The sequence below is a fragment of the Chanodichthys erythropterus genome, chromosome 15 (assembly GCF_024489055.1).
Source record: "Chanodichthys erythropterus isolate Z2021 chromosome 15, ASM2448905v1, whole genome shotgun sequence".
In the NCBI taxonomy this organism is placed as follows: domain Eukaryota; kingdom Metazoa; phylum Chordata; class Actinopteri; order Cypriniformes; family Xenocyprididae; genus Chanodichthys; species Chanodichthys erythropterus.
The window spans coordinates 11,547,422-11,675,878 of NC_090235.1; the positions used below are offsets into that span (position 1 = coordinate 11,547,422).

Here is a 128,457-nt window from a genome sequence, read left to right on the forward strand (position 1 = left end):
TTTAACAACATTTTTCTCATAATTTAACGAATTTGTTTTCGTAATTTAACGAATTTTTTCTCGTAATTTAATGACTTTATTCTCAACATTTTATCTCGACTTTTTTTCTTGAAATTTAACTAGTTTTTTCTTGTAATTTAATGAGTTTATTCTCAACATTTTATTTAGACTTTTTTCTCGAAATTTAACAACTTTAATCTCGAGATGGTTTTATTTTTTTATTATTGCTTGGCCCTAATCCTCTTCCGTACTTTATTCATTTTTCATTGTTAAAAATATTTTTTCAGTTATTTATTTATATTTAATTCTAATTTTCTATTCTTTTTACTTTTAAATAGCTACTATTATTGATTTAAATAATGTAACTAGTTGTGCAAAAAAGTCACGAGGTTTTTTTTATTTATTTATTTTATTTATTTATATGTGTAGTTCTCCTCCTCTCCGCTGGTGGTCGCTCATCACTCCGCACATTTCGCCTCCAAACACACGAGCAAACGTACCACGTGCTCCTCCACATGTGTTCGGCATGGCGAACTGGACTCAGGAGGACGGTGCAGCGGAGCCCGTCAAAAACCCCGCGGACGTGGCACCGATAGCGCAGATATCTAGTGGAAATGTCACGGCCAGACCCGACGAGATTTCTGCGGTGGTTCCGTGTCTTATTCCGTCGTTCGCGGACGCGGTGAAGCTGCTGAACGCGAGTTACTCGTGTCTGGTGCTGGACACTCAACGCAGGCACATCGCGCTGCCGCCCGTCTACCTGCGAAAGAAGCGGAGCGGCATACAGGAGGAACTCAACGCTGAACTGCTCAAATACTCGGGCAGGTAAAACGATAGGCTTGAAAGGAAATACCATGGTAAATTATGGTAATGTAGCCGTAGTGCTCTCACTATAATAGTAGAGTCAATAAAACCATAATATTATCATGTTACCTTTAAAATACTCCAAGTGTGTCGTTGCTGCTGCTTGATGGAAATCAATCACATTTATATGCAGAGCTGGGTAGATTACTTATGAATTGTAATCAGCTACTGATTACAAATTATATAACACAATTTGTAATCAGTAATATAATGTCTTTAGATTACACATTTTTGGTAAAGTAATCTGACTACTTTTGGATTACATTTAGATTACTTTTGTGCTAACCATTATCTGATGTCACACATATTGTAGGATAATCTTGTACTATTTTGACAGATACAAAAAAATATATATTCCAAAAAATATTCACCAACAAGAGCCTCAACAGATTCTTTTTAAAGTGCAATGAATGGACAGTTTCAAAACAATAACACTAATGTACATGTTAGTGTTTGCTGATAGTAACATTTATCTTATGATTTTAAAATATATTTACTCAAAATTAAGTAAATTTAGAAAACAGCAACATTTAAAAACATGAAATTCACCGCAATATCACTGCTACGTCAAATATTCAATCTGTATTTCATATATAATTATTATTATTTCATATATATTCATCTATATTTCATAGATATTTCCCCTTCACTGCCAGATAAACTTGAAGAATCACGAACGTATATAAGCGGCAGGTTTATTATGAAAAAACTTTACTGTTAAAAAAATGAAAAATTAGGGAATCAATGAGTTGTGAACAACTTACTGTCATTTTGTAAATAATATATAACCATGTAATCCATAAAAAAGTAACTGTAGTTTGATTACGAGTATTTTAAAAAGTAGTTGATTTTTGGGATCTGATTACGTAATCCAGATTACTCGCAATCCATTACTACCCAGCTCTGTTTATATGATACTCTAATACCAAGTATTGCCACTTTGATAGATTCCATAAAAACAGTAATAACATTGCACTGTTTTTTGTAAAGTTGTCCTACTTAAAGTCTAGTACAGATACTGTTAACTTATAAAGACAGAATAGGACCCTTGCACATGTAGTGCACTAGTTTTGACTTCCATGAAGTTTACTGTGTTATTGTGTGGAAATTGATCACTTATTACAGTTACAAATTTATTAAACTGATAATTATCTTTTCTGCTGCAAAATATAACATTTTGAAGCTTTATTTTGGTCATGCTTAAAGACCTCCATCCGAAGACAGTTATATTTTTTTTGTGTAAAATATTATTTACAAAATATTGTTTTTATTAGATTATTATTCTTTTCTATTTACTGTAGTACTGTACTGTAAGATGTATTATTTTATGTATTTTAATCAAATGTTTTGTTTATTTTAATATAATTTTTATTTATTTAGCTTAAAGGGGACCTATAATGCCCCTTTTCACAAGATGTAATATACGTCTCTGGTGTCTCTGTGAAGTTTCAGCTCAAAATCCCCCACAGATCATTTATTATAGCTTGTCAAATTTGCCCTTATTTGTGTGCGAGCAAAAACACACCATTTTTGTGTGTGTCCCTTTAAATGCAAATGAGCTGCTGCTCCCGCCCCCTTTCCAGAAGAGGGAGGAGCTTTAACAGCTCAACAACAACAAAGCTGGAGAATCTCACGCAGCCAAAATGAGGATTGTCAGTAACGGTGTTCAGCCTTACATTGTTCAAACCGGAGTCGACACTGATGGAGAGACTCAGGAAGAAGTTACAACTTTTAGACGTTTCTGAATGGTTAGTGGATAAATTGATGTAGTTGCTGTGGAGTTGATTCAACTCATCGAATAGCATGTGTCGTCATGTTCATCTTTTTTTCGTTGAATTGACCCTCGTTTGTGAAGCAGTCTGGCGTAAAATGACGTCATGACAACAACACTCTACTACAACAACTTTTCCTCTTCTCTAAAACAGCCCAACATGGCCCCGCCCCCTTTGTTGTGTGTTCTTGGGGCGGGGTTTATTTAAATTTTGGGGTTTGTGATGTTATCAACCTAGGAAGAAGCTCGTTGTAGTCTGTACAAGCCATTTCTTGTAGTCCTTAACTCTTGGTAAAATCATGGTAAAAACTCTTGCACCCAACTGAAACTTCTATATGAACAACATTTATTAATATAGATTCAGACTAAGCAATTTAACAGGCCTTTGCTTTCTGGTTTTACAGTCTGAATGGCGTTCCCATGGCGTATGACAACATTAAAATCATAGGACAGCATGGAGATATTTATGACGATCAGGGATTCATTCACCTCAACATCGAGGCGTCGTTCGTGATCTTCCAACCGACGAAAGGATCGAAGCTTGTGGTATGATTCACAAGATCTTCATGAGCTGGAGATCATGTTCTGTGCAAGATTATGAATACATTCTTATGTTTGCTCTGCCTGAAGATGTTTCATGTCACTTAGGGTGTGATTAATAAAATGGGAATGAGTCACGTGGGCTGTCTGGTCCACGGCTGCTTCAATGCGTCTGTGATGAAGCCCAGTCAGATGAGCCTAGAGCAGTGGAGGGACTCCGGCCTGAGTGTCGGACAAAGCCTGGAGTTCGAGGTCTTCCAGCTGGACGCAGACACTGCAGGTGTTCTTCTGATCAAAGGAGGGCTGCTGGAATCCAGGTACGTTGATCTGACCGTCTGATGCATATTCACACAGGGGTGATGTAAGGAAACTTAATTCTGTAGGGAATTTAGGTTTGAAATATATCAGATGTATGTTTCTAACATTTAAATGCTGACTAATTACTTTTCATGACAGGATTATGATAATAATGAAGACATAACAAATATGTAAAATAGTGCATATATTTATTATCAAAATGTTCCTTTGAAGAGTTATTTATCTAGATATTACTATTGAGTTTGACATTAAATAACTTTTCTGAGGTAAATGTAACGTTAGGCGCAAATTTTATTTGTTTTCACCAAGTGTGATTCAATTTCACATTTGAAGACACTAATGATGTCCGACAACGGTCTCATAAATTGTTTTTCTAAATGCTCAAATCATGACAGAAATCCCCGGCACTTTTCAGGCTTCTAACCACAGCTGCAGTGACACAATGACTTTACTGATTGGCTCTTTAATTTAGAAGGCGGAGCTTATTCCGCCACATTGTGCGTTGCACTTTCTCCCATTCAAAGCACCATCTTTGTATACCTGAAGTCTTTGCTGGCACACCATAAAAAGTAATTCAGGGGACCTGTTACGACAACTTAAATAAATGCATGATTGCAAGTCAGAAATTATAATTTATTGTTTTAATTAAAACTTAAGTTGGAAACATTATTTTGTAGAGTTCTGTTAACATTATAATGGTGATCATTACATCAATTTAATATCATCTTTAATTTAAACTAAAATTTTCTTGTTAATTGGCTTTAACAAAAAAAATAGGTTGTTGTAACTTAATGAAATTGTCTTGATAACTTCAGAAATTAGGCAGTGGATTTCTAGTTCCCAGCATGCTTTGCATTTGGACTGGATAAGGAGAATAAATGTTGAAATTAAGTGTAAATTTCTTTGTTTTTAGTGAAGGGAATTTCTTTGTTTTCCACTCGTCCTGGAAAACCTTGAAAACCTGGAAAATTGATGACACATGGAAAATTAGAGAAAATGTAAAATGTCCTGGAAAATCTTGTTGTTGTTCTGGAAAATTATTTTTTAAAAAGTTCCTGGGTTTTTCTTTAGTAAAGTTTATCACTGTTTATTATCTTCCGGAATCTGGCAGTGAGGTGTGGGAGTTTATGTTTAGTCCATCTCTTATCCTGAAAAGTCCACCTTGCAAAGATATGATGATCTTCACAAACTTACTGCCAAAAAAATAGATCTTTGCATCCGTAGTTAATTAATGGCAATAAACGCCACTGAATAAAAAACAAAACAAAAGTAACCTACTTTTTATCTCACAATTTGATCTCACAAAAAATGTTCTCGCAATTGAGAGTTTACATAATTGTGATATAAGCTCGCAATTGCGAGGAAAAAAGTCAGAATTGCGAGTTTATATCATATTATATTATATTTTTCCTCGCAATCATGACTTTTCTGGCATTTGACAGTTTATATCTTGCAATTCTTACTACTTTTCTTAAAATTGTGATATGTAAACTTGCAATTGCGGGAAAAACCCCCACAGAATAGCGAGATAAGTCACAATTACCTTTTTTATTTGTTATTCTGTTAGTGGAAGCAATCTTTCATAGTCATAATGTATGATTAAGAGCTCATATTAAAAACTGATTTTATAGTTAAGTCATGGCAATAGACTGTAGCTACACCTTTTAAAGACTTAGAGAGCTATAATATATTACTTTAGGACGTAATCCCAGTCTTTTATTCCCATTGTTGTAAAATAAAAAAAATGTCCTGGAAAATGATTGCTGAAAAAGAGTGGGAACCCTGGTTAGTGTTCACTGCTGTTATGTTTGACAGTTAAAAGAGTTTCTGTAATGTTGAAGTTTTAATACATGAAGGTAAACACTACATTGACTGCGCTAATGCCAGTGACATGTAATGTCTTACTTGTTCATTAAATATACATGTTAAACAACTTATGTGCTTTGATAGCTGTGGGTTTGAACTGAAATAGATAAGATTAATTGGTTCCAGGGCTCTCAACTCCAGTAGTTGATTACTTTTTTTGAGTAATCAACTTAAAAATTTGTGTTTATGCTACAAATTAAGTTCCTATAACTCTATGTAGCTTATCGGTTGAATGTAAATTCACTCAAAGTTGTCATATCTCAAAAAAATTGATGCAAACTGTTAATTTTTTATGTTTTTGAGACAGCACATTATTGTAGTAGTATTGTAGAGTGTAGTAAAGAGGAAGAGATGATTGGTTCACGTGACGCTTGAACTGTGCCTTTAAACAATCACTGTTTCACTCAATGATTTCAGCCCTCCAAAACCATTTAGGCCAAAACTGAAAATGCATTTTTTTTTTGCTGTTTCAGCCCAAAAATTTCAGTGCATCACTAAATTAAATGTTAGTCAGATGATTTTAACCTTTCGAGACATTCGAGGAACCACGAGTGACATTTTGACCAGACTTTATGCTAATACATGATTTATGCATGTTTCATTTACTAACAACAAAATGTTGGTGATTTTTCAGAGTGCAAGAGCTTTTGGGCCAGACCGAACAAAGGGAATCCACTGTAGAATCAGCTACAGAACCAGAGGCCACAGAAGACACGACCGACAGTCCAAAACCCAAGAAGAAAAAGAAGAAAGACAAGCGCGAGAAGGAGTCTGCGGTGGACGAGTCTGTGAACGGCAGCAGCCTGCAGCAGCCGTCAGAAAACAACGAAACCACTGTGGACACAATGGAGGTGGACTCCAATTCAAACAGACATCACAAAGAGAAAAAGAAGAAGAAAAAAGACAAACGACAGGAGTCGGATGAAATCTTGCCCTCTGAACTCCCGGTGAGCGACTCCAGTGGGTATATCAGTGATAAAACCAGCAGAAAGAGAGCGGCGGAGAGTGAAGACAGACTGCAGGACGACTCAGAAATAATGTCTCCTGCTAAAAAGAAGAAAAAGAACAAGTGATTTCTGTCACAGAGCATTTAATGAACTCAAAACTTTGTGTGATTTATTTTTACAGAATATAATAAATGCTTTTTCCTCTGGAGTATTTGCATTTTTACCTGAAGAGGGCAGCATCACTCTTAGAAAGAAAGATTCAATTGGGGTTCTTTATAGAAAAATAAGGGTTTTGACTCAATTTTAAAGAATGCTTTATGCCAAAAAGTTTCTATTTAAAGGAGAAATGTCTTAAATGATTGCATAATACATTCATACCCATTAAGGTTATTTCAATTTTTGTTAGTGATAATGTTTACAAGCCACTTGATTCATAAAACTGAACTAATATTAAGTGAATCAAAATGAAATTAGCTAAAACTAAATCCATATGATAATCCCACGATGAGAACTCCTATATAAAACCTTTTCTTCTAAGAGTGCATATAAGTTCCTTTTGCTGTTACACACGCAGCTTTTCCCAAATTTGCTGTTAAACACACAGCTTTTGTTGTCAAATTAAATTGAGGAAAAATCCATAAGTATCCCTTATTTAGACTTTTATGCTTATGGTAAAATAAAGGAACAATCTCTTATTAAAAAAAAAAAAAAAAGTGGTTTATAGTTTTAGTTTAGTTTATTGCTCATAGTATTTTAAACCGATTTAACACAAAAGATTACAAAAGAAACTTCTAACTTGTAACATCTCTTAATGTTTCTGCCAACATCATGTGAAGGTTTTTCCCTTTCCAACATTTAATGTTGTAAATATAAAATTCCTGTTTTTACATGCTCAGGTTTTGAATACACTAAGCGGATCCAAACCTCAGGAACTTTTTTACTTCAAGAACCACAGAAAATTCCTTACTGTAAAATCTGGTGTCAGAATACGACCACCATTCTGACCCTGTTATTGGTGAGATTATGTGTGTAGGAATTGGAGTTGATTGTTTTTGCTGCACATGAGAATTATGTATCATTTACCTTTTGTGCAGATTATTTTTGTCATAATTTTGTTTAAAAATCTGAATTAAAAAGGAATTTCACACATAATGACATGAATACAAAAGCATGTAAACTGGTTTGGAATCTTTAATTATTAATATGTAGTTAAGCAGTTATGTTTTAAAATTGTATAATAATTGAAAAATCTTTGTCCATTTAATCAAGTGTAGTATTGTACAACCAACATGCAGGAAGCACAAAGATGCAAAACAAAAATGTTGATTTTTGTGTGTGATTATTTTTTGATTATAGGTCCGTAAATGTAGTTTTGTTGAAGTTGCTCCAAGTTTCGTTGCATTTAAAAATTACTAGTAAATTTGATATGTTGGGGGGGGGAGGGGGGGAGGGGGGGGGGGAGCAAAAGATTTAAGTGCCTGAAAAAAAGAGTGCCTTAAAATGCTCTAAATCATTTTGCAATGTATATTGAATAACTCCCTTAAGTTTGATTTAAAATATTTTGGTATTTATTATTTGTAAGTTTTTTTTTTTGTTTAAATGTATTCTGATTGACATTACTGTGGGTGTGTTTAATAGTGATAATGCCTGTTTGAAGAGGTATAATAATTTAATGTGCAAAATTTTGTTGTCATGTGACACATCATGTGACACAGGAGGAAATCAATACATTATCAGTCCTTCCAAAACGTGTTTTGTCTTTCCTGATTCACTATGCTATTATTTTATATTTTAGACCTGTCGGGATGGTTTTCACGGGAAATTGCATACATACGTCACCCATGCGTGTCTCACTTTGATCAAAGTCCCTTTCCAGGAAAATCTGTTGACTTGGCGGCCATATTTGCAACGCCTCCGGGCAGCTACATCGGGCATCCAAGACCAAATCCTATCTATTGGAACGGGGGAATTCTGAAATCTCATAAACTGCTTGGCGAACTCACAATTAAATACCATATTTCAAATCGGCAGCAAATTTCTGACATGAACTGTCCCATAAATTTTGCTCAAATAGTGTTAAAAAAGCTAATTTTTCAGGCTAGACCAGCCAATGCGCATGTGCAGTACTAATCGAAAGTCTCATGTTTCTTTGGGAACCGGAGCTTCTAACAGCTGCTGCAGTGACAATGACTTTACCAATCAGCGATTGGCTCTTTTCGGAAAAGGCGGGATGTATTCTGCCATATTGTTTGTTGCAGTTTCTCCAATTCATAATTAATAGGAGTGAACCTTCTTTATCTATAGTATTTGATGCATATGGTGTGGGAGTGGCATAGGTTAGTTGTCACAACAAGCTAGAAATGTTGACATGAAGCAGCTACATCTTGAAACTCCGAACAGAGGAGAGTCTGCTGATAAAAAGAGAAGCAACAGAGCTCGTAATAAAACAAGAATCAACACTGGTTTGGATTTTCGGAAATGGCGAGAATTGAGGGATTTGAAATGTTGTGAGCAACATTGAGATGGCGTTTTATCACTCAATAGGTGAGTAAGGTATTTTATAGAAGAGATAAACTGCTATATGAGTTCACTGTAAATCAAAAGCATTATCTATTATGAAGAGTCATATTCATCGAAACAATTTTCTTCCACAAAATGCATAAGTTTTGTTTTGTATCCACTAGAGGGCCAAAAGTTTCCTAGTGTACCTTTAAAAAAATCAGATAATTTAATCTTTTACGAAATGGAAACACTAGTTTAGGTTGTTGGATGTCAAAATAACTTAATATTTGTCAAAATATAACTATAAAAAGTTTTATTTTTGAAGCTGTATTTGAAAATAATGATAGAAAATAATGACTCATTCATGATATTTCCATGAAAAACATTTCCTGAAAATGATGCAAGATTTTTCCAAACCACAGGAAAACAACATTTTTTAGATGCTTTGATGATTTCTCAGACATTCTTATTTGTCATTGACCCTTGACCAGTTCTTATTCTCAGGTATTGCAGAAGAGTCAACGGATGTCTGGTTCAGATGCCTGATTCCCGCTTGATTCCTGTAATGTCTTGGACTGCTCGATACTGCAATCCCAAACGTGAAGGTGTTTGTGGGAAAGTTCTCCTCCTCTCTGAGTAAGTGTGTGTCATGGGAAAAACGTTTGAGCATCGGTACAGTAAATCAGAGACCTTTGCTGAAGGTTTCTGAGATCTTCAGCCAGAGCGGCCCTTCTTTTATCACGCCAGATTCCGGCGGCACGTCTGGGTGTGAGGGAAAGATCTGAACCTGGACACGTTTCAGTTTCAAGTCAGCTGGGATTATGTCCAGACTGATACATTTAGCTTTTCTTTTGCCCCTTTTGTTTGACTAGACAAAGTGAGTCTATTTCACAGCTTCAGGGGAGTTTGGATCTCTCGTCCTGAAGGATCCAGGGAGCTCCGTGGGAGGTGCCGGCTCAGATCGTGGCCAGAAAAGCTCATAGTTTGAATTGTTCTCACTTAGTTTTTCCATGGTTGGGAGTGCGGTGATTCGGTGTGGGGGTGAGAACGTGACATTTTGTCGGTTTTATTAGGCCTTCACTTCTGATAAGTGGCCCTCATGCTCATGAGGTAAATTATTTCTTTTTGAGGTTATACGGGGTGTAAGACAAACCAAAGCTCATTCAGAGTCTGATATTCAGTGTCTCTGAAAGCAAACGAGAACATGCACTCTTTACTCTTGTAAATGATTTTCTTGCAGAGAATATATTCTCTTTGTCTGACCACATGTCATTATTTTTCTGAATTAAAGGAGACCTATAATGCTACTTTCACAAGATGTAATATAAGTCTCTGGTGTCTCCAGAGTGTTTAGAGTTATTCTGAGTTATGTCAGAGTTATTATAGCTTGTTAAATTTGCCTCTATTTGGGTGTGAGCAAAAACACGCCGTTTTTGTGTGTGTCCCTTTAAATGCAAATGAGCTGCTGCTCCAGAAGAGGGCGGAGCTTTAACAGCTCAACAACAACAAAGCTGGAGAATCTCACGCAGCCAAAATGAGGATTGTCAGTAACGGTGTTCAGCCTTACATTGTTCAAACCGTAGTCGACACTGATGGAGAGACTCAGGAAGAAGTTACAACTTTTAGACGTTTCTGAATGGTTAGTGGATAAATTGATGTAGTTGCTGTGGAGTTGATTCAACTCATCCACTAGCATGTGCCGTCATGTCAACATACACTCCTCAAAAAATGTTCTTTATTGGCAATGATGGTTCCACGAAGAACCTTTTAGCATCCATGGAATCTTTCCATTCCACAAAAGGTTCTTTATAGATTTTTAAAATGTTCTTCACACTAAGAAAAACTGGTTGTTTTAAGAACTGATCACTGAAAGGATCTTCTACGGTTCTTCTATGTCATCACTGTGGAAAACCCCCTTTTGGAACCTGTATTTTTAAGAGTGTACGCTGTGTTTATTTTTACAGCGATTGCATTCGCGCCATAAATAAACCCACAGACTCTTTCTGTAGTGCAGCCAAAACGTGCATGATATTCTTCTTCACTTTTTATCATCTCCAGTTTTTAATTTCCTGGCAGATATCTTCATTTCCTGCGTCTTAGTTTGTTAATTAATTGATGCAACAAGCCTGAGTTGTCATAAATCTGTGCCCTCCTGTCACCCCAATGTTTTGTATAGCTGATAATGACCCAGAATAACCCATCCCGTCTGCCAGATCAGACTCCCAGCGTTCAGGCTCAGTTTAGGCTCTCCAGGTCATTTTGTACCTGTCGGGAAGGGTTGACTCATCATAGTGCGCAGACTAAACTAAACCACTGAGTATTCCCAAACGCCTGAGGTTTTTAGTATTTAACTAGTCAAATTCCCCATGGATTACACTCATCCCTCTTGTGTCTCCATAGAGACAGCACTGTTTTGGATGGGCTCATGTTTAATGCCACTTGAGTGGGTTTTTAATTCAAAGACATGCTAACAAAAACAATCACTGAATGGTTAGAGAGTTCTTCGGATGCCGTACGTTTGTCTTTGATGTTGGTTTGTAGAGGCCGTCCTCAGAGAGCAGACAGGAAGTGAGTTACATTAGAATCCGCTTGATTGTTGATTTGTGGCGCAAGCGGCTGATTGGTTGTTTGTTACGACTGGACCACATTCATTAGAATCCCTCCCGCACCACCCAGACTACTATGAGCATGTTTATCTGGTCCATTTTTGACATTTAAAGTATTACTAACATTTTGAGCTGTGTGAGTGTAGAGCCTGAGGGATTTCCATTTTCCATTCTCTCTCCTTCTGTTTTAACGTTATACACTCTATCTATCTATCTATCTATCTATCTATCTATCTATCTATCTATCTATCTATCTATCTATCTATCTATCTATCTATCTATCTATCTATCTATCTATCTATCTATCTATCTATCTATCTATCTATCTACACTCTAAAAAATGCTGGGTTAAAAACAACCCAAGTTGGGTTGAAAATGGACAAACCCAGCAATTGGGTTGTTTTAACCCAGCGTTTGGGTTAAATGTTTGCCCAACCTGCTGGGTAGTTTTATTTAACTCAACTATTGTTTAAAAATTACTGTATTGTTTAATTAAAATTAACCCAAAGTATGTTGGAAATGAACATTTATTAATGTTCAATGAATAATTATTAAACAATAAACATTTATTAAATTGCTTATTAATAAATTTATATTAATAAACTATTAAATTATTACATTTATATTAATAAAATATTAAAACTTATTAATAAACATTCACCTTTTGTCTATTATTGTTGTCTCTAATTGCATCTTGTTTTTAATTTCCCAACTATTCTGGGTTCATTTTATGCTAGCCATATAGCAATTTTTAAACAATAGTTGAGTTAAATAAAACAACCCAGCAGGTTGGGCAAACATTTAACCCAACCGCTGGGTTTGTCCATTTTCAACCCAACTTGGGTTGTTTTTAACCCAATTAATCTATCTATCTATCTGATTTTTCCACTCCTGACTTTCCTCTTAAGCATGGTAAGATCACTAAAACGCATGATCTCACATCATTTATCTGTAGAATTCGAACCTTCAAATGAATCTCCGCATTTGATGTTCTTCAGTATTATGGCTGGCGGATCTCAGAGACAGACGTCTGCCAACACGAGTGACATAAGACAGCTGACTGAGATTTATGTGCATCTGCAGAGATGACAGAGATGACAGAGATGGGTGGAGAGGATTTGGAGAGATGTTCGTTTGGACCGCCGTGTTGTTGGCGTCCCGGATGGGTTCTAGAGGAGCGGCACGCACACCCTGCCGCGGGGATGAACACGCTAATTGGCCCTGGCTCTCCTACGTATCCTGTGTCAGACTTTCCAGGCGGACGGGCTTTGAACCACACACATGAAAGCAGCAGGGATTTATGGGAAATGGTCGTCGGTTCTGACGTGTGGGTCCAGACGCGCTGACACACCCCTCACGGGCCCCCTGGACCCACTGCCGTCTACCCCCCACGCTAATTAGTGATTTGTAAGCAGTTCTGCTCCGGCTTTCCAAGCTCCCAGCACTGGAAAGTCATAAAAGTAAAAGACAGAAGAAGAAAAAAAAACAGTTAAGTGTTCTAACAGCCTGACCGGCTCGCACAACACGGGCCCGTATCTTGGCTAAAATAGTGGGATTGAATCATATCAAAGGGTCACTGACATCCATGAAATCTTTTTATGGCTTTTTCAAAGGCATTTCTGGGAAATTTATTGGCCTGTTGGCACCTCTGTTTTTTTACTTACATACTTTGACACATAGATTTCCCCAGATGAGTCCAAAATGCTTTGTTTACCAAACATCTCATTTAGGTATTATTTCAAAACTGTGTTTGGGTTGAAATGTGTTTTGTAGGAGATATATTAAACATAAGTGGGGTTTGCTAAGGGAAGCATCACTTATACCGCTCAAAAGTTTGTAATAATTACGATTTTCTAAGACATTTATTTAATCAAAATAACAGTAATATTGTGGAAAAAAACCCTATGTGAAAATATTTTAAACTGTAATTTATTCCTGTGATCAAAGCTGAATGTTCAGCATGATTACTCCAGTCTTCAGTGTCACATGATCCTTCAGAATTCAGTCTGATATTCTGATTTGCTGCTCAAGAAACATCTATGATTATTATGCATGTTGAAAACAGTTGTGCTGTTTTTCCCCCCACTTATTTTATTCAGAAAAGTTCCCTGTCAGCACTTGTAACTGTAGATGTCCATGTAGTTAAAGGTGACTTTTAGCTTACTGTAAGTCCTGGAGATCTTATCTGGTTCCTCACTGGGGCCGTTTGAGTATTTTAACTCTGAAATCATTGCTAAAGGAAATGTGTGTGTGTGTGTGTGTGTGTGTTGATGACAGTTCACAAGAGGGCGTAAATGTGCTGTAGCACACACATGTGAACGTCTCAAAGAGAAAAGTGCTCAAACTAGATTTTTGCCCGCTTACAAGCATCTTTAGCACTGTTTAAATCTCCAGAGCACGAGATTATTCTGTCATTTCTCTCCTAGTTACCAAGACAAAAGCTTTATTTTAAGGAGCAAATATCATAAATATCATAATAAAAAAGGTTTCTGCCAAAGCTCTTCTCATCCATTTACATTTTCTGCAAATTGAAACTGTCAAGTGATGTTTTCAAGAAGACTTGGAGCATATGATTTGAATCAATCAGACTATATTTATTGGACTATTTACTATATATTTTATTTTATTTGCACTTATGCATATTGAAACTGGCATGTCAGTTTTCCAAGGCTTGGAAAATATACTGCATAGGTCAAGTTTATTTTTTAATGTTATTTTATTTTATTTTATTTACACTTCTGCATTTTGAAGTCAGTTGGACTGTTTTTATTAGACTGTTTATTTATTTACTTGTTTATTTATTTTACACTTCTGTGTACATCACTCTTTCCATGAAGACTGGAAATGTACTGTATGAGTCAATTGTACTATTATATGGACTTTTTTTTCTTTTTTTTTTTCTTATTATTTTATTTTATGTCAGAGAATTTTATTTTATTATTTTTATTTATTTATTTTTATTTTAGAGAATTGTATTTTTATTTTATTTTATTATTTATATATATATATATATATATATATATATATATATATATATATATATATATATATATTTTTTTTTTTTTTTTTTTTTTTAAATGTTTATTTAAAAGAGCAGAATGGATTCTTTAAAGTTTTTCTTCGTGTGTCCCAGAGCAGAAAGTCATGCGGGTTTGGAACAACATGAGTGTGAGAAAATAGTGAAAGAGTTTTTGCTGTGCTCATTGCATTTGCTTATCTTTTTTTATCTCAACGCTGCTGTTATATTCTCAGGTTTACCATGGTTTTGTTTGGTTTCCATGACACACTGCCCAGCTCTCGTCTCCTGGGGTTTCTGCCGCAGTGACACGGGGCAATACCTGCGTCTGACTTTTCTGCCATCAGCCCACCCCGGTGTCTGTGTCATAGTCTTCTTGCACACGTCCCACTGGTGTGAAAACCACTGTGTGTCATTTCAAAATAATCCTGCATATAACGTTACAGCAATATCATCCTGCGCTGTACCTACCACAGTCGCTCTTGAGTGATGACACAAATAAACAGCCCCTCCTGCCGCTGGAGAGAGCCGTGACTGGCCTATGTTTTGTTTTAAAGTGACTTTTTTCCATATTGCATTTGTTGACATTTCCCTCCTTTTCCAATGTAGTTTTAATGCATGTTTTTCTCCACAAGGGCCCGACCACAGTTTTAGCGGCCTGTCTCGGTCTCCTGTACCTCTGCCAACTCTACTAAATTAATTGAACCTTCTAATCTGCAGGAATTCAATGGTTTTAAAGATGTCTAGACAAAGCTTAATTGTGTCAAAAGCACCTCGTAGCGCTGATGCACAGTGCGGTAGCTAGATTTTTACATATTTATAAAGAAAATGTGACTGGTTTGCCCCTGAAAAACTTTTTGTTATGGCGCTAAGATGGTCACCGTGGTGTTGCTATGCAGTTTCTAAGGGGTTTTAAGTTATTCCAAGAAATCTTAAGGTGGTGCCAAGACTCTATAATATGGTTGCTATGATGCTAGAGTGGTTGCCAGGGTGTTGCTATGTGGTTGCTAAGGTGTTTTGAGTGATTCCAAGAAATCTTGAGGTGTTTCAGTGTTGCCAAGTCTCTATAATATGGTTGCTATGATACTCAAGTGGTTGCCAGGGTGTTGCTATGCAGTTGCTAAGGTGTTTTAATGATTCCAATCAATCTTGAGATGTTTCAGTTGTCCCAGATGTCTGTGATATGGTAGCTATGATGAAAAGGTGGTTGCCACGGTATTGCTATGCAGTTTCCAAGGTGTTCTGAGTGATTCCAAGAAATCATGAGGTGTTATATTGGTGCCAAGTCTTTATAATATGGTTGTTATGATGCTAGAGTGGTTGCCACGGTGTTGCTGTGTGGTTGCTAAGGTGTTTTGAGTGATTCCAAGTAATCTTGATGTGTTCCAGTGTTGCCAAGTCTCTATAATATGGTTGCTATGATACTCAAGTGGTTGCCAGGGTGTTGCTATGCAGTTGCTAAGGTGTTCTAAATGATTCCAATCGATCTTGAGATGTTTCAGTTATTCCCAGATGTCTGTGATATGGTAGCTATGATGCAAGAGTGGTTGCCATGGTGTTGCTATGCAGTTTCTAAGGTGTTCTGAGTGATTCCAAGAAATCGTGAGGTGTTCCAGTGGTGTCAATTCTCTATGATGCTCAAGTGGTTGCCAGAGTGTTGCTATGCAGTTGCTAAGGTGTTCTGAGTGATTCCAGTCAACCTTGAGATTTTCCAGTTGTCCCATGTGTCTGTGATATTTTAGTTATGATGCAAGGGTGATTGCCACGGTGTTGCTATGCAGTTGCCAAGGTGTTTTGGGTGATTCTAAGAAATCTTGAGGTGGTGCTATGATATGGTTGCTATGATACTCAAGTGGTTGCCAGGGCATTGCTATGCAGTTGCTAAGGTGTTCTGAGTGATTCCAAACAATCTTGAGATGTTCCAGTGGTGCTAAATCTCTATGATATGGTTGCTATGATGCTAAAGTGGTTGCCAGGGTCTTTCTATATGGATTTACCAAATGAACAGTAGAAAAGTGATGCTTACCTTCAGCATTAGAAATGCAGTAAAATTTATCCTATTTAAATATGCATATGCATTATTAGAGACTGTACAGCATTTCTCTCATTTTTTCCACTCTTGTCCGTGACTGTGGGTGTTTTTCTCTGGAGGTGAACAGAAAGCTCTGGAAGAGTGGAAGATTTATCCGTTCTGCTCGGGAAGGCTGAGGAGAACATAAGAATTCCTCAGCTCTCTGGGGCTCTGGGATCTACGGCACTCCTCTCGTGGAGATATATGCCGGGCCGGAGGGTTGTTCAACCTTTCATTCATTAGAGATGATTTATTGCTGCAGTGCAGATCACTTGGGAAGTTTCCTTCTGTGTTACCCGGCCTGTAGGAGCAGCACACTTCATGTGTAGCATATAGTAACATGCGATTTATATGCAAATGTGAGCTTGTAGATTCTTGTTAAGATTTTAATCCACAGGAAGAAATATCTAACTCATTTGTTTCCCTGCAGTGAGATTAAATAGAGAGCAAATGGAAACTTGCTTAAGTCTACAGCTTTCTCAGATGTTCAGAAAGACACCAGAAGGTCTTTACAATGCCTCAAAGTGTGTACAGATCTGCCATCTCATTATTTTATAGCTTTATACTCTTACTGTATGACAATGTCTTTTTGTTTTATTTGTATTTGACCTTATAGGAGTTTTAGAAGCAGTATCTGAGAAAAGGTTGATCCTTACATGATGCACACATTTAATATTACATTACTGAGTCTTTTGAGAGTCAACACAGTGTGTGTATGTGTGTGACAGTTGTTTGGTTGACAGGCTATGCTAACACACCTCTGTTTTCTTCATTTCTTTCTCATCCCTGCACCATGGCCCCTAGACGGAGACGTCACACTGAGAAAGAGGCTCCTGGGAGAACCGGCCCCGCGTTGGTGCCCAATAAACCAAACGTTCAGCCTCAGCTAATGATTTAGAGCAGCAGCCTTTAGATTATTACCAACACCGGCCTCAATTTGTTTATTGAAAAGAGAGATTTGAATCTCCTAACCTGAAATATTAAACTTATCCTGCTAAAAAAAAAAGAAAAGAAACAAAGGGCTGGTATGTTGGCTGGTTTTAAAAGGATTTTGGCCTCTTTTCAGATGAAAAAAATGTCAGGCTAGAAGATCCAGACAAGCAAAACATCTCAGACTGGTTTAAGCTGACTTTTGTTTTATTTTTTAATGGTATTTTTAATTTTTATATTTTATTTTTATTTTTTAAAAATTTCATAGATCAGCAAACCATCTTAGCTTTTATTTTATTTTATCTTTATTATTTTAAATTATTTTATTTTATTTTATTTTATTTATAAAAATAGACAAGCAAACCATCTTTGTCCATTTTCATCTCTATTTTTTTATTTTATTTTATTTTATTTTATTTTATTTTATTTATTTATAAAAATAGACCAGCAAACCATCTTTGGCCAGTTTCATCTCTATTATTTTATTTTATTTTATTTTATTTTATTTTATTTTATTTTATTTTATTTTATTTTATTTTATTTTATTTTATTTTATTTTATTTTATTTAAAATAGACCAACACACCATGTATGACCTGTTTCACCTTTATTTTATTTTATTTTATTTTATTTTATTTTATTTTATTTTATTTTATTTTATTTTATTTTATTTTATTTTATTTTATTTATAAAAATAGACCAGCAAACCATCTTTGGCCAGTTTCATCTCTATTATTTTATTTTATTTTATTTTATTTTATTTTATTTTATTTTATTTTATTTTATTTTATTTTATTTTATTTTATTTTGTTTTATTTAAAATAGACCAACACACCATCTATGACCTGTTTCATCTCTATTATTTTATTTTATTTTATTTTATTTTATTTTATTTTATTTTATTTTATTTTATTTTATTTTATTTAAAATAGACCAACACACCATGTATGACCTGTTTCACCTTTATTTTATTTTATTTTATTTTATTTTATTTTATTTTATTTTATTTTATTTTATTTTATTTTATTTTATTTTATTTATTTTATTTATAAAAATAGACCAGCAAACCATCTTTGGCCAGTTTCATCTCTATTATTTTATTTTATTTTATTTTATTTTATTTTATTTTATTTTATTTTATTTTATTTTATTTTATTTTATTTTATTTTATTTTGTTTTATTTAAAATAGACCAACACACCATCTATGACCTGTTTCACCTTTATTTTATTTTATTTTATTTTATTTTATTTTATTTTATTTTATTTTATTTTATTTTATTTTATTTTATTTTATATGGACCAACAAACCATCTCTGGCCAGTTTCATCTTTATTTTTTATTTTATTTGAAATGGACCAACAAACCATCTCTGGCCAGTTTCATCTTTATTTTTTATTTTATTTGAAATGGACCAACAAACCATCTCTGGCCAGTTTCATCTTTATTTTTTATTTTATTTGAAATGGACCAACAAACCATCTCTGGCCAGTTTCATCTATTTTATTTTATTTTATTTTATTTTATTTTATTTTATTTTATTATTTTATTTTATTTTATTTTATTTTATTTTATTTTATTTTATTTTAAATAGACCAGTAAACCATCTGTTTTTTGTTTTGTTTTGTTTCGTTTCGTTTTGCAAGCCCTGCATTGTTTGTGCTACCAACATAAATGAAGATAATATTGGATGTTTATGAGACCAGAATATTACAGTAACTTGAGGGTGTACTCCTTTGACTTGAGCCAGCCAGTAAGTAACCACCTAGCAACCAGTGAGAACACCCTATAACACCCTGGCAAAATGCAAAAAACAACACTCCGAATATCTTATACCCCCAGACAACCCTGAAAATAATGTAGTTGTGATATGAGATTCAAATTGAAGATAAAAATGATGTAATAGTTCCAAAAATTCCACTGCTGACCTCTGCAGGGTCGTGACCTCATGCCGAAACTGTAGTTCCACGTCTCTTCAGCGGGAAGGCGGTTAGAAAGCTGTGTTCAGTGCCAGTGGTTTGTCATTCGCCCAGCTGGCCTGACGAACACGTGTTCTAACTGTCAGAATATGTCATCGTTCTGTAATGTATTTAAAAGAAACAAAGATGTAATGTTATGATGTATTTCTTGAGAAGTGTGTGCTTTGTTAGTGTGGCGATCAGTATGGGGTATATTTTGATCTGCAGTGTGTTCGTAAGTGTTGAATATTTGTGTTTCTCTAGCTGTGGTTGCGTGTGGCATTGCACAGGATTTTCTGGATTCTTGCGGTGCCTTCAGATATTGCAGGTTTTCTTGTTTATACTGCTGCGGTTGTTTTTATATGAATAATTATATCACATGACGAGTGAAACGGGGCACACGGACACAGGCTGTGATTATTTGACGGTTGGCACTCTGGCAGCGAGACACTCCCTGACCTCACAGGACCCATAATGACAGTAGCAGACGCTCAGAGACGGGTCAGAGCCGCAGGTGCAGATGTCTGCCGTCCTGTGTGTGTGTGTGTGTGTGTGTGTGTGTGTGTGTGGTAATAGCCTCTCCAGACTTTGCCCTGTGCCTCTGTAAAATGAGTCCCTCCACCCTGATTCTCATCCTCGTCTCTCGCCCTGTAACCCCAACACATCCATCTACCACATTATCTCTGCACATACTCTCCAGCGATCACATCAGCGTGTGTCTGTTAGTGCCGTGATTCTGCCTTTCCATTAAACAACATTCACATTCACAACACATTTTACTTCAGTAATGTGACACATCTCAGAGTCATGTAGGGCAGGGATTTTGTGATTTGTATCCATCAGAACTGGAATTTACATTTTTTAATATTTTTAATAATATTGTTTATTATTTGTATTATTTATTTTATTACCACTTATGGCCACTTTCAGATGGTCAGGCTGGAGGATCAAGACCAGCAAAACATCCTAGACTGGTTTAAGCTGGAGTTTGTTTTATTTTTTTAATGGTTTCATCTTATTTATTTTGAATTTTTACATTTAATTTTTATTATTTTATAACATTTTATACCATTTTATAACATTAATAACAGATCAACAAACCATCTTAGGTCAACTTGTATTTTATTTATTTTATTTTATTTTATTTTATTTTATTTTATTTTATTTTATTTTATTTTATTTTATTTTATTTTATTTTATTTTATTTTATTTTATTTTATTTACACTCACACTCACACTCACATTCTGGCTTCATTTTGGTATGAAACACCTACTTTTCGCTATCTAATCAATTCCCGATAATCTGGGAATATATAATCAGGTCCCAACTTACATTTTTTTAATTTATGAATGTCCTGATTCACTTGAAAAATGCTGCATTATTAAAGTAAAATACACAGTTTCATAATAACTGAACATGCAATTAATACACATCACACAAGTTCAAGACATCCCCATCCCTCACCATATCTAAATTTTATGGTGCTTTAATCTACCAATAAGAGTGCAGTATTTAATCTCTGTTTAACACATTTAACCATGTTTAAAGCCATTCTGAAGAATTACACAGAAATTAAAAAAGAAAAAAGTATATAAAGTCTGTTTAGTCTTGTTCTTTCTTTCATGTTCTGTGGGATTTATTCACTGGTAGAGCTGGCTATCAGCAGAAGTATTCATCATCGTGCCCAAACTGAAGCTACAGACAGCAACAAATCCGTTTCATTGGTTCAGAGTCCTGAATTGTCTTTCATCTTTTAACGGTTGTCTCTGTCGGCCTCTGAGGTTCCTGTGCCAAACACAGCTGAAGTCTTTCTCCACTGCTCTCAGAGTCGTCAAACGCTCTGGCCTGAACCGTACCTCAGCCCCCCTTAAAATTTACAACGGAAAAACTTTCTAATACCTTTTTTTTGGACCTTTTTCCAAAGCCTGTTTCTGGCGGCATTGAAACGCCCGACATTTTATGTGTTTTCAAAGCAGAAGAAATGAGGGTCACGGGCAGGTTTCGTACACCTGTGTAGGAAGTCGTGGGGAGCCTGGCGTGGCGGTTAAAAACCAGTCGCCCGGCTTTCCATTTTCAGCACAGGAAGTGGACGCTTAGACAAAAGGGACGCTGACCGCGGCAAGAGCTGCACTTCAAACACGACTACAAACAAATAAACGGGCCAGAAACACACCTCAGGTGCCAGACAGAGAGACAGCCTGGCGTTTTTCTGCTTTTCTTTATATGCACCAGTGAAAAAAGTTTTAATGAGAGCATTTGCTTGTATCTTATAAAAACAGGAGAATGTAAGGTGATAAAATTTTTAATGAGGTGACACCCAAACTTCCACCCGGAGAGCCAAAAGGTAAACAAGTCACTCCTATCGGTGCTATTATGGCAGAGAATGAGTTTTGCCTCTGCAAAATAAATGCCTATAAATATCCAAGCATTTAATACAGCCCACAGTTTAATGATGCCCATTTTTAAAGCTTGGAAAATGGCCACCTGAGCTGATTACTGGAGGTAATGCTGGTACTTGAGTTCGTGTATAGGCCCGTGTGCCCGTACAGAACTCTGGGCTCAGTCCGCGGTCGGCTGCTGTTCGCTCACACCAGCTTACCTCAAACCACAACATTTTATTTTAATATTTCAATAAGTTGTGGTGGGAGAGTGGGAGAGCCGAGCCGGTTTCCTGGCAGACGTGTGGTGTGGAACTGTGACTCCGTCTGGAAGAGTTTGTGTACACTTTCTACAGGTATCAACTGGATCAACATGCTTTTGTGTTATCCTGTTGTAGTTGATCGTATAATTAGTCATAATTAAACCGTACACATGCCGATAATATTTAGTTTGATCGGATACAAGGTTGTATAAAACATAGTGTCATTTTATTGTGATGCCTAAAATGTGTGCTGTTTTACAATTAAACATCAAAAAAAAAAAAAAAAAAAAATATATATATATATATATATATATATATATATATATATATATATATATATATATATATATATATCTACACACACATATAAATATGAAGACTTCAGATGCAAAAGCCTTTAAGTGGCATCTGAAATTTTCTTCTAAAATAAGCATTTTTATCAAGCTATGTTATTTCACTTTAATTCACTCCCTTTAAAGGTACAATATGTAAAATTTTTGCAGTAAAATATCCAAAAACCACTAGGCTAGTGTTATATAGTTTGTCCAGCTGACTACAAACAATATCTCTAATGTTTTCAACTACTTGTAAATCATGAGAAAATTCCCATTCTAAACAGTGACACGGGGCAGTGCAGTCGCCTGTCAATGACGTCAGTTACCTTTGTTACCGCCTTTACTGACGTAGAAACCACATGACAACAGTGCCGTGGACAAATGCGGAAGTAGAGTCTAGCGTCCAGCAAACCACTAGCTCGCTTCAAGCAGTTCCTTATTTACTTCTTGCACGTTTTATGGTGGATTGTGTTAATTATTTATGGAACATAATTACTGTTTACAGCTCCCGTAAACTCATGACCGGAAAAGCGGAAGCGGCGCCGGCGACTGTGTCATAATAAAAGTCCCGCTGCTCGTGAGGCGTGTGTTGATCAATGGCTCCAGCTCCTCGTTCAGCTCCCGCAACACTCAGTCCTGCTCTGCTTCATACTACAATAACGTTAATAATGGCATCCACGAACATGAGTTCTTCCAGACTCCAATCCCTATTCTTTTGCACCGTCCGTTGAGATGGAGACCACATGTCCCAAGTTTCCGCTTTAAAACTTGGCGTCATCAAACTACGCCTTTGTTTTGAAAAGGCTTCTAGCGACCTCTAGCGGAAAAAAATATCACAAATTGTACCTTTAATTTCACAGTTATTTCAGTTTAATGGCAATGAAAATGACCTATTACTTGCCATTAAAGTGAAATTACTGAACCTAGAAAATTTCAGACGGCACTTAGAGGCTTTTGCATCTGAAGTCTTCACATATGTATGTATGTGAATATATATATATATATATATATATATATATATATATATATATATATATATGTGTGTGTGTTTATTGTGGGCGGAGCCTACCTGGTATCAGAAAATGACAGTAGCAGTCTGTGGAAGCCACTCAAAAGAATAAAAAAAGTAAATTTCGAGTTTATATCTCACAATTATTACATTTTTTTTCACAAATCCGAGTTTATATCTCATAATTGTTAGAAGGAAATAAAGAGAGGTGAGATATATTCGTTATTTTGTCTTTTGTCACAATTCTGACTTTTTCCCTCTCAGAATTGTGAGATATAAAGTCCGAACTGGGAAATATAAACATGCGAATGCAAGAAAAAAGTCAGAATTGTGAAATAAAAATGTTATAGGCTACATTTAAAAGTTATCTATGTACAATGTTATAGGTTTAAATATTATTTCATGCTGTAACTGCTACGTATGCATGTCCTCTATCAAATGAATATTATGTAGACTTACTGTTTATATTAAATTCATGTTTTAATAGACTAATCATCGCAGGTTTCATCAGTCCAGTCTGTGACTTGCAACATATACAACATAACCCTGGTGAGAACGTCAGAAGGGCGGAGTCGTGTTTGAGTGGGCGGAGCTTTCTGCTGTAGCGTTTCATGACAGTGTTTCTGGGTATTTGTGTGCGTTCGGTCCGCAGGGATGTAGCATTTTGTATTCTTGAGAACCTTGTTTGTTTACTGATCTTTGTAAGCGATTATTCTGGGATGTTGCTCTGGGCAGCAGTTTACATGGCCAGTGAGATCAGTTACTGGTATTTGAGTTTGTAGCGTTTCCCATGCCTTGCATGTGAGTGTGTTTTTACCCAGAACCAAAGCTAATTACTCTCTCTCTCGCTTTTCTAACACTCTTTTCCCAGTGGCACGGCTCCCATGATGCACCCTGCCTTCCTCGCCACAGCCCACGCATTAGAGCGGCCATTGATAAATAGCCCCATGTACGGCCTTCACGATTAATTTCTGCCCGTCAGCAGTGTGAGGGCTGTGGCTTTGGGGGTTTATGTTGGCAGACATGCGGCGTAGGTTGAGTATTCGAAGGGCGCGGCGTCGTTCCAAAAACAACACTTCTTGTCGGCCTCCATTGCCTGACAAAACTGGCATGAATCCGGCCAACACGGACTCTGATGTGAAGTTAAATAGCTGGGAAAAGTGGAAATACAGCATTGTTGTCTTTCTTAGCTCTTTGCAAAATATCGGTCCCTGGTTTCCCTCGTCATGTTCTGCTGCTCTTTTTCAGCTTTTCACAAAACAAAGACTGGCTCAGCCATCTCTCATTCAGGAGGAACTGGGCTCTCGGCCTCTAAATAAAGTCCCGGAGGTTTTCCAGGGATGATGGAGAGCGCTTTGACGTCTCAGTTCGAGCGGCATGCCAAACTCTCAGGGCCTCCAACCAACAGCACGATATCTGGGGAGAAATTCAACAAACTGTGTGCCGATTTGCCAAAAGACTTAAAACGACACATAAAACGAAGAGCGCTTTGATTTGTTATGAACTCCTTGTAAATATCTCAGCTTTGAGCTCCAGGTCCTCCAGAGGCGGTGTTGATTTCTGCACTTGTTTGCGTGGGTTTTTTCCCCTTGCATTATGGTTGAGTTGTGTATTGGAAGCCAGTTTGAGGAGTGTTAATTGGAGAAAAAAAGTTGTCCAGGTGCATTTTTGGAAGGCTTTCCCATAAGAGTCTTTAAGATTTAAGTTTCACTAACATTTGTAGTAAATAAACAACTTTTTTCTGCCAGTTTTTAAAAGAAAAGGAGTCATGCTTGGCAGTGAGTTTTGCATGGACATTTTTGTAAAAAGGTATGGCTGGTTGCCTGGACGCTGCTCTTCGGTTGATATGGTGTTTATGAAAAATACGTTTCTTGTGAAAAGTATTATTTAAATATTATTTAATCAGCATGCACAACTACTTTTGAGTTGCCATTAATGAAGAAATAAGTGTTTTGCTTATCTCAGTGGCCAGCTTCACGTTGGTCTGTAGGTGTAATGAACTAAGCATCAAAGTTTAAAGGTACAGTATGTAATATTGACAGCTAGTGGTTGAAATGGGAACTGCAGCCCAAATTCAAAATATTGGAGAGAGTTGTTTGAGAGTTTCCATAGCATGAAGGCAAGATCTTGTTTTAAAATCTTCCCGGGCTACTGATATTTGTTATGACATCCACTTCAAACATTACAATCCACTTGATCAGCTAATTACTCTTCGACATCGATGCCATAGAAATATGCAGAGCTATTGCGAAAATGGAACTTCAAACACAAAATTCTAAAGCTGGGGTTTTGAAATACTATTGGCTAAATCAGCAGTGGGCGGGATCAAACAGTCCAAAACAAAAACAGACATTCCGACCTGGAATGCACATTTCAAAGTAGAATAAAACATTACATTAAACATTAAACAGTTAAAACATTACATACAGCACCTTTAATAGCACTTTGCATAAATCATTCACCCTAAGTATGAGCAATATAATTTATTTTTTATAATACTTTTCAGGTTTAATGTAGGCCTATTGTATTGCACTTTTAGCTTTATTTTCAAGCTAACTTTTAGTTTTTATTCATTCCCAGTTAGTAATTTTAGTGCTTCAGCTTATTTTAGTTTTCAACTAGTTTTTCATCTAATATTTATATTGTATTTTATTTCAGCTTTGAAAGAGATGTTTTAATAGTTTTATTTAACGATAATAACCCTGCTGGCTTGTCACCACTGAATTAGATTACATTTAATCTGAGGTATTTTGTTTGTAATATTGGGTATTTCCCGCTGTTTTTCCGGCCAGCAGGAAGGGAACCGGAGTGGACATTAGTCAAGCGGGGAATTCTAAAGAGGATTTTGGAGTCTTGAGTTTGTTAACTGGTCACAAAAATATATTTACACCCACCAGTTTAGTTTTCAGTGATGTAATATTTCCTGAGCATTAGCAGGGCCGTGTTGGGTTGCGCTCAGAGCCGTGTGCATGCGGCGCGCTCCAAAGGGGGGCGAGTAATTGAAAATGCATGTTTTATGAACGACATCTGTTTGGGATTTTTCCTGCAGCTCCTTGCAGATCGGATCCAGAGAGCTGCAGAGGTGCTAAAAGCCCCAAGCTGACCTCAGCCTGCCCACCGCCACCACAACAGCAATGTACTTTAAGGCACTTATCCAGTGAAAAGAGGAACTATGCACTGTTGTGTTGTTCATGGCTGTAATATTGTTAAGACTGTTTTGTATGCATTTTGTGTATTGTTGATAAAGAATAGCTGTCTTGTCAGAAAACACTACTCATTTAGCCGGTCTATAAGGTATGGAAGCTTCTTTCGGTCACTGAATAAAAAAAGTAATTATGATTTTTTTTAGGTATAAACTCACGATTGCAAGTTGTAAAATCTGAATTTCGAGATATAAACTCACAATTGTCAGAACTGCGATTACCATTCTGACTTTTCTTGCAATTCTGACTTTTTCTCGCAATTGTGAGTTTATCTCGCGATTCTAACTTTTCTCACAGTTCTGACTTTATAACTTGCAATTTTACGGAAGAGGATTAGGGCCAAGCAATAATAAAAAAATAAAACCATCTCGAGATTAAACCTTCTTGACAAAAAACTCGTTAAATTTCAAGAAAAAAGTCGAGATAAAATGTTGAGAATAAACTCATTAAATTACGAGAAAAAAATCGTTAAATTTCGAGAAAAAAGTCGAGATAAAATGTTGACAATAAACTCATTAAATTACGATTAAAAAGTTGTTAAATTACGAGAAAAAATTCATTAAATTATGAGAAAAATGTCGTTACATTTCGAGAAAAAATTCGAGATAAAATGTTGAGAATAAACTTGTTAAATTACGAATTTGTTCTCATAATTTAACAACTTTATTCTCATAATTTAATGAGTTTATTCTCAACATTTTATCTTGACTTTTTTCTCGTAATTTAACAAATTTATTCTCAACATTTTATCTCGACTTTTTCTTGAAATTTTACGAGTTTTTTCTCGTTATTTAATGAGTTTATTCTCAACATTTTATTTGGACTTTTTTCTCAAAATTTAACGAGTTTTTTTCTCGAAATTTAACAACTTTAATCTCGAGATGGTTATATTTTTTTATTATTGTTTGGCCCTAATCATCTTCCGTACAATCTTGACTTTTTTCTCGCAATACTGACTTTTTTTCTCGCAATTCTGACTTTATAACTCATAATCGTGAGTTTATATCTCGCAATTCTGACTTTTTTTTCTCATAATTTGGACTTTTTTTCTCGCAATTGCAATTCTATCTTGCAATTCTATCTTTTTCTCACAATTCTGACTTTATAACTCGCAATCGTGACTTTTTTCTCGCAATTCTGACTTTTTTGTCTCACAACTGCAAGTTTATATCTATATATAGGTTTTTCACAGCAATGCCGTAGAAGAACCACCAGTGATCAGTTCTTAATAGAATATTTTTTTCCTAAAATAACATTTTGAAAATCAAAAGAATCTTTTTTCTTACTATAAAGAACATTTTGTGGTATGGAAAGATTCCATGCCAATAAAAAAAACTTTATTTTTAAGAGTGTAGTGCAAAAAAATTAGCTTACTGTCACTGCAAAAGAGACAGACAGAAATTAATATGAAATTGTCCAGTATATCAAATTTATTTTTAACTTTGTCCGATCAAAACTTTGTTTACAAAATCTACTTGTCTTTATCAGCAAGTTTTGTATTTTGAGACTAGAAAGATTTCAGAGTCATTGTAATTTTACTTTAGTCATTATAAAATGGTTTCAGTGATTAAATGATGGGTCATGATGATCTCGTTCTTTTTAAATGAAGCCAAAACAACAACATTCCCTCTGCGTTTTCTCAAATTCCCAAACTATTCAGAGACTCACGCCATCATTTATCAAGACTTTCAAAGACGCTGATTTCATTCTTGGGAGACAAAAAACCTGCAATTCAGATAAAATAAACACAATAAAGACAGTAATGGAAACAAAAATAGCAGACAGTTTTATCTTCATGACTAACAAAGCAGGTTCTCTGAAAAATCCTGAACTCTCACAGTTGGGTCATCATCTTGAGCAAATAAATACTGACGCAGAGCTGCACCTTTTACACTGACACTGAAAAAACACAGCAAGTGCTGAACGGGGAATTGGAAGGTTTGATATTTTTGGGGTTGTTGAAGCCTCTCTCTCTCTCTCTCTCTCTCTCTCTCTCTGGTCATCCAGCTGTGCAAACATCCTTCAGTCTTTGTTGGGGAACAGCAGTCAGTAATCCAGGGAAACAGCAGGAAGGTGGCAAAGCCTAGAAGACAGAACTCTGTGATGCAGCCACCCAAACACAAACAGAAAAGTATATATATGTATGTATGTATGTATGTATATATATAAATACCGATCAGGCATAACATTATGACCACCTTCTCAATATTGTGTTGGTCCCTATTTTGTTGCCAAAACAGCCCTGACCCATCGAGGCATGGACTCCTCTAGACCCCTGAAGGTGTGCTGTGGTATCTGCACCAAGATGTTTGCAGCAGATCCTTTAAGTCCTGTAAGTTGCAAGGTGGAGCCTCGGACTTGTTTGTTCAGCACATCCTACAGATTCTCCATTGGATTGAGATCTGGGGAATTTGGAGGCCAAGTCAACACCTCAAACTCGTTGTTGTGCTCCTCAAACCATTCCTGAACCAGAGTGATTCATCAGATCAGGCCACCTTCTTCCAGTTCTGATGCTCTCGTGTCACTGTTGGCTCTTTCGGTGGTGGACAGGGGTCAGCATGGACACCCTGACTGGTCTGCAGCTATGCAGCTCCATACACAACAAACTGATGCACTGTGTATTCTGACACCTTTCTATCAGAACCAGCATTAACTTCTTGAGCAGTTTGAGCTACAGTAGCTCATCTGTTGGATCAGACCACACGGACCAGCCTTCGCTCCCCACGTGCATCAATGAGCCTTGGCCGCTCATGACCCTGTCTCCAGTTCACCACTGTTCCTTCCTTGGAGCACTTTTGATAGATACTGACCATGGCAGACCAGGAACACCCCACAAGAGCTGCAGTTTTGGAGATGCTTTGACCCAGTTGTCTAGCCATCACAATTTAGCCCTTGTTAAACTCACTCAAATCCTTACGCTCGCCCATTTTTCCTGGTTCTAACACATCAACTTTGAGGACAAAATGTATATGTATATACAGGGCTTGACATTAACTTTTTTTGCTCACCAGCCACTGTGGCTAGTGGTTTTCCAAAGTTACTAGCCACTTTGCATTTTTACTGGCCACAATTTTGACATTGATACCATGGGGAAAAACTGATATAGATATTTTTAAAATTATCTCATCATTTGGCAGCATGAATATTAGGCTGCTGTCACTTTAAGACCTGACGCACAGATCCATTATACTGTTACACATGTGTTTTCTTTCTCAACTGTTTACGTTCACTTAAAACATAACTGACTGTTTATGTGAATACTCGCCACCATTTTGACATTATTTTGTGTGAGCAAAATAATCAGTGATAAAGAATTCAGTTTAGTACTGAGAGGCGGCTTTATGTGTGCACACTTTAGGTGTGAGCACAAAATCTTTAAAAATGAGTAAAATTATGTGCAATACCACGCTGAAATTCAAGCCCTGTAACATCAACAGTATTCATCCGGAGCAAATGAAATGAGTGAGAGAGATGAGAGAGTGAGAAAGAGCAGCTACACTCTAAAAATTGCTGGGTTAAAAACAACCCAAGTTGAGTTGAAAATGGACAAACCCGGCGATTGGGTTGTTTTAACCCAGCAGTTGGGTTAAATGTTTGCTGAACCTGCTGAGAAGTTTTATTTTACTCAACTATTGTTTAAAAATTACTGTATTGTTTTCTTAAAATTAACCCAAAATATGCTGGAAATTAACATTCATTAATATGTTTAATAAATGAGCATTTATTAATAGTTTAGTGAATAATAATTAAACAATAAACATGTATTAAATTGCTTAATAATGTTCACCTTTTGATTATTATTGTTACCTCTAGTAATTATGTGTCTGATTTTTAATTTCCAACCTATTTTGGGTTCATTTTTAGCAGCCATATAATAATTTTTAAACAATAGTTGGGTTAAATAAAACTACCCAGCACATTGGGCAAACCTTTAACCCAACCGCTGAGTTAAAACAACCCAATTGCTGGGTTTGTCCATTTTCAACCAAATTTGGGTTGTTTTTAACACAGCATTTTTTAGAGTATAGTATCATGTATCTGAAAATATTCAAAGTATTCAAAGAGTATTCGAAGCATTTCAGATATTTCAGTATCAATATTTTCGACAACACTACATTGCACTTAGTTTATTAATTCAGGAGATTTTTTTAAAAAAAAAACTACAATTAAGCAATGTATATTATATATAAAATTCAAAAGTGACTTGTAGGAGTGACTGCGTTACACGCCACTTTTGATTTTGCATTGTTGATTCAACTGTCTGTGGGTGAGAATGTAAAAATATGGAAGTACGATCTGTAGTTTTAAAAAAACCCTAGAGCTTCAAAAGTCAGCAGGATAATGCAAAATGACACTGTTGCTGACAAATAAGCAGGGATATCTGGGTGCAAGTACGCATTGTTCATTTACACTATAGACATTGTAACAATACAAATCTGGTTGAAAATCTGCAAACTTCTCCTTAAAGGCTTGAAACATTCTGTGCAAGCACTTCAACGGCTTGTCAGGAGTTTGTTGAGATCTCAGATTCTTAGCAAACACCTCTAATCACATCAGTGATCTCTGACTGCTGTGGGTCTTTCAGCAGGTTTCTGTTCTTGTGTTTGGAAAAGATTGGACACAAATGTCTAAACTCACAAAATCTCACTAAGGCCCAATTTTTGTTGGAAAAAGTGGGTAATAAACAGTGTGGTTTTTCTACAATGGCTTTTTCTAAGCAGGCAGAGGAATCTGGCAGGGTGAAGCCGGTGGGCGGAGCTAGCCTCCAGCGTCAGTGTTTATTGGTCTTTTGTATTGGCAGTGTGAGAGTTTAGTCTGACAGTCATCTCGCTCACACTGTCCTCCTCACCCTCCACACAGCTGGAGAACCTCACAGGACCTGCTAAACCAACCTCAGGTCTAGAAGAACATCCATTTAAGGGTTTGGGGTCAGGAAGATTTCTTAACGTTTTTGAAATAAGTCTCTTCTGCTCAACAAAGCAGCATTTATTTGATCACAAATACAGTAAAAACAGTAATATTGTGAAATTTTCTATGTGAATATAGAGTAAAATGTAATTTTATTCCTGTGATCAAAGCTGAATTTTCAGCATCATTACTCAAGTCTTCAGTCTTCAGAAATCATTCTGATATGCTGCTCAAAAAAACATTTCTGAAATTTATGTGAAATAGCACTCTTTTGTAACATTATAAAAGTTTTTACTGCAACTTTTCAATTGCTGAATAAAAGTATTAATTTATTAAAAAAAAGTCTTATCAAGCCCAAACTTTTAAACATTTCTAAATTAAAAAAAAAAGAAAAAAGTTTCATTTGATTCTCCATCTGACTGTATTGCTATTACTCATTGTTGGGATTAAAGAATTAAATGAACCCCAACACTATAATTATTAAGCAATATCTAAAAATTGTGCTTAGGTTTTTGTACATAAACTTGCAAAGATCTGAGAACAGCCACACGTTCACAGCCTCCAGAACGGATCAGGAAATTCCTCAGAGCCGCGGGCTTCAGACACAGAGGACGGCATCCACTCAGCACTTCACATATTCAGAACAACACATCTCACATTCGCACTTCACAGAACCAAACTGCCTCGCTGGCTCCATCAAAATGTCAGTGCGGTTGTTTTTTAGGCCAGTATATCTAATAAAGGTGCAGCGTTGGCAACATCAGGCTAAGTGAACCTCAGTAACTGCTCTGCAAATAAGAGCTTGAACATCTCGTCCTTGACAACTGTGATCCACACCAGATATATTGTCTGTCTTTCAGTGGAGAGTCTATTTGTGTGTGTGTGTGTGTGTGTGTCGTTCAGGTAAACACTTTGTTATAGGGAAAAAATGTCCCCGCAAAGATGCCAATATCTGAAATCCTGTCCTTGTGGGGTCATTTTTTGGTCTCACTGAGGAAAATAGCTTATAATTCACACTAAGAGATCTTGTGATTAAGTTTTGTTGAAAATGTAAAAATGCAGAAAATGTAAAAATGTTTATGTGATTTAGGTAGATTTAGGGGCAGGGTTAGTGTAAGAGGAGAGAATATACAGTTTGTACAGTATAAAAATGATTATGTCTGTGGGAACCCATGTGTGTGTGTTTGTGTGTGTGTTCTGTGTGTGTTCTGTGTGTGCCTTTATTGTGCTGTGTGTCTGTTGTGTGTGTATGTGTGTTGTTTGTGTGTCTGTTGTTTGTGTTGTGTGTGTGTGTGTGTGTGTGTGTGTTGTGTATGCGTGTCTGTTGTGTGTGTGTGAATTGTGTGTGTTGGTGTGTGTGTGTCTTGCGTTGTGTGTGTGTGTGAGAGAGAGAGAGAGTGTATTGTGTTGTGTTTGTGAGTGTATGTGTGTGTATGTGTTGTGAATGTATGTTGTTTGTGTGTCTGTTGTTTGTGTTGTATGTGTGTGTGTTTGTGTTGTGTGTATGCATGTGTTGTGTGTGTTTGTGTTGGTGTGTGTGTGTGAGAGTGTGTATTGTGTTGTGTTTGTGTGTGTGTGTGTGTGTGTGTATTTGTGTTTTTTTTGTATGTCTGTGTGTTGTGTGTATATGCGTGTGTTGTGTGTATGTTTGTTTGTGTGAATTGTGTGTGTTGGTGTGTGTGCATGCATGCGTGCGTGTGTGTGTGTGTGTGTGTGTGTGTGTGTGTGTGTGTGTGTGTGTGAGAGAGAGAGTGTGTATTGTGTTGTGTTTGTGTGTGTATGTGTTGTGTTTGTGTGTGTGTGTGTGTGTTGTGCTTGTGTGTATTTGTGTTTTTTTGTGTGTGTCTGTGTGTTGTGTGTGTATGCGTGTGTTGTGTGTATGTTTGTTTGTGTTGGTGTGTGAGTGTGTCTTGCGTTGTGTTTGTGTGTGTGTGTGTGTGCGTGCGTGCATGCGTGTGTGAGAGTGTGTATTATGTTGTGTGTGTGTGTGTGTGTGTGTGTGTGTGTGTGTGTGTGGTCCTGTCACTGTATTTCTCTGGTTTCATTTGGCTCACACCTCTCTGAGGATCATTAGCCGTCCTGAAGCACTCTGAATCTCTCTCAAGTCCTTTAAAACATCCAGTTTCATGTTTCTTTGCTGTTTTTTAATCTGTATCTCTCCAGATCTCAGAGCTGGCCTTACATCTGTATGCTTATTAAAGCCATCATGATAAAGATAAATGTTAAGATTAATCTCACCAGCAACATTTGATACTGTGTTAAAAGTTCTAGATGGATGAGTTGATAATCTGAGAAGTGTTTTAAAAAGCATTTAACTTGTTAACAGTAATGCAGCATAAAAGAAGTTTATACTGAAAATAAACTACACTTTTTCAGTCTTTCTACTTCAAAATGTCATGTTTAATTCAATGTGTTACTTGCCGTTTCTTTGTGATTGTGAAGTTTACTAGCTCTTCCTGAGTGAAAATTATTTTCACTGCAAAAACATAGTTGAATGGACTACTTGAACATTCTTGTAAACTTCTCTTTTTGTGTTTTACAGGTAAAAGAAACATATTTGGAACATCATGAGGGTGAGTAAATGACAGAACTGTGTATTTTCAGCTGAACGATTTCTTTAAGAAGTTTGGCTCTGAGATGCAGAAGATACAGAGGCTGAGCGAGAGATCTGGACGCAGACAGAGGGAGGACAGAGGGACACGGGAGGGAGGGATGGATGGAGAGATATTTAATTTCAGATTTATGGCTGCGTTGTGGCCCAAATGCAGCATGAACAAAACCCAGAGGAAACACAGCAGTTCAGACGCTTCACACCAAACCTGACAACATCTAGATCTGAAGACGCACACAGTCTTACTGATCTCAGCTGCTTATTTACTCTTTTGTGCGATAAACTGAGATTATGAACAAATCCCTAATGGTGAGAATTAAACTTTGACATTTTGTTCAGAAGAGGTGCTATTACTAAGTGAATGCACCAATAATGCCCCTTTCACAAGATATAATATAAGTCTCTGGTGTCTCCAGAATGTGTCTGTGAAGTTTCAGCTCAAAATACCCCACAGATCATTTATTATAGCTTGTCAAATTTGCCCCTATTTCTGTGTGTCCCTTTAAATGCAAATGAGCTGCTGCAGCCAGCTCCCTTTTCCAGAAGAGGGCGGAGCTTTAACAGCTCAACAACAACAAAGCTGGAGAATCTCACGGAGCCAAAATGAGGATTGTCAGTAACGGTGTTCAGCCTTACATTGTTCAAACCCGAGTCGACACTGATGGAGAGACTCAGGAAGAAGTTACAACTTTTAGAATTAAACTGGACGTTTCAGAATGATTAGTGGATAAATTGATGTAGTTGCTGTGGAGTTGATCTTTTAAGCTTAATCTTTTGTGCAAAATCTAATGTTTTCAACATTAATAATAATAATACAGCATATCGGAATGATTTCTGACTGGAGTAATGATGCAGAAACAGATTTTTAACTGAAGCATATTTACAGTCTTTTACCATTATAAAAACAGACATATTTAAATCTAGGATGATGTATTTTCTTGTCCCATTTTTGTTCTGAATGTCTGCCTGTTGTTTCTCTTCACAGGAGTGTTGTCTCGCTGTAGGTTCATGTGTCTCTGTGCTCTTGTGGTTAACTTCAGCTCTCAGCTGGTCATTTACACCACCCTGAAAATTCATCACATCACAATCTTCCTCCCCAGCCACAGTTACGCTCCTTGTTTGTTTAGTATTCTGCTCAGTCAAGTAATAGCTGATTTTTCTTTTCGGTTTATCCGCAGATCTCCCACAACAGAGTGAGAGGAAATTATCCTCGACTGGAGTGCTGGGAGGGCGAGAGGAAATGGATGGAGAGGCCGGTCTTATCTGCGGGACCGCTCCGTTCCCAAAACCCCTGGGCTGAAGAACTGGATCTGGCAGGTCCTGGGTTTACTGCGGTCCCTGACCGCCCACTACCTGCAGGGCTCAAATAGCCTCTCTTGTGTTTTTATGATGCATGATTTGGACTGAAAGTTCTTGTGAAACCTTCTTCTGAGAAAACACACTTTTGCCTTCTTCAGCGGCAAGTCAGGTGGCAAACGTTTCGTCGGCGTAACTCTTTCCTTGCCAAACTCAGTCTTTTATATATACAGTAGAATTGCATTTTAATGTATTTCTAAAAAAGTTTACTAGAAGTACTTTGGTAATAACTCTTCTTAGTAACGTTTTTAAGAAATATGCTTAACACCAGCATACTTTAAGTGAAGTTTTAGTGTATTTACAGAAAACATACTTGTATTTTACTTACTCAAAGTATATTTTATGTGTATTTTGTGTAAGAGCATTTCCATTAGAACTGATCTAAGCCCATTTTCTCCTTGTAATACTGTATTTGTTTCACACACAGTATTTGGTCACTCAGGTTTAAATGAAATCTTGCCTCAAAAGTCAAATTTGGGGTTACTTCATATTACTGTAGTTTTTTTATTTTATTTTACAGGCAGTTTCACTTTGTCAAGATGAGATGGAAAAAAATGGCATGAAATTATGAAACAAATATTAATGGAAAAAAATAATTTATTGAACAAGCATATTTTTTATTTAAAATGTAAAGCAGCACATACATAATGTTTTCAATGATTTAATTATTAAGATCATTACTTTGTAGAGGTGGTTATCCTGCAGGGGTTCAGACTGCAGGGTTGCCAAATGACTAAAGAAACCTTATCAGAAAGATGGTAGAAAACTCTACATTTCTTGTCTATCACCACCCACTGCAGCTTATGCCAACAACAGAAATAGCAAAATAGTTACAACAGCAAAATATGTGAAGAGTTTTGCTATAGTGTGACGATATTATATTACAATAGGTACTATGAAAAAAGAAGGTTCTTTAAAGGTTCTTTACACATAGAGACAGTTCTATTTAGAACCGTAACATCCTGAAGAATCCTTAATATGCTGAAATGGTTCTTTGTGTTTGAGTTTAGGGTTCTTTATTCACGCCTTTTTGTTTTTCAAATCTGTAACTGTCAAAGCCACATCATTACTGATTTTCTGGAGCTCAACCATCAAACTACACAGACTGTCAACACACTCTCAATAGATAAATGATTTCTTTCCTAAAATGTCTAAACTTTTTTTAAGTTTATCAGAACATTTAGGAATGAGCAGCTCTGTTCAGTTAAGGGTTCTTCTCTCCACTTCTCCACTAATGACTTCATGATCCATATTGTTTTAAATGATTATTACTATTAAATTATTATTATTATTAAATTATTACTTTATGCATAAACATACCCAGTAACAAAAACAAGCAGTAAAGCTATCCCATGACTTTATATCACTTTTTTTACATTGTAAAGGGTTTATACATACTGTCAATTTTTGCTACTTTTGGCCTTCATAAACATAATTATTTTTACAGAAACAAATGGAGGAGACAGACTGTAACTCTAAACTCAGTTGTGTATTTCAGATGCTGTCACATGATCTCATAACCTCATCATCTGCAGAGAGAAACTGGCATCAATGACACCAAACTGATTCAGAAATCATTGTGAAGATATTTCACTGGAACTGGGTCTTTATAATTCGTTTTACTTCCTTATGTATTTATTCATGTTCAGTGTCAATTGTCATTTATTAATGTATTCAGCTAATAACTGTTGATAGAGCAGTCAACATTTTTGTTTCAATTATATCAATAAAAACTAAAAGTACATAATTGACTAAACATGCTGTTTTTTAATTAAACCCCATTAGAGGCTACAAGACAGTAATAATGAAAATAAACTATTATTAAAGAGGTTATTTATAAAAGCATTAAGGTCATATAAAGCACTTTCAAAGCAGGTTCTTAATGAACCTTATAAAATGGTTTTGATATTGTTACAAACTGAAGAACCCTAATTTGGTACTTTTTAGAGCCATTTTTCTTTAGAGTGCAGCACTTCAAAATTAATACTGAATCAAAACTAGTTAGCACATCATTTGTAATTAAAAAGGTTTAATGACAATATCTGGTTATGGTTACACTTACAAAATACATGTATGAGATGATGAAAACTTGTACCACTAATCATACCCAGCATATATTTAAAATGTTACCTTAGAGATAGGAAGAGAGAGAGACTTTAGAAAAGAGAAGAGGGAAAGAGCCAGAGCAACAATCTTCTTTTATCTCCTTTTTGATCATGTGACTGAAACACAAATGTGAGACATTCAAACTGACCAATCAGAAGATTAAATCTTCCCCCACTGTACTAAAGGTGTGACAGTTCATTGACCGCTGATGGACACACATCTGAACCTCTACAGGCCTTGATCACTATCAGAACCTCTTTGATTTTTGATATTCCAAATGATCTTTATAGCAAGAGAGAGAGATAGGGATGAAACAGCAAAACAAGCGTCTTTGTCTATTTTAAAATATCTTTGGATATTTTCAACCTTACAACTTTCATCTCCTATTTCATATCGGGGTGTAAACTCATTTATTGTAATTTACAGGTGTGATGATCAGAGGAGTTGAGTTTTTACCTCCATCATTAAGGTCTGGGCTAAAAAATGGAAAGAGTTTCCCAGTGAAAGACTGAGCAGTGAAAGAGTAGATATGAGAGCTGGACTCCACATCATAAAAGGAGACCAGACCCTCCTCATAATCCACAAACACACCGACCCGCTGCGGCTTCACTCTCAGAGACAGAGAGACCAGCACGGGCTTCATATTTATTCTCATTCACCAGCGCAAAAGTCCAGTATCCATTACTGGGACTCGCTGTGATCTTTCCCTTCCTGTCAGTGGATTCTCTGGCCACTCCTAAAGACCAGTCAGTCTTTCCCTTCACCTGCACCTCAAAATAAAATTTCCCTGAGGAGAATCCGTCCTTTCCCAGGACAAATGTATGTCTTTCAAATCTCTCTGGTTTGTCTGGAAGTTTCTGTCTAATGTCTCCATGTCTCACTTGTTTTCCATCATCAGACAGGATGAGTTTAGGATGAGCTGTATCAGGATCCAGAGTCACATCCACTGAGAAAACAGAGAATATGAATCATCTTAATACAGATATTCTGTGATGATGATTTTAATATTTAATCAGTGTTTAATCATCCTGTAGGTCAGTAATGAAGCTGTGAGTGTATGAATGTGTAGTTCAGACACACACTGTACCTTCATACTGCTGCATCCTCTTCAGATCTGTAGAGACTAATGACAATAAAACATCTTCAGATCTTTGACATGGTTATGTGTGGAATTATAAGATTTAAGATTATATTTAAAGAATTTAGTACAATATCATGTTTTATTTGATCAATGTGTGTGTATCTGCTGATATTTAGAGAATCAAACAGAAACTCTTATTGCTTTGAGTTTGAACTCTTTTTATGTTTTATGCAAGTTATTTTTGTGTCCAATATTATTCATCTCATTTTTGGAATGAATTAATGTTGTGGTTATTTAAATAATTTAGATAATTAAAAATGTATAATTACATTTAAAGTCCAGCACTCCAAAGCTGTTTGAGCAACAGGTTTAAATTAAGTCCTTAATCTGGAATAGTTAATCATGGCTTTCTGAAACACAGATTAAGTACGGATTACAAAACCTGGACTATGGAGTCCTGAATTAATATAAAAAACCAACTGTGCTAATCTGAATTAGCATGAGGTTTCCTGTAAAACATGGAATGAATCAAGAAAAGCATAAAATGGCATGGAACTTTGCAAGCAAATCCAAGGAAAACAATGGCAGCAAAAAGACTCCAACACAAAAACTTAACTAAACAAGAGACATGGTAACACTTTACATTAAGGTTCCATTTGTAAAGGGTTTATAAAGGTGTTTGTTAATGAGTTATAGGTCATTTACAAATGCATTAGAAATCATTAATAATGCAGTTTTAACTGCATGAATAAAAAGGGCGACTTTAATGCATTACCTGCCAAATAGTGAGCATTTTTTTAACTCACATGTTATAAATGCTTAATAAATGTATTAATGGACACTTATTTAACCCCTTAACTGTCACCGTCCCACAGGTGGGACGTTTGCCATTACATATTTAAAACAGTAATATTCTATACTAAACCTAAACGAATCTTGATAAACTATATATCATTTGAAAGCTTAGAATCTGTAGTTTAAATATTTGGTGACTGATTTCCAAAATAAATTACATAGGAGCAGTAATTTATCAATTTGCAACAAGCATATTTTCATACTCATAAGGCATGTTCAGACCTTTATTTTGAAATTGCAATGAACATGAAAAATCATTAAAGATTGGTTGAAACATTTGTTTTCATGCCAAGAGTTCAAAAGATAACATCCATTCAATTTTTTGAGAAAAAAAAGGTCTGAAAATGTTTTTAATAGGAAAAAAAATACATTTATGATTGTGGCGCCGATCTATAACCTAGGCCTACATACATGTTATTTTTATGTTTATTAGAGCTGAATTCATATCAAATTCTGCCAAAATTCCCATACTACTTCTATATAGGATGTCTACTTCATAAATTGTATGAAAATAATGGAAATATATGGTTCAGATCACTCAAACCATATATGGAAATGGAGGCGCCTTTATATGGTCAGTAATGGAGCTTGGTTGTCATCTAGTGAAAAAGTGTGGTACTGCGCCCAAACAAAATCTTACTGAAAGCTCATTTTTTGAGATATCAACCTGAAATTTGGAACACAACTTGTTCAGATTTTTGGCTTTGATTTCCTTGCAGCTTTAGAGTAAAACTTGTTTTGTAAAATAGATATTTTATGTAAAATATAAAATATTATATTTTTATATTTTACATTTTTATAAACATAAACTTCTATAACTTTTTTTCTGTTTCACTTACATAAGTTTTTTAACATCTACAATAATCTGCCAAATTTCATCTTTAAAACAAGACCAGCCTTTTGTCTATACTCCAAAGTATGCTTGAATTACAACCATTTAAGTTTGGATAGTGCATTTTCTTGTCTAAAAAAAAAAGTGGGGGTGACAGTTAAGGGGTTAACTCAAAATCAGATTCCTGGTTTATTTCATGATGCAGCAAAAATTGACTATCATAATTAGACTGAAGGGTGTTTATTTTGTGGTTTTCTTATTGATATCTCATGAATGCCACTTTTCTTACTATGCTGCTTACCAGAAGTTTCTGTCTTATCCATGATACTCTCTTAAAAGGTCATGATGCCTATCCACAGCTTGTTTATCAAGATGAAATGTAACCTTTTTTTTATCAATATATTATTATTTTATTTTTCTAAAACATCCTCTCACCCCTGTCCCACCCCTCAAGAGACAGAACACTTGCATGGACATTATTACAAGGCCTTGAGCTGACGTGTAAGATAAAAATGATAATAATAATAATAAAATAAATATATAAATACATTTATATATTTATGGCAAGGCTTTATTAGCTATTCACTAGTAATATTATTATTATTATTATTATCATTATTATAAGCAGTAGTAGTAGGCTATATACTTTATTATATTCTTTCAGGTTCACATCACTATGCATGTTAATTCTGGCATGTGACAGGAGTTGGCGCTAGTGAGCATCCAATAAAGCCTTGCCACTTTTCACGAGAAGAAGTCATGCAGTACTGTTCCAACACTGAAGTGAAAATTTGTGTTTACTGATTTGATAGGTAAGTTAACTGAGGTGAAATTGCAGACTATGTTTTTCTAGTGTTTATATTATATGAGTAATCGCTGTGTCAGTTTGTAGTTATCTTAAAGGATTAGCTCACTTTCAAATTAAAATTTCCTGATAATTTACTCACTCCCATGTTATTCAAGATGTTCGTGTCTTTCTTTCTTCAGTCGAAAAGAAATTAAAGTTTTTGATGAAAACATTCCAGGATTTTTCTACATATAGTTGACTTCAATGGCTCTCTTCTTCTTCTCTATTAGAATTGCAGCAGTGTAGACACTGCTAAATGTATTACTGCCCTCCTCAGGTCAAAGTTTGAACTAAATTGCTATATACAATTTGCTAGTGCAAGTATATAAGAATTAGTTCAAACTTTGACCTGTGGAGGGCAGTAATACACTTATCAGTGTCTACACTGCCAGAATTCTAATAGAGAAGAAGAAGAAGAGAGCTAGTACAAGATGAGCATTTATGGTTAAAACGTATTTAATTTTAATTTTGTTTTAGAAAATGAGCGATGGTTTCTCTAGATAAGACCCTTATTTCTCGTCTGGGATCGTTTTGAAGCTGCACTGAAACTGTAATTTTGACCTTTAACCGTTTGGGCTCCAGTGAAGTCCACTATATGGAGAAAAATCCTGGAATGTTTTAATCAAAAACCTTCATTTCTTTTCGACTGAAGAAAGAAAGACATGAACACCTTGGATGACATGGGGGTGAGTAAATTATTAGGAAATTTTAATTTGAAAGTGAACTAATCCTTTAAAATCTTAAACAAATATCCGCTCCGGCGCTCCCGCGCAGGTACTGCAAGTGCGGATGACCAAAGCCAAATACTCAAGTTACGGTGGCCTTCATCATGATATCAAAAATAATTATTGAATGCATATTAATATACTAATGTTCTGTAACGGTGCATTCAGTCATTGATTTAATGATTTACACAACTGTTAAATAAAATAATACATATTTAGGTGCCTTTATTCAGCTTGTATTAAATATGTTTGGCTTATAGGTGTGATGCTTATTATCGTTTTTGGAATACTTGATTGTTTTTCTGAATGTTTTAATGTGAGTTTACTTGCATAAGCCACTTTTCATGAGAAGTTATGCTCTGTAATTTTATGCTGTAAAAGAAAAGTTTAAACTTTTTTTGTTTCAAGTTTAAAGTTGTGTTTACTGATATATGCATCAAAAATAAAATATTAAATCAGAAAAAAATACTATCTTCTGTGTGTACATTAATAATTAATAAATACATGATTCACATGTTTCCACTTTACATTAAGGTTCACTTTCACAGGTTATATATGTTTATAACTCATAAATAAATGGTTCACGTGTTCACTTTACATTAAGGCTCAAATTTTGGAATTAAATTTTTCATTATTAATATCTCATCAAGTTATGGTTGTTATCTTTTGTTTTAACAGATAATTAAATTTAAAGTCCAGCACTCCAAAGCTGTTTGAGCAACAGGTCTGAAGTTCTCTAAAGAAGAACAAATGTGTGTCTTAAACCCTTGATGTCTATCAGTTTGATTTTCGTCTGCTAAACTGATTTTATCTAAATCATATTCACAAAACATAGATGAGACAGCTGAAAAGACCAACAGTAAATTAATGTTTCTTTCTGTAGTTTCTCATCTAAATGTGTTTGCAGATGAACTAAAGTCTCATGGTTGTAGTTTCAGGAATGAAGCTTCTAGTACAATAATTTATATTATATTATAGAAGATGAATTTACTGCATGTTTTCTGAAATTAGAGCTGAAAATGAGCTGCTCTCTTCAAGAAGAACTGTGAGCTGATGATAATGACACACAAACACATGATCACATACTTTCACTATTTCAGATTACAAGTAACATGAGTTATGTAATCAGATTACTTTTTCCAAGTGACTAGTAAAGTAACACAGTACTTTTAAATTTACAACAAAATATCTGAGTTACTTTTTCAAATAAGTAACACAAGTCACTTTGTGTTCCCATGTATTGACAGACAGCTCTCCTGTCCTCATGTTGAGAGAAATCAGCAGTAAGGTCAGAGGTGTGTGAACATGATGATTATTGTAGTTCTAGAAATGTGAGCATCATTTACTCATCTCACTACCCAAAAATAGATTCAGTATCCCTCAAAATTAATAAAAACTGTGAAATACAAACTCAGAAGATCTACGACATCTACTACACTGTTGCTGCTGAGCAAATACAATCATTTGCTCAATTTAGTCAAAAATAACAAACAATGGAAAGGCTGCAAGAATGGTAAAACCCCCGTAGCAAATCTCTACAAGGGGTGCTGGGGAGGAGGAGGGATAACAGAGCTTTCACATTGCACAGCGTGTCGATTACAGGCTAGTGTACGATATATATGGTTGTGTGGATTAGGAAATACTTCTGATCGGCCAGTGCCACGGCATCGAAAGAATCAATCAGCGTTCAGTTGGAGTTTCATGCCTGAACTACTAACACAATTGTCATGAATCCTGTCAAGTTCCGGACTACAGTTCCCATCATCCTCTTTGCCAGTCATCATCAGTCACATGCACACACTCCTGTCCAATCACCAGTTGCCACATACACCTGCAGCACATTACATGGACTATAAAACACTCACACACACACCACCTTGTGGCTAGGTCTTGTTTTCCCAAGTGTTGCATTTCCAAGCGTTATTTCCTGTCTGCCTGTCCTGTGTTACCAGTCCTGCCTGTCTCCTGTTTGTTGACCCGTTGCTGCCTGTCCTGACCATTGCCTGCACCCTGACTACGATTCTGCCTGTTCCTTGTTGTTCCCGTTTGCTCCCGTTTGACCCTGCCTGTATGACAACGCTCACTGTAAATAAAGCTTTGCATTTGGATCCCTACCTGAGTCCCGCCTTCATTACAACAATATTGTAGGGACAATTTTTAGAGGGTATCACACATTGCTTTCAAAAATAATTTTCCCCAACACTGCTGATATTTAAAGATGATAAATATATGTATCTGTATAGTGTATTTGATATTATCATACCAGTTTGTGTGAGTTTCTCCTGTAGAGTGTCCTGCAGTTTAGTCAGAGCTCTCCTCAGAGTCTCCAGACTCTCATCAGTCTTCACACTGATCTCAGACCAGTTCCTGGTGTTTCTAGAGCTGCACAGGGATGAGTGAATCTACAGCAGGAGAGAGGAGAAATCCTTCATCATGGGGAGTGTTATGGTGTCATATACTGCATTATCATTGATCAGAGAGATGTTGACTGACCTGTAGGAGGTGGAGGTGATCTTCAGTGTGTGAGAGCTGCTCCAGCTCAGTGTTTCTCATCTTTAGCTCAGTGATCTCCTGCTCCAGCTCTTCAATGAGCACTTCCTCCTGTTTCTCTGCTGCTTTCTGCTGCTCCTCCATCATCTCCAGCAGTTCAGTCTGACATCTCTCAATGGAGCGGATGAGATCAGTGAAGAGCTCGACACAGGCTGCTTTCTCCTTCTCTGAGTTTCTCTGCTCAACCAGGACAATCAACACGTTATTAGTGTAAGACAGATGCCGGACTGTCTGGACCAAGAAAGGGCCACTCTTTGAGAAAACAAAGGAAATTAACATTTGGACTCTCTCTTGCAAAATTAGCATCCCCATCCGAGACGCAATCACACTGAGTCGATCACACACCGCAGCACTGCCTTAATCTACATTTCCCTTCTTTACCCCCTCTTCCCCCATCTCTTCTCTCTACATGCAAAGATGACCTGAAATTCCCCCAAAATCTATATGGTTTAATGTGAACAGTTATCATACAACACTATACATGTTTGGTATCATTTGAAATGTCTCAGTGCGACTGGTACAAATGTCTCATTTCCACAGAATTAAACCAGAAGGTAATAAAGGTTTAAAGATTTTAGAGATATTTTGATCTCTGTAATGGGTGTGTCCACCTTCACAGGGTCTTTCATGCAAGTGGACAGGACCCTGATTAATGCAAATTGTGAATACATGTTTCCATTTGAAAGAAGTTTCTGTCTTGGTCTGGGTATTTAAGGAGATGTTGCAGGAGGCTCGGGGCTCGATCCTGTAATCAGATCAGCCCTCATTGCTGAGTATCCTTCAGACAATCAGCAATGTGCATTTTTCCAATGTCAGGTATTCATCTTTTACTCTGTTTCTGAGCATTTGATGTTTGTATTGATCATCATTGAAATGACTATGTAATTGGTATGATACATTTACCTGACTAATAAATTGTTACATTTGGCTTTATTCTGACTTACTCTAAAATTATTGACTCTAGTAGATTACATTAAGTCCATAACCCCACAAATCTACGCTCAGGTTAGTAACGGACTAAAGTACAGTTTAGGGGGAGCAGTGGGGCACACCAACTGATGTTTTAGAGCTCCGACTAGCACATTGGCATTAGTTATGTATACATAGACTGTGTACGCTAATAATGTTTTTTTTCCTTTTAGAGCAACAGAGTGTTGCTAGACCAATCTAAACAGAGTGATCCTCAACCTCTGGTTATGGTGAGATTATTCTAACTAAGTGTCTGTGGGTAAACCACTGCGTGATTATGTAAAGTTACCACTAGAGGAAGCTAAATTGGTCAGCGAGATTTTATGGTAATGGTCATGGCCCCTGGTTAAAATTAATCTTACCTTAATTTGGTGTGTTCAGATCTATGTGGATTAAATGAACATATTCTAGAATGAGCAAAGTGGGTACGGCCTCTAAAATATTAGTCATCAGCTCTGTCTACAAACCAAGACTGACAAGATTGTGTGTATGAGATCGTATGCCCGGCACGAGACTCAAAGCATTATAGGAATCCGAATGAACATGTACAATAAGAGTAAAGAGTTAAATAGAATAATCAAATGTATTGCTAAATTATTATACAAATGACAAATAATCAGTAGACATTCTAAACTAAATTTGAGGTCATAATAAAATGGAGTCAGATAAAAGTTTACTTGGAATGAAACTAATTTGCCACACTGAAAAGCCGGAATGCGCAAGAAACCTTCCCCGCCCGGTGGGAAACCGCCGTTGGGCCGATTGGGCGGGCCTTACATTAGTGGTGTTTGATAAGACAAGAATCAGTGTTACTATTGCTCATACTTCAGTGTTTTTCAGAATCCCTCAACTGAAGTATTAAACTTCATCTTTCTTCATTACTTCATAAACTTCATTAAACTTCAAAATGCACAATATTCCTCTGATCTTTTCTCTTTTTTATATATCTCTCAGTCATCTCTCTTTCTACAGTCTTTCTACAAATCTGCCTCTTGCTCACTCTCTGGACAAGCCCCCTACTGCTGATTGGCACACACACTGTCACGATCACCGTCTGCTCCTGTCACTTCCCGGACTACATTCCCCATAATCCTCTCTGCCAATCACCTGCACTCACTCCACCACACTAATCACCACACCCAGCTGCAGCTCATTACCAGGACTATAAAGGACTTTCACACACACCACCTTACTGCAAAGTCTTGCTAACTCCTGTTACAATTCTGAGTGTTATCGTTCCTGCCTGTTTGTTGTTATCGTTCCTGCCTGTTACCCGTTATTGACCCGTTGCTGCCTGTCCTGACCTGTGCTTTGTATACCGTCCTGTGAGTGATATCTGCCTGTCCTGATCTTTGCCTGTCTCCTGACTACGACTCTGCCTGTCCCTTGCTGTTCCTGTTTGCCCCTGTTCGACCCAGCCTGTACGACTATGCTCACTTTAAATAAAAGCTTGCAATTGGATCTTACCATGAGTCCCGAATCGTTACAGAAGACTTCGCCGGCACCACGATCCAGCAGCTTTCCCGGAGAACATTTGAACGGTATGGACATTATTGGGCACACGATCATTGGAGGAATATGTATCGGAATATTTGGACATTGCACAGTATTCAAACTTGCCTGACTGCGCACTCATAGACTTCTTCTGTGATGGTGTAAACCAACCACTCAAATCACAACTCATCCGTGAGGGACCCCGTTCATCTCTTAGTCATTTCATAGATCACACTTTATTGACTGTTGGCTCGCCGTTTACTGTGGGTGTCGCAGAGAAATGCGACACCATGGTTAATCACGTAATGGCCGCCATGCCAGTGGACATGCACAAAATGGCAGCTACCATCACAACAACAACAGTTCATGTCTCCGCTGATCTTCCTGACCCACGGCATGCATCCGCCGATCTTCCAGAACCACGTCACGTCTCCGCTGATTGCCCAGAGTCACGTCACATCTCCGCTGATCGCCCAGAGTCACGTCACATCTCCACTGATCGCCCAGAGTCACGTCACATCTCCGCTGATCGCCCAGAGCACCGTCACATCTCCACTGATCGCCCAGACCAACGTTACGTCTCTAGATCAGTCAGAAAGCGGAGAGGATTGTGTTCTAGTGTGGCTGATCCACCGTTGACTTCAGCACGAGCGGCTGGCATTCCTAAGCATCCGCCGGCCGCTTCGCTCTCAAGCCCGGTGGCCGCTTCGCTCTCAAGCCCGGTGGCCGCTTCGCTCTCAAGCCCGGTGGCCGCTTCGCTCTCAAGCCCGGTGGCCGCTTCGCTCTCAAGCCCGGTGGCCGCTTCGCTCTCAAGCCCGGTGGCCGCTTTGCTCTCAAGCCCGGTGGCCGCTTTGCTCTCAAGCCCGGTGGCCGCTTTGCTCTCAAGCCCGGTGGCCGCTTTGCTCTCAAGCCCGGTGGCCGCTTTGCTCTCAAGCCCGGTGGCCGCTTTGCTCTCAAGCCCGGTGGTCGCTTCGCACTCCAGCCAGCCGGCCGCTTCACTCTCAAGCTCGCCGGTTGCAACGCACTCAAATTCGCCAGTTCCAGCCATTGAGTCCGCTCCAGAACTGTCTGTTTGTTGTTATCATTCCTGCCTGTTACCCGTTATTGACCCGTTGCTGCCTGTCCTGACCTGTGCTTTGTATACTGTCCTGTGAGTGATATCTGCCTGTCCTGATCTTTGCCTGTCTCCTGACTACGACTATGCCTGTTCCTTGCTGTTCCTGTTTGCCCCCGTTCGACCCAGCCTGTACGACTATGCTCACTTTAAATAAAAGCTTGCAATTGGATCTTACCATGAGTCCCGAATCGTTACACACACGCACCATAATGGTAGAGGAAGTATGAGAGAAATAAAGGGAAGAAATATGGAGGCAGTGGGATGCTGGAGGAATTGTTGCTACTTATATACATTCATAATGATGATCGACAGGACTGGCTCCTCCCGAATCTCTGTTTAGAACTTCATATAATTACATTATTTTAAACTCACTTTTCTGACTTCTGCTGAGTGTTTGACATCTTGAATCTTCTTGATTCTCTCCTGGATCATCTGCTGCACGTCTTTCTGTGTCTTCATCAGTTGAGTCTATAGATACAGAACAACACAATATATTTTCATAACTGATTTATTTATATGAAAGAGCATGTGATTCCTCATAAGAGTCCTTTATAATCAGTTTTGTCAGTAACTTCTACCTTCTTCTCTTCACTCTCCTCTTCTACAGGAACAGTGTTGTGGTTCTTGTGAAGTCCTTCAGTGCAGAACAGACAAACACATGTCTGATCATCTCTACAGAACAGCTCCAGAGGTCTCTCGTGTTTCTGACATATATAGTCCTCCAGATTCCTCACAGGATTGATCAGTTTGTGTTTCTTTAAACCTGCCACTCTCAAATGAGGCTCCAGGTGAGTTTCACAGTAAGAGCTCTGACACACCAGACACGACTTCAGGGCTTTCAGCTTTCTTTCCTCACAGACGTCACACAGAACTTCAGGTTTTTTCAGAACTTCTGGTTTTTTCTCAGGACTTTTCTTTTTATAGTGATCTACGAGCTCTCTGAGTGTGGTATTGATCTTGAGATCAGGTCTGATCTTGAATGTTTCTTTACAATATGGACAGTTGCAGGTCTGGCTGTTGTCCCAGCACTTATTCAGACAGGTCTTGCAGAAGTTGTGTCCACATGGAGTGCTGACTGGATCAGTGAACACGTCCAGACATATCGAGCACTGAAGCTCCTCCGTCAGTGGACCACTGGAGTATGACATCGCTGGACAGAGAAATTAAGAAGATAAATCACCAACACTACTAAAGTTTGGAGACACTTGAAAAACACTGAATTCAATACTGTATTTTTTTCACACACAGTATTTGGTCACTCAGGTTTAAATGAAATCTTGCCTCGAAAGTCAGATTTGGGGTTACTTCATAATCTCTCATGACCATTTAATAAATATTTATATTAAAGTGTTAAAATCTCATTGATAGTGAGAGAAACACAATCACTCCTCATACAGTGAATGACTCAAACTCACTGAATCTGAACTTTGACCTGCTGTTTAGATATACCAATGATAGTAGATATTAACAATGAATAAATATATATCTCCACAAAATAAACATAAATATTGTGTGACCAAGTGTAGTTTGTATGTAGTTTTAATGAATATAAATGTGATTTTCAGCTGCAGTTCAGCAGGTTTGTGTTCAGTCTGTCTGCAGCTCATTTTACTTCCTGTTTCTTTAGTCTTTATATAATGTGACAAAATGACAGAAACACCAAACTTTACTTCACAACCAATCAAATGACACTTTTAATACAATTCTGATATCATTTCAGTGCAGTAAACAACTAAAGTAGTTGAGTATTTGACATGCTTAAACCTGATTCAGTTCAACTCATTCCAGTTCAACATAAACTCTACTAAACCAGATCACTTCCATCAGAAACCTGTTCAGCTCAATCTCTCTTATATTTCTATCATTACCTGTGAGGATCAGATGTGTCCACAAGACTCTCTGAACGGCTCAATAAATATTCTGTTGTTTAAAGAGGTTGATCGTTTCAGGCGTCCATATTGTTGTTAATCAAGTTACTTTCACTTTCTCTGAATCTCTCTGAACTCCAGTGATGTCAGAGCTCCTCCTGTATTTACACATTTACATTTGTCTCTGTATTCAGTGTGTTGAGTTCATGTGTGTCTGTTTGTATTGGGACTGATGTTTCTATCAGATTAATCTCAGTGTTTGTAATACAGCCTATACAAGTGGAGCAAAGAAGAAATACTGTATAAATTTCTAAATGTCTTTTGTGATCCACAGAAGAAAGTCACTCGGGTTCAGAATGACATGATGAGGAAATGATGACAGAATGCTGCTCTTCCTTTAAAACATCTTCAGTCTTTTCAAACATAATTGAGGATGAATCCCTGTGTTTGTCAGAATGATTCCTCTGTTGATCTGTTGGGAGAAAATAGTTTGACGTACTTGAACTGTTAGTATGTAGAAGCTCAAACGGTAACACTTTACAATAACAGTACATGAATAACCATGAACTAATACCTGAGTTAATAGTTACTTCAACACAAACTCAAGATTAGTTATGAAGAGTGATCCTTAACTACGACAGGAGTCAGGGATTCATGCATGAAAACAGCAGCCTTAACTATGCGTTAATACATGTTTGATAATTAATGCATTAATTCACATTTAGGGTAAACTAAATCAAACAGTCTCTATAAGAAGGAATAATACATATTTGGACTTTGTAATACATTTAAACAATTTATTATTTTCAGAATTTAAACTACTGACATCAGCAGCTTCATTATAAACATCACTGAAAGGCACAGGATTAGTTTGCCATTATTTTCACTTATCCTCCTTATCAAACATATAAAATACTAAATACACTATTTATCTTAAAAGGTCTTAATCTGTTTTGTGATATTCTTTCCTGTCAAACTAAACTACTGTGACTTATATCAGTTTCTGAGGAATCGGTTCCCAAAAAAATAACCAAACAGGAAACATGAACTAAGGTCAGGGAGTGTTTGCTGGGACCAGATTCAGAAGATCACTCTCCATCCAGACGCAGGCCATGATCGTACTGTACCTCCATTCTCTGACTTTTTGAAAAGTCACACAACATCACTTAACTGGGCTGAATACTTATATAGTTGTGTTAGTACAAGTGTATTTGATAGTAAGTTAATGATAATCATGAGCTGAATTTGGTAAGTAGTTAACAGTGAATTAATTATGATTGTGCCCCCTCAAGTAAAGTCATGACATGATGCACATATCACACATCATTAACTAATAACAATAAATACTATAGAGTGCCATCCTTATTCCTTTACACCCAGGTACAAAAAAACTAAAATAAAAAGTATTTGTATTTTATTTTTATTTCTATAATTAAACATATATGGACTTGAAAGCAAGCCATAAACATACCTGTAAAGACACACATAAGGCACATTTACATGTAAAATAGCTAATGCTAATCAAAGCATATACATTTAAACGACAAAAATACAAATACAGTTAATAACTGCACATAACCTCCTGAAAGTCCCAATAAAACATACATGTAAATATGTCTTTAATTATTAATTCTGCTTACCAAAGCAGTCAACATTTATTAGTTCAAAATGCCAGCAACACAACAAACGCGCCAAGAGAAGAGAACACCTAGCGTGCGCCACTAATGAGTGTCCCACCAGAAACAAACCCTTCATACTTTAGTTCCGGGAATAAACTATGACTATTTAGCTATGACTAAATATAAATGAACTGTAAAAATCAGAAAACAGTTTAGATCAAATTAAATTTATTAGTGGTAGTTAGTCTATTTTCCACATTTGATTAGACAGATCTATGTAATTAATGGCTAAATAATCATGTGCCATTGCAATTATTTGTCACAAAGCTGCAGATGGCAGATTATGATATTACAGTGTAAATTATGACAGTATTAAATCACGTTTAATTCAAATTCAGAGTACTTCTTGTTTACTCTTATGGAGGCTGATTTATTTAGTTTACCCCTAAATGTTAATTAATGCAGGAAGTGACTTTTTTTTTTTAGTCGCAGGAAACAATCGCTGTATGTTGAGCTCAGTCTTAGAAGGTTTTAGCTAGTCGTTAAATGTGTGCCTGGCTTTACACATAGAGACAGTTCTATTTAGAACCGTAACATCCTGAAGAACCCTTAATATGCTGAAATGGTTCTTTGTGTTCGAGTTTAGGGTTCTTTATTCCCGCCTTTTTGTTTTTCAGATCTGTAACTGTCAAAGCCACTTCATTACTGATTTTCTGGAGCTCAACCATCAAACTACACAGACTGTCAACACACTCTCAACAGCTAAATGATTTCTTTCCTAAAATGTCTAAACTTTTTTTAAGTTTATCAGAACATTTAGGAATGAGCAGCTCTGTTCAGTTAAGGGTTCTTCTCTCCACTTCTCCATTAAGCAAGTAACAGAGATAATGACTTTATGATCCATATTGTTAGATTTTTTTAAATTATTACTTTATGCATAAACATACCCAGTAACAAAAAACAAACAAGCATTAAAGCTATCCCATGACTTTTTATCTCTTTTCCTTTTTTTACATTGTAAAGGGTTTATACATACTGTCAATTTTTGCTACTTTTGGCCTTCATAAACATACTTATTTTTACAGAAACAAATGGAGGAGACAGACTGTAACTCTAAACTCAACTGTGTATTTCAGATGCTGTCACATGATCTCATAACCTCATCATCTGCAGAGAGAAACTGACATCAATGACACCAAAATGATTCAGAAATCATTGTGAAGATATTTCACTGGAACTGGGTCTTTCTAATGTGTTTTACTTCCTTATGTATTTATTCATGCTCAGTGTCAATTGTCATTTATTAATGTATTCAGCTAATAACTGTTGTTAGAGCGCTGTCACACATTTTTGCTACAATTATATCAATTAAAAATAAAAGTAAATAACTGACAAAATATGTTTTTTATGTAAACCCTATTAGAGGCTAAAAGACATAAGAACAGGCTGATAAAAAAATAATATATACAAATTTATAAAATTGACTATTAATAATTAAAAGATATTAATATACTACTACTAATAATAAAAAAATAAACTATTATTAAAGAGGTTATTTATAAAACCATTTAGGTCATATAAAGCACTTTCAAAGCAGGTTCTTTATAAAAATGGTTTTGTTATTGTTACAAGCCGAAGAACCTTAATTTGGTACTTTTTAGAATCATTTTAGATTTTTTGTAGCACTTCAAAGTTAATACTGGATCAACACTAGTTAGCGCATCATTTGTAATTAAAAAGAGTTTAATAACAATATCTGGTTATGGTTACACTTACAAAATAGATTTATGAGATGATAAAAACTTGTACCATTAATACCCAGCAATATTTAGAATGTTACCTGAGAGATAGGAAGAGAGAGAGACTTTAGAAAAGAGAAGAGAGACAGAGCCAGAGCAAAGAAGCACCAGTGAAAAGAAGAGCCAGAGCAACAGTTACAATTTTCTTTTATCTCTTTTTTGATCATGTGACTGAAACACAAATGTGAGACATTCAAACTGACCAATCAGAAGATTAAATCTTCCCCCACTGTACTAAAGGTGTGACAGTTCATTGACCGCTGATGGACACACATCTGAACCTCTACAGGCCTTGATCACTATCAGAACCTCTTTGATTTTTGATATTCCAAATGATCTTTATAGCAAGAGAGAGAGATAGGGATGAAACAGCAAAGCAAATGTCTTTGTCTATTTTAAAATATCTTTGGATATTTTCAACCTTACAACTTTCATCTCCTATTTCATATTGAGGTGTAAATTAATTTATTGTGATTGACAGGTGTGATAATCAGTGGAGTTGAGTTTTTACCTCCATTATTGGGAAATGGGCTAAAAAATGGATAGAGTTTGTCAGTGAAAGACTGACCAGTGAAAGAGTAGATATGAGAGCTGGACTCCACATCATAAAAGGAGACCAGACCCTCCTCATAATCCACAAACACACCGACCCGCTGCGGCTTCACTCTCAGAGAGAGAATGACATCAGGATCAGCACAGGCCCAATATTCATTCTCCTTCCTCAGAGCCACAGTCCAGCATCCATCACTGGGAGTCAGTGTGATCTTTTCCTTCCTGTTAATGGATTCTCTGGCCACTCCTAAAGTCCAGTCAGTCTTTCCCTTCACCTGCACCTCAAAATAAAATCTCCCTGAGGAGAATCCCTCCTTTCCCAGGACAATTCCATATCTATCAAATCTCTCTGGTTTGTTTGGGAGTTTCTGTCTTTTATCTCCATGTCTCACTTGTTTTCCATCATCAGACAGGATGAGTTTAGGATGAGCTGTATCAGGATCCAGAGTCACATCCACTGAGAAAACAGAGAATATGAATCATCTTAATACAGATATTCTGTGATGATGATTTTAATATTTAATCAGTGTTTAATCATCCTGTAGGTCAGTAATGAAGCTGTGAGTGTATGAATGTAATCTAGTGTAGTTCAGACACACACTGTACCTTCATACTGCTGCATCCTCTTCAGATCTGTAGAGACACATGACAATAAAACATCATCAGACCTTTGACATGTTTATGTGTGGAATTATTGACAAGATTTAAGATTTTATTTAAAGAATTGAGAACAATATCATGTTTTATCTGATCAATGTTTGTGTCTCTGCTGATATTTAGAGAATCAAAATGAAACTCTTATTGCTTGAGTTTGAGCTCTTAATATTTCTCCTTTTTACAAACAGAAATAACTTTGCAATTGTTTGGTGAAATGTTTTATGTAAGTTATTTTTGTGTCCAATATTATTCATCTCAGTTTTGGAGTGGATTAGTGTTATGGTTATTTAAATAAATTAGGCAATTAAAAATAGATAATTAAATTTAAAGTCCAGCACTGCAAAGCTGTTTGAGCAACAGGTCTGAAATTCTCCTCTAAAGAAGAAAGAATGTGCATCTTAAACCCTTGATGTCTATCAGTTTGATTTTCTTCTGCCAAACTAATTTTTATCTAAAACATTCACAAAACTTAGATGAGACAGCTGAAAAGACCAACAGAAAATTGCAGAAAATTAACATTTCTTTCTGTAGTTTCTCATCTAAATGTGTTTGCAGATTAAGTCTCATGGTTGTAGTTTCAGGAATGAAGCTTCTAGTACAATAATTTATTCTATATTATAGAAGATGAATTTACTGCATGTTTTCTGAGATTAGAGCTGAAAATGAGCTGCTCTCTTCAAGAAGAACTGTGAGCTGATGATAATGACACACAAACACATGATCACATACTTTCACTATTTCAGCTTGACCGACTCATTCTTCATCACTATCAGTGTTGGGAAACACATTACAAGTAACACGAGTTACGTAATCAAGTATACATTTTTTTTCAGCTGCACAACTGAAAGGTTAGTTTGAGCTGTGCCCTCTACTGTACAGGTGTTAATTTACATTTCCTTCAGCCTGAGCCTTATTTCACTTTTGTTCACTTTTTGCCCAAAATAGAACTTTACTTTCCATACAAATTAACTAAGTATGGCAATTAGTTGTTTTTTTAGGGTCTAACACAATATTGTAGGGACTATTTTTAGGGCACATTGCTTTCAAAAGTAATTTTCTCCAAGACTGCTGATATGTATTTGATATTGTTGTACCAGTTTGTGTGAGTTTCTCCTGTAGAGTGTCCTGCAGTTGAGTCAGAGCTCTCCTCAGAGTCTCCAGACTCTCATCAGTCTTCACACTGATCTCAGACCAGTTCCTGGTGTTTCTAGAGCTGCACAGGGATGAGTAAATCTACAGCAGGAGAGAGGAGAAATCCTTCATCATGGGGAGTGTTATGGTGTCATATACTGCATTATCATTGATCAGAGAGATGTTGACAGACCTGTAGGAGGTGGAGGTGATCTTCAGTGTGTGAGAGCTGCTCCAGCTCAGTGTTTCTCATCTTTAGCTCAGTGATCTCCTGCTCCAGCTCTTCAATGAGCTCTTCCTCCTGTTTCTCTGCTGCTTTCTGCTGCTCCTCCATCATCTCCAGCAGTTCAGTCTGACATCTCTCAATGGAGCGGATGAGATCAGTGAAGAGCTCGACACGGGCTGCTTTCTCCTTCTCTGAGTTTCTCTGCTCAACCAGGACAATCAACACGTTATTAGTGGTGTTTGAGAAGACAAGAATCAGTGTTACTATTGATCATACTTCAGTGTTTTTCAGAATCCCTCAACTGAAGTATTAAACTTCATCATTCTTCATTACTTCATAAACTTCATTAAACTTCAAAATTCACAATTCTTCTCTGATCTTTTCTCTTTTGTAATGTCTCTCAGTCATCTCTCTTTCTACAGTCTTTCAGTCTTTTATAGTACCATCCCCCATAATGGTACTATATAGAGGAATTATGAGAGAATTACGAGATTATGCTGGAAGAATTGTTGCTGGGACGGCACATTGACTGCTGCTTATATACATTCATAATGATGATCGACAGGACTGGCTCCTGAATCAATGTTTAGAACTTCATATAATTACATTATTTTAAACTCACTTTTCTGACTTCTGCTGAGTGTTTGACGTCTTGAATCTTCTTGATTCTGTCCTGGATCATCTGCTGCACGTCTTTCTGTGTCTTCATCAGTTGAGTCTATAGACACAGAACAACACAATATATTTTCATAACTGATTCATTTATATCACAGGTGTCAAACTCAGTTTCTGGAGGGTCACAGTCCTGCAGAGTTTAGTTCCAGCCCTAATTAAATGCACCAGATTCAGCTAATCAAGTCCTTCAGGCTTATTTGAAAGCTACAGGTGTTTGTTGGAGCAGGAACTGAGTTTGACACCCCTGATTTATATTAGCATGTGATTCCTCATGATAAGAGCCCTTTAATGTCAGTTTTGTCAGTAACTTCTACCTTCTTCTCTTCACTCTCCTCTTCTACAGGAACAGTGTTGTGGTTCTTGTGAAGTCCTTCAGTGCAGAACAGACAAACACATGTCTGATCATCTCTACAGAACAGCTCCAGAGGTCTCTCATGTTTCTGACATATATAGTCCTCCAGATTCCTCACAGGATTGATCAGTTTGTGTTTCTTTAAACCTGCCACTCTCAAATGAGGCTCCAGGTGAGTTTTACAGTAAGAGCTCTGACACACCAGACACGACTTCAGGGCTTTCAGCTTTCTTTCCTCACAGACGTCACACAGAACTTCAGGTTTTTTCAGAATTTCAGGTTTTTTCTCAGGACTTTTCTTTTTATAGTGATCTACAACTTCTCTGAGTGTGGTATTGATCTTGAGATCAGGTCTGATCTTGAATGTTTCTTTACAATATGGACAGTTGCAGGTCCGGCTGTTGTCCCAGCACTTATTCAGACAGGTCTTGCAGAAGTTGTGTCCACATGGAGTGCTGACTGGATCAGTGAACACATCCAGACATATCGAGCACTGAAGCTCCTCAGTCAGTGGACCACTGGAGGATGACATCGCTGGACAGAGAAAATGAAGGAGTTAAATCACCTACAATAAAATGATGATGATTTTATTATATGGATGAGTTAAAGCAGATAGAGAAGGAAAAGAATCAACAAGTTCAAAAATCCCATGATTCACCTCATGAAGTTGAATGAATATAAATCAAATATGATTTCTCAAATATATGAGATCATGTACAAGCTGGTCATTAATGCAAAATAAAGCCAGAAGAGCTGATCAGTACCCTAATGTGAAGTAGTACTGTTCATTTTAAATATCGCCATATGAGAATAGTTAAAGTCATTCATGCACTAATTCATTCTTTTCTGGGTTATTGACTTACCTGGAGGAACATTTTCATTACTCCACCTCCTGGTTTTTCTTGCTTTTGTTGATGTTGGTGAAGATTCTGCCATTGTTCTTTCCCTCTTCAAGCCTTTTCAAGAAATATATTGTATTTCACAATATTATTATGACCAATAGACTGATCTAAGCCCATTTGCTCCTTGTAATACTGTACTTGTGTCACACACAGTATTCGGTCACTCAGGTTTAAATGAAATCTTGCCTCAAAAAGTCAGATTTGGGGTTTCTTCATATTCTCTCATGACCATTTAATACATATTTATATTAAAGTGTTAAAATCTCATTGATAGTGAGAGAAACACAATCACTCCTCATACAGTGAATGACTCAAACTCACTGAACAGTCTGAACTTTGACCTGCTGTTTAGACTAGAAACAAGTACAAAGTAGGTCATATACTTACCTATGAATAAATATATATCTCCACAGAATAAACATAAATATTGTGTGACCAAGTGTAGTTTGTATGGCTAAGTAAAGTTTTAATGAATATTAATGTGATTTTCAGCTGCAGTTTAGCAGTTTTGTGTTCAGTCTGTCTGCAGCTCATTTTACTTCCTGTTTCTTTAGTCTTTATATAATGTGACACAATGACAGAAACACCCAACTTTACTGAACAACTAATCAAATGACACTTTTAATACAATTCTGATATCATTTAACATAACATATTAACTTGACATATTTTTTGATCCACTGAAGAAAGTCACTCGGGTTCAGAATGACATGATGAGGAAATGATGACAGAATGCTGCTCTTCCTTTAAAACATCTTCAGTCTTTTCAAACATAATTGAGGATAAATCCCTGTGTTTGTCAGAATGATTCTCTGTTGATCTGTTGGGAGAAAATAGTTTGACACTCTTGAACTGTTAGTATGTAGAAGCTCAAACTAATGTAATGACCTCAGAGAATTATTTAATTTGTGTTTATTGAAGGTAATTTGCACAAATAATATAATGTAAAGGGGAAAATTATGGACTGTAAAAAAGGAAGGTGTGGAGATCTGTCTTGGAGCAGGTGATCATGTGTTGGTGAGGAACCTGACAGAAAGAGGCGGCCCAGGAAAACTGTGAGCGTACTGGGAAAAGCAAACGTATATATGTGGAGAAAGAAAGGAGAGGAGGGGATTATCCAGAGTATGTAGTAGAACCACTGGATGGACCTGGAAATGAAAGAGTGCTTCAACAGAACCTTGTATTACCTTATCCATACCTGGTCGATGTTTGTCTGGAAAGAAAAGGATATCAGAGGGACAGATCAAAACATGAAGCACAACCATGACGGATACTCACCATGACCTCACTGACAGTTCCAGAGACGAGGAGTTTGACTTGTGGGTTCAACACAGAGAACAGAAACAGATCTGGATCCACCTGCAGCAGAATTCCTCCCTAGAAGAGAGGAGAGAAACAGGAAACCTGAAAAGGAAGAAATCGTTGATGAATCTATAAAACCCACTGGATCTGGAGGAGCACCCAGAGGAGTCTGATGAAGAGGTGCTGGGAGAACTTCAAGAGGAAAAGGTGAAGAAGGTGACTTGGCATCAGAACCTATGAGGAGAACCTGTAATATATAGTAAACTTAACGATCACACTGCAAACCCTCTTTCTATTAAAACTATCTAGAATCATGAATTAACAGATTTTGATTCATCAGTCAACTGGGAGAAGGTGTGGTCTAATCTAATCTTCTAAATACTTGTCTCGTCGTCTTATTCATATCAGAGTCATCCATAGAGTATACATAGGGGAAAATAATTATTTGATTCCCTGCTGATTTTGTAAGTTTGCCAACTTTAAGAAACCAGGAGTCTATAATTTTAATGGTAGGTTTATTTTAATGGATAGAGACAGAATATCAAAAAAAAAAAAAAAAAAATCTAGAAAAAAAAAAAAACATTATAAAAAGGTTATAAATTGATTTGCATTTGATCAAGTGAAATAAGTATTTGATCCCTTTTACTACCAACTGACAAGAATTCTGCCCGTCCAAAGAATCTGTATCTTCCATTCAAACCTCTCTACCACCAAGAGCAAGACCAAAGATCTGTCAAAGGACATCAGGGACAAGATTGTAGACCTGTACAAGACTGGAATGGGCTACAAGACCATCAGCGAGAAGCTTGGTGAGAAGGAGACAACTGTTGGTGTGATTATACGGAAATGGAAGAAATACAAAATAACCATCAGTTGCCCTCGGTCTGGAGTTTGCCAATGAACATCTAAATGATTCAGAGAAGGCTTGGGAGAAAGTGCTGTGGTCAGATGAGACCAAAATTGAGCTCTTTGGCATCAACTAAACTCTCCATATAACCTTTAATGTGTTTTTCTGGATTTTTTGGTTGATATTTTGTCTCTATCCATTAAAATAAACCTACCATAAAAATTATAGACTCCTCGTTTCTTTGTATGTGGGTAAACTAACAAAATCATCAGGAGATCAAATAATTATTTTCCCCACTGTACCAACAACAGAAATAAGCACAGTTACAATGGCAAAATATGTGGAGAGTTTTGCTATAGTGTAATGATATTATATTACAATATACTCTAAAAAAGAAGGTTCTTTAAAGGTTCTTTACACATAGTGACAGTTCTATTTAGAACTGTAACATCCTGAAAAACCCTTTAAATGCTGAAATGGTTCTTTGTGTGAGTTTAAGGGTTTTTTTGTTTGTTTGTTTTTCAAATCATTAACGGTCAAAGCCACTTCATTACTGACTTTCTGGAGCTCAACCATCAAACTACACAGACTGTCAACACACTCTCAAGAGGTAATTGATTTTCTTAAAATGTGTTTAAATTTGAACTTTAAAATTGTAACTGGTTGAAACTTGTTTTTCTCTTTTTAGTTTAACAGAACATTTGTTACAGGTAGCTGTAGTAAGCACGATGCAGACAAAGATGACAATATAACAACACTTTAATTAACATAGGGGATTCCAACAGGATATCGACAGCATACACACATGTAGACATCAACAAGAACAGACAAGGAGTGAAGGAGAACACAGGGTATATATACAGGTGACTAACAAAGGGAGCTAAACAAGGCGACGGGATAATTAATAAGACACAGGTGGATCAAAATGAACTAATAAACAGAACGGGGAAACGAGGTCACAGGAACATGACATGTAACAACATTTAGGAATGAGCAGCACTGTTCAGTTAAGGGTTCCTCTCTCCACTTCTCCACTAAGCAAGTAACAGAGAAAATTACTTTATGATCCATATTGTTAGATTTTTTTTAAAACATTACCCAGTAACAAAAAAACAAACAAGCAATAAAGCTATCCCATGACTTTTTTATCACTTTTACTTTTTTACATTATAAAGGGCTTACATGCTGTCAATTTTTGCTACTTTTGGCCTTCATAAACATAATTATTTTTACAGAAACAAATGGAGGAGACAAACTGTAACTCTAAACTCAGTTGTGTATTTCAGATGCTGTCACATGATCTCATAACCTCATCATCTGCAGAGAGAAACTGACATCAATGACACCAAACTGATTCAGAAATCATTGTGAAGATATTTCACTGGAACTGGGTCTTTATAATTCGTTTTACTTCCTTATGTATTTATTCATGCTCAGTGTCAATTGTCATTTATTAATGTATTCAGCTAATAACTGTTGTTAAAGCGCTGTCACACATTTTTACTACAATTATATCAATAAAAAATAAAAGTAAATAACTGACAAAATATGTTTTTATGTAAACCCTATTAGAGGCTAAAAGACATAAGAACAGGCTGATAAAAAAAATAATATATAAAAATGTATATTATGATACTAATATTAATAATATAAAGATATTACTATACCAATAATAATGAAAATGAACTATTATTAATGAGGTTATTTATAAAAGCATTAAGGTCATATAAAGCACTTTCAAAGCAGGTTCTTTATAGAACCTTATAAAAGGTTTTTGTTATTGTTACAAGCTGAAGAACCCTAATTTGGAGTTTAGAACCGTTTTTCTTTAGAGTGTAACACTTCAAAATAATACTGAATCAAAGCTATTTAGCACATCATTTGAAATTAAAAAGTGTTTAATGACAATATCTGGTTATGGTTACACTTACAAAATACATGTACAGTATGAGATGATAAAAACTTATACCATTAATCATACCCAGCATATATTTAGAATGAGCCAGAGCAACAGTTACAATCTTCTTTTATCTCTTCTTGACCATGTGACTGAAACACAAATGTGAGACATTCAAACTGACCAATCAGAAGTTTAAATCTTCCCCCACTGTACTAAAGGTGTGACAGTTCATTGACCGCTGATGGACACACATCTGAACCTCTACAGGCCTTGATCACTATCAGAACCTCTTTGATTTTTGATATTCCAAATGACCCTTATAACAAGAGAGAGAGAGATAGGGATGAAACAGCAAAACAAACATCTTTGTCTATTTTAAAATATCTTTGGATATTTTCAACCTTACATCTTTCATCTCCTATTTCATATCGGGGTGTAAATTCATTTATTGTAATTTACAGGTGTGATAATCAGTGGAGTTGAGTTTTTACCTCCATCATTATTACACGGGCTAAAAAATGGATAGAGTTTTTCAGTGAAAGACTGACCAGTGAAAGAGTAGATATGAGAGCTGGACTCCACATCATAAAAGGAGACCAGACCCTCCTCATAATCCACAAACACACCGACCCGCTGCGGCTTCACTCTCAGACACAGAGAGACAGAGGGACCAGCACAGGCTTTATATTCATTCCCATTCCCCAGACCCACAGTCCAGAATCCATCACTGGGTCTCAGTGTGATCTCTCCCTTCCTGTCAATGGATTCTCTGGCGACTCCTAAAGTCCAGGCAGTCTTTCCCTTCACCTGCACCTCAAAATAAAATCTCCCTGAGGAGAATCCCTCCTTTCCCAGGACAATTCCATATCTATCAAATCTCTCTGGTTTGTTTGGGAGTTTCTGTCTTTTATCTCCCTGTCTCACTTGTTTTCCATCATCAGACAGGATGAGTTTAGGATGAGCTGTATCAGGATCCAGAGTCACATCCACTGAGAAAACACAGAATATGAATCACAACTTAATACAGATATTCTGTGATGATGATTTTAATATTTAATCAGTGTTTAATCATCCTGTAGGTCAGTAATGAAGCTGTGAGTGTATGAATGTAATCTAGTGTAGTTCAGACACACACTGTACCTTCATACTGCTGCATCCTCTTCAGATCTGTAGAGACACATGACAATAAAACATCATCAGACCTTTGACATGTTTATGTGTGGAATTATTGACAAGATTTAAGATTTTATTTAAAGAATTTAGTACAATATCATGTTTTATCTGATCAATGTTTGTGTCTCTGCTGATATTTAGAGAATCAAAATGAAACTCTTATTGCTTTGAGTTTGAGCTCTTAATATTTCTCCTTTTTACAAACAGATATAACTTTGCAAATGTTTGGTGAAATGTTTTATGCAAGTTATTTTTGTGTCCAATATTATTCATCTCAGTTTTGGAGTGGATTAGTGTTATGGTTATTTAAATAAATTAGAAAATTAAAAATAGATAATTAAATTTAAAGTCCAGCACTGCAAAGCTGTTTGAGCAACAGGTCTGAAATTCTCCTCTAAAGAAGAACGAATGTGAATCTTAAACCCTTGATGTCTATCAGTTTGATTTTCTTCTGCCAAACTAATTTTTATCTAAAACATTCACAAAACTTAGATGAGACAGCTGAAAAGACCAACAGAAAATTAATGTTTCTTTCTGTAGTTTCTCATCTAAATGTGTTTTCAGATGAACTAAAGTTTCATGGTTGTAGTTTCAGGGATGAAGTTTAATTTATTCTATATTATAGAAGATGAATTTCCTGCATGTTTTATGAGATTAGAGCTGAAAATGAGCTGCTCTCTTCAAGAAGAACTGTGAGCTGATAATAATGAGACACAAACACATGATCACAAACTTCTCTTATTTCAGCTTGACCGACTCATTCTTCATCACTATCAGTGTTGGGAAACACATTACAAGTAACACAAGATACGCAATCAAGTATACATTTTTTTCAAGTAACTAGTAAAGTAATGCATTACTTTTAGATTTAAAAGTACAACAAAATAAGTGAGTTATTTTTTTAAATAAGTAACACAAGTCACTTTGTTTCCTGTGTATTGACTGACAGCTCTCCTGTCCTCATGTTGAGAGAAATCAGCAGTAAAGATAAATTTCATTTATGACTTCAGATATGGATTAAATTCAACCAGCATTTATTGGCATTGGGCATGAAGTACACATGGCTTGATTTTGGTGTACGAGATCTGCTACTCTGCTGAGCAAATACAATCATTTGTTCATCCATACAAATTAACTAAGTATGGCAATTAGTTGCTTTTTTAGGGTCTAAAACAATATTGTAGGGACTATTTTTAGGGCACATTGCTTTCAAAAGTAAATTTCCCCAACACTGCTGATATTTAAAGATGATAAATATATGTATCTATATATTATATTTGATATTGTTGTACCAGTTTGTGTGAGTTTCTCCTGTAGAGTGTCCTGCAGTTGAGTCAGAGCTCTCCTCAGAGTCTCCAGACTCTCATCAGTCTTCACACTGATCTCAGACCAGTTCCTGGTGTTTCTAGAGCTGCACAGGGATGAGTGAATCTACAGCAGGAGAGAGGAGAAATCCTTCATCATGGGGAGTGTTATGGTGTCATATACTGCATTATCATTGATCAGAGAGATGTTGACTGACCTGTAGGAGGTGGAGGTGATCTTCAGTGTGTGAGAGCTGCTCCAGCTCAGTGTTTCTCATCTTTAGCTCAGTGATCTCCTGCTCCAGCTCTTCAATGAGCTCTTCCTCCTGTTTCTCTGCTGCTTTCTGCTGCTCCTCCATCATCTCCAGCAGTTCAGTCTGACATCTCTCAATGGAGCGGATGAGATCAGTGAAGAGCTCGACACGGGCTGCTTTCTCCTTCTCTGTGTTTCTCTGCTCAACCAGGACAATCAACACGTTATTAGTGGTGTTTGAGAAGACAAGAATCAGTGTTACTATTGATCATACTTCAGTGTTTTTCAGAATCCCTCAACTGAAGTATTAAACTTCATCATTCTTCATTACTTCATAAACTTCATTAAACTTCAAAATTCACAATTCTTCTCTGATCTTTTCTCTTTTGTAATGTCTCTCAGTCATCTCTCTTTCTACAGTCTTTCAGTCTTTTATAGTACCATCCCCCATAATGGTACTATATAGAGGAATTATGAGAGAATTATGAGATTATGCTGGAAGAATTGTTGCTGGGACGGCACATTGACTGCTACTTATATATATTCATAATGATGATCGACAGGACTGGCTCCTGAATCAATGTTTACAACTTCACATAATTACATTATTTTAAACTCACTTCTCTGACTTCTGCTGAGTGTTTGACATCTTGAATCTTCTTGATTCTGTCCTGGATCATCTGCTGCACGTCTTTCTGTGTCTTCATCAGTTGAGTCTATAGACACAGAACAACACAATATATTTTCATAACTGATTCATTTATATCACAGGTGTCAAACTCAGTTTCTGGAGGGTCACAGTCCTGCAGAGTTTAGTTCCAGCCCTAATTAAATGCACCAGATTCAGCTAATCAAGTCCTTCAGGCTTATTTGAAAGCTACAGGTGTTTGTTGGAGCAGGAACTGAGTTTGACACCCCTGATTTATATTAGCATGTGATTCCTCATGATAAGAGCCCTTTAAAATCAGTTTTGTCAGTAACTTCTACCTTCTTCTCTTCACTCTCCTCTTCTACAGGAACAGTGTTGTGGTTCTTGTGAAGTCCTTCAGTGCAGAACAGACAAACACATGTCTGATCATCTCTACAGAACAGTTCCAGAGGTCTCTCATGTTTCTGACATATATAGTCCTCCAGATTCCTCACAGGATTGATCAGTTTGTGTTTCTTTAAACCTGCCACTCTCAAATGAGGCTCCAGGTGAGTTTCACAGTAAGAGCTCTGACACACCAGACACGACTTCAGGGCTTTCAGCTTTCTTTCCTCACAGAAGTCACACAGAACTTCAGTTTTTTTCAGAACTTCAGGTTTTTTCTCAGGACTTTTCTTTTTATAGTGATCTACGAGCTCTCTGAGTGTGGTATTGATCTTGAGATCAGGTCTGATCTTGAATGTTTCTTTACAATATGGACAGTTGCAGGTCTGGCTGTTGTCCCAGCACTTATTCAGACAGGTCTTGCAGAAGTTGTGTCCACATGGAGTGCTGACTGGATCAGTGAACACGTCCAGACATATCGAGCACTGAAGCTCCTCAGTCAGTGGACCACTGGCGGATGACATCCCTAGACAGAGAAAATGAAGGAGTTAAATCACCTACAATAAAATGATGATGACTTTTATTATATGGATGAGTTTAAGCAGAAAGAGAAGGAAAAGAATCAACAAGTTAAAAAGAATCCCATGATTCACCTCATGAAGTTGGCTGAAGGTAAATCAAATATGAATTCTCAAATATATTAGAGATCACGTACAAGCTGATCATTACTGCAAAATGAACCCAGAAGAGCTGATCTGTACCCTAATGTGAAGTAGTACTGTACATTTTAAATATCGCCATATGAGAATAGTTAAAGTCATTCATGCACTAATTCATTCATTTCTGGATTATTGACTTACATAATCTTCAATACTCTTTCTCCTGGTTTTTCTTGCTTTTGTTGATGTTGGTGAAGATTGTGTCTCATATGAATGATGACCAATAGACTGATCTAAGCCCATTTGCTCCTTGTAATACTGTACTTGTGTCACACACAGTATTTGGTCACTCAGGTTTAAATGAAATCTTGCCTCAAAAAGTCAGATTTGGGGTTTCTTCATATTCTCTCATGACCATTTAATAAATATTTATATTAAAGTTTTAAAATCTCATTGATAGTGAGAGAAACACAATCACTCCTCATACAGTGAATGACTCAAACTCACTGAATCTGAACTTTGACCTGCTGTTTAGACTAGAAACAAGTACAAAGTTGGTCATATATTTAACTATGAATAAATATATATCTCCACAGAATAAACATAAATATTGTGTGACCAAGTGTAGTTTGTATGGCTAAGTAAAGTTTTAATGAATATAAATGTGATTTTCAGCTGCAGTTCAGCAGGTTTGTGTTCAGTCTGTCTGCAGCTCATTTTACTTCCTGTTTCTTTAGTCTTTATATAATGTGACAAAATGACAGAAACACCAAACTTTACTATACAATCAATCAAATGACACTTTTAATACAATTCAGATATCATTTCAGTGCAGTAAACAACTAAAGTAGTTGAGTATTTGACATGCTTAAACCGGATTCAGTTCAACTCATTCCAGTTCAACATAAACTCTACTAAACCAGATCACTTCCATCAGAAACCTGTTCAGCTCAATCTCTCTTATATTTCTATCATTACCTGTGAGGATCAGATGTGTCCACAAGACTCTCTGAACGGCTCAATAAATATTCTGTTGTTTAAAGAGGTTGATCGTTTCAGGTGTTCATATTGTTGTTGATCAAGTTACTTTCACTTTCTCTGAATCTCTCTGAACTCCAGTGATGTCAGAAGCTCCTCCTGTATTTACACATTTACATTTGTCTCTGTATTCAGTGTGTTGGTTCATGTGTATCTGTCTGTATTGTTAGACACACTTGATCTGTTAGTATGTAGAAGCTCAAACTAATGTAAGGACCTCAAAGAATTGTTATATAATTTGTTTCATGTCTTTGATTATTGTAGGTCATTTGCACAAATAATATAATGTAAAGGGGATAATCATAGACTGTAAGACTCTTGGAGCAGCTGATCATGTGTTGGTGAGGAACCTGTCAGAAAGAGGCGTTTTGGATTCATAGCTTCCTTAAAAAAGTGACTTGTGAATGTACAACAGCACAAATTAACAAGGCTAAACCTAGTAACACTGATGCATGGCAATGTTTTTCTTCCAACATTTTGGACTATATAAAGGCATGGCCATATAAAGTATTTTCTCCCCCCCCCCCCCCTTTTTTTTTCTTTCAGATTGTAAAGTTATTGATAATATGTCTGTTGCTCTCCCTTCCCTGTATGGATGTTATTTTGTTAATCTAAAGACAATTAAAAGTTGATCATAAAGAAAAAACAAAGCATCCCTAAATGAAACAGCCATTTTGAATGAATCGTTTGACTGAATGATTCAATGACTCATGCATTAAAAGAATGAACGAATCGTGGCTGTCTTTATGAGTGAGTCGTTAAATCATTCGTTAGGACAATTTTAAACATTACTGCGTTGAATGACTCTACTGTGACATCAAGAAAACAAGAAATTTTTTTGCCCCATATCTTGAATTTTAGGGTCATTTTTTTATTTTGATGGCATTCTCACTCCAAGCCCCATTAATTTCCGCCTCCGGTGTGTGCACAGCAGGGAGCAGAGCTCTTTGTCATGGAGGATCATTTCACGTGAAAAGGGTGAAGCATAGCAAAGGCTGCTACTGGTCATATGGACTATACTTTTATAGTACCTTTTAGGCATTTTTGTAGCTTGACAGTGTCCGTTCCCATTCTAAACATTCTATTTGTGTTTGTTTTGGGGTGAACTATTGCTTGAAATGGATTCATGGTGATCTCTGTGCAGGTGTTTGTTTCAGTGCAGCGGAGGGGGGTTCACTTTACAGCTCCAGACATTTTTAAAAATCATCTGTGCTGTAAACGGTCTCCTGCGCTTTCGCCTACTGTTCACACACGGAAACATTATCTGCTCTGCATGGACGCTGTCATTGTCTCCTTACTGTATTTCTTCTCGTTTTATTTCTTATTCAAGATCAATATTTACCCAGCAGCCCCTGGGGCTCAGGATTACCTCATATTCTCCAGGTCCAGCTGTGCTTTCTCAGCGTCTCCATAGCAACCTCAGGAATGTGCACATCATGTTTATCCTACTGCCAGGAAAACAGAGAGAGAGAGAGAGAGAGAGAGAGAGAGAGAGAGGTTTCTCTCAGGTTCTTCACTTGAGTCACAGATACCTGTCTTACACTGGTTCTTTGTGTTGAAATTAAAACCTTTTCATGCCATGTGACATAATGATTGGCAGTCACTTCACTTAGTTCTGTTCACTAAGGCTACATTTATTTGATCAAAAATGCAGTATAAACTGTAATATTTTGACATATTACAGTTTAAAATAATTTAAAATGCAATTTGTGCTTACGTGATGTCACATCATTTTAAATCATTCATTACATCAGTAATTCTGACATGACTTGTACACATCATAATGTTCTACAGTTAGTTTTGGTTCAAACAGTGTTCCGATTATTCCAAAAGAATCCCAAATATTGCACCCAAGCTTGATGCACTGCAAAAATAAGCAAACTTGCTGTAAACTGGGAAAACCGGGGGAAAAAAACACGGAGAGGTCCCTCAAGTGGGCTTCATTGAATTTTAAAATAGATTTTGTCCAGTAAAAATATAAACAAGCTGCTGGTATCAGTTTGTGTCTGCATTTCAGTTACTCATTATTAGCTTCTTCTTGAACTGTTGTATAAAAGCAATATCTCACTCACAACTTCATGCACTGAATATGATACTCGGTACAACAACACTGCTTTAAAAAAGCATTTTCTTTAAAAGTAATGACTGCCTCAGATTCTCTCTTCTCAAATTAAATGAAAGCTGGATGGACATTTGGGCATAAATAGATTTTATCTTTTCTGGCATTGTGAAGTCATGCCAACATCATCTACCCTTTAATGATGATGGAGTGTTTTGGTTTCCGTCTGTATTTAGCAGATCAGCATGAGTGTTTCTTACGAACTGAAAGACCACATAAATCAGCACCCGCTGACTGTGTTCTGGGACACACTGCAAGAAAACCCACCAGCCGCCCACACGCATCTATCTGCTCCTCTGCCTCAGCATTTAATATCACACTCATCGCCTGGCTAAAGGATAAAAGCTTCTTAACCGATCCACCTCCATGTGTAAATGTTGCTACTTCATCAGCAACTCCTTTTTTTGTGGTCAGAAAGACGAAGTTTGAGTCCTGGATGCCTACAAGATCTGTAATGAGGGACTTTATTTTCAGATAGATAGACCGACAGACAGACAGACAGATAGATAGATATATGATAGACAGATGGACGGACAGACAGACAGACAGACAGATAGATAGATAGATAGATAGATAGATAGATAGATAGATAGATAGATAGATAGATAGATAGATAGATAGATAGATAGATAGATAGATAGATAGATAGATAGATAGATAGATAGATAGATATATGATAGACAGACGGACGGACGGACGGACAGACAGATAGATAGATAGATAGATAGACGGACGGACAGACAGACAGATAGATAGACAGACAGACAGACAGACAGATAGACGGACGGACGGACGGACGTACGTACGGACAGATAGATAGATAGATAGATAGATAGATAGATAGATAGATAGATAGATAGATAGATAGATAGATAGATAGATAGATAGATAGATAGAGGATAGACAGACGGACGGACGGACAGATAGATAGATAGATAGATAGATACATAGATATATGATAGACAGACAGACAGACAGACAGACAGATAGATAGATAGATAGATAGATAGATAGATAGATAGATAGACAGACAGACAGACAGATAGATAGATAGATAGATAGATAGATAGATAGATAGATAGATAGATAGATAGATAGACAGACAGACAGACAGACAGACAGACGGACGGACGGACGGACGGACGGACGGACGGACGGACAGACAGACAGACAGACAGACAGATAGATAGATAGATAGATAGATAGATAGATAGATAGATAGATAGATAGATAGACAGACAGACAGACAGATAGATAGATAGATAGATAGATAGATAGATAGATAGATAGATAGATAGATAGATAGATAGATAGATAGATAGATAGATAGATAGATAGATAGATAGACAAACAGATGGATGGATGGACAGACAGACGAACAGACGGACATGGAAAGATAGACAGACAGACAGATAGACAGAAGGACGAAAAGATAGACAGATGGACAGACAGATAGATAGATAGATAGATAGATAGATAGATAGATAGATAGATAGATAGATAGATAGATAGATAGATAGATAGATAGATAGATAGATAGATAGATAGATAGATAGATAGATAGATAGATAGATAGATAGACAGACATGTCATGTTCTAGAAGCAGATAGCTCTTGGATTTAGTTTCTCTTAAAAGTGACCAGTGGAAACTTTGTCTTTTCCATGGCAACCGTCAACTATTTGCACTAATTTGCAAAAGAAAAGCTGTCGAAGTGTAGTGTGCTCTTGGGGAATGTTATATTTGGTCTTTCTCAGTAATAGAAGTCTCATTATTTAGCCTTTCAGTGCACCAGGAAACCGAACAAACAGACCGAGTGACCCTTTGTCAAGAACCTCTTCCCCTCTCAGGATCACTGCGGCCCTCGAGCATCAAATGGCACAGCTCAGCACGGAGAGGGCATGCGGACGTCCCTCGAGTGGCCTTCTTTGAATTTGTAGAATAGATTTTGTCCACAACTGGAGACATTAAAAGAGGACACACTCAGGGTGGAATTAAGAGACATATTAAAACAGCAGGACTGGGATCATGGACTGTTGCCAAAAAGGATCTAACTTCACGGACCTGACCGGATTTTGAAATTGAATTTGGTGATCCACGCGACCCACCTTTTCAGCAACAAAACTGCCCATCTTTTCAAAAGCAGGAGACTTTAATCTGTGCTTTAAATGCATGAAGTCTGATCATGTGCTGTTTAATCATAGTGCATTTCCTAATTTAGGCTCCTATTTTTGTTTTAAACTATGGATATGCAAAGGTCATTTCTGAGTCCTGCAGTGCTTGATTTGGTCAGTGATGTGGACTTCATGGAGATGGTGCCAAACAAATCCGTTTTGGCACCAAAGGAGACCCACAGCACAGATTGCAATGGACGGTACCAGGACTTGACTTCCATCCACGCGCTCGACATCTCAACAGCTCGATCAAATGACTTTTACGCGCTGTCATCATCGCCCACCGTGTCTCCGGTGCTGACCGTGAGCGCCAGTAACGGGAAAGCCAAACGCAAACGGGTGATCAGCACCGTGCAGCGCCAGGCCGCGAACATCCGCGAGCGCAAACGGATGTTCAGCCTCAACGAGGCGTTTGACCGGCTGCGCAGGAAGGTTCCCACGTTCGCCTACGAGAAGAGACTGTCACGGATAGAGACTCTGCGCCTGGCCATCGTCTACATCGCCTTCATGACGGACATACTCGAGAACAACTGAACTTATATTCAATATTTAACATGCATTGTTTAGATGAGCGTTTATTAAGGTACACAAAGTTTATTATGGAAACAAATATCGATTATAATTATTATGTTGTCGCTGGCCTACTGTTATGGCATAGACTCTGTAATGACTGCTGGAGTTAATCATATTAAAAATTGGACAGCAAAATCGGACGTCTATCTATCTATCTATCTATCTATCTATCTATCTATCTATCTATCTATCTATCTATCTATCTATCTATCTATCTATCTATCTATCTATCTATCTATCTATCTATCTATCTATCTATCTATCTATCTATCTATCTATCAGGAATAAATGTATTTGGCTTATTGGGACGGGTTTACAGTTGAAAGGCTCTTAGTCCAAAACTTCTGTATGGAATGATTCATTATGATCTTATGTGACTCTTATAATCCTTTTGGATATTGTGTAATATTTATTCAGTTAAGAACTATACTGGAATAATGTTTTGCTACTGGACAGTTATCCAGTAAATCTCGTCTGTAGGAGTTTGACATCCAGAAATACGCCAAAAGTAACTGTTCATGTCTAAAAGAGGCATTTTGACGTATTGGAAACAAATGTTAATAAGCCTATATTTAAAAAAAATCACATTATAATCCTTTAGGATTGGGTTCCAAATAATGATACATTTTCAACAGGAATTATATATATAAATTGCTGCATTTTGGGGAGATTTCATGATGTGGCATTTGGGTGTTTTTGAGGTTTTCCAGTGTCTTTCGGGTATTTGGATTTGTTTCAAGACTGTTGACAGGGTTCAGTGGACAACCATTACAGATCAACCGAGAACAGGTGCGTCTCCTGGACCTTCGGTTCCCAAGATGACCGTATGTGGACACTTTTTGAATAGAATATTCAAGTCATTTCAAACATTTATTTATAGCGCGCATTGTACACCGTACAATATAAACACCACATGTCTGTCATCTATGCGTTTTGGTGAATCTTCAAGTCAAATCACAGATGTGAGACGCGCATTTACGCACAATGAGACGCATGGATAAGTTTCGTCAGTGCGCCACCTTGCGGAATCTTTAAACCTTGGACTTACACTTAAAGGGAGCGTCTCCACGGTCTTGTGACATCTAGAAACCTTTTAGTGTTTTAAATTTGAATGAACAATGCTGCTAAGTTATATGACATTTACAGAAGCTTCAGCAAGACTTCTGTTTGTGTGGGTCTGTGCAGATAATGCAGACGCTGGATCTATGTGAAAGCAAAAGGCCAGTTTGGGGAGCGTGTTTGTGTTGGACTGAAGAGGCCACACAGTTTGCGCGTCGTCTGCGCTTGGCGACCCGCTGCGTATGAAAACGGTGCAGAAGGAAACCTGACTCTGCAATAACACTAACACAGACATGCATTTCAGAACATGTTCAAATAAACAATGAGCTCTACTTAGCCAACCCAGATTGGCTCTTTTCTTTTACAGTGAATTGAGGTTCTTCTGAACTGCCAGTGTGTACATTATTTTTAGTGCTGTCAAACGATAAATTATAATATATTTTTGTTAAATATATGCATGCATGTGTGTGTATTTATACATAATAAATATACACAGTACACACACACATATTATGTAAACACAGGTCGTTTGACAGCACTAATTATTTTAATACATTAAGAATATAATGCGTGACCATAGAGAATCCTTCATTTGAAACTTTTACGCATGCAGGCTGCATTTTGAAAGCATCTGAGGTCCAACATTGCCAGTCAAATCAAGAATCTCCACTCATTCCAGAAACCACATTAAAATCTGCAGTTGAAAAGCCATTTTAATGATTACATATTAATCACTTTTAATGGATTTGGCAAAATAGCCAAAGATTCAGTACTGACTGTTTCAGTATTTTATGTTAGATCATAATTATTATTTTAACATAATGACATTGTTAGTGTTTTATGTGTTTTTTTGTTTCATATAAAAGAAATGTATTCAATGCCAAATATTCTATTCTATTCTATTCTACAACATCTAGAAGGCTAAATATATTCAGTTCAGCAGCTCATTTATCAAAATTAATCATCAGCCTATGATACATTTGTCAACATGTTTCAGTATTTTCGTTGGATCATACTAATAATAGTCTACGTTCACTATTTTGACAGCATGATGGATGTTATAATTTTAATATGGTTGGAGTAGTATGACAGCACCTCTGAAAATCCCCAAAATAGATTCTATTCTATTCTATTTTATATTTGAATTACATAAACATCAACATCAATGTATGAGTGAATATGTCATGCGTGTGTATGTTGTGTTTAGTTTAAATGAAGCGCTGTGATTGGCCCATCATGATGGCTTCTTGTGTAACGGAAACCTTTTGGATCTCGGCTCTCTCCCGCCTCTCCTCCCTTACGTCACGCCGCTTCTTATCCAATCACAGGCCGCCCCAAAAAGTTTGCGCCTTCCAGACTATAAGAGCCTCCAAACTTCCCTTCAAGTTTGAGAAACACCTCTGTGACGCACGAGGAGCCACCCTGAGAGAGGAACACGAGCCTTTAACCCCATCCCGCTGGAGACAGGGAATCTACGAACATACTATCAGAGCTTTTCCTCTCACTTCAAAGGTGATGTTTGAGGAAGAGGCGATGCACGAGGAGTCCAGCTCCCCGGAATCTCCAGTGGACAGTCTTGGGAACAGCGAGGAGGAGCTCGACAGGCGACAGCAGAAGCGCTGCAGCAGGAAAAGACGCCCGAGCAGGAAGAACGGCGAGGATTCCGACAGCCCCACGCCTGGGAAGAGAAGCAAAAAGTGCAGCAACAGCAGCGGCGGCAGCCCGCAGTCTCTGGAGGACCTGCAGACGCAGCGCGTCATGGCGAATGTGCGCGAGCGTCAGAGGACTCAGTCTCTGAACGAGGCGTTCGCGTCCCTGCGCAAAATCATCCCCACGTTACCCTCGGACAAACTCAGCAAGATACAGACTCTCAAACTGGCCGCCCGGTACATTGATTTCCTCTGTCAGGTTCTGCAGAGCGACGAGCTGGACTCCAAAATGTCCAGCTGCAGTTATGTGGCGCACGAGAGACTCAGTTACGCGTTTTCTGTATGGAGAATGGAGGGCGCGTGGTCCATGTCAACATCACACTAACGCATGGATGCGCGCTTTTGACGCAGCATGGTATGCGATGCAAAACTTTACGCATTTCAAAAGTCACTCGAAAATGAAGGGTTCTTTGAAGGTTTTCGGATGATATTAATAGTGTACAAGACAAAACAATTTGGACATACTTAAATTATTTTAAAAACTTTTTGAAGTTTATGTTTAAATATTTCACATTCGTTTTCTAGACAAATATAGGGTGAATTCAGGTTCATGACTTGAAAATTCATGACTTGGAAAAAGTGTCCCAGTCAAGCTGAATTTAGCCTATATTTGTCTAGATCACCCCGAATTCATCTAACTTATTATATATATTTAGTTTAAATAGATAGTGAAGAAATCACCACATTTTAATGGCGTTTAAAAGCATCCCAGGATGCACCTTGTGAAGTTGGTTGATTAATGTTTTGAGTTGGAGTTTTAAACAACGAAGAAATATTTCATTTTCAGTTTTCACATGTTTTGGTCATTACATTATCCACATACTTCCATCTGTGTTATTTCATGTTCGTTTTCTTATATTTCTGTGGTGTAGAAATGAGTGATAGGCCTGATAAAGAAAGAGTATAAATGAGTCCAAACTTTTGGCTGATAAACTACCTTTCATGCTTGAAAGATTCTCTACTGCATTATTAAAACATGGTTCTTTGAGAAACATAAACAAAACGGCTATTCAGCACTAAAATAGTTCATAATGTGGTGCTAAGTATTTTTTTTAAACTTCGTGCAGCCAAAGTTTGGGGGATTTTGCAAACGTCATTTATTTTGGGATTGTCTATATAAATACTATTAAGTTAAGAGGTCACTTAAGTAATTAAATGCATGTTATTATTAGATAAATGTTGCATCGTGTTGTACTACATTCTCATGGATTTTTTATAACACGCTTTAATCTTTGTTTTTTCAGATTTTCGGCCATAAGCATCGAGTCAGAGCAGCTGAACTCACTGGAAGGAGCGACTCAAAACAATGGAGAAAATAAGGATTATAAAGGGAAAATTCCGGAGCATCATGACGTCGTTACAAGCACTTACAGTTGTGAACTACGACATGGGACCAGGAATTACACTCAGATCTGGGCTGTTGTGACGGTGAATGTGGAAAACATGTGCTTCTGTCGACCAACAGAGACTCGCTGCAGTTCTGACAGCAAAGAGAGCGTGTCGTCATATTTATTTCTGAAGGAAAAACAGAACGAATGAAGGAAATCGGCTCAACACTTTCTTTGACTGGTCCTAGAAAAGACATTTATTTATTTATTAATGACTGTCACAATGCAGAGAGATCTGGTGTCTACATGCATTTTCTATTTTAAATACGATGTAAATATGTGTATATTTTCTGCAATAAAACATGGTTTGAAACGTACCTATTTTAGCATGTTGTTACTGCAGTCGTGCAATATGAAGGGATTTCAAAAATACATAAAAATTACGAAAAGTATTTTTGTACACAGAAACAACTGCAATAAACCTTCGATAATACCGTTGTTATAAATGACATTTATTTAAACAAAGAAAAATCGTTTTAGAAGGAAATACTTTCTCATCAACATAAAGGCCCACTCAGCTCAGTTTTGTTTTTCTGTAGATGCTGTTATGAAAAGGACATTTGCAAGGAAAGTATTCTAAACTTAAATTAAGTAGATTTATCCTAACCCGGATATAATGCTAACTATTATTAATAAATATTTTTAGAGTTGTTTTCACCCAAAATCTGTCATTTTATTTAGTAGTAATAATTTTAAGCAGTTTTTATACGAATTAAATAGGCCTACAAACTGTTGTAATAATAGGGGTTACACACAAATTATGATTGCATGTTACTTTCTACTATAATAGATAACACGTCAGAAAAAATAACATAGTAAACAATAAATATTTCTGCAGTAATTAAGACATTTGTTTCATTTTGCGCGGGCATTTTAACCCAAAAGGACGGATTATGACAGCAGGTCTGGGAAAGCGTTTAGGATGTTGTGAAGAATCATTTGAAGGTGTGTAACGGGCTCCAAACATGTATGGAATTCCCAGATGTCTATAAAACGAAGGGTCGGGAAGGTCACGGAAAGGTGCAGCGGGTCAAACACGAGCATTTTACAACCGAGAGTCTTTTATCGAATCAGAGAGAAATATTACTAAGCGGTAAATCAGCAAACAATTAAAATGTAGGAATAATCAAGAATAACAAATATAATAATAAAAAAAATAAAAAAAAAACATTCAAAGGCGGGAAATAAAATAAAGAAATGCGGGAGGTTTTAATATAACCTAATTATTGTAGGCCTAAAGTATAAATTATTAATTAAGTATCGACGTGATCACATCAGAAAGCCACAAGAAGCCTTCAAATATATATTTTTTCCGTGTAGAATTTTAAGACGTCGTGTTTTATGAGGCCCGCACGCAGTTTAGGCGGGAATCTGGGGTTTGTTTCTGCTGTCGGTTTCCAGTCAGAAACACGTTAAAATGACGCTTCAATCCAATGGTTTGGGGACTTGTAGTGGGAGAGAGAGTAAAAGAGAGAGTCCAGGCACCTGAATCAAACTTATTTTTACCAGATGTTGTTAATATTTTTCTTACCGTCACGTGAATAGAACAGATGTTGAGTTGCTTCAGACCCGCCTTCACATGCACGCATTCGGTCTGACACAAATATCCTTTGAGTTTCTTTAAAAGAAGTTAGACTCGTTGGGATAATGATGGAATGATAAACCTAATGTTTGTGGAGAGGTTTTTCGCGCGCGCGCGTTTTGAACTTCAAACTTTAACCGACAAAAGGACATGGAAAAGTCAATGATTTTTTTCTCTCTCTCTTTTGCTTTGGACGTCTGTTGGAGTTGTGCAGGGATTTCATCACGCGCTGAGGATATACTGCAGAATGCTTCTGGTAATTAATTCTCTAAAACTTCGATTTTCGTTTGCATCTGGACAGTTTGAACTCGGTGTGTCTCAAGATATCGAGCTGAACTGGATATACTGCAGTTTTGCTCTCTTTTTTTGGGCATAATAGGAGTTTGTTTCATGTGCTTCAGTGCTTTTTCCAATAAAAATAAAGGAAATATGAATTCTGAACTCGGATATAATGTTCATGTTTTTATTGTGTGTTCAGAACGAAAAGAAAACCAATAAAAACATTTACTGCAAAATCAAGCATGCCATATGACTGCAGTTTATTTACACGAGCGCTCAGGCCTTCTGCATGATCGTTTGAATTGGTCACTGATGTGTAAAAGCATGAGCAAAACAGGCTTGTCCAGTTAAACGATTTGACGAATGTTGATGTAAAAGCATCTGACCTGTAGGGCAGTAAAGATTCACCGAGCTGAATCGATTCACCATCTTCAAATGAGCATGCCCGTGTTGTGTTAAACTTGAGAAACTCTCACCTCTGTGGACTTGACTGCATGAAATTCCTGATCCACGTGAATTATACAGCAGTGCACGCGCACATGCACGCACACTCACGCACAGCAGCTCGTGTGTTATCAGTCTCTGCGTGTTTGACCTGATGGGTTTAACTTCATGATTTAAAACTCAAAGGCCTTTGAAGACATGAATGCACTGCTCATCTGCTCTCACCAGTTCAAAGAAGGGAGAAACCTGCAAAATTGAAATGTGAAGAAGAATGGCAGTGTTAAATCACATCTTAGCATTTGCGTAAATTGTAAGAGCTTGAGCTGTACAGCCATTTGTCTGTTTTTAGATGTATTTTATTGTACTTTATTTAATAATAATAATAAAAATAAATATCACTAATAACTATTAAACAGCACTGAATAATATTCAGTGTCAGAATAATCAGTGAAACAGAAAAGAGTGAAACGAAATTTTCTGTTTATTTTGTAATGCTTTGATGTTTTTGGGAAAGTATGGACAGGTTGATAAAGGTTTAGGGTCACTTTAACAGGTGTTTCACATTGACATGGGCATTTCAAACATTTCTTCAAACCAATACCACAGTCAGTTTATCCAATTAATATGTTTCATGTAATAAATATTAAAAATCTTAACAATTAAAATACCTGCATGCTAAGATTGTTTTTGATATTAATAATTGAGAAAAAATAAGATTTGCTGAATTTGATTTAAAAAAAACAAAAAAAAAAAAAAAAAACAGGTGTTTTTGTAGGAAAGAGCAAAACGCATTGTCAGGTGCAGAGAGTTCATGGTGAAGTATTTAATACTGAAGTGAATAAAAAATATAAATACCCAGAGTAAAGATCCGGAACGATAACTATGATAGCAATATCCTTCTGTTTATCCTGTGCTGCTGTTTTGTCGTCTGCCGCATTCTGATTGGCTGTCAATTTTTTTATTCCTCATCACCTGAAAAAAAAATCGTTCTGAAAGTGATTCCAAGGATATAATTTTCGTTATCGTTATAGTGTGGTGTGTGAAGTATTCTTTTAGGCTATATTTAGAACGATTTTTTAGAACTATATAATTATCGTTGAGACCCGTTCACGCCCAGAAAAGATATCGTTCACACCAATATACAAAATCGTTTGTCGTTTGCCGCTTTAAATGCTCGAGGTCTTTAAAGCAGAATGGATTCTGATTGGCTGTCACTGTTTTTATGGTTTGTCAGCTGTCTATGCCATTATCATTATAGTTGTGATGTGTGAACTATTATTTTAAATTTAGAACGAACTATATAATTATTGTTAACGTCCGCCCAGAAACGATAACTCTAAATTTATTAGCGTCCACACCAACGTACAATATTGTTGTGTTTATTTTAAGCGCACAGCGATTTTGTCGTCTGCCTCTTTAAAAGCTCGACCTCTTTAAAACAGGATGGATTCTGATTGGCTGTCAGTGCTTTCATTCCTCATCAGCTGAAAAAAAAAAAATCGTTCTGAAAGTGATTCCAACGATATTGTTTCTCGGCTGATATCGTGTAATGTGATGTGTGGACTATTCTTTTATTTTAAGAACGAATTTTAGAACTATATAATTATCGTTAAGGCCCGTTCACATACAGAACGATAACTATAAAGATATTAGCATTCACACCAACGTACAATATCATTCTGTCACTTTAAATGCTCGAGCTCTTTAAAGCAGAATGGATTCTGATTGGCTGTCCATGCTTTTATCATGTTTTCATCAACTAATATCTGCCGTTATCGTTATAGTATTTTGTTTTGATTGGTATATGAAGAACGATTTTAAGAACTATATATTTATTGTTATTGTAATAGTTATTGTCCTTTACCCTTTTATATTTCAGAAGACATGCTTGCCATTAAAGTATCAGTTTGCTACTTCTACATAATAATATTCAATGTCTCTGAGATCCCAAACATAAGCACAATCAAATCAGATTCATCAGATCTAAATTTAAAACACAATACTGATTATCAGCAAAATGCATGAAAAACCTTTTGATTCTGCAGTGAGGTCAAGGGTCAGTTGTAGATGTTTGGTAATATGATGTGGCTTTTGTTGAGGTGAGATTGTCCACGACATGCTGCTTTAATTTCGTGTCTTTTCTGCTCAATGGAAACTTCCAGCACTCAATGAAGCCTCAAACTGCACAGCTCAACAAAGCGTGTCCGTCCTGGAAGACTAGATTAATATATGATTTCATTTGAGCGAAGGCCTTTTCATCTCTGATTTACTGGATTCTGGGCTGTAAGCGGAACCACATGGATTCGACTTTTTCATGCCACCGCTCCGATCCTAGGAGATTCCAATCATATTTAAATTATTATGAGCAGCCAGATCTTGTGTGCCTATTTTTATTGTGTCCAGAGATTCATCGCATTACATTTCGCTCACAATCGAGGCAAAAGCGAGAGCTGCAGATAATTCACCCCTATCGTATCAGGGTGTGATTGGAATGGCATACTATCATACTCATATTGTATTGCACACAGCATGATAATTCTCTGTATGCATGAAGGACCTTGATGAACTACAACATCTGCATGCTGCCGTTTCCCTTAAGAGATTAATAAAACTCCTGTCTGATATTCCGAGTTCTGCAGTGATAATGTGGGTTTAGGGTAACTCACATTACCACATTTTTCTTTCTGACGGTTAAGGGCGCTCTGATTGTCGGTTGTTTTGCTGCAAACAAGCCTCAATAAGAAGCCTTAAAAATGCACAAACGTAACCAAGACATTTTATTGGTGTTAAAAGTCGTCCCACACAATAACAGGAATGCAAGATATTTTCAGAAATCAAGCAGCCTTGAGCAATATGTGAAAGTGCTGGTTGCTCAAGGTTTTGTGGGCAGGCATATTTGATTCAGTCTTCCCACGTCGATCTCTTAGTGTGGTATAATCGATTTCAGAGAAACCTGCCACTAAACAACACGTAAAAAACGAAACGAAGAGTAGTTTGCCAAAATAAGCTGCAAATTTTTTATGTTGCATGTTGTGGCTACACAAATGTTTACGTATTTGGTAACTCAAAACGTTTTAGGTTTAAACCCTAAAAAGAGATTGTCTGTGAGGTAAAAAGTCCTGAATGTGTCTGATGATTAAAGAATCTTTCTTATAAAGCCCCACAAAGTACAAAAGTGCCTCACATCCCAGGCATTACGCCAATACCAGACTTTAAGTGCTGGTCACGGCCTGCCTGGCCACAACCGGTTTGTCCTAGTCCTCTGGTTTGCAGCCTCTCTGGTGCATGTGTTTTTGGCAGTAGTGGGGTTATTGTGTACATGTACCACCCAGGCAGCTGTAATGGCATCTATGTGGCACACAATAGACCGCTGGCTCACATCTACCTGCCCATCAGTGTGGTTTCTATGAAAATAAACAGACAATCAGAATGCAGTTCAGTGTACACAAACACATCACAAACTTTCATGCAAAATAAAAGACCTTTTGTCTGATATTTGTTTATGTTTGCTAGTTGCCCCCTAAAATAAGTTTCAGCCTGCCTGAAGGGGGTAAACAATTTGAGCTCAACCTTAAATCAACCTGTTGCTGACTAAAAGATTTCAGTGGCGGAGAGATTTCATAGAGGATGTTTCTATAGGCACTTTGGGAAATTATAATTGAATAATGAATAATAACATAACCCAAGCTGGGTTAAATGTGGACAAACAAAACCGATTGGGTTGTTTTGACCCAGCAGTTGGGTTAAATATTTGACCAACCTGCTGGGTAGTTCTATTTAAAATGACTGTGTTGCTCACTTAAAATTGGAAATTAACATTTATTAGTTTGTTTAATAAATGAACATTTATTAATAAGTTTAAAAAATAAACATTTATTAAATTGCTTATTAATAAATGTTCAGTTTTTGATTATTATTGTTGTCTCTAGTAATTATATGTCTGATTTTTAATTTCCTACCTATTTTGGCTGCATTTTAAGCCAGCCATATAGTAATTTTTAAACAATAGTTGGGTTGAATAAAACTGCCCGGCAGGTTGGTCAAAACAACCTAATCGCTGGGTTTGTCCATATTTAACCCAGCTTGGGTTGTTTTAACCCAGCATTTTTTTATAGAATAGAATAACTGAATGTTTTCAAATGTTTTGCATAATTTGACAAAATAACAGCTTGAGAAAATGGAAATGCTGCACATTAAAAAAAGTATTTTCTTCACACATGACATCTCATATTTCATCTCAAGTCATTTAATCACTCAGTAAATATTGAAATTGTTGTAAAAAATACCTTTGCATATGACTGCCTTTAAATCAAGACATCGACGAAGTGTTTTACGCCATAAGCCCCGCCCACTATCATTCAGTCACTTAACGGCTGACGTCTGTTTACACTAGACGCGAGCGTCGCGTCAAAAGCAAATAGAATCCATTATAATCTCTGATGCTGGATACAGTACACAGATGCACGTCCAGTTTCTGACATACTTCACGCACGTCTGACACTGGGACAAATGCATATCTACAGACTTCAGAAGGACTCCAGCATCAAGAACAGATGGATGATGGTTTATTTATAATGGCGTCCCGGATCACGCCGCAGGAATATATGTTTGTTTGGAGCATTTGACTGCAGACTGTTTTGTAATCGAGGTAATAATGGAGAGTTCGCAAAGAAACTTTTGTTGAAAGCTAAAGCAACTGTATTGGATTTGACAGCAGCTACATGGCAAACCGTAAGTAAACAATTAATGCATAAATGCTTTTTATATGGATAATGTTTTCAAACCACTCTCTGCAATAGAAGTGGGAGTTGATACATTTTTCTATGCAGTGGCATTATCCAATCATGACAGTGGCCGTTTACTGTAAAGGCCTAAAGGTAACCCTGGATATTAAGACTTGTATGGCTTAATAAAACGTTAATGATGTCTCTTACTGAAATATGTAATAGAAAACTCATTAAATATTTAGGTTATATGAAAAATCCACATCATTTTATATATTTTGGACAATGGGGGGCGACATTTTAGGTGCACAGTGCATTCTACGCAGTGCATCCTGTTGCTGCAGGTTGTTTTTCATGTTTGCAGATTGAAGCGACCCCAAATATCATGATATTAATGAGAAATTTACCAGGGGAACCTACCAAAAAATGACGATTTTTCAGTCTTTTTTGCCTTTTGACTGAAAATTATAACTAAAAGCTGCACAATATAGCATCATATCAGTATTTTTTTTTTTTCGAGTTGTGTTGGTAGCGCCATTAGCTCACCAAGTGCAACCATTTGACGTCATCAACGCAGAATGCACTGAGTTTTGTACTATTTCAGTAAGAGACATAATTTACATTTTATTAAGCCATACAAGACTTAATACCCAGGTTTCCCTTTAAAAGAGCCGCCCCTTAAAAACAGATAATTTCTGACCGAGCGTCAGAATGAGGGCTGAATATCATTTTTCCGCATATATATATATATATATATATATATATATATATATATATATATATATATATATATATATATATATATATATATATATATATATATATGTATGTATATTTGTTTTATTGTTAACATGTTAACATTAACATTATAAGTAAACCTCAATGAAAATATTAAAATAATAATAAAAAATCCATATCATGACCCTAGATCATCATACTTTTAAAAATCTAATAATTCATATTTTTATGATGGATTTTCTTAGATTGAAAGTTGTGGAAATTCTGGGTTAAACAATCAAATATCTTTACTTAAAGACATTTGAAAAGTAGCACAAATAAATTAAGATCTGGTGAACAGTTTCCAGGATGGTTTTAACATTGCAATAGCAATGCCAAGGTCATGGGTTCAATTCCCGTTCCGCTTTTGTACCTTTTTTTCTGAGAGTGTACCTTAACTGTATTAATGCAATGTACTGTAAGTCACTTTTGATAAAAGCATCTGCTAAATGCATAAGTAGCCTAATGTTTAATATGACCTTCATATAACAAAAAGAAAAAAACTGAAATCTGATCGTTTTAATAAAAATCAACCACTGGGGCAAAGAAAGTTCCTGTATTTGAACTAACACCCCTATATCATGACCGAAATGAAGAATGATGTTCTGGAGGAACAAGAGAATATTAAGGACTGAGTCACTTACTGACCTGTTTCACTAAGATGTATGAAGCCAACTCCCCTCTGACTTCCTCTGTTTCTCCTCTGGATGAGATCCCTGCTTGGAACAGAAAGTTATGAGCATGCATTTGCCCTGCTTTATTCCCCTGAATAACTGGAATGCACACAAGGTCAAATCTATCCACTGGAAACTTTTAAAAGTGAAATATTTTAATTAGACTGGTCCCTGAAACTAGCCCTCGGCATGTCCGTTTAAGTGTTTTTACGCCACTCGCCAGGAAAATCTGATGGGCTGGATCAAACACACACTTTTTGTTCTTGGTTGACAAACACAGAGCATTGTTCTCAAGGTCCACGGTTTGGTTTTGTGTTCACAGATTCAGCCACTATTATCATAATTGTGGTATGATCTGGATGTTTCACATGTCAAGCCAGTGTTAAAGAGGGACTTGTGCAGCGTGGGACATTTAGTGATTGATCCAAAGCTATAAGAAAAGTGTGAGTTTGTTGGAGCCGTGGCCTAGTGGTTAAGAAGCGTGCATGTTTCAGCGCACTGTCCTCACATGGGTGATTTGAGTTTAAATCTGGCTGTTCACATTTCTCAATCCCAATTTCCCACCTCTTTTCTACTATCTTATGAATAAAAAGTGACAAAAATTAAATTTCCTTGCTGAAACCTAAGGGGGTTTGCTGGTTTAGGTTAAATTAAAATCATCATATAATGTAATTAAATTGAGGGAAATTTTTCTATGCGAATTATTAAGCTTACAACAAAAAAATAGAGGAATTCTATTTTAATTTAGTAGAGTAATAAATAAATTAATAAAAACCCCCAAAAGTAATAAAATTAAAAATAAATTATTAAATACATAAAAATATTAGGACTAACCAAACAGATAAAGTTAGATTAAAAACCAAATGTTATTAAATTAAAAATAAATTATTAAATAAATAAATATTAAAACTAACCAAAATGTATAAAGTTAGATTTAAAAAAATGTAATTAAATTAAAAATAAATGATTAAATAAATAAAAATATTAGATAAAGATCAAATCTAACATAATAAAAGTCAAATCTATTCCGAATTAGTCTAGATCTGGATCAACCAAATTTATTTTTGTAGTCCCAATGCCAATGGATAAAGTAAACAATTTACAAATTTAAACTGAATGCACATAATGAAATTAAGTTGTAAGCTAAGTGCCCAGAAAAACCTTCAAAAACCATCAAACTTGACCAGTCTGACCAGCTGAAACCAGACTGGTGGCCAGGAACAGTAAACCAACAAAAACAAAACGGGCTTCAAAGTCTGTCACCGTGATTTTGCCAAGTAATTCATGTTCCTGGATCAACATATTTTCTTTATCCTGGAACAACATTCTTGTCCGAAAATTTAGTCCTAGTCCTACCCCTAAAGCTAAACCTGCCCATAACTTGTCTCTAAAATCAGAGAGAAATGATAGGTGAGTAACATAAATAGATGACATAAACTGTAAACTCTCTCAAAGCTGATTGAAATGTTGTTCCAGGATCAACAAAGATGCTGAGCTTGGTGAAATCACATTGACTGTCATGACATCAAACATTAATACTAATGCAAGTTTCAATCGCCCCATAGCAACATAACATAAGCTAAAAGTATATACAGCATCTGTGGTACACATTCGTTTCTACATCAACGAATAATTGAAGATAGCCTGAAGATCAAGTGATGTGCATTGAGACCTGAAGCAAATTTATTTTTAATCAGCTCTTGAACTCGTTGGAAATGCTGTATCAAATGCACTTTAGTCATTCTGTGTGTATCACACAACCACAGTCTGACAAACTAAAGCAGCACGCCCTGGTCTGCGCGGCTCAGGGGAGGTTAACGTTTCAGAGAGGGTTTTTTTTAAAGCTCTGCTTAATGCATCTTTGTCAGGTTTTCCTGGAGGGGATCTGTGGGGGGTAAATGCAGACCACCATCCCCCTGGGGGGTAATTAGCCTTCAGTGACACCTCCAAACATTCTACTGCCCCCCTCCAGGGCAAAGCTTCAAGGCTTCATTAAGCCTCGTTGACTGGTGTCACCCTGACAGAAATGCTAAACAGATACACAAGTGTATAAAGTTCATCATGACTGCATGATGCTTGCTTCTTTTCAATGTGTCAGTCAGGTTGCTCGGGGTACATGCATTATGTCAAAAATTGAAAAAAAAAGTGTGTTTTGCATTCTGCCAACAGAAACTACAGGGCATTTTCCAGTTTTTAAAATTTAAACTGTTTGTATGATGCTCAGAGTTTCTGTTAATGTACAGTTTTGAATTAGAGATTTGTCCAGGTCAGTCTTGATGCTCCCTTAGAAGGGAGCCACTTACTGTATGACAGTATAAGGCAGCTCACTGCTGAGTAATGGCTGCAGTGTTTTAATGGTTTAACTCTCTGTAAGAGTGATTCAAACAGTTTCACATCCCGTCTGTCCTTTTGAGCACTTTAAAGGAAACAAGAAAATTGCTCTGTTCTTTTGAAAATCGTAAAGAAAAATCTTTCCGAATGAGTGAGCTTGACTTTTTGTTTTTTAATCCTCTACAAGAAAATGTTGTGTACACATGCATGTCATCGCTAAAGTATGGCAATGTGATTCACAAAATGTCAAAACCATCAATGGATTTGCATGTAATCCACCCACCAGCAACTATTAAACTCCACATGCTGCATTCAAAGAGGAGTTATTAGATGTTAATTTTCATTTTAATCCAGGTTTTCTCATTGTGCCCAGCATTGCCATTGTTGGTTTCAAAAGCACATGCACAAATTTTTGTCAATCCGAATGAATCCAATCTGATTTCAAGTTCTGAAATTTCTGTTTATATGAACCCTAAACTTTGCTGCATTTAGACTAGGGGTGTGATGAGATCTCGCAATATTAAAATTTCTCACTAAGGTGAAAAGCTATCTCAAGATATCCTTATGACGGAGTTGAGTTTGTGGCAAAACTTTAACAGTGCTTGCATTATATTATTCTGTCTTTTAATGCATATGATAATTCATATTCAGAAAGTAGAAATGAAGTGACTTTTATTTTGCATTTTGTGACTTGTGACAAATGAAGTGCATGTAAATGAAGGTAGCATGATTAATCGTTAAAATATTGATTCAAACACCCACACAATCTCATTCCTAAATGACAATTCACCTGTGTATGAAAGCTTGTTTCCACCATAAAAAAAGGCAATTGCAACTTTTTTCTCACAATTGCGAGAAATAAAGTCAGAATTGCGAGATATAAACTTTTAATTCAGATATTTTTCTCAGAATTCAGAATTTTCTCAGAGTTTAAATCTTACAATTCTGACATTATAGCTTGCAATTGTGAGTTTATATACTCACGGATATATAAGATATAAACTCACAATTGTGAGGAAAAAAAGTCTGAGATAAAAAGTCGCAATTATCTTTTAAATTGTTTTATTCCGTGGTGGAAACAAGCTTCCATACCTGTATCTATTAAACATTTGACAAAATCTCACCAGAACATTCAAATCTGTGTTCGCACTGCCGCTGACCCAGAGAGAGCATTTGTCATGTACAGTATATGTATGAAACAAACCACACAGTTTAGTTATTTCCATGTTACAAACATTCAAATTATCATAGAAGTACTGGGATGGAAGTTTATAGCTCGGATATGTCTACGGAAGCGACCAAAATGGAGCAAATCATCTTTTGAAAGTAACTTCACGCTTCAAATAACTATTGTATCGATTACGTCTACAAGTGACAGTTTTAAAAAATGTATTTGTCATTGAATCATTCATTCAAGTGATTTGCTCAAAAACGCTGATTCATCCAGTAATGAAACAAGTGAAGTATTTGAGTGAGTCATTGAATCATTCATTCAAGAGATTTAATTAAAAAATGCTGATTAATCCAGTAATGAAACAAGTGAAGTCTTATGAGTGTCACTGAATCATTCATTCAAGAGATTTGTTCAAAAACAGTGATTCATCCAGTAATAAAACAAGTGAAGTATTTGAGTGAGTCATTGAATCATTCATTCATGAGATTTGTTCAAAAATGCTGATTCATCCATTAATGAAACAAGTGAAGTCTTTATGAGTGAGTCATTGAATCATTCATTCAAATCATTTTTGAATTTTTTTTTTTAATTCAGATTAATTAAACATTTTAAACAGATGGCAGCAATTAACATTTTGTAGTAAATTACATTATTTTGTTCAGTTGTTTATTCAGAATTTTATCCAGAATCGTGCAGCTCTTTTTACTTTTTAAAAATACAGCATGGGAACATTTTGGAAAAATTGTAATTTAATCATTTCTAATTTTGTTCATTCTATGATCTAAAACCCAAACTCCCAAAGTTTACGTCGGAGGTTCCTAGAGGTCAGGAGCAGGTATCTCCTGCTGCTTTGCATGCACCATTACTCCACAGAGAAAGAAAAAAGTAAAGACAGAAAACCTGAAACAGATGGTCCATCGCCCCATGCAGTCTGAACCAACAACAACCGCCGCTCCGGCACTTCATCACCCCTGCATTTTCTGCCCCCCTGCAGGGGTAAAAGACCCTCTCGCACCCTCAAACCCTCCGCGGGGGCCCATCTCAACTATACGGAAGTGTGAAGCTCAAGTTAAAAGTTGTGGACAGATAAGAGTTTTTAAAAGCCCAAACTGGGTTTTTATGTCTCAGTGGGGCATTGTAAATCCTTCCTCATTAGGTCTGTGTTCCTCCCTCTTCCCAGGGATCTGTTTGCGTGTTAAATTAGTTTTTAGTAGTGTTTGCTAAGTCAAGCATCACTATTAGTATTGCTCATACTTAAGATTAAGATTTCAAACCCCCTAATCCTAAGAATTAAACTTTGTGCCATTTGTGCTACAGACATGAATGATACCTCTTTTGACTAAACAACCACCTAGCAACCACCCAGCTCACCATAGAAATGTGTAAACAACCATGGCAACCCCTTGGCAACGTATCAGAACACTCTATGTTGTTTAGGGGTCTGTAAGATTTGTTAACCTTCTTCATTAAAACCTGTAATTATGTCCTGTTTTGGCATATTTAAGCCAAAGTCCAAACCACAATTAATGAAAGAAAATAAAAATCCCAGTATTTTTCCACTTTCCTTTCTCTAGTGTTCTGCCAACACTGCTTTATGAATTCCTTTATGAACAGTAAAGTGCAGATGAGGGAAAACCAAAGCTTTCAGTTGCATTAACAGTTTTTGAATGCCTCCATCATTTGTTAGAACTAACTGTATCAAAATATTTGTATGCATCAATATTCATATAATACGAAGACAGTAAATTAAAATTATTTTTCTTTTGCAATGTCCTCAGTGTATTCAGATTCATGAACTGAACGTATGAACTGTTTTTTTATACATTAATCATTCAAAAAAGACATTTACTCACAAAACAGCAGCACAAATAGAATCTCTAAAGTTGTCTAAATGCAAAATGGAAATGCAAAATGTATTTATATAGCACTTTTCACAATAAACATACTTTCAAAGCAGCTTTATAGAAATTAATGATGTTAAAGGGTTAGTTCACCCAAAAATGAAAATTATCCCATGATTTACTCACCCTCAAGCCATCCTAGGTGTATAAGACTATCTTCTATCAGTCAAACACAATCTGAGTTATTTTTAAAAATATCCTGGCTCTTCCGAGCTTTATAATGGTAGTGAATGGGGGGCAAGATTTTGAAGCCCAAAAATTTTTTTGTACATTTGTTCATACAAAAAAATATTTTTCCCATTGCTTCACTTCAGAAGGCCTTTATTAACTCCCTGGAGCAGTATGGAATATATTTATGATTGATGGATTCATTCTTTCAGGGGCTTCAAAATCATGTCCTCCATTCACTACCATTATAAAGACTGGAAGAGCCAGGATATTTTTTAAATATATCTCCGATTGTGTTCATCTGAAAGAAGACAAGCCTTATAGACCTAGAATGGCTTGAGGGTAAGTAAATCATGGGATAATTTTCAGGTGAACTATCCCTTTAATGTTTATAATATCTTAATATATTCATGTCTTGTAGTTGCATTTAACAGATTAAAGTTTGACGATAATGCACTTTACATTTTGTGGCAATACAAGCAATCAAACAGCTGAGATTTGGGCTATACACATATATATATATATATATATATATATATATATATATATATATATATATATATATATATATATATATATATATATATATATATATATATATATATATAAAGTTTATATTTTGTGACGAGCAATTGAGATATATCGTCCTACGTGATTAAGGAAAAAAAAAACTTTTCTCCTGTCTTCCATTGGCCGGTCAAACAGATAGTCCCACCCCCATCTCACGCCATTGGTTGAGCCACAGTTGCTGTGTTGAGCTGCTCAAAAAATGTTTTGAAAGCACTACAAAATTTCAACCTACGAATGGCTTCCTTTATCTCTCCATAATAAACCGAGATGGGAAGTATTTTAACTTAGAAAAACATAACACACATCACCTATCATTAATCATTATATTCTGTGAGATTCCCATCCCTGCTTGCAAGTTTCAAAGTCATTTTTTCTGCACCTCCTTTTGGCGACCTTTCAACCTTTCCTCAGCATTAAAAAAAGAATATGGATTGAATGCATAATGACTCTCTTCCTGTGCCGTAAACTCCACGACAGCAAAAGGGCGATAATTAGAGTCTCCATGGCAAAGAGCCCAGCAGGCTGAAGTTTGGTTTCAAAATTCGCTTAAGCCCGAAGTTTCGCAAACTTCAAACAGACGTACATGAACATGAGTGGGAGAAAGAAAGAGAGACACAGAAAGAGAGAAGAATAAATGGATTTGAATGAAAAGAGAGAGAGAAACCGAACAGGAGAGAGATTTGGACTGCTAGGTCTGGATTTCATTAGAGCCAATTACCTTATCTGTTTCATCTCTGGAGCGACCCGCTGGCGTGCTGGTCCGGACACACGCTAATACACAGACGTACACACACACACGCATGAAACTATACACGCCGAGCACATTCACACACACAAGCAAACACTGCATGAGCACATACCTGAAGCACCAGTACCTGCAGAACCCCCACTCCTCAGAGAAAGAGAAAAACCAACCACGAACTTCAGTGCAATTCAAAAGTGCCATGTTAGATTTTGTCAGACTGAAATAAGAAGAAATAAAGTGCTTTTCTCTTTCAGTGGCATTTCTGAGAATGAGCCGGAGTTTATTTACGTAATGTTCTTCAGTGAAGGTGTGTTGATCTTTCCACTCGCAGCATCTGAAGTGTCATTCAAGGCTATACAAACACAACAAACCTCATTTGAAAAAATATGACCAAAATATATGACCATGTTTTACTGTTTAAAATGTTTCTGTGCAGCACCCAAAACACTCAGAATGCCACTTTTAATTATTTGTGCTATTGAAATATTAAGCTTTGCATTTCTTTGAAGAAAACTTACTTGGTACTTGCCCATGCAAAACATTGATTATCTAAGCTAGCGATTCAATATTTGCAGATTTCTCAAAGCATGCCACAATACAATTACAATTAGATTAGATTCAGGGGCTTATGATTGATTTTATGATATTATGTGCCTATTTTACACAACCAGTTTATTCACTCACAATTAAATGCAACCAAAATGTAACATGATCATTTAATTGAACTCTCGAAAAATGCAAATCCTGTATCCCACTAAAAACACTTTAGTTTTTTAAATAATACACTGTAAAAATTAAATGATCAGCAAGTCATGTCAAAATGTTTTCCATTACTTTAGCTCATCAAAATATTTTAACCAATATCAACTTAATTTCTTAAGTTATATGACAAGTTACTAGACAAGATTTTAAAAAATGAGTTGAAATAACTTTGTGCAGCCAATTTGATTATATTTGATTATATTCAACAAAATGAGGCACTCCATGTATGGAAGCTTGTTTCCGCCATGAAATAAAAAAATAAAAAAGGTAATTGCTACTTTTCACAATTCTGACTTTTTTTCTTAAAATTGCATGATATAAAGTCAGAATTGCGAGATATAAAGTCAGAATTGCATGTTGTAAAGTCAGAACTGCGCGATATAAAGTCAGAACTGCGAGTTATAAAGTCAGAACTGCGAGTTATAAAGTCAGAACTGTGCAATATAAAGTCAGAATTGCGAGTTATAAAGTCAGAACTGCGAGTTCTAAAGTTATAATTGCAAGTTATAAAGTCAGAACTGCGCAATATAAAGTCAGAATTGTGAGATCTAAAGTCAGAATTGCGAGTTCTAAAGTCAGAATTGCGAGTTATAAGTTAAAAAGTCAGAATTGCGAGATATAAAGTCAGAATTGCGAGATATAAAGTCAGAATTGCGAGTTATAAAGTCAGAATTGCGAGTTATAAAGTCAGAATTGCAAGTTATAAGTTAAAAAGTCAGAATTGCGAGATATAAAGTCAGAATTGCGAGATATAAAGTCAGAATTGCGAGATATAAAGTCAGAATTGAGTGATATAAAGTCAGAATTGCGAGATATAAAGTCAGAATTGAGTGATATAAAGTCAGAATTGTGAGATATAAAGTCAGAATTGAGTGATATAAAGTCAGAATTGCGAGATATAAAGTCAGAATTGCGAGTAATAAGTTATAAAGTCAGAATTGCGAGATATAAAGTCAGAATTGTGAGATATAAAGTCAGAATTGCGAGATATAAAGTCAGAATTGTGAGTTATAGTCAGAATTGCGTGATATAAAGTCAGAATTGCAAGTTATAAAGTCAGAATTGCGTGATATAAAGTCAGAATTGCGTGATATAAAGTCAGAATTGCGAGATATAAAGTCAGAATTGCGAGTTATAAAGTCAGAATTGCGTGATATAAAGTCAGAATTGCGAGATATAAAGTCAGAATTGAGAGTTATAAAATCAGAATTGCGCGTTATAAAGTCAGAATTGAGAGTTATAAGTCAGAATTGCGAGTTATAAAGTCAGAATTGCGAGTTATAAAGTCAGAATTGCGAGTTATAAAGTCAGAATTGAGTGATATAAAGTCAGAATTGCGAGTTATAAAGTCAGAATTGCGTGATATAAAGTCATAATTGCGAGTTATAAAGTCATAATTGCGAGTTATAAAGTCAGAATTGCGAGTTATAAAGTCAGAATTGAGTGATATAAAGTCAGAATTGCGAGTTATAAAGTCAGAATTGCGAGTTATAAAGTCAGAATTGCGAGTTATAAAGTCAGAATTGAGTGATATAAAGTCAGAATTGCGAGTTATAAAGTCAGAATTGAGAGTTATAAAGTCAGAATTGCGTGATATAAAGTCAGAATTGCGAGTTATAAAGTCAGAATTGAGAGTTATAAAGTCAGAATTGCGTGATATAAAGTCAGAATTGCGAGTTATAAAGTCAGAATTGCGAGTTATAAAGTCAGAATTGAGAGTTATAAAGTCAGAATTGCGTGATATAAAGTCTGAATTGAGAGTTATAAAGTCAGAATTGCGAGTTATAAAGTCAGAATTGAGAGTTATAAAGTCAGAATTGAGAGTTATAAAGTCAGAATTGCGAGTTATAAAGTCAGAATTGCGAGTTATAAAGTCAGAATTGAGAGTTATAAAGTCAGAATTGCGTGATATAAAGTCAGAATTGCGAGTTATAAAGTCAGAATTGCGAGTTATAAAGTCAGAATTGAGTGATATAAAGTCAGAATTGCGAGTTATAAAGTCAGAATTGAGAGTTATAAAGTCAGAATTGCGAGATATAAAGTCAGAATTGAGAGTTATAAAGTCAGAATTGCGAGTTATAAAGTCAGAATTGCGAGTTATAAAGTCAGAATTGCGTGATATAAAGTCAGAATTGCGTGATATAAAGTCAGAATTGCGTGATATAAAGTCAGAATTGCGAGTTATAAAGTCAGAATTGCGAGTTATAAAGTCAGAATTGCGAGTTATAAAGTCAGAATTGCGAGATATAAAGTCAGAATTGAGAGTTATAAAGTCAGAATTGCGAGTTATAAAGTCAGAATTGAGAGTTATAAAGTCAGAATTGAGTGATATAAAGTCAGAATTGCGAGATATAAAGTCAGAATTGCGAGTTATAAAGTCAGAATTGCGTGATATAAAGTCAGAATTGCGAGTTATAAAGTCAGAATTGAGAGTTATAAAGTCAGAATTGCGAGTTATAAAGTCAGAATTGAGAGTTATAAAGTCAGAATTGCGTGATATAAAGTCAGAATTGCGTGATATAAAGTCAGAATTGCGAGTTATAAAGTCAGAATTGCGAGTTATAAAGTCAGAATTGCGAGTTATAAAGTCAGAATTGCGAGTTATAAAGTCAGAATTGCGTGATATAAAGTCAGAATTGAGAGTTATAAAGTCAGAATTGCGTGATATAAAGTCAGAATTGCGTGATATAAAGTCAGAATTGCGAGTTATAAAGTCAGAATTGCGAGTTATAAAGTCAGAATTGCGAGTTATAAAGTCAGAATTGCAAGTTATAAGTTAAAAAGTCAGAATTGCGAGATATAAAGTCAGAATTGCGAGATATAAAGTCAGAATTGCGAGATATAAAGTCAGAATTGAGAGTTATAAAGTCAGAATTGCGAGTTATAAAGTCAGAATTGCGAGTTATAAAGTCAGAATTGAGAGTTATAAAGTCAGAATTGCGTGATATAAAGTCAGAATTGCGTGATATAAAGTCAGAATTGCGAGTTATAAAGTCAGAATTGCGAGTTATAAAGTCAGAATTGCGAGTTATAAAGTCAGAATTGCATGATATAAAGTCAGAATTGCGAGTTATAAAGTCAGAATTGAGAGTTATAAAGTCAGAATTGCGTGATATAAAGTCAGAATTGCGAGTTATAAAGTCAGAATTGAGAGTTATAAAGTCAGAATTGCGAGTTATAAAGTCAGAATTGCGAGTTCCCTTTCGTGGGAACTATCGACGCTACGTCGGATGACGTGATGGGAACCCTCTGTATTTTTGTGTTCGTGAAGCACCTCTGTATCCAACCAATGAAAAGACGCGACGTCAGAGGCGGGTGACGTCACGGATCAGGAAGCTATAAAGCACACCTGAACACAAAGCACGCCAGCTTCTGTTGTCTTCAGCAAGCGTTCTCTGTATCTTGTCTGTCTTATTTATTGTTGTCTGTCTGATATATATATATACATATTCACACAGTGATCTCTTCGTCCGAGGACAAGAGTTTCAAAGCACAAAAATAAGACAAAAAGCATTATGGCGGAAAAGCAGCAACAGTTTAAAAAGTGTACTCCTCCTTGTCCACGCTACATAGTGACAGGAGATTCACACGGCATGTGTGTGAAATGCCTGGGGGTTGAGCATGCACAGGCGGCTCTCGAGGGAGCCGTCTGTGTACACTGCGATCAGCTCACCCTCAGAGTGCTGCGATCTCGCCGGGCGCTCTTTGAGGAGGGCGCCGAGGCGAGTGTTCCCCGCGGGTCTGGTCCCGCTGTTGCCGAGGCACAGCGAAGGCTGCACTCGTGGGGTTCACAGATGGATCTAGCAGAGGGGGAAGAGACGGGCACTGCCCTATCGCTTCCCTTACCTGCTAGACCCAGTGTCTCTTCTTTGGTGGCGGAAGCACGCGTAGCGGTTTCTTCCCCCCGAAGAGAGGCACCGATGCTTAACATATCTTCCTCCGAGGAGGTTGATGTGGAGAGCGTCGATGAGGAACCGCCATCCTCATCCCCTGCTTATGAGGAGCTATTAGAGGTAGTGACCAGGGCAGTAGAAAAGTTAAAAATCGACTGGCCCGCGGAAAAAGCTGAAAATAAACCAAAAAGTAAGCTTGATGAAAGGTTTCTTCCCGCGCGGTCACTACCTCAGCGCCGGGGTCTGCCGTTTTCCCGACCTCCACACCGAGGTGTCGAGGTCGTGGAAGAGGCCAGTACAATACAGACTGTACAGCCCGCAGACGTCACTATATAGCAATATAGTTGGGCTGAAACGTCACGGCTATGGGGCGATGCCTCGGGTCGAGGAGACGCTCGCGAGCCATCTCTCACCCGAGCCCACATCGTCCCTTAAGACCCCGACGCTGCCCACCAAGCCCCTAAAGACAACTTCCAGCTTGGTGGGCAAGGCTTATTCGGCGGCAGGTCAGGCGGCGGCATGCCTTCATACCATGTCTATCTTACAGGCATACCAAGCCGACCTGCTGGGGGAAATTGATGACACTGGGGAAGCGTCCTTTGAGGCTATTCACGAGCTCAGAAAGGCAACAGATTTAGCTCTCCGGGCCACCAAGGAGACGGCCAAATCCATCGGCCGCTCTATGGCAGCCCTGGTGGCCACGGAGAGGCATCTCTGGCTCAACCTCTCAGACATCAAGGAGAGAGATAAAAATGTTCTCATGGACGCGCCGCTGTCTCCTGATGGCCTGTTCGGCGACGCAGTGTCAACTGTCGTCGACAGGTTTCAGGAGACACGAAAGCAGACAGCGGCATTTTCTAAAATTATTCCCCGCCGCTCTCAGCCCCCCGTGGGTGCTGGGCGGGAGCAGCCTCGGCCGACAGCCAGCTCCTCAGCACACAGGGTGCAACAAAGAGCCAGTGTCGCCTCCCGCGCTCCCCCACAAAGATTTGGGGGGCCGGGGCGGGTGGCACAGGCGAAGCCTTCCGGAGGTAGGACGGATCTGAGGACCGTCATTATCTCCCGGAAGGCTTCAAAGAAGAGGTCCTGACCTTTATAGTGCAGGATCTCTCGAGGGCAGCCCCTCCGGGGGGATTCGGATATCGGGTCCCTCCCGGTGCCCTCAGGGGACCGTCCTGTCAACCCTGCCACCCAGCGTGCGTCAGGGCACAGCGGTCTCCGCCGATCCTCCGAGGAGGGTTGGCCAGCACGTGATTCGCCTGTCTGCCGGTGCGCCGCGTCAGATGGACGAGCCAAGTGCTCAAAAAACACCAGAGACCAGTCTCGAGAGACTGGTTCCCTTAGTAGAATATTTGGAAGAGTGGAAAAATCTCCCGAATGTTTCGAAGTGGGTGCTGCTCATGGTAGAACAGGGCTACAGAATTCAGTTCGGTTCACGACCGCCCAAGTTCAATGGGGTGCTTCCTACGGTGGTAACCCCAGAGCAGTCTCTGGTGATGGAGCAAGAAGTAACGACGCTTTTGCAAAAAGGGGCTATAGAAAGGGTTTCCCCTCCCAGCAAAATGTCGGGCTTTTACAGCCGCTACTTCATTGTTCCGAAGAAGGATGGAGGGTTGCGTCCGATCATAGATTTACGTGTGTTAAATCGATCAGTAAGGAAGTTGAAGTTCAAAATGCTTACACTCAGACAGATCATCCCTCAGATCAGGTCCGAGGACTGGTTTGTAGCGATAGATCTGAAAGACGCATACTTTCATGTATCCATCCATCCTTCACACAGGAAGTTCCTCAGGTTTGCTTTCGGGGGCGAAGCTTACCAATACAGGGTTCTTCCGTTCGGCCTATCCCTCTCACCCCGCACGTTCACGAAGTGCGTGGATGCAGCGCTGGCTCCGCTGAGACTCCAGGGCATCCGCGTGCTGAACTATATCGACGATTGGTTGATACTAGCTCAAACAGAACAATTGGCAGTTCAACATCGAGATGTTGTTCTGTCGCACATGAAAAGGCTTGGGCTGAGGCTCAACGCCAAAAAGAGTGTGCTGGTCCCAAGTCAGGTTGCAAACTATTTAGGTGTAATCTGGGATTCCACCACGATGCAGGCGCAGTTGTCCCCTGCTCGTGTGAGTTCCATTCTCGGGGCCGTGAAAGGGGTGAAATTAGGCCAGTCACTCACTGTAAAACAGTGTCAGAGACTGTTGGGTCTGATGGCAGCTGCGTCCAACGTCATTACTTTTGGCCTCCTGCACATGAGACCCTTACAGTGGTGGCTCAGGACCAAGGGGTTTTCCCCGAGGGGAAATCCTTTTCGCATGATCAAAGTCACGCGGCGATGCCTTCGTGCTCTGGTCATGTGGAAGAAGCCTTGGTTCCTAACCCAGGGACCCGTGCTGGGGACTTCTGGTCGTCGTGTAATGCTTACGACAGATGCTTCCCTCACGGGCTGGGGGGCGATCATGAGTGGTCGCTCGGCTCAGGGTCTTTGGGAGGACCATCAGCTCTCCTGGCACATAAATCGGCTGGAGATGATGGCGGTGCTTCTTGCACTGAAACACTTCCTCCCCGACCTGAGAGACCATCATGTGCTGGTCCGAACGGACAACACTACGGTGGTCTCGTATATCAACCATCAGGGGGTTTGCGGTCTCGCCCATTATCAAAGTTGGCCAGTCGCATCCTCCTCTGGTCCCAGGGAAAGCTCCTCTCGCTGAGAGCAGCCTACATCCCCGGGCGGTTGAATGTGGGAGCGGACGCCCTGTCGAGGCAGGGCGCGAGATCGGGGAATGGAAACTCCACACCAAGGTGGTGGAGTTAATATGGAAAACTTTCGGTCGAGCTCAAGTCGATCTTTTTGCCACAGAGGAGTCAGCTCAGTGTCCTCTGTGGTACTCACTTCAACACCCAGCACCTCTAGGGCTGGATGCCATGCTACAGACGTGGCCGAGGCTACGTCTGTATGCATTTCCCCCAGTCTCAATGCTCCCGGGAGTTCTGGAAAAGGTTCGCCAGGAGAAGGTCGACCTAATATTGGTGGCCCCTTACTGGCCGACCAGAATATGGTTTTCGGACATAATGTCTCTTCTGCACGGCTCTCCCTTAGAGCTTCCCCTCAGGCAGGATCTCCTGTCTCAAGTGGGCGGCACGATTCTCCATCCCCGCCCAGAAATGTGGAAACTGTGGGCCTGGCCCCTGAGGGGGCAAGGCTCATAGGATCTGGTCTCCCAACTGAGGTTGTGGAGACCATCCTTCATTCCAGAGCTCCCTCCACGAGGAAGTTGTACTTATACAAATGGAAATTGTTCTCTGTGTGGTGTGAACAACATAATTTGGACCCGGTCCATTCTTCAGTCTCAGACGTGCTTCGGTTCCTTCAGGAAAAGTTCTCGGAAGGTTTAACCCCTTCCACGCTGAAAGTATATGTGGCCGCTATTTCGGCTCATCATATTCCTGTAGGGGGCTCCTCGCTGGGTCGAGACCCTCTAGTAGTACGCTTCCTCCGTGGTGCACTCAGGTTGAGGCCTGTGGTGCGCACAAAGACCCCGACCTGGGACCTCACTATTGTGCTCCAAGGGCTGGCTGAGGCTCCCTTCGAGCCAATAGAGGAGGTGTCAGACAAATTCCTGACACTTAAAACTATCTTTCTCTTGGCCGTCTCTTCTTTGAAGAGAATTGGTGATTTACAAGCGCTGTCAATAGCTCCATCTTGTCTTGAGTTTGCGCCTGGTATGGTGAAAGCCTTTTTGCATACCAGGCCGGGCTATGTTCCAAAGGTTCCGACGAGGGTCCCAGGCCCCATTGTACTTGAGGCTTTCTGCCCGCCTCCTTTTGCAAACTTGGATCAGGAAAGGAAGAATCTGCTTTGCCCTGTAAGAGCATTAGATGCGTATGTCCACAGAGCTGCCCTGTGGAGAAAAACAGAACAATTGTTTGTGTGTTATGGGTCCCCTAAGAAGGGGGGCCCAGCATCTAAACAGCGGATGAGCAAGTGGGTGGTCGAGGCCATCTCACTTGCATATGAGACGGTGGGGCGCCCGTGTCCTTTGATGGTGCGGGCTCACTCCACGAGAGGTATGGCCGCGTCCAGAGCTCTTCTATCTGGTGTCTCTATGGACGACATTTGTGGTGCGGCTGGATGGTCATCCCAGCACACCTTTATCAGATTTTACAATCTTCACCTTAATATCACTCCGGGGGCCAGGGTGCTACAAGATAGCAGCCAGACACTTGGAGAGACGGCGTAGTTGGGATTGCGTTCCCATCACGTCATCCGACGTAGCGTCGATAGTTCCCACGAAAGGGAACGTCTCGGGTTACGAGTGTAACCCTTGTTCCCTGAGTAAGGGAACGAGACGCTACGTCACGTGGCCGTATCTCCTGCATACCTGGTGCGCTTGCTTCAGACAACCTACAGAAGCTGGCGTGCTTTGTGTTCAGGTGTGCTTTATAGCTTCCTGATCCGTGACGTCACCCGCCTCTGACGTCGCGTCTTTTCATTGGTTGGATACAGAGGTGCTTCACGAACACAAAAATACAGAGGGTTCCCATCACGTCATCCGACGTAGCGTCTCGTTCCCTTACTCAGGGAACAAGGGTTACACTCGTAACCCGAGACGTTATAAAGTCAGAATTGCGAGTTATAAAGTCAGAATTGAGAGTTATAAAGTCAGAATTGCGTGATATAAAGTCAGAATTGCGAGTTATAAAGTCAGAATTGCGAGTTATAAAGTCAGAATTGCGAGATATAAAGTCAGAATTGAGAGTTATAAAGTCAGAATTGTAAGATATAAAGTCAGAATTGCAAGATATAAAGTCAGAATTTCGAGTTATAAGTCAGAATTGTGAGATATAAACTCGCAATTGCGTGTTATAATGTAAAATTGTGAGGGTTTTTTTTTTTTTTTCGCAGAATTGCAAGTTTATATCACGCAATTCTGACTTTTGAAATTGTTGTGTGATTTTTTTTTTTTTTTTTTTTTTAAGACATTGCATGTGGCTGACACGAGTGTCAAAATAAAGGTGCATATTAAAAAAATATATCTTTTTTTTTTTTTGCATTGTTAGATCATATCATTTGATCAGTTCATATTGATGTATCGTTAAAGGGATAGTTCACCCAAAACTGAAAATTCTGTCATCATTTACTCACCCTCGAGTTGGAATGAATTTCTTTCTTCTGCTGAACAAAAAATATATTTTCAATTTGAAGAATATAAGTAACCCAACAGTTGATGGACTCCATTGATTTCCATAGTATGGAAAACAAATTTGGCAGTCAGTGGGGACCATCAGATTGTTACCGACATTCTTCAAAATATCTTCTTTTGTGTTTAGCAGAAGAAAGAAATTCATACAAGTTTGGAACAACTCGAGGGTGAGTAAATGATGACAGAATTTTCATTTTTGGGTGAACTATCCCTTTAAGGCATTTCTTTGTTAAATTCATACTTTCCCTGCCCCAAATATCTGTCCATCAAACTGATTCAGCTGAATGACGCATAATGAACCAACCAGTGAAGAAGACAGAACAAAATAAACAACGACGAAAGAGTCAGCTCTCTAACCTCCACAGACGTCCACTCATGCAGAAGGTAATTCTGTGTAATGAATCGTGACACAATCAAACTGAACCGACCCAGAGAAAGCCGTGTTTAATTGACTCCCCATTCAGGCAGCAGAGAGGAAACTGCTAAGATAAACACAGCGCAAGCGATAACGTCTGATGCCATGACAGGTCGTGCAACACACGCGATGCTGTACCGTTAACTGCTTCTCTCCACAGCTACACAACTTTTTTTAATTCAAAGAGCAGAACACTGCACGAAATACAGTGATTACTGGCCGAAGAAACAAACACTGCCCAACCCCAAACCTCTGAGGAGATTTACTGCCACGTTTGATTAATGGGTTTGAATATAAGAGGAAAACAAACCTTATGCTATGTGAACAAAGTCCTATTGCACTGGAGATGGATGGATGGGGAGAAAAACAACAATTTAAACCAGTTAAGACCATCTTGGTATTTAAGTTGGACCAAACTAGTGTAAGATTGCAAAGGCATGTCTTAATGCAAAAGCTAAACAAAACAGCTTAAAATCAGCCTAAGCTAAGTTGTCTGGTTTAAGATATTTTTTCATCTTAAATGCCTGAAAGTGTCTGTTATCCTTGAAACGAGCTTAAGATTGCTGCAGGGAGGATGTAATTTTATAGGCCAACCTGAAAGTTTTTCACTCTGATTCCCTTGACAAAACGGCAGTAGGATTTTGGATTATAGAAGAAAGAAAGAAAATGTATCATGAATGTCATCATGAAATTTTAAAGGGTTAGTTCACAGAAAAAATGACTCACTCTCAAGCCATCCTAGGTGTATATGACTTGCTTCTCTCAGTCAAACACAGTTGAAGTTATATTAAAAAAAATATCCTGCCGCTTCCAAGCTTTATAATAGGAGTGATTGGTAACCAATTATTTTGAAGCCCAAAAACGTGCATCCATCCATCATAAAAGTAATCCACACAACTAAAGGCCTTCTGAAGTGAGCTTGAGCTTGTGTTCACCACAGACCTTATTTCAGGCATTTAACCAAAAACCCATTGACTTCAGGATGATGGAACTGGAAGTTCAAAAGTCTAACTTGTTTCAAGTTCTAGGACTCAATCCTGCAGTAATCCATGAGGTCATTTTATCTGCAGCAATTGATTACTATTCAACTATTATAACCCTGGTGAAAAAAGCCAGCTATTTCAATTAGTTTTTATTTATTTTCAAGTAACAAAATATGTATTAGTTATGGTTAACTCAAATAACCATGCAGAACATAAAATATCTTCAACCTTGTACCACAGTTCATCTAATTTATGTGTTACTTCCTGAAGATAGAGAGAGAGAGAGCTGTGACTAAAAGTTTTTTTACCACCACCATCACTACAAATGACTGAGTTCTGATCGCTTCCATGTGTGGTGAGTCCAGCTCTCTGTCCGATGTCATATCCTGTTCCAGCCTGGATGTGCTGCAAGGGTCTGCCGTGTCACTCCCTGAGAGGGGGAGTGTGGGTAATGATGGCAGTAGACCCCGCAGGTGTGCAGAGCTCCTTCCAGACACGCATACCAGTGTCAGAATTTAACTTTATTTTTATAAAAAGTCAATGTTTGCCCCCTGGATCTGATTTTCAGGGGCATTTCTTTCTAACTATATAAAAACAGCCTGTATGTCATGCAGTTTTATCAAACACCTGAATTTAATCAGTGCATTAAATGGAACTTGAGTGCATTACATATACATTTAAATCAACATCAGCTTATATTTTATACAAAAATAAATTATCACATTTTTACTGCCATATTTTGAATCTCTGGAGTATTTCTGTCACCCTCAGTGGCATTTTTGCCTTGAGACACTGATACACATTTACTTGGCTAGCATGGGTGTATTTAGTGGGATATATGAAACAGAAGATGCAATAGTCTTTTCTTCCCTATTGTGACATTTATATATGAGTGAAACGGCTGTGAAACAAGTTAAATGTAGGGCAGGGCTTGATTTTGTCCATGGGAATTGATTGGATGGTTATGGTTTGCTATTGGTGGATCTCGTGTGAGTGACAGGTTGCCCCGCCCTCGCACCAGTAAACACAGAGAAGAGGTGTCCCTTTTTTAATGTGCACATATAAACCATAATAAATATATCAACAAGAACTTCAAATGTGCATAACTTTAAGTCTATGCCTACCGAGATGAATGAAGAGTTGGCTCCAAAATCATCTTTAGAATATCATTTTTTAATTTCATATGTTTTGTATATTGTAAACAATGTGTAAACACATATACGTATGTTTGTGTTTGTGCATATGTAAAAACTTTTTACATTTTACATATTGAGTTCATATAAAATATTGTTTACAAATTCATATAAATAGACAATATTTGTTTGGTGATTGGTGGATATTACAACTCTCTTATTGGTTGATTGCAAGTTCAAATCTTGTCTTTGTGTATTTAAGAGTTTTCTCCATTTGCAGTCTTTTAGACTTGATGAAATCCTGTGCGCTGGAATGCTTTTCTAGTGTTGTATTTTGATTTGAATTTCTCCACTCCATAAGTGCTGCTGGTTTTGCTTTTGTGTGCACAACTTTAAGCGTGACACTTGCATACACAGTAAACGCTATAGACACAGTACAGTCACAAAACTCCAGTTTTGAAAGGGTCAGTTTTGATTTCATGTTGATTTAGTGTTACCTCATTTTTTTTTCATATTTCATTAACTAATCCAGACATGCGATCTGTTGACTTTGCATGAACCCAAAGTGATGCTGTCAGTTAAAAGGTTGAGTTATTTGTGTGTGTGTTGAGAGTCGAAGTAGAGGGTCACTACTGGTTCACTCCAAAACCACAGCTTCATCCACCTGAGCAAACAGGAAAGAGGTGTGGGTGCATGTGAGGGCAGAAACGCGGCTGTCGCAGAGAGACGGATGAGGACAGAGGGGTTATGACAGACAGACGGAGGACGGAGAGAAAGGACTGTTACAGGAAGTCAAGGATGAAGAAGCTAGTCAATCTAAGGATGTTTTCATGCAATACCAAAACGGCTCAGTGGCTGATGTTTTTACCTCATTTTTGGATGATTCCTTAAAGCCCTGGTGATCTGCAGGTGTTACTACATGTTTGAAGGACACTAAATACATTAGATTAAGAATATGGTCAGATGTTTCTTAAGTCACTATGAAATCAATTCTTAAACAATTCTTGCTTTTATGGAGTACCGCATACTTTTGAATCAGAATAACTTTCCATCCCTCTTGCAGCATTTCTTCTATTCTCTGATGATGAGGGCGGGGCAACCTGTCACTCACATGAGATCCACCAATAGCAAACCACAACCATCCAATCAATTTCCCATGAACAAAATCAAGCCCCGCCCTACATTTGTTCTTGTTTGAGAAGCCGTTTCACACAGATTTCGACCATCAGAGGGCGGTTAGCAGTGGTAACAAGTGGAGGAAAATGGGCAAGATCCACAGAATAAGAGAAAAAATGTCTTCTTGTGCCTTTGGATGTAAGAACTGGGATGCAAAAAAAAATTTGGTCTTCATTTTTATATAATACCAAAGTCACCATTTGAAGCTAAACACAGACGTTCATGGCTGCAAGCCATTAAACGGACAGGCTGTACTGATGAAACCTGAGATGATTACCCTGCTATTAAAGCATGAATTTAATGTAAACAATATTCATATGCAGTTCATAGGGGGCATAGTGTATTAGCCCTATGTTACAGCTTGAAATAATATTTAAACCTATAATATTTTACACAATTAAACAGCATTTTTATCTCACAATAACTTTTTTCTCACAATTGCGAGTTTTTGTCTCCCAGTTCTGACTTTATAACTCACAATTTCAAGTTTATATCACAATTCTGAGAAAAAAAAAAAGTCAGAATTGCGGGTAAATTCTGAAGAAGGAAGGCCGAGTTTATAAAAGGTCATAAAAAAACAATTATATTCAGAATACTGCAATGCCAAGCTAAAGTAGAGTAGATGTACAAAAGTTGAAAATAAAGATGATTCAAGTACATTTTACAAGAGAAATTTAAATTTCACGTTTAATTCAATGTGATATGGTTTTGTTAATATTGCACACATGAATATATTTCTGAAATTTCTGACAGATTTTTTTTTTTTTTCAGTGTACAAATATAGAGAACAAAAAAAAGACATTTATACATTATCCATTACATTTGGATGTCCTGGACTTTATATAAATTAGATTATAGGTGAATTAACATGATTAAATTATAGAGATTTTTGTAATGGTTTAGAATAGTTTCCAAAGAAAAAAGTCTTCTTAATCTTCATCAAAATGTTTTTTGTCATTCATTTATTTCCTGATGGATAAAATGAAGACCCGCTGACATTAATCCTTGCTCGATGTCCTGTTTCCATCGAAAAAATCACATTACGAAAGTAAAGTGGGTTTAGAACACCACTTCATGCTTTCCAGCATTCAGATCCAGGACAGACATTTAGAGTTGGCAAAAAGACTGAAGAGAGTGAAAGAAAATGAGCAGGACTGAGCAGCAGATGACATGTTGTGAATTTCTGCAGATGTTTCTGAGGCATCTGAGATCCGCAGCTCCTCCGTCAGTCAAAGCACAACACACACAGCGGGAGTCCTTTGAGTCCGGCCGGCCGCTGACAGTACGTCAAGACACACACATCTCTGCTTTCATGCTTTTCCTGCACAGAAAACAAAACCTTAGCTAAGTACAGAAGCACATTTATTTCACACACCAGCCAGAGAGACTCTTGGTATTAAACACAGGCGTCAAACGAAACAAAAAAAGCAGAAACGGACTCGCCAAACGAAAGATTTCACATCCTTAGTACAAGCCATCTGATAATACAAAGTTCACCTATACTGTACTGCAATGTATTGATACAGTGATGGTGTGATATGGAAATGTGCTGTATGGTATATTAATAATAGTAGATAGATATACAGTAGTATACAGTCAATTGAACTGGTTTCACAGACAAGGCTTAAAGGATTAGTTCACTTCAGAATTGAAATTTCCTGATAATTTACTCTCCCCCATGTCATCCAAGATCTTTATGTCTTTCTTTCTTCAGTTGAAAATAAATGAGGAAAACATTCCAGGATTTTTCTCCATATAGCGAACTTCACTGGGGTTCAATGGGTTGAAGGTCCAAATGACAGTTTCAGTGCAGCTTCAAAGAGCTCTACATGATCCCAGACGAGGAATAAGAGTCTTAGAGAAACAAATGGTCATTTTCTTAAAAAAAAAAGAAAAAAGTATAAACTTTTTAACCACAAATGCTCGTCTTGCACTGTTCTGCGATACGCCACGCATTACGTAATCACGCTGGAGAGGTCATGTGTGAAGTGCGGTAGGGCAAAAAACTCATCTCATTTTCTCCTCCAACTTAAAAATCATCCGACATCGCTGTTTTACCTTTTTTTCTAAAGGGCGTTTGGCTTTGTCTTTGCACGTTTGCTTTTGTAGACACTGGATCAGTACTTCCGCCTTTGTCACGTGTGTCCTTTCCAACGTGATTACGTAATGCGTGGCGCATCGCAGAGCAGTGGTTAAAAAATATATATATATTTTAAGTTTTTTTTAGAAAATGAACGATGGTTTCTCTAGATAAGACTCTAATTCCTCGTCTGGGATCATGTAGAGCTCTTTGAAGCTGCACTGAAATTGACATTTGGACCTTCAACCCGCTGAACCCCAGTGAAGTCCACTATATGGAGAAAAATCCTGGAATGTTTTCCTCAAAAACCTTCATTTCTTTTCGACTGAAGAAAGAAAGAGATGAACATCTATGATGACATGGGGGAGAGTAAATTATCAAGAAATTTTAATTCTGAAGTGAACTAAACCTTTAAGCTAGTCCTCGACTAAAATGCATGTTTGAGCTGTTTTAACTGAAAGCAACCTGCACTGAAATATCTTAAAATGTATGTCATTGTTTTATCTCGAGATTCACACCAGTACAGTATGTTTTGTTTTGTTTTTTTCTAAGCAACACTAATAAAAGCTGCTTAAATGTCTTAATTGAACTAAGGCTTAATCCTGGCTTAATCTAAGCCCTGTCTGTGAAACCGGGCCTTGGAGAATATGGACACATGACCCAAAAACTTTTATTTTATTGGTTAAAGACTATTTTTGCCAAACAGAAGAGGGGAAAATGGCACAAAGGACAATTTTTTATTTGTCTATGGATCAATTAAACAATATGAATGCATTTTTTTTTTGCAGTTTGCAGCATGCACTTATCGGGGTTTGATTTTTGAACAAGTCTCTTCTGCTCACCAAGGATGCATTTATGTAATCAAAAATACAGTAAAAACAGTAATATTGTGAAATATTATTACAATTTGAAATAACTAGTAAATATATTGTAAACTGTAATTTATTCCTGTGATCAAAGCTGAATTTTCAGCATCATTACTCCAGTCTTCAGTGTCACATGATCCTTCAGAAATCATTCTAATATGATTATTTGCTGCTCAAGAAACATTTCTGATTATTATCAGTGTTGAAAACAGTTGTTCTGATTCATATTTTTGGAATCCATTGCTTTTTTTCAAGATTCTTAAAAATAAAAATTTCAAAATATAGTCTTTAAAGTCTTACAGATCCCAAACATTTGAACAGAAGTGTATATTCTCTTGTGAATCAACCTTTATACTGTGTGTTTAAACTCCACTAACCTGTACATGTTTAACTGTGTGATGCACCTCAAGGCAGAGAGATTTCCTGTACAAACCCACAACAGCGATTGTATTGTTTTGAATTTTGGAGCCGAATTGGATTTATAAATTTTCCCCTATAAATAAATACATCCAGAAATGTTTGCGGTGAAGTTCACCTTATTGTTGCTCTTTTCTTTGCTGTGTTGCTCTAGAGGAGTTTTTCCGTGCTCTGTTTCCTGGACCTCCAAATCCACATGAAACAAACCCAAATCCTGCTGGATTAGAAACAAAATGCCAATAGAAATAACCAAGACAGAAAGCACACAGTCTCACTGTAATACCACCCTCATCCTCCTCACCCTAAACAACACCAGCCGCCACCAAACCCCCAGCCCAAATCTGACTCACAAACTTTCTGGAAAACAATATTTATTCATCATCTCAAAGTTCCTTTTGAAAAAAAAAAAGGAAGAAAAACAGTCGTCTTTGTTTCTTTTCGACTAAAAGTTTCATTGGCTTGAGTTTTGACACAGATGGCTGTCACGGTTTAAGGCTTGAAACAATCCAGACAGAACTGGATCAATCGTTGTCTCTCCGTATGTCAAACACGAAAGGACACAGTTGATGCTCATCAAGTCATGCCCGATATGATAAAAGACCATGTTTGCATGGATTGAGTCAACAAAAACTAAAGATGTAAAATGTAAAAACACAAGGTGCTTTGAAAATAAAGCCTGATGAAAGCTGTATTCATGCTTGATATGAAATTCTACACCCTCAAAACGGATCTTACATATTAGTGTTTTTTTCAAGCATGTAAGCGGCCTTAGTCATGCATAGAGGTTGTGCGTGCTGAGAAGTCACGTGGTTTCATATTTGGAGCGATTTGTCTTGTGGAATTATTTCGTAATTTCTTTCACAGCTGGAGTTGCCCAGGTTCAAATTGCTGTTCTTTTAAATGAAAGCTTAATTAACCAGTTTATCATGCCGGGTTATGCTGTCACGAAGTCTGCCTCCACCGACCTGAATCTCTCCGCCTGTCTCCACGTCTATCTGTTGCTCTCTCTTCATACCACTTCATTCATCTCCAGACCGCTCTGTCTGCACCATCCAGATAAGCCAGCTCAATATTTGAGAAAACTGTAAATTGCACTTGCTGAAAGGCATGAATATCCAAAAGCATTGGTAAGATTTGCTCTTGCTGACATTTACAAGGGTCATATTTATCTGCAGCCCCAAAAGACAGTTTTAAGAATAGGGAGGCTCAATCCAGCAGCACATGAAATGAAATATTAACTCCTCAAAAATGGAATATCAGTCAAATGAAGCAATTTGATAAAGGGCTATTTGCCCAGAACACAAATTTTCACCTCGACAAGATGTTAAAAAAAAACATCACTTTATGAAGTGCAACCATGTTTTACAGTGCAAGATGTTAAACATCTGCGCAGATGCCATTCAGAACTGAATTGAGAAGACATAAAAGCAAGTAAAATTTTAAAAAATGAATTAGCAAATTTAAAATTGCAATTTGAATGTAAGGACACTTTCCCAGAATTAATTACTTGTGTTGATTCCCGTTCCTTTCATTCCAGTTCAACTTCTTTTGTGCCAATTCAGTTCAAATTCACACATATGAATATCATATATTAGGGGTGTAACGGTACATGTATTCGTCCCGAACCGTCACAGTCAGACAACGAATACAGTCAGTCACAGGCAATCCACATTCCATTCCAGAAGGGGGTGCGTGCGGTAATGCAATGCTTTTTGCTAACCACCACAACAGGAAAAGGAGCAGAAGAAGAAGAGACGATGTATGTGTGCATTGCACCAACAAAAACAAGAGTTCAGATGGCATGCAAGAGCTTGCTAGTAGACTATATTCTGCTTTTCAATTAATTTTTGTGACACGCTCCACAAACTTCACAAAAAGGAAATCGGGACGGCAGAAAACGGCATCATTTTTTAAATTATTTTACAAAAGCAGTGGTCAGTATCTATCAAAAGTGCTCCAAGGAAGGAACAGTGGTGAAACGGCGACAGGATCATGGGCGGCCGAGGCTCATTGATGCACGTGGGGAGCGAAGGTTGGCCCGTGTGGTCCGATCCAACAGACGAGCTGCTGTAGCTCAAACTGCTCAAGAAGTTAATGCTGGTTCTGATAGAAAGGTGTCAGAATACACAGTGCATCAGTTTGTTGCGTATGGAGCTGCATAGCCGCAGACCAGTCAGGGTGTCTATGCTGACCCCTATCCACCACCAACAGTGGACACGTGAGCATCAGAACTGGACCACGGAGCAATGGAAGAAGGTGGTCTGGTCTGATGAATCACATGGATGAACAGGTGCGCGTACGTCTCTTACCTGGGAAACACATGGCACCAGGATGCACTATGGGAAGAAGGCAAGCCGACGGAGGCAGTGTGATGCTTTGGGCAATGTTCTGCTGGGAAACCTTGAGTCTTGCCATCCATGTGGATGTTACTTTGACACGTTCCACCTACCTAAGCATTGTTGCAGACCATGTACACCCTTCATGGAAACAGTATTCCCTGGTGGCTGTGGCCTCTTTCAGCAGGATAATGCTCCTGCCACAAAGCAAAAATGGTTCAGGAATTTTTTGAGGAGCACAACAATGAGTTTGAGGTGTTGACTTGGCCTCCGAATTCACCAGATCTCAATCCAATTGAGCATCTGTGGGATCCATGGAGGCTCCACCTCGCAGCTTACAGGACTTAAAGGATCTGCTGCTAACATCTTGGTGTCAGATACCACAGCACATCTTCAGGGGTCTAGAGGAGTCCATGCCTCGACAGGTCAGGGCTGTTTTGGCAGCAAAAGGGGGACAAACACAATATTGGGAAGGTGGTCATAATGTTATGCCTGATATATATATATATATATATATATATATATATATATATATATATATATATATATATATATATATATTCTATTGTGCTTCAAAAATCAAATGCCGCTTTCTAGAATCCAACTCTCCAACCCTTCTGTAAATCAGTGCCAGTCAAGCTGTGATGAGCTTTGCATATAGTCCAGACGCTCTAACTTTACCACGGTCAAGCTTGCTTTGAACATCTGCATTTGTGATGAACTTGGAAAAGCCACAGATTGAGGTTTCCATGCAGTTGCAGTTCAAGGGGTAGATTCCCAAAAAACTTCATCTGACACTTAAAAAAAAAAAGAGCTTTCCGCTATAATCAAATGCTAGACTGCAATAGCAACCGTCCTGAGCGCCTGATCAAAACGCAAAGCGACGGTCTGAGGAAGGGCTTTCAGTTCGCTCTCCTCTCTCACACACAGAGGGGATTTGTTCTGCGGCGCTTGATTTGTGGTCACGTTTGAAAGCAGATCTGCTCTGTTTGACCCACGTTAGCAGGAGGGAAATCAATGCACTGATTAGGAGAGCAGATCGAGTTTCTGATTAAAACCACAGCGTGTAAAAAAAATAACAGACACTGATTTCTCATCTCAGTGGGACACCGGGGCAGGAGGATTCCCAGAATTCCTTTAAATGAGGCGTCAGTGACATCACAGCCTGATAACGGCACTGATTTGAGTCTTCAAGTTCATGTATGTGACCGTTCCTTGGATGTAAAAGACTGAATGAAAAGTGAGATGAATTAGTCAGTGTTGTAGCAGTGACAGGATAGATTATCTTGGTGAATGTGAGAGTCTTTGACTCTTAAGCAGAAACAAATTAGATGGAGATGTTGCCTATAGCGGATAGCATTAGGGCGGCATGATTTGGCCAAAAAATAAATCATATCGTCATCATTTTGAGAATATTGCAACTTTGATTTGAAGTGCAACATCTAATACTGCTGCTACATAGAAACAATCACATTTAACATGGTGTGTGAAACCTCTAGAAACCTCTTTTGACTTGGTCCAGTAAGAAAGCACTTAGAATATCCTAGCAACTAGCCACATAGCAACAAGCTTAATTAAAAACACTGACAACACCTTAGGAATCACATAGCAACAACCTAGCATTTTGGCAGTCACCTTTTCTTTTTTTCTTTTTTTTTTCTTTCTTTTTTTACATTGGCTAGTAATAAACCACCTAGCAACCACTTAGAATACCCTAGCAACTCCTCAGAGTACCCTAGCAGCCACATAGCAACAAGCTTTAAAAAACACCCAAAACACCTTAGGAATCACATAGCAACACCCTAGCATTTTGGCAGTCATCTTTTTTGCTTTGGCTAGTAGAAAAACCACCTAGAAACCACTAAGAATATCCTAGCAACTACTCCGAATAACCTAGCAACCACATAGCAACAAGCTTAAAAACACTGACAACACCTTAGGAATCACATAGCAACAACCTAGCATTGTGGCAGTCACCTTTTTTTTTTTTTTTTTTTTTTTTTTGCATTGGCAAATAAGAAACCACCTAGCAACCACTTAGAATACCCTAGCAACTCCTTAGAGTACCCTAGCAGCCACATAGCAACAAGCTTTAAAAACACCAAAAACACCTTAGGAATCACATAGCAACACCCTAGCATTGTGGCAGTCATCTTTTTTGCTTTGGCTAGTAAGAAACCACCTATAAACCACTAAGAATATCCTAGCAACTACTCCGAATAACCTAGCAACCACATAGCAACAAGCTTAAAAACACTGACAACACCTTAGGAATCACATAGCAACACCCTAGCATTGTGGCAGTCACCTTTTTTTTCCTTTTTTTTTTTTTTTTGCATTGGCTAATAAGAAACCACCTAGCAACCACTTAGAATACCCTAGCAACTCCTCAGAGTACCCTAGCAGCCACATAGCAACAAGCTTTAAAAACACCAAAAACACCTTAGGAATCACATAGCAACACCCTAGCATTGTGGCAGTCATCTTTTTTGCATTGGCTAATAAGAAACCACCTAGCAACCACTTAGAATACCCTAGCAACTCCTCAGAGTACCCTAGCAGCCACATAGCAACAAACTTTAAAACACTGATAACACCTTAGGAAGCAATACCCTATATACCCCTACATAGCAATACCCTAGCATTGTGTCAGTCATATTTTTTGCATTGGCTAGTAAGAAACTACCTAGCAACCACTTAGAATACCTTAGCAACTACTCAGAATACCCTAGCAACCACACAGCAACACATAAGTATATCATATATACTATATATATATATATATATATATATATATATATATATATATATATATATATATACAAACTAATAATATTGATTCTCAATTTTGCACACACACACACACACCTAAAAATTCAATGGTCGTCGTCTTGATCACAGTGACAAATTGACAACTAACAGAGATACGTAAAGATTACATAAACTGTATCTGCTTCCAATAAAGAGGGACGCAATCTAAAAACCATCTCGAAGAAGGAGAGCGAGACGGACTGAGAGCGAGCCAATGAAACGCTACCTTGCTGTGGGCTATTTGTGTTAGTAAGTAAGTTAAGTATAACCTCTTTAGCCTCGGCATACCAGAAAAAACTCATTTTTTGATGTGGCTCTTCAATGAAGAAAAACAAACATGGATGTATTACAGAGGGCAGAGCAGCGTTGATTCCAAGAGATATGTGCATAATTAGATTCATTCCATTTTTTCAGGCCCTTTATTAAATTATAGGGAGTTTCAACAATATTTTTGTAAACCGAATTCCTCCCTCTTGGGTTTTTTGAACATAAGAAATGGGAGACTGTATGGTGCAGGACGTGTTTCATTTTTAAAGGAAAGAACATAAGCGTGAGAAATATGTGCACTGCAAATGTATTAAAACAGAAACTAATACTAGTTTAAGAGAGCCAATTAAGTTGAATCAATGTGTAGAATCAAAGCAAAACACTGTAGTTTAGGGTCCAGTTCTTACTATTAACTAGTTGTGTATTAGCATGCATATTATATTGGATATTGGTTGTTTATTAGTACTTATAAAGCACATGAATGCCTTATTCTGCATGACCATATTCTACATCTCTTAATTCTACCTTATACCTAAACTTAACAACTACCTTACTATTAATAAGCAGTAATATGAGTTTGAGGCAAAAGTTGTAGTTAATAGTGACCCTAAACTAAAGTATGACCTTTTTTATTGTACTAGCAAGTAAAAATTAGCAATACGCAATAAGCATTTACTATTTAGTACGCAAACATGTGTTGTTGCTAGTTAGTAGTTAGTGCTATTTTCTTTTTACATACATTGAATTAAATATGGACAAACCCAGGGATTGGGTTGTTTTGACCCAGCAGTTGGGTTAAATGTTTGCCCAACCTGCCGGGTAGTTTTATTTAACTCAACTATTGTTTAAAAAATTACTATATTGCTGACCTAAAATGAACCCAAAATATGTTGGACATTAACATAAATATGTTTAATAAATGCATTTTTTTTTTTTAAAGTTTAATAAATAATAATAATTAAATAATACACTAAAAATGCTGGGTTAAAAATAACCCAAGTTGGGTTGAAAATGGACAAACCCATCGATTGGGTTGTTTTAACCCAGCAGTTGGGTTAAATGTTTTTGCCCAACCAATTTAAGCCAGACATAATGTCCTTTTAACAAAAGTTGAGGTAAATAAAACTACCCAGCAGGCTGGCCAAACATTTAACCCAACCACTGGGTTAAAATAACTCAATCGAATTTAACCCAACTTGAGTTGTTTTTAACCCAGCATTTTTTAGAGTGTAGCCTACTCATCCTCAAATGCTTCACTTTTCACTACCATAGTGAAGCAACATAACAGAAGCTTCTTAAAATCCCAACAATACTGGACACTAAACACTGTAAATGCTCCCTCTTTTCTCAAAAAAAAAAAAAAAAGAACCTTAAAAAAACACTTAATTTCAACATTTACTCTCTCCATCAAGTCCCATGCAAAGCACACTGGGAACTACAAATCCCTGGCCAAGTTATGCCAACAAAAATGATTCATGCATTAAGTAAAACTCCAGTTTTCAAATTTAAGTGGATTGCATGCAATAAAAATAGTTGTGACAAAATGAGCAAGAAATGTGTTGCAATAGCTATAATTTTAATTCCCAAAATTGAACAAGCAAGTGAATCATTACCACACACACTTAGCATATTCAACACACTTTGGATGCACTAATCGTGCATACTATTTAAGACAGAACTACAATGATGAGACACAATCGTGCCATTGGCTGAGAGACTGAGGACGTGTTTTTGATGGAGTGGGGGAGGTGGAAGTGACCTAAACCTTTAGCAGAGCTGAATGGATGAAGATCTCTTTAGACTGGAGTCTGCCTCCCATCCACAAAACATCTCTCCATCACCCTGCAGATAAAACTTTAGTCTTTTGAACTCCAGGAGTGAGTTCCCCCTCCTCCAGGGGTCTTATCTCCCATAACTTGAGAGGGAGTGCTGATCCCTCAGAGAGGTTGAGATAACAGCGTGGACCGTAAGAGCAATCAGCCTTACAAACTCATAAACCAGCTCCACTAAAGGCTCCTCATGTCGCTCCATACCTGTATGCTGATATATTATTCCATGGAGGAGAATTCTTGAAGATCTTCACACAGCTCTTGCCAGTGTTGCCATTCCAAAACATGTCAAAGCAAGGCTGTCAAGCTTAAAAATGACAAAACAGAATGCAACATAACTTGTACATAGTGCTGTAGTGATGATATATTTTTGTAAGTTCACATCACCCTGGTTTCCTCGAACAAAACCCAGTAAATTTTTTCTACAGGCTTTTGGATTATTGCAGAAAATAAGCTCTGAGACCAAGAAACATTTTTGATACTTGTACATCTTGTTCATCATGATAATATTCACAAATGAACACAAACTTTATAAATTTCGAAGCCTAAATACAATCTCTAGAACTTTAATGCTAAACGTAGGCTAGTATAAATGAACTACACAGCACAACTTGCTAAGTTGTCTATAGAGCCACAGTACATCCAAATGACCACAATGAGGTTCTTTCTCGTGTTACGCAGCACATTTGAGCTTAGGCAAGAACCAATGAGGTTCATTCCCATGTTACGCATCACGTTTGAGCTTCCACAAGAACCAATGAGGTTCATTCCCATGTTACACATCACGTTTGAGCTTCCGCAAGAACCAATGAGGTTCACTCTCTTGTTACGCATAACTTTTGAGCTTCTGCAAGAACCAATGAGGTTCATTCTCGTGTTACGCATCACGTTTGAGCTTCCGCAAGAACCAATGAGGTTCACTCTCTTGTTACGCATAACTTTTGAGCTTCAGCAAGAACCAATGAGGTTCATTCTCGTGTTACGCATCACGTTTGAGCTTCCGCAAGAACCAATGAGGTTCATTCTCATGTTACGCAGCACATTTGAGCTTCAGCAAGAACCAATGAGGTTCATTCTCGTGTTACGCATCACGTTTGAGCTTCCGCAAGAACCAATGAGGTTCATTCTCGTGTTACGCAGCACATTTGAGCTTCAGCAAGAACCAATGACGTTCACTCTCGTGTTACGCATCACGTTTGAGCTTCACAAGAACCAATGAGGTTCATTCTCGTGTTACGCATCACATTTGAGCTTCAGCAAGAACCAATGAGGTTCATTCTCGTGTTACGCAGCACATTTGAGCTTCAGCAAGAACCAATGACGTTCACTCTCATGTTACTCAGCACATTTGAGCTTCAGCAAGAACCAATGACGTTCACTCTCGTGTTACGCATCACGTTTGAGCTTCCGCAAGAACCAATGAGGTTCATTCTCGTGTTACGCAGCACATTTGAGCTTCAGCAAGAACCAATGAGGTTCATTCTCATGTTACTCAGCACATTTGAGCTTCAGCAAGAACCAATGACGTTCACTCTCGTGTTACGCATCACGTTTGAGCTTCCGCAAGAACCAATGAGGTTCATTCTCATGTTACGCAGCACATTTGAGCTTCAGCAAGAACCAATGACGTTCATTCTCGTGTTACGCATCACATTTGAGCTTCAGCAAGAACCAATGAGGTTCATTCTCGTGTTACGCATCACGTTTGAGCTTCCGCAAGAACCAATGAGGTTCATTCTCGTGTTACGCAACACGTTTTGTATATCAAGCAGGTATGGCTGAGCTTCTGTTTATGTTCGCTGATCAATGTGAATGTGAATATGTGAATAAAAGCCTAAATTCTTTTAAAGTCTTTTCATCATATAAAATGACCGCCTCTCTTCAGAAAATTTGGACTAAACCACTCAACTAGTTTTAAGATCTCTTTATGAAATTTTTGAAGCGTCAAAGTGGTAGTTGCGTAGACTTTCAACGGAGGGACAGAAAGCTCTCATGCAGATTTCATTAAAAAGAAGTTCATTTGTATTCGGAAGATGAATGAAAGTCTTACAGGTTTGGAAAGACATGAGGGTGAGTAAATGAAGACAGAATTTTCATTTTTGGGTGAACTAACCCTTTAAAATGCTGGTGTCATTTGCACCTGCTCCCGCTCAAAACCAAAAGAAAAACTATCCTGCGTTTACATTCACTGATTCCCACCTTCAATACGAGACTTTTGACAGCTGTATCCGAGAGCAGCAATCATAAGTTTTTTCCTTATTCATTTATAAACAGCGGGATGTTTTGATTACTCACCTTTAGCTGCTGCACCTATGTTATTGTAGCCTTTAAAATTCACAGTGATAAAAACTCATGCTGGCTTTTTAAAGAATGAACCTGTTAGACTTCATTACGAGTATTTTCAGTTCTGTCAGTCATTGCAAAAAAAGAAACGGGGAGCAAAAGTTTGCGGTGGTCTGCCCCGAGCGCATGGCTTATTGCGTCATTTATCCTGTAAAACTCAATTTTCTCCATCAGTGTTGAAGCCATAACTGTTGCCTAACCGAACAAAGCCACGTATTATAGTAGTCAGGTCGCTCCCAGACGATTTGGACTGCATGAACAATTGGACGGCACCAGGAAAAAAGACAAATCTGAGAAACATACACTGCCATGAAAGCTTCAGTGGGCCTGTGTTTGAGTCCAGGGTGGTCTGTTTTATACTCTCACGCATCGAGTCTTTGCCTTTATCCCGCTGCCAGTGCTGTCCCACACCGCCCATGCGGTAATAATGTACGGAAAGAATAACAGCCACGATACATTACCGCTTCATACCCGAACGCCTGCGCACACAGGAACGCTGGAAGAACAATAAACCAGATTCCGCACACTGTCCCACATGTACACGGTTCCATCATCTTTCAGAAGTCTTTCCTAATACTTTGTGAAATATTTCTGCCAACAGGTGAACAGCATGAAATTCTCACCGATTAATTTTTCTCCAAATGGTAGAAATTGGTGCAATTGGTTCTGTTTACATTGGACATGAAGTGAGGAACCAACAGAAGTACCTTAAATTAACATTTCACCCCAAAAATAATAAAAATATATAGCTGCAAGCAACAGTTATTGGGGTTCAAGCCTTTAAGGCCTTTAAGTGCAATTGTAAGATATTATATAACAATCCTGTAAACAGCTAAATCAGAGATGAAAAAGATCATTTTCTGCAATTGCATGTCATTTGCCATAGAAATATTGTGTTTTTGAAACCTTTTTAATGGTTATAGCGCCACCTATGGTCAGATCTCAAAAAAAGTTTGCATGCTTGTTTTGAATAATATGTTGTGTGTGCTCACCTCATTTCCTGAAGTTCTCATATAGGAATTATAGGCTTTTGTGTACACTTGGCTAAGCCCGTTTTAGCTAACCAAATGCTAAAGTTCAACTTTTTTTTTTTGATAATTATTAACCTGGAGATTCCAGAGGATTGTACTGCAGCTATTTTATTGAGATTTAGTAAATATCCTAGGACTAGTTTTTAGGTAGGTTTTTTTAAATATTCTCAAATATTTAACAAACAATTTGATTGACAGCAGTGGTTCTTGAGGCAAAGTTGTTCAGAATGAGGAGATCTAAAATATGATATGAATATCATGGGTATGTGCAAATCGCAGTGTAATATACAATCATTTAGGCACCTATAAATGCGATGGCACCCCCGGAGGCCAACTTCTTTACAATTTCTCACAGGCCTCTAGAGCCATGAGTCAAACAGGCCCAGCAAGTTTCGTTACAATCGGCCTCTGTTAGCCTTGTCTGATAAGTGCTCAAATTTCATTGGCCGACAGCCACCGTGTTTTTCAAGCTACACGAATGTCCGGACTGACTGTTGTGTAGCTATTGCTGTTTTCGTTGTTTTTTATTTTATTGCGCCACCAAGTGGCCACAGAATGTGACCACAGAATGAGCCCATGTTTACCGGGTTTGGTGAAATTATCTCACTCGTTCAACAGTCGTTTTAGTTAAAGTGGCCACTCCTCACTTCAAATGTTTTGGTGTCACGCTGCAGACGTGAATCGAATCAGACTCCAGAGAATCTTTCTGCACTGGTTTGGTTCTGATCGGGCAAAAAACCTAGGTCTAGTTTGCAAAAGAAAGTTTCTCAAAAAACCAGGGCGCCAATCAATTCCAAGATGTGTTTTGTTCATCTTGAGCCGAGCATTACGATGATATAAAACACTTGAGTAACTGTTTAGGAGTAATGAGCGATTTCTTACTTTTGGTCAATGTAGCGCCACTGTCTTGCCGATTGGGGTGAGCCTTGGTGACTTTATAGACAGGGTGGGTACCACCATCGCTCAAAGTTTCACCCCTTACCATCCCTCAAAGTTACGACTTGCGGTTTGGTCTGCCTGATCACTTTTAGAGCAGAATGCTCTTCTTTGAAAATCCTGACAATTACAAAAGGGTTTCAGTGCTATACGCTTAAACCCCTAAAAAGCTTCATGTCATTGCAGATCTATATGCAGTTTTTTTCCTAAACAACACAATATATTTTCCATAATATGACAGTATATAGAGTAGTGACTATGTCTGCTACATTCCTAACAGGATAAAAAAAAAAAAATATATATATATATATATATATATATATATATATATATATATATATATATATATATATATATATATATATATATATATATCTATCTCATAAAAGTAGTTTGTACGAGTTTTTAATTTGTTCTACAAACTGTTGTAGGAAAAGATATGCAATGCATTACTACTTTTTGTCCTTAATTGTAGCATGACTGAAAAATGTTCATAAAGTCACAATAAAATTGAAGAAACAACAGATATTTTTATCCGTATTGTGATCTGTGTAACGAATTAGAAAAAAAATTAGGACCGGAACTCCATTCTATTTATCGTCTGTTGATTGGATGTTGACGTGGGTGTGGCTCAAAAGTGCAGGGGTGGGGTTTAAGAGGACTAAATGATTGGAGAAGTCCTGCACACATCACCAGAGAGAATTTACCCAGTTATGGCATTCAGATTAAATATTACAGATGATTAAAAAAAAAAAAAATTACAAATTAAATGTATGCACAGATAGAACATTTCATGTCAACTTTAAGCCTACTGATTTCTCTGTCCTATGCACTACTATAGATGCATTTATTTTGAGTTTATAAGTTGAATCTTAGTTCAATTATTGAAAGTTGAATTATTTTGTCCCTAATGACAGAACAAACCTGCAACCCACAGTTCTTGACTTTTTTCTTCTCCTTCTTTTTTTTTTTTTTTTCTAAAAGAGCTTGAAATATTTTCAAACATTTAGGGAATCAGCAGTGGGGTTCATCAGTCTTAAATATATTTCCCTGTGGCCCGTGATGCAGGATTTGTTTCTTGCATTATGAATCTTTAGGGGCGCATAATTCTCGACATGGGCTTTTGGATGACGTCATTTGAGTGATTCAGCCCTATTTCAAATCATAAAAACAAACTGTTTTATGCATTTTACACTATTTTATAGCTGTATAATTCTTAACGCAGCATCCGCAAGGTGAGTCTTTGAGCTTTCCGAACGTGTTGATGTCACATATTTTATGCACAACACAAATTTATTATCTTTCACACCAGGGTTTCTCTGCAGCATAGGTCATGCTGCAAGAATGTGCGTTCCTTTTTGTTTTTTCTTCTCTTTCTGGCGTCTCGAGTAAAAGAAGGGGATAATAAACTTGGCGTGGGACCTCAGTGTCAATGCAATAACAGGGATAAATGTTTTGTTTGTTTAATGATCAGCTCCACGGCATTTCAAGATTAACCAGGATAATTGCGAGGTGCACATAAACTGAACACGGGCAGTTTGTCATGATGATTTGCCTGGTGGAGGGGGGTACGGTCTCCATAAACCTGTATGTTTATGCTTCATGTGCCTCCCTTTTCTCCACAGATATACTCTGGTTAAGGCTGTGCAAAGACATTTTGAGGGGGCAGGTGCTCAAGTGAAAAAAATAAGAGTAAGTAAAGTTACATATTGTTGACCATCTTTTAATTAATTATTTAACACTATACACTATAGGGCGGTTATACAAATTAAATGAAATCAGTATCAACAAAATCCATCTTTCTTTATCAAAAACTATTTACACTGCAATTACAATTGCCTAAATAATGTTATGAGATTAATATGAAATTAAACTATTATACAGTATATGAAACTAAAACTACCAGTAGGTGGCATCTAGTCATAATAAGTGAAACATAGAATCATTTATTCAACTGATTCATTCAAAACGGCTGATTCATTCACGAAAGAAGCAAGTGTCCATTGACTTTATGCATGGGTCATTGAATCATTGACTCACCCGATTCATTCAAAAACTGCGAATCATTCAAGAAGACGCAACTTTTCTGCTTTGTTTGGAACATTCAAAAGGGAAAAACATTCAAAATAAACGTGTCTAAAAACTGTAAATTCATATAATCAACTTATTGTTTATTGAACTGTTGTATAAAATGAATATCACATTTTGCAATCGTGCTGATATTCGAAAACATAGCACTTTTGCTCATGTGATATTGCTTAACTATATTATGTGATAAACAAAATACAAGAACTCATACAAGGGCAATTCATATCTTGAAATTCGGGGGCATTTTCGTTCATTTTGGTGGCATTTCCAACCTTACACAACACTATTTTACGTCAACGCTTGCTTGTTGTTAAGCTTAATGAAGGGCTATTGCCTAAATTAGGCTGGCTGTATTGAGATGTTTTAATAGTGGTTTAATTTCACAGCCTCTATCTGTGCACATGCCTGCTCTGGTTTATCAGGTTTTTTGGGTTGTTTTATTAAATATGTTTTATGAACAATTTGCCTTGTTTCCTTTTAGCACCCCCCCCCCCCCCCCCCCTCTGTGTAATGATTATTCCTCAGGTGGCATAGTTTCATCATTTATGAACCCCTGCTCTTAGTCTAGATCAAATACAGCTGCTAAAGTGTGTCATTTTTTGATATTATTTCCTATTAATCCTCTAAAATAAACTGAGACTGTGGAGTCTCTCCACGGAGAGTGACATTGTTTTTGTTTCTCTGCCAGAGTGCATGAGCAACATCATTAAACTAAATGACAGGAAACTTCTCTTCAGAAACCTCGACCACACACATCACGAGGGGCTGAAATAGTCCAAAACCATCCGGAAAGAAAAAATTATTGGCAGTTTGTTTGTCAATCCAGGCCATGCATGTGCTCCAGTCCAGTTTTTGTTTGATCCAGCACTTCTAAATTCTCAATGTCGATGTCCTTATCCTCCAAAACCATGAACAAAACTACACAAGGTACAAATAAATACAACCCAGACTAAATACGATTAACATGGCTTGTGTTGATCGTAATGTGAGGTGAATTATTGACTGCTGAAAGCATGGATCCAAACGTTCAACTGATGTTTAGAAACCAAACACTCGACACATTTCTGCTGTTGTTTATGCATTGTAAAATGTTAATTTTGCTCTCTGTCAGGTTAAATTTTTTGCATACAACTGGGCCTCTGTAGTTTGTGGATATACAAATAAATTGATGAAAAATAGGTTTAGAGAGCATTTTCTCTGAGATTTCTATAAGTGAAGTGAATATAACCTCAGTTTCAGTGCTGTTTCAGTATTGGCAAAGTCCCTTTAAGGCAAGTCATTTCACTTGGCGGCCATCTTTGACATGCCTCTTGAGCAGCTATTTCAGTCCTGTTTCTTTGAATGGGGAAACATCAAATGCTCCAAATCTGTTCACCCATGCTTATGATTAAATTTCATATTTGAAATCACCAATCACCAATCGTTTTTAGGCTGCATCAATTTTTTTGAGTTATGACAACTTTGAGTGAATTTATGTTCAACAACAAGCTACACTGAGTTAGAGGAACTTAATTTGTAGCATAAACACACATTTTTTAAGTTAATTACTCCAACTACCAGAGTTGAGATCTCTGGAACCAATTAATCTTATCTATTTCAGGTCAAATCCACAGCTATCATAACACATGCTAACATAACTTGTTTATATTTAAGATATTACTTGTTACTGGCATTAGCGCAGTCATTGCTTAAAGAGTCAGTGTAGCGTTTACCTTCATTTATTCTTCAGCACAATCCTTCAACATTACAGAAACTCCTTTATATGTCAAACATAACAGGTCTTTCACCTCTCTAAAAACAAATACAATAACACTTAATTTCAACATTTATTCTCCTTATCAGTCCTAATACAAAGCATGCTGGGAACTTGAAATCCACTGCCAAGACAATTTCATTACGTTACTACAACTTAATTTTTTTTAAAAAGCCAATTAATGCAGAAATTTGAGTTTAAATTCCAGATGATATCAGGCTGATAAAATGATCAACATTAGAACTCTACAAAATAATGTTTGCAACTTAAAATGTTTAATTAAAACAATCAATTAGAATTTTTAACTTACAACTATGCATTTATTTAAGTTGTGGTAACAGGTCCCCTGAATTACTTTTTAGAGTGAGCCATCTAAAGTCTTTGATATTGGCACTGAACATGAGTTGGTTATGTAAGGCCTATATGTTACCTGCAACAGCCAGAATAGCTCCAAACTGAAGTTGCCCATGCAGTATTTAAACTACAGCGTTGGAGTTTGCTTTCACAGCTGGCTGCGGGATGCAGGTGGGCTTGTTTTCTGCTGGTGGGAAACCCTGGTGAGCCCCAAGATGAATGGCATACCTCTGCGGGAAGGTGGAAGGCTCTTTAATTGGGGGCGGGTGGATAATTCCTCTATTTTGAGGCATTTCCTAATCTATATATGAATGATGTTTGCTTTTATTTGTGGAGAACCAAATGGCCCCTTGCTGAAAATAGAGAGCTGATGTCAAATGGAGGTCTGACCACAGCATTTTCCAGAGCATGGCAGAAAACGGGGTGCTCTTTGAGTCGAGCAGGTCTGAAAGCAAAGCAGAGGAAGGAGTCGGTTTACAGCCGCAGAAAAAGCAGCCGATCTCCAGGGGCTTGTGGACCTGCTTGCGTAACTGCTTGGGAAATAAATATCAATTTGACGAAAGATGTATGGCGTATTTCAATTTTTCGCTTACTAGATGTCAGGCAGTCATCACAGGTCATAGATTAGATGATATATGAGCATGTATTGCTATAAACTGCATCTCACTGCAAAAGTTTAGCTCAGGTTTTACTTTTAGTTAAAAAGCCTCACTATAAATGTTTGCGTTTGTGTAAAAAGTTATTTTCTGGTTTACTCGTTTCCTGACTTTGCACAGACAATGTTACTAAGCAATTTAATCATGTTGATTTATTATAACATGTATAAAGTTTAAGACTACAGTTTTAAAACACTGTGTTTTTATATGCAAGTGTTGCCTCATGTACGTACATTATAAATGTCTCACTGTAACCACAGTTTTTGCTTGTTTTAAAAGCTGAGGCATGAGTCCAATAGTTTTTTGACCTATAGTCTCTTCTGCTCACCAAGGCTCCATTTATTTGATCTTAAAAATACAGTAAAAACTGTGAAATAACTGTTGAATACTGAATATATATTTATTTCTGTGATCAAAGCTGAATTTTCAGCATCACTACTCCAATCTTCAGTGTCACATGATCCTTCAGAAGTCATTCTAATATGCTGATTCGCTGCTCAAGAAAAATTTCTGATTATTATCAGTGTTGAAAACAGTTTTTCTGCTTCATATTTTTGAGGATTTCATTTCAGGATTCTTTGATGAACAGAAAGTTGGCTAGCTTAACGTATATTGAACCTGCAACATTCCTACAGTCCCATAAAGGTCTCTGATGTGATGGTCGTATATCTGGGTCAGAGACAATCCCTTGATAGCAGCCAGAAGATCAAGCACACTTCAAAGGGTTAACCTGATCCCTGAGCTCTGCCCGAGCACAAGAGGTTAACGTAACGTTCCCTCAACATCACCCTGAGATGTGAGGCGGTGTGGGAAAAATGTCCAGGGTGGCAGAGGTAAAGACAGCGAGGTCAATCCCACCGACAGACTCCAGAGAAAGTGCAGTCCTGTTTGCACAAAATCACCTTCCCACCCTCCACAATGGCAATAATGCAACAAGTCTGAGGAGGTTTTAGAAACGACTTTTATTTTAAAACTATAATGTCAACGTAAACATGACCTTCGACCCAAGGTTTTTCATGCAGTTATTGTTTCAATCTAGCGTAACAGTGGATAATAAACTTTATTTACATAGCAGTGAAGTAAAAACAGGCTTTTGTTGTACTTTTATGGCCACATGATTAAGAAACCGTCAATCATTCATTTCATTAGTGTGATTAGTGACGGCGATTAATTCATCTGTGCTGTACATCTCACAGGCCTTGAACACAGTGTATGATCACAAAATAATTCACAAAACTTTATACATCTCAGAGGATCTGTGCTGGCATCATCGTGAAAATGATAGCTTTAGATGTTACGGACATGAAATATCAGTGTTTTTACTACAAACATCACATGGACAAAAGGTTTCGTCATCGACAACAAGGTTCTCATTGGCTCTTCACACTGATTATATTTATTTTGTTCACTAACAAGCAAGACGTGACACCAAAACACCAATACCGACTGATCCGAATCACTCAATCCTTGACTGGTCGAACTGCACACGTCACAAACGCAGACCTCATCATGTAAACACACACAGAAAACCTGAGGCCGGATTCACCAAACATTCTTCTTCTTTTCTAACTTAAGAATAAAGTTTAGAATATTTTGTACTACCAAAATTCTTTAAAAAGACAAAACCTAAGAAACATTTGAATTTTCTTAAAAATCTTCTTAAAGTTAGGATAACTTGTCTTAAATTCTCAAAGGTAAGATGTTTAATGAAATCATTGGGTTGTTTCAAATATTAAGCATTACAGCATAACACTAGCTATATAGTACTATAACCAGGGATCTGGGTTATTATAATTAAGGGTATGTTTACACAACAACGATGTACTAAAAATGGAAAAGTTCACACGGTTATGGAAAAAACGACTAAAACACTGTATTCTGCTGCCAGGCCAGTAGGTGGCGATGTGACTCTGTAAAGAAACACTACATGCTGAACACGTAACACGCATGACCTTACAGCTTTCACAGATTTGGATTTTGTAGTTTACACGGAGACGATAACGCTATCGTTTAAACTTGCACTTTTAAACCAATTTTCACAAGTTTGCATTTTCAGGCCGCGAAAACGTAGTTGTCGTGTAAATGAACAGCCAAAAAGCACATGTTTTGTTTTTAGTTGAAAGCTGTAAATAAAAAAATTGTTACTTGAAATAATTGAATTACAAATAACAAATTAATGTTAATACAAATTAACGTTAATTGAAATAAAATAAAATCTTAAAATTAAACAATTTATTTCACCAAGACACCAACATTTCTCATTTTCTTGTTGTTTAGCTTGATGTACTAAACTAAAACTGAAATAAGAATTATGATAGATATATTTAAAAAAAAAAAAAAAAAAAACAACTAATAAAAATGATAGGAACACAACAAAATTCGTAATACTTTAACTAAAATTAAAATGAAAAACAAAATTTAAAAATAAAAACTATCAATGATATGACAATAACAAGCACAAGTCCTCTAAAATAATATCAGTGTTCGATAAACAATGTTTGGTTATCATTATGCATCATGTGACTTTTTGGTGAATTTGAAATTCCACAAATCGAGTCAAATAGGCAGCATAATATTCGCCATCTTCAGCACATATGAGAGCGCCATCGATTTTCTTAAGAATTGCACTAACAAATTTATCTCAAGAAATTTCTTAACTTCTTTCTTAAGAATATTTTGTGAATCCGGCCTCCGGACAACAGCAGGGAGTAGCAATCATTGCATTTTCGTTGCATCTCTTGTTGCATTTTTGTTTCAATCAGTGATAAGAATCGAGAAACCTAGTTTTCATCACAACAATAAGTGTTCATTTACTTTCGGCAAGTGAAAGTACGTCTTGTTTGTCATCATTAATTTGTCGTGTGTACATATTGGCATTGGTCGACCGCCAGAAACAAGACCACAAACAGCAACGATTTCACAACACAGTGATTTCAAAGACGTTATTCAGCATCGTTTCTGCGCGTCACCCTTCAGACAGACATTTAAGCGGCAGCAGAAAAGCTCGCCAGCATCATTTCCTCTAGTCAGATGACCCTTCACACGAGGGCGGGTGGAAAAACAGCTGCTGTGCTACTGTTGCTTTAATGTGGGGGGTAAAATGAAGCTCTGTGGTCATTGCATTTCTTTATTTAGCTTCACACACAACAACAACAACAACAACCTAGAAGGAAGATCACAGCAGAGACAGAGGTCAGAGGTCACATACAGTGTCACACTAACAGGGCGAACTCCGACTGAGTGAATGTTTCCATCACAGACGCACAGAAGACAGACAAGCACATTTTCACTCTTTTGACTTTCTCTTTCTGTTAAGTATCTGACTTCACTTTGATTCTTTCTTGTCACTTACTGTCTTTCTTTTTCTTTGGTTGAACCTCAATTCAATAATGACCAGGTCACATTTCAGCCCACAATCA

The 128,457-nt window shown here is 37.3% G+C and overlaps 5 protein-coding genes and 1 pseudogene across 5 annotated transcripts; 3 read left to right on the top strand and 3 right to left on the bottom strand.

The window, feature by feature from the left end:
- Positions 1–494: 494 nt before the first annotated feature.
- On the top strand, positions 495–7,734 carry polr1f (RNA polymerase I subunit F). Its single transcript, XM_067411363.1, has 4 exons — positions 495–825; positions 3,040–3,181; positions 3,284–3,492; positions 5,994–7,734. Exons 1-4 carry the CDS (start codon positions 527–529, stop codon positions 6,430–6,432), a joined length of 1,089 nt encoding a protein of 362 aa, XP_067267464.1. The 5' UTR covers positions 495–526; the 3' UTR covers positions 6,433–7,734.
- Positions 7,735–36,089: 28,355 nt separating this feature from the next.
- Positions 36,090–50,135, bottom strand: LOC137037318 (E3 ubiquitin-protein ligase TRIM39-like; annotated as a pseudogene).
- A 3,620-nt stretch (positions 50,136–53,755) lies between these two features.
- On the bottom strand, positions 53,756–57,841 carry LOC137037143 (E3 ubiquitin-protein ligase TRIM39-like). The gene is made up of 7 exons (XM_067410964.1): positions 57,769–57,841; positions 56,868–57,439; positions 56,501–56,596; positions 55,846–56,079; positions 55,616–55,754; positions 54,471–54,497; positions 53,756–54,321 (listed from the first exon to the last, which is right to left on the bottom strand). Exons 1-7 carry the CDS (start codon positions 57,839–57,841, stop codon positions 53,756–53,758), a joined length of 1,707 nt encoding a protein of 568 aa, XP_067267065.1.
- A 4,037-nt stretch (positions 57,842–61,878) lies between these two features.
- Positions 61,879–67,387, bottom strand: LOC137037101 (E3 ubiquitin-protein ligase TRIM39-like). The gene is made up of 7 exons (XM_067410896.1): positions 67,257–67,387; positions 65,574–66,145; positions 65,207–65,302; positions 64,552–64,785; positions 64,322–64,460; positions 62,997–63,023; positions 61,879–62,845 (listed from the first exon to the last, which is right to left on the bottom strand). Exons 2-7 carry the CDS (start codon positions 66,141–66,143, stop codon positions 62,298–62,300), a joined length of 1,614 nt encoding a protein of 537 aa, XP_067266997.1. The 5' UTR covers positions 66,144–66,145; positions 67,257–67,387; the 3' UTR covers positions 61,879–62,297.
- Positions 67,388–71,676: 4,289 nt separating this feature from the next.
- Positions 71,677–72,141, top strand: LOC137037102 (pancreas transcription factor 1 subunit alpha). The gene has a single exon (XM_067410897.1). It carries the CDS (start codon positions 71,677–71,679, stop codon positions 72,139–72,141), a length of 465 nt encoding a protein of 154 aa, XP_067266998.1.
- Positions 72,142–74,653: 2,512 nt separating this feature from the next.
- twist1a (twist family bHLH transcription factor 1a) lies at positions 74,654–76,582 on the top strand. The gene is made up of 2 exons (XM_067411919.1): positions 74,654–75,303; positions 76,193–76,582. The coding sequence occupies exon 1, from the start codon at positions 74,755–74,757 to the stop codon at positions 75,271–75,273; it is 519 nt and encodes a 172-aa protein (XP_067268020.1). The 5' UTR covers positions 74,654–74,754; the 3' UTR covers positions 75,274–75,303; positions 76,193–76,582.
- The last annotated feature ends 51,875 nt before the right edge of the window (positions 76,583–128,457 follow it).

Bases quoted from the DNA above. Each gene is read 5' to 3' on its own strand.
- polr1f (XM_067411363.1), top strand. From the start codon at position 527: ATGGCGAACTGGACTCAGGAGGACGGTGCAGCGGAGCCCGTCAAAAAC. The intron at 826-3,039 runs GTAAAACGATAG...CTGGTTTTACAG, and splicing joins CTGCTCAAATACTCGGGCAG to TCTGAATGGCGTTCCCATGG. The intron at 3,493-5,993 runs GTACGTTGATCT...GTGATTTTTCAG, and splicing joins GGAGGGCTGCTGGAATCCAG to AGTGCAAGAGCTTTTGGGCC.
- LOC137037143 (XM_067410964.1), bottom strand. From the start codon at position 57,841: ATGGCAGAATCTTCACCAACATCAACAAAAGCAAGAAAAACCAGGAGG. The intron at 56,597-56,867 runs GTAGAAGTTACT...CTGTGTCTATAG, and splicing joins AGGAGAGTGAAGAGAAGAAG to ACTCAACTGATGAAGACACA. The intron at 54,498-55,615 runs GTACAACAATAT...GTGTCTCTACAG, and splicing joins GGAGAAACTCACACAAACTG to ATCTGAAGAGGATGCAGCAG.
- LOC137037101 (XM_067410896.1), bottom strand. From the start codon at position 66,143: ATGTCATCCGCCAGTGGTCCACTGACTGAGGAGCTTCAGTGCTCGATA. The intron at 65,303-65,573 runs GTAGAAGTTACT...CTGTGTCTATAG, and splicing joins AGGAGAGTGAAGAGAAGAAG to ACTCAACTGATGAAGACACA. The intron at 62,846-62,996 runs GTACAGTGTGTG...GTGTTTTCTCAG, and splicing joins GAGGATGCAGCAGTATGAAG to TGGATGTGACTCTGGATCCT.
- LOC137037102 (XM_067410897.1), top strand. From the start codon at position 71,677: ATGGATATGCAAAGGTCATTTCTGAGTCCTGCAGTGCTTGATTTGGTC.
- twist1a (XM_067411919.1), top strand. From the start codon at position 74,755: ATGTTTGAGGAAGAGGCGATGCACGAGGAGTCCAGCTCCCCGGAATCT.